Below are 136,506 nucleotides of genomic sequence, written 5' to 3'. Positions count from 1 at the left end.
AGAGCTGGAAGCAAGATGCTGTGGGGCCCAACTCGCCCTTTGGAAAGAAGCCTGCACGTTGTGCCTTTCAGCTCTAGGGCAAAGTAGCACACCCAGAGCAGAAGTCCTACTTCAGCCAGATCAGGCCTGCAAAGAAACTGCGTTTCACAGGCCTTTGGAAGAGATGTTCCCGGTAGGCTGTAAGAGCACTGTGCAGAGCGAGTTGTTTCTTAGCTTCCCAAAGAGCTGGAAGCAAGATGCTGTGGGGCCCAACTCGCCCTTTGGAAAGAAGCCTGCACGTTGTGCCTTTCAGCTCTAGGGCAAAGTAGCACATCCAGAGCAGAAGTCCTACTTCAGCCAGACCAGGCCTGCAAAGAAACTGCGTTACACAGACCTTTGGAAGAGATGTTCCCAGTAGGCTGTAAGAGCACTGTGCAGAGCGAGTTGTTTGTTAGGTTCCCAAAGAGCTGGAAGCAAGATGCTGTGGGGCCCAACTCGCCCTTTGGAAAGTAGCCTGCATGTTGTGCCTTTCAGCTCTAGGGCAAAGTAGCACACCCAGAGCAGAAGTCCTACTTCAGCCAGATCAGGCCTGCAAAGAAACTGCGTTTCACAGGCCTTTGGAAGAGATGTTCCCGGTAGGCTGTAAGAGCACTGTGCAGAGCGAGTTGTTTCTTAGCTTCCCAAAGAGCTGGAAGCAAGATGCTGTGGGGCCCAACTCGCCCTTTGGAAAGAAGCCCGCACGTTGTGCCTTTCAGCTCTAGGGCAAAGTAGCACACCAACCGCAGAAGTCCTACTTCAGCCAGATCAGGCCTGCAAAGAAACTGCGTTTCACAGGCCTTTGGAAGAGATGTTCCCGGTAGGCTGTAAGAGCACTGTGCAGAGCGAGTGGTTTCATAGCTTCCCAAAGAGCTGTAAGCAAGATGCTGTGGGGCCCAACTCGCCCCTTGGAAAGAAGCCTGCACGTTGTGCCTTTCAGCTCTAGGGCAATGTAGCACACCCAGAGCAGAAGTCCTACTTCAGCCAGATCAGGCCTGCAAAGAAACTGCGTTTCACAGGCCTTTGGAACATGTGTTCCCGGTAGGCTGTAAGAGCACTGTGCAGAGCGAGTTGTTTCTTAGCTTCCCAAAGAGCTGGAAGCAAGATGCTGTGGGGCCCAACTCACCATTTGCAAAGAAGCCTGCACGTTGTGCCTTTCACCTCTAGGGCAAAGTAGCAGACCCAGAGCAGAAGTCCAACTTCAGCCAGATCAGGCCTGCAAACAAACTGCGTTTCACAACCCTTGGGAAGAGATGTTCCCACTAGGCTGTAAGAGCACTGTGCAGAGAGAGTTGTTTCTTAGCTACCCAAAGAGCTGGAAGCAAGATGCTGTGGGGCCCAACTCGCCCTTTGGAAAGAAGCCTGCACGTTGTGCCTTTCAGCTCTAGGGCAAAGTAGCACACCCAGAGCAGAAGTCCTACTTCAGCCAGACCAGGCCTGCAAAGAAACTGCGTTTCACAGGCCTTTGGAAAGGATGTTCCCGGTAGGCTGTAAGAGCACTGTGCAGAGCGAGTTGTTTCTTAGCTTCCCAAAGAGCTTGAAGCAAGATGCTGTGGGGCCCAACTCGCCCTTTGGAAAGAAGCCTGCACATTGTGCCTTTCAGCTCTAGGGCAAAGTAGCACACCCAGAGCAGAAGTCCTACTTCAGCCAGACCAGGCCTGCAAAGAAACTGCGTTTCACATGCCTTTGGAAGAGATGTTCCCACTAGGCTGTAAGAGCACTGTGCAGAGCGAGTTGTTTCTTAGCTTCCCAAAGAGCTGGAAGCAAGATGCTGTGTGGCCCAACTCGCCCTTTGAAAAGAAGCCTGCACGTTGTGCCTTTCAGCTCTAGGGCAAAGTAGCACACCCAGAGCAGAAGTCCTACTTCAGCCAGATCACGCCTGCAAAGAAACTGCGTTTCACAGGCCTTTGGAAGAGATGTTCCCGGTAGGCTGTAAGAGCACTGTGCAGAGCGAGTTGTTTCTCAGCTTCCCAAAAGGCTGGAAGCAAGATGCTGTGGGGCCCAACTCGCCCTTTGGAAAGAAGCCTGCACGTTGTGCCTTTCAGCTCTAGGGCAAAGTAGCACACCCAGAGCAGAAGTCCTACTTCAGCCAGACCAGGCCTGCAAAGAAACTGCGTTTCACAGACCTTTGGAAGAGATGTTCCCAGTAGGCTGTAAGAGCACTGTGCAGAGCGAGTTGTTACTTAGCTTCCCAAAGAGCTGGAAGCAAGATGCTGTGGGGCCCAACTCGCCCTTTGGAAAGTAGCCTGCATGTTGTGCCTTTCAGCTCTAGGGCAAAGTAGCACACCAACCGCAGAAGTCCTACTTCAGCCAGATCAGGCCTGCAAAGACACTGCGTTTCACAGGCCTTTGGAAGAGATGTTCCCGGTAGGCTGTAAGAGCACTGTGCAGAGCGAGTTGTTTCTTAGCTTCCCAAAGAACTGGAAGCAAGATGCTGTGGGGCCCAACTCGCCCTTTGGAAAGAAGCCTGCACGTTGTGCCTTTCAGCTCTAGGGCAATGTAGCACACCCAGAGCAGAAGTCCTACTTCAGCCAGATCAGGCCTGCAAAGAAACTGCGTTTCACAGGCCTCTGGAACAGATGTTCCCGGTAGGCTGTAAGAGCACTGTGTAGAGCGAGTTGTTTCTTAGCTCCCAAAAGGCTGGAAGCAAGATGCTGTGGGGCCCAACTCGCCCTTTGGAAAGAAGCCTGCACGTTGTGCCTTTCAGCTCTAGGGCAAAGTAGCACACCCAGAGCAGAAGTCCTACTTCAGCCAGATCAGGCCTGCAAAGAAACTGCGTTTCACAGGCCTTTGGAAGAGACGTTCCCACTAGGCTGTAAGAGCACTGTGCAGAGCGAGTTGTTTCTCAGCTTCCCAAAGAGCTGGAAGCAAGATGCTGTGGGGCCCAACTCGCCCTTTGGAAAGAAGCCTGCACGTTGTGCCTTTCAGCTCTAGGGCAAAGTAGCACACCCAGAGCAGAAGCCCTACTTCAGCCAGATCAGGCCTGCAAAGAAACTGCGTTTCACAGGCCTTTGGAAGAGATGTTCCCGGTAGGCTGTAAGAGCACTGTGCAGAGCGAGTGGTTTCATAGCTTCCCAAAGAGCTGTAAGCAAGATGCTGTGGGGCCCAACTCGCCCCTTGGAAAGAAGCCTGCAGGTTGTGCCTTTCAGCTCTAGGGCAATGTAGCACACCCAGAGCAGAAGTCCTACTTCAGCCAGATCAGGCCTGCAAAGAAACTGCGTTTCACAGGCCTTTGGAACATGTGTTCCCACTAGGCTGTAAGAGCACTGTGCAGAGCGAGTTGTTTCTTAGCTTCCCAAAGAGCTGGAAGCAAGATGCTGTGGGGCCCAACTCACCATTTGCAAAGAAGCCTGCACGTTGTGCCTTTCAGCTCTAGGGCAAAGTAGCAGACCCAGAGCAGAAGTCCAACTTCAGCCAGATCAGGCCTGCAAACAAACTGCGTTTCACAACCCTTGGGAATAGATGTTCCCACTAGGCTGTAAGAGCACTGTGCAGAGAGAGTTGTTTCTTAGCTACCCAAAGAGCTGGAAGCAAGATGCTGTGGGGCCCAACTCGCCCTTTGGAAAGAAGCCTGCACGTTGTGCCTTTCAGCTCTAGGGCAAAGTAGCACACCCAGAGCAGAAGTCCTACTTCAGCCAGACCAGGCCTGCAAAGAAACTGCGTTTCACAGGCCTTTGGAAAGGATGTTCCCGGTAGGCTGTAAGAGCACTGTGCAGAGCGAGTTGTTTCTTAGCTTCCCAAAGAGCTGGAAGCAAGATGCTGTGGGGCCCAACTCGCCCTTTGAAAAGAAGCCTGCACGTTGTGCCTTTCAGCTCTAGGGCAAAGTAGCACACCCAGAGCAGAAGTCCTACTTCAGCCAGATCACGCCTGCAAAGAAACTGCATTTCACAGGCCTTTGGAAGAGATGTTCCCGGTAGGCTGTAAGAGCACTGTGCAGAGCGAGTTGTTTCTCAGCTTCCCAAAGAGCTGGAAGCAAGATGCTATGGGGCCCAACTCGCCCTTTGGAAAGAAGCCTGCACGTTGTGACTTTCAGCTCTAGGGCAAAGTAGCACACCCAGAGCAGAAGTCCTACTTCAGCCAGACCAGGCCTGCAAAGAAACTGCGTTTCACAGACCTTTGGAAGAGATGTTCCCAGTAGGCTGTAAGAGCACTGTGCAGAGCGAGTTGTTTCTTAGGTTCCCAAAGAGCTGGAAGCAAGATGCTGTGGGGCCCAACTCGCCCTTTGGAAAGAAGCCTGCAAGTTGTGCCTTTCAGCTATAGGGCAAAGTAGCACACCCAGAGCAGAAGTCCTACTTCAGCCAGATCAGGCCTGCAAAGAAACTGCGTTTCACAGGCCTTTGGAAGAGATGTTCCCGGTAGGCTGTAAGAGCACTGTGCAGAGCGAGTTGTTTCTTAGCTTCCCAAAGAGCTGGAAGCAAGATGCTGTGGGGCCCAACTCGCCCTTTGGAAAGAAGCCTGCATGTTGTGCCTTTCAGCTCTACGGCAATGTAGCACACCCAGAGCAGAAGTCCTACTTCAGCCAGATCAGGCCTGCAAAGAAACTGCGTTTCACAGGCCTCTGGAACAGATGTTCCCGGTAGGCTGTAAGAGCACTGTGTAGAGCGAGTTGTTTCTTAGCTTCCCAAAAGGCTGGAAGCAAGATGCTGTGGGGCCCAACTCGCCCTTTGGAAAGAAGCCTGCACGTTGTGCCTTTCAGCTCTAGGGCAAAGTAGCACACCCAGAGCAGAAGTCCTACTTCAGCCAGATCAGGCCTGCAAAGAAACTGCGTTTCACAGGCCTTTGGAAGAGATGTTCCCACTAGGCTGTAAGAGCACTGTGCAGAGCGAGTTGTTTCTCAGCTTCCCAAAGAGCTGGAAGCAAGATGCTGTGGGGCCCAACTCGCCCTTTGGAAAGAAGCCTGCACGTTGTGCCTTTCAGCTCTAGGGCAAAGTAGCACACCCAGAGCAGAAGCCCTACTTCAGCCAGATCAGGCCTGCAAAGAAACTGCGTTTCACAGGCCTTTGGAAGAGATGTTCCCGGTAGGCTGTAAGAGCACTGTGCAGAGCGAGTTGTTTCTTAGCTTCCCAAAGAGCTGGAAGCAAGATGCTGTGGGGCCCAACTCGCCCTTTGGAAAGAAGCCTGCATGTTGTGCCTTTCAGCTCTAGGGCAAAGTAGCACACCCAGAGCAGAAGTCCTACTTCAGCCAGACCAGGCCTGCAAAGAAACTGCGTTTCACAGGCCTTTGGAAAGGATGTTCCCGGTAGGCTGTAAGAGCACTGTGCAGAGCGAGTTGTTTCTTAGCTTCCCAAAGAGCTGGAAGCAAGATGCTGTGGGGCCCAACTCGCCCTTTGGAAAGAAGCCTGCACGTTGTGCCTTTCAGCTCTAGGGCAAAGTAGCACACCCAGAGCAGAAGTCCTACTTCAGCCAGATCACGCCTGCAAAGAAACTGCGTTTCACAGGCCTTTGGAAGAGATGTTCCCGGTAGGCTGTAAGAGCACTGTGCAGAGCGAGTTGTTTCTCAGCTTCCCAAAGAGCTGGAAGCAAGATGCTGTGGGGCCCAACTCGCCCTTTGGAAAGAAGCCTGCACGTTGTGCCTTTCAGCTCTAGGGCAAAGTAGCACACCCAGAGCAGAAGTCCTACTTCAGCCAGACCAGGCCTGCAAAGAAACTGCGTTTCACAGACCTTTGGAAGAGATGTTCCCAGTAGGCTGTAAGAGCACTGTGCAGAGCGAGTTGTTTCTTAGGTTCCCAAAGAGCTGGAAGCAAGATGCTGTGGGGCCCAACTCGCCCTTTGGAAAGAAGCCTGCATGTTGTGCCTTTCAGCTCTAGGGCAAAGTAGCACACCCAGAGCAGAAGTCCTACTTCAGCCAGATCAGGCCTGCAAAGAAACTGCGTTTTACAGGCCTTTGGAAGAGATGTTCCCGGTAGGCTGTAAGAGCACTGTGCAGAGCGAGTTGTTTCTTAGCTTCCCAAAGAGCTGGAAGCAAGATGCTGTGGGGCCCAACTCGCCCTTTGGAAAGAAGCCTGCACGTTGTGCCTTTCAGCTCTAGGGCAATGTAGCACACCCAGAGCAGAAGTCCTACTTCAGCCAGATCAGGACTGCAAAGAAACTGCGTTTCACAGGCCTCTGGAAGAGATGTTCCCGGTAGGCTGTAAGAGCACTGTGCAGAGCGAGCTGTTTCTCAGCTTCCCAAAGAGCTGGAAGCAAGATGCTGTGGGGCCCAACTCGCCCTTTGGAAAGAAGCCTGCACGTTGTGCCTTTCAGCTCTAGGGCAAAGTAGCACACCCAGAGCAGAAGCCCTACTTCAGCCAGATCAGGCCTGCAAAGAAAGTGCGTTTCACAGGCCTCTGGAAGAGATGTTCCCACTAGGCTGTAAGAGCACTGTGCAGAGCGAGTTGTTTCTTAGCTTCCCAAAGAGCTGGAAGCAAGATGCTGTGGGGCCCAACTCGCCCTTTGGAAAGAAGCCTGCACGTTGTGCCTTTCAGCTCTAGGGCAAAGTAGCACACCCAGAGCAGAAGTCCTACTTCAGCCAGATCACGCCTGCAAAGAAACTGCGTTTCACAGGCCTTTGGAAGAGATGTTCCCGGTAGGCTGTAAGAGCACTGTGCAGAGCGAGTTGTTTCTCAGCTTCCCAAAGAGCTGGAAGCAAGATGCTGTGGGGCCCAACTCGCCCTTTGGAAAGAAGCCTGCACGTTGTGCCTTTCAGCTCTAGGGCAAAGTAGCACACCCAGAGCAGAAGTCCTACTTCAGCCAGACCAGGCCTGCAAAGAAACTGCGTTTCACAGACCTTTGGAAGAGATGTTCCCAGTAGGCTGTAAGAGCACTGTGCAGAGCGAGTTGTTTCTTAGGTTCCCAAAGAGCTGGAAGCAAGATGCTGTGGGGCCCAACTCGCCCTTTGGAAAGAAGCCTGCATGTTGTGCCTTTCAGCTCTAGGGCAAAGTAGCACACCCAGAGCAGAAGTCCTACTTCAGCCAGATCAGGCCTGCAAAGAAACTGCGTTTTACAGGCCTTTGGAAGAGATGTTCCCGGTAGGCTGTAAGAGCACTGTGCAGAGCGAGTTGTTTCTTAGCTTCCCAAAGAGCTGGAAGCAAGATGCTGTGGGGCCCAACTCGCCCTTTGGAAAGAAGCCTGCACGTTGTGCCTTTCAGCTCTAGGGCAATGTAGCACACCCAGAGCAGAAGTCCTACTTCAGCCAGATCAGGACTGCAAAGAAACTGCGTTTCACAGGCCTCTGGAAGAGATGTTCCCGGTAGGCTGTAAGAGCACTGTGCAGAGCGAGCTGTTTCTCAGCTTCCCAAAGAGCTGGAAGCAAGATGCTGTGGGGCCCAACTCGCCCTTTGGAAAGAAGCCTGCACGTTGTGCCTTTCAGCTCTAGGGCAATGTAGCACACCCAGAGCAGAAGCCCTACTTCAGCCAGATCAGGCCTGCAAAGAAAGTGCGTTTCACAGGCCTCTGGAAGAGATGTTCCCACTAGGCTGTAAGAGCACTGTGCAGAGCGAGTTGTTTCTTAGCTTCCCAAAGAGCTGGAAGCAAGATGCTGTGGGGCCCAACTCGCCCTTTGGAAAGAAGCCTGCACGTTGTGCCTTTCAGCTCTAGGGCAAAGTAGCACACCCAGAGCAGAAGTCCTACTTCAGCCAGATCACGCCTGCAAAGAAACTGCGTTTCACAGGCCTTTGGAAGAGATGTTCCCGGTAGGCTGTAAGAGCACTGTGCAGAGCGAGTTGTTTCTCAGAATCCCAAAGAGCTGGAAGCAAGATGCTGTGGGGCCCAACTCGCCCTTTGGAAAGAAGCCTGCACGTTGTGCCTTTCAGCTCTAGGGCAAAGTAGCACACCCAGAGCAGAAGTCCTACTTCAGCCAGACCAGGCCTGCAAAGAAACTGCGTTTCACATGCCTTTGGAAGAGATGTTCCCACTAGGCTGTAAGAGCACTGTGCAGAGCGAGTTGTTTCTTAGCTTCCCAAAGAGCTGGAAGCAAGATGCTGTGGGGCCCAACTCGCCCTTTGAAAAGAAGCCTGCACGTTGTGCCTTTCAGCTCTAGGGCAAAGTAGCACACCAACCGCAGAAGTCCTACTTCAGCCAGATCAGGCCTGCAAAGAAACTGCGTTTCACAGGCCTTTGGAAGAGATGTTCCCGGTAGGCTGTAAGAGCACTGTGCAGAGCGAGTGGTTTCATAGCTTCCCAAAGAGCTGTAAGCAAGATGCTGTGGGGCCCAACTCGCCCCTTGGAAAGAAGCCTGCACGTTGTGCCTTTCAGCTCTAGGGCAATGTAGCACACCCAGAGCAGAAGTCCTACTTCAGCCAGATCAGGCCTGCAAAGAAACTGCGTTTCACAGGCCTTTGGAACATGTGTTCCCACTAGGCTGTAAGAGCACTGTGCAGAGCGAGTTGTTTCTTAGCTTCCCAAAGAGCTGGAAGCAAGATGCTGTGGGGCCCAACTCACCATTTGCAAAGAAGCCTGCACATTGTGCCTTTCAGCTCTAGGGCAAAGTAGCAGACCCAGAGCAGAAGTCCAACTTCAGACAGATCAGGCCTGCAAACAAACTGCGTTTCACAACCCTTGGGAAGAGATGTTCCCACTAGGCTGTAAGAGCACTGTGCAGAGAGAGTTGTTTCTTAGCTACCCAAAGAGCTGGAAGCAAGATGCTGTGGGGCCCAACTCGCCCTTTGGAAAGAAGCCTGCACGTTGTGCCTTTCAGCTCTAGGGCAAAGTAGCACAGCCAGAGCAGAAGTCCTACTTCAGCCACACCAGGCCTGCAAAGAAACTGCGTTTCACAGGCCTTTGGAAAGGATGTTCCCGGTAGGCTGTAAGAGCACTGTGCAGAGCGAGTTGTTTCTTAGCTTCCCAAAGAGCTTGAAGCAAGATGCTGTGGGGCCCAACTCGCCCTTTGGAAAGAAGCCTGCACGTTGTGACTTTCAGCTCTAGGGCAAAGTAGCACACCCAGAGCAGAAGTCCTACTTCAGCCAGACCAGGCCTGCAAAGAAACTGCGTTTCACATGCCTTTGGAAGAGATGTTCCCACTAGGCTGTAAGAGCACTGTGCAGAGCGAGTTGTTTCTTAGCTTCCCAAAGAGCTGGAAGCAAGATGCTGTGGGGCCCAACTCGCCCTTTGAAAAGAAGCCTGCACGTTGTGCCTTTCAGCTCTAGGGCAAAGTAGCACACCCAGAGCAGAAGTCCTACTTCAGCCAGATCAGGCCTGCAAAGAAACTGCGTTTCACAGGCCTTTGGAAGAGATGTTCCCGGTAGGCTGTAAGAGCACTGTGCAGAGCGAGTTGTTTCTCAGCTTCCCAAAGAGCTGGAAGCAAGATGCTGTGGGGCCCAACTCGCCCTTTGGAAAGAAGCCTGCACGTTGTGCCTTTCAGCTCTAGGGCAAAGTAGCACACCCAGAGCAGAAGTCCTACTTCAGCCAGACCAGGCCTGCAAAGAAACTGCGTTTCACAGACCTTTGGAAGAGATGTTCCCAGTAGGCTGTAAGAGCACTGTGCAGAGCGAGTTGTTTCTTAGCTTCCCAAAGAGCTGGAAGCAAGATGCTGTGGGGCCCAACTCGCCCTTTGGAAAGAAGCCTGCACGTTGTGCCTTTCAGCTCTAGGGCAAAGTAGCACACCCAGAGCAGAAGTCCTACTTCAGCCAGATCAGGCCTGCAAAGAAACTGCATTTCACAGGCCTTTGGAAGAGATGTTCCCGGTAGGCTGTAAGAGCACTGTGCAGAGCGAGTTGTTTCTTAGCTTCCCAAAGAGCTGGAAGCAAGATGCTGTGGGGCCCAACTCGCCCTTTGGAAAGAAGCCTGCACGTTGTGCCTTTCAGCTCTAGGGCAAAGTAGCACACCCAGAGCAGAAGTCCTACTTCAGCCAGATCACGCCTGCAAAGAAACTGCGTTTCACAGGCCTTTGGAAGAGATGTTCCCGGTAGGCTGTAAGAGCACTGTGCAGAGCGAGTTGTTTCTCAGCATCCCAAAGAGCTGGAAGCAAGATGCTGTGGGGCCCAACTCGCCCTTTGGAAAGAAGCCTGCACGTTGTGCCTTTCAGCTCTAGGGCAAAGTAGCACACCCAGAGCAGAAGTCCTACTTCAGCCAGACCAGGCCTGCAAAGAATCTGCGTTTCACAGACCTTTGGAAGAGATGTTCCCAGTAGGCTGTAAGAGCAGTGTGCAGAGCGACTTGTTTCTTAGGTTCCCAAAGAGCTGGAAGCAAGATGCTGTGGGGCCCAACTCGCCCTTTGGAAAGAAGCCTGCATGTTGTGCCTTTCAGCTCTAGGGCAAAGTAGCACACCCAGAGCAGAAGTCCTACTTCAGCCAGATCAGGCCTGCAAAGAAACTGCGTTTCACAGGCCTTTGGAAGAGATGTTCCCGGTAGGCTGTAAGAGCACTGTGCAGAGCGAGTTGTTTCTTAGCTTCGCAAAGAGCTGGAAGCAAGATGCTGTGGGGCCCAACTCGCCCTTTGGAAAGAAGCCTGCACGTTGTGCCTTTCAGCTCTAGGGCAAAGTAGCACACCCAGAGCAGAAGTCCTACTTCAGCCAGATCAGGCCTGCAAAGAAACTGCGTTTCACAGGCCTTTGGAAGAGATGTTCCCGGTAGGCTGTAAGAGCACTGTGCAGAGCGAGTTGTCTCTTAGCTTCCCAAAGAGCTGGAAGCAAGATGCTGTGGGGCCCAACTCGCCCTTTGGAAAGAAGCCTGCACTTTGTGCCTTTCAGCTCTAGGGCAAAGTAGCACACCCAGAGCAGAAGTCCTACTTCAGCCAGACCAGGCCTGCAAAGAAACTGCGTTTCACAGACCTTTGGAAGAGATGTTCCCGGTAGGCTGTAAGAGCACTGTGCAGAGCGAGTTGTTTCTTAGCTTCCCAAAGAGCTGGAAGCAAGATGCTGTGGGGCCCAACTCGCCCTTTGGAAAGAAGCCTGCACGTTGTGCCTTTCAGCTCTAGGGCAAAGTAGCACACCCAGAGCAGAAGTCCTACTTCAGCCAGATCAGGCCTGCAAAGAAACTGCGTTTCACAGGCCTTTGGAAGAGATGTTCCCGGTAGGCTGTAAGAGCACTGTGCAGAGCGAGTTGTTTCTTAGCTTCCCAAAGAGCTGGAAGCAAGATGCTGTGGGGCCCAACTCGCCCTTTGGAAAGAAGCCTGTACGTTGTGCCTTTCAGCTCTAGGGCAATGGAGCACACCCAGAGCAGAAGTCCTACTTCAGCCAGATCAGGCCTGCAAAGAAACTGCGTTTCACAGGCCTTTGGAAGAGATGTTCCCACTAGGCTGTAAGAGCACTGTGCAGAGCGAGTTGTTACTTAGCTTCCCAAAGAACTGAAAGCAAGATGCTGTGGGGTCCAACTCGCCCTTTGGAAAGAAGCCTGCACGTTGTGCCTTTCAGCTCTAGGGCAAAGTAGCACACCCAGAGCAGAAGTCCTACTTCAGCCAGACCAGGCCTGCAAAGAAACTGCGTTTCACAGGCCTTTGGAAAGGATGTTCCCGGTAGGCTGTAAGAGCACTGTGCAGAGCGAGTTGTTTCTTAGCTTCCCAAAGAGCTGGAAGCAAGATGCTGTGGCGTCCAACTCGCCCTTTGGAAAGAAGCCAGCACGTTGTGCCTTTCAGCTCTAGGGCAAAGTAGCACACCCAGAGCAGAAGTCCTACTTCAGCCAGATCACGCCTGCAAAGAAACTGCGTTTCACAGGCCTTTGGAAGAGATGTTCCCGGTAGGCTGTAAGAGCACTGTGCAGAGCGATTTGTTTCTCAGCTTCCCAAACAGCTGGAAGCAAGATGCTGTGGGGCCCAACTCGCCCTTTGGAAAGAAGCCTGCACGTTGTGCCTTTCAGCTCTAGGGCAAAGTAGCACACCCAGAGCAGAAGTCCTACTTCAGCCAGACCAGGCCTGCAAAGAAACTGCGTTTCACAGACCTTTGGAAGAGATGTTCCCAGTAGGCTGTAAGAGCACTGTGCAGAGCGACTTGTTTCTTAGCTTCCCAAAGAGCTGGAAGCAAGATGCTGTGGGGCCCAACTCGCCCTTTGGAAAGAAGCCTGCATGTTGTGCCTTTCAGCTCTAGGGCAAAGTAGAACACCCAGAGCAGAAGTCCTACTTCAGCCAGATCAGGCCTGCAAAGAAACTGCGTTTCACAGGCCTTTGGAAGAGATTTTCCCGGTAGGCTGTAAGAGCACTGTGCAGAGCGAGTTGATTCTTAGCTTCGCAAAGAGCTGGAAGCAAGATGCTGTGGGGCCCAACTCGCCCTTTGGAAAGAAGCCTGCACGTTGTGCCTTTCAGCTCTAGGGCAAAGTAGCACACCCAGAGCAGAAGTCCTACTTCAGCCAGATCAGGCCTGCAAAGAAACTGCGTTTCACAGGCCTTTGGAAGAGATGTTCCCGGTAGGCTGTAAGAGCACTGTGCAGAGCGAGTTGTTTCTTAGCTTCCCAAAGAGCTGGAAGCAAGATGCTGTGGGGCCCAACTCGCCCTTTGGAAAGAAGCCTGCACGTTGTGCCTGTTAGCTCTAGGGCAATGTAGCATACCCAGAGCAGAAGCCCTACTTCAGCCAGATCAGGCCTGCAAAGAAAGTGCGTTTCACAGGCCTTTGGAAGAGATGTTCCCACTAGGCTGTAAGAGCACTGTGCAGAGCGAGTTGTTTCTTAGCTTCCCAAAGAGCTGGAAGCAAGATGCTGTGGGGCCCAACTCGCCCTTTGGAAAGAAGCCTGCACGTTGTGCCTTTCAGCTCTAGGGCAAAGTAGCACACCCAGAGCAGAAGTCCTACTTCAGCCAGACCAGGCCTGCAAAGAAACTGCGTTTCACAGGCCTTTGGAAGAGATGTTCCCGGTAGGCTGTAAGAGCACTGTGCAGAGCGAGTTGTTTCTTAGCTTCCCAAAGAGCTGGAAGCAAGATGCTGTGGGGCCCAAGTCGCCCTTTGGAAAGAAGCCTGCACGTTGTGCCTTTCAGCTCTAGGGCAAAGTAGCACACCCAGAGCAGAAGTCCTACTTCAGCCAGATCAGGCCTGCAAAGAAACTGCATTTCACAGGCCTTTGGAAGAGATGTTCCCGGTAGGCTGTAAGAGCACTGTGCAGAGCGAGTTGTCTCTTAGCTTCCCAAAGAGCTGGAAGCAAGATGCTGTGGGGCCCAACTCGCCCTTTGGAAAGAAGCCTGCACGTTGTGCCTTTCAGCTCTAGGGCAAAGTAGCACATGCAGAGCAGAAGTCCTACTTCAGCCAGACCAGGCCTGCAAAGAAACTGCGTTTCACAGACCTTTGGAAGAGATGTTCCCGGTAGGCTGTAAGAGCACTGTGCAGAGCGAGTTGTTTCTTAGCTTCCCAAAGAGCTGGAAGCAAGATGCTGTGGGGCCCAACTCGCCCTTTGGAAAGAAGCCTGCACGTTGTGCCTTTCAGCTCTAGGGCAGAGTAGCACACCCAGAGCAGAAGTCCTACTTCAGCCAGATCAGGCCTGCAAAGAAACTGTGTTTCACAGGCCTTTGGAAGAGATGTTCCCATTAGGCTGTAAGAGCACTGTGCAGAGCGAGTTGTTACTTAGCTTCCCAAAGAGCTGGAAGCAAGATGCTGTGGGGCCCAACTCGCCCTTTGGAAAGAAGCCTGCACGTTGTGCCTTTCAGCTCTAGGGCAAAGTAGCACACCCAGAGCAGAAGTCCTACTTCAGCCAGACCAGGCCTGCAAAGAAACTGCGTTTCACAGGGCTTTGGAAAGGATGTTCCCGGTAGGCTGTAAGAGCACTGTGCAGAGCGAGTTGTTTCTTAGCTTCCCAAAGAGCTGGAAGCAAGATGCTGTGGGGTCCCACTCGCCCTTTGGAAAGAAGCCAGCACGTTGTGCCTTTCAGCTCTAGGGCAAAGTAGCACACCCAGAGCAGAAGTCCTACTTCAGCCAGATCACGCCTGCAAAGAAACTGCGTTTCACAGGCCTTTGGAAGAGATGTTCCCGGTAGGCTGTAAGAGCACTGTGCAGAGCGAGTTGTTTCTCAGCTTCCCAAAGAGCTGGAAGCAAGATGCTGTGGGGCCCAACTCGCCCTTTGGAAAGAAGCCTGCACGTTGTGCCTTTCAGCTCTAGGGCAAAGTAGCACACCCAGAGCAGAAGTCCTACTTCAGCCAGACCAGGCCTGCAAAGAAACTGCGTTTCACAGACCTTTGGAAGAGATGTTCCCAGTAGGCTGTAAGAGCACTGTGCAGAGCGAGTTGTTTCTTAGCTTCCCAAAGAGCTGGAAGCAAGATGCTGTGGGGCCCAACTCGCCCTTTGGAAAGAAGCCTGCATGTTGTGCCTTTCAGCTCTAGGGCAATGTAGCACACCCAGAGCAGAAGTCCTACTTCAGCCAGATCAGGCCTGCAAAGAAACTGCGTTTCACAGGCCTTTGGAAGAGATGTTCCCGGTAGGCTGTAAGAGCACTGTGCAGAGCGAGTTGTTTCTTAGCTTCCCAAAGAGCTGGAAGCAAGATGCTGTGGGGCCCAACTCGCCCTTTGGAAAGAAGCCTGCACGTTGTGCCTTTCAGCTCTAGGGCAAAGTAGCACACCCAGAGCAGAAGTCCTACTTCAGCCAGATCAGGCCTGCAAAGAAACTGCGTTTCACAGGCCTCTGGAAGAGATGTTCCCCGTAGGCTGTAAGAGCACTGTGTAGAGCGAGTTGTTTCTTAGCTTCCCAAAAGGCTGGAAGCAAGATGCTGTGGGGCCCAACTCGCCCTTTGGAAAGAAGCATGCACGTTGAGCCTTTCAGCTCTAGGGCAAAGTAGCACACCCAGAGCAGAAGTCCTACTTCAGCCAGATCAGGCCTGCAAACAAACTGCGTTTCACAGGCCTTTGGAAGAGATGTTCCCACTAGGCTGTAAGAGCACTGTGCAGAGCGAGTTGTTTCTTAGCTTCCCAAAGAGCTGGAAGCAAGATGCTGTGGCGTCCAACTCGCCCTTTGGAAAGAAGCCAGCACGTTGTGCCTTTCAGCTCTAGGGCAAAGTAGCACACCCAGAGCAGAAGTCCTACTTCAGCCAGATCACGCCTGCAAAGAAACTGCGTTTCACAGGCCTTTGGAAGAGATGTTCCCGGTAGGCTGTAAGAGCACTGTGCAGAGCGATTTGTTTCTCAGCTTCCCAAAGAGCTGGAAGCAAGATGCTGTGGGGCCCAACTCGCCCTTTGGAAAGAAGCCTGCACGTTGTGCCTTTCAGCTCTAGGGCAAAGTAGCACACCCAGAGCAGAAGTCCTACTTCAGCCAGACCAGGCCTGCAAAGAAACTGCGTTTCACAGGCCTTTGGAAGAGATGTTCCCGGTAGGCTGTAAGAGCACTGTGCAGAGCGAGTTGTTTCTTAGCTTCCCAAAGAGCTGGAAGCAAGATGCTGTGGGGCCCAACTCGCCCTTTGGAAAGAAGCCTGCACGTTGTGCCTTTCAGCTCTAGTGCAAAGTAGCACACCCAGAGCAGAAGTCCTACTTCAGCCAGATCAGGCCTGCAAAGAAACTGCATTTCACAGACCTTTGGAAGAGATGTTCCCGGTAGGCTGTAAGAGCACTGTGCAGAGCGAGTTGTCTCTTAGCTTCCCAAAGAGCTGGAAGCAAGATGCTGTGGGGCCCAACTCGCCCTTTGGACAGAAGCCTGCACGTTGTGCCTTTCAGCTCTAGGGCAAAGTAGCACACCCAGAGCAGAAGTCCTACTTCAGCCAGATCAGGCCTGCAAAGAAACTGCGTTTCACAGGCCTTTTTAAGAGATGTTCCCGGTAGGCTGTAAGAGCACTGTGCAGAGCGAGTTGTTTCTTAGCTTCCCAAACAGCTGGAAGCAAGATGCTGTGGGGCCCAACTCGCCCTTTGGAAAGAAGCCTGTACGTTGTGCCTTTCAGCTCTAGGGCAATGTAGCACACCCAGAGCAGAAGTCCTACTTCAGCCAGATCAGGCCTGCAAAGAAACTGTGTTTCACAGGCCTTTGGAAGAGATGTTCCCACTAGGCTGTAAGAGCACTGTGCAGAGCGAGTTGTTACTTAGCTTCCCAAAGAGCTGGAAGCAAGATGCTGTGGGGCCCAACTCGCCCTTTGGAAAGAAGCCTGCACGTTGTGCCTTTCAGCTCTAGGGCAAAGTAGCACACCCAGAGCAGAAGTCCTACTTCAGCCAGACCAGGCCTGCAAAGAAACTGCGTTTCACAGGGCTTTGGAAAGGATGTTCCCGGTAGGCTGTAAGAGCACTGTGCAGAGCGAGTTGTTTCTTAGCTTCCCAAACAGCTGGAAGCAAGATGCTGTGGGGTCCCACTCGCCCTTTGGAAAGAAGCCAGCACGTTGTGCCTTTCAGCTCTAGGGCAAAGTAGCACACCCAGAGCAGAAGTCCTACTTCAGCCAGATCACGCCTGCAAAGAAACTGCGTTTCACAGGCCTTTGGAAGAGATGTTCCCGGTAGGCTGTAAGAGCACTGTGCAGAGCGAGTTGTTTCTCAGCTTCCCAAAGAGCTGGAAGCAAGATGCTGTGGGGCCCAACTCGCCCTTTGGAAAGAAGCCTGCACGTTGTGCCTTTCAGCTCTAGGGCAAAGTAGCACACCCAGAGCAGAAGTCCTACTTCAGCCAGACCAGGCCTGCAAAGAAACTGCGTTTCACAGACCTTTGGAAGAGATGTTCCCAGTAGGCTGTAAGAGCACTGTGCAGAGCGAGTTGTTTCTTAGCTTCCCAAAGAGCTGGAAGCAAGATGCTGTGGGGCCCAACTCGCCCTTTGGAAAGAAGCCTGCATGTTGTGCCTTTCAGCTCTAGGGCAATGTAGCACACCCAGAGCAGAAGTCCTACTTCAGCCAGATCAGGCCTGCAAAGAAACTGCGTTTCACAGGCCTTTGGAAGAGATGTTCCCGGTAGGCTGTAAGAGCACTGTGCAGAGCGAGTTGTCTCTTAGCTTCCCAAAGAGCTGGAAGCAAGATGCTGTGGGGCCCAACTCGCCCTTTGGAAAGAAGCCTGCACGTTGTGCCTTTCAGCTCTAGGGCAAAGTAGCACACCCAGAGCAGAAGTCCTACTTCAGCCAGATCAGGCCTGCAAAGAAACTGTGTTTCACAGGCCTCTGGAAGAGATGTTCCCCGTAGGCTGTAAGAGCACTGTGTAGAGCGAGTTGTTTCTTAGCTTCACAAAAGGCTGGAAGCAAGATGCTGTGGGGCCCAACTCGCCCTTTGGAAAGAAGCATGCACGTTGAGCCTTTCAGCTCTAGGGCAAAGTAGCACACCCAGAGCAGAAGTCCTACTTCAGCCAGATCAGGCCTGCAAACAAACTGCGTTTCACAGGCCTTTGGAAGAGATGTTCCCACTAGGCTGTAAGAGCACTGTGCAGAGCGAGTTGTTTCTTAGCTTCCCAAAGAGCTGGAAGCAAGATGCTGTGGGGCCCAACTCGCCCTTTGGAAAGAAGCCTGCACGTTGTGCCTTTCAGCTCTAGGGCAAAGTAGCACACCCAGAGCAGAAGCCCTACTTCAGCCAGATCAGGCCTGCAAAGAAACTGCGTTTCACAGGCTTTTGGAAGAGATGTTCCCGGTAGGCTGTAAGAGCACTGTGCAGAGCGAGTTGTTTCTTAGTTTCCCAAAGAGCTGGAAGCAAGATGCTGTGGGGCCCAACTCGCCCTTTGGAAAGAAGCCTGCACGTTGTGCCTTTCAGCTCTAGGGCAATGTTGCACACCCAGAGCAGAAGTCCTACTTCAGCCAGATCAGGCCTGCAAAGAAAGTGCGTTTCACAGGCCTTTGGAAGAGATGTTCCCGGTAGGCTGTAAGAGCACTGTGCAGAGCGAGTTGTTTCTCAGCTTCCCAAAGACCTGGAAGCAAGATGCTGTGGGGCCCAACTCGCCCTTTGGAAAGAAGCCTGCACGTTGTGCCTTTCAGCTCTAGGGCAAAGTAGCACTCCAGAGCAGAAGTCCTACTTCAGCCAGACCAGGCCTGCAAAGAAACTGCGTTTCACAGACCTTTGGAAGAGATGTTCCCAGTAGGCTGTAAGAGCACTGTGCAGAGCGAGTTGTTTCTTAGCTTCCCAAAGAGCTGGAAGCAAGATGCTGTGGGGCCCAACTCGCCCTTTGGAAAGAAGCCTGCATGTTGTGCCTTTCAGCTCTAGGGCAATGTAGCACACCCAGAGCAGAAGTCCTACTTCAGCCAGATCAGGCCTGCAAAGAAACTGCGTTTCACAGGCCTTTGGAAGAGATGTTCCCGGTAGGCTGTAAGAGCACTGTGCAGAGCGAGTTGTTTCTTAGCTTCCCAAAGAGCTGGAAGCAAGATGCTGTGGGGCCCAACTCGCCCTTTGGAAAGAAGCCTGCACGTTGTGCCTTTCAGCTCTAGGGCAATGTAGCACACCCAGAGCAGAAGTCCTACTTCAGCCAGATCAGGCCTGCAAAGAAACTGCGTTTCACAGGCCTCTGGAAGAGATGTTCCCCGTAGGCTGTAAGAGCACTGTGTAGAGCGAGTTGTTTCTTAGCTTCCCAAAAGGCTGGAAGCAAGATGCTGTGGGGCCCAACTCGCCCTTTGGAAAGAAGCATGCACGTTGTGCCTTTCAGCTCTAGGGCAAAGTAGCACACCCAGAGCAGAAGCCCTACTTCAGCCAGATCAGGCCTGCAAAGAAACTGCGTTTCACAGGCCTTTGGAAGAGATGTTCCCGGTAGGCTGTAAGAGCACTGTGCAGAGCGAGTTGTTTCTTAGCTTCCCAAAGAGCTGGAAGCAAGATGCTGTGGGGCCCAACTCGCCCTTTGGAAAGAAGCCTGCACGTTGTGCCTTTCAGCTCTAGGGCAAAGTAGCACACCCAGAGCAGAAGCCCTACTTCAGCCAGATCAGGCCTGCAAAGAAACTGCGTTTCACAGGCTTTTGGAAGAGATGTTCCCGGTAGGCTGTAAGAGCACTGTGCAGAGCGAGTTGTTTCTTAGCTTCCCAAAGAGCTGGAAGCAAGATGCTGTGGGGCCCAACTCGCCCTTTGGAAAGAAGCCTGCACGTTGTGCCTTTCAGCTCTAGGGCAAAGTAGCACACCAAGAGCAGAAGTCCTACTTCAGCCAGATCAGGCCTGCAAAGAAACTGCATTTCACAGGCCTTTGGAAGAGATGTTCCCGGTAGGCTGTAAGAGCACTGTGCAGAGCGAGTGGTTTCATAGCTTCCCAAAGAGCTGGAAGCAAGATGCTGTGGGGCCCAACTCCCCCCTTGGAAAGAAGCCTGCACGTTGTGCCTTTCAGCTCTAGGGCAAAGTAGCACACCCAGAGCAGAAGTCCTACTTCAGCCAGATCAGGCCTGAAAAGAAACTGCATTTCACAGGCCTTTGGAACAGATGTTCCCGGTAGGCTGTAAGAGCACTGTGCAGAGCGAGTTGTCTCTTAGCTTCCCAAAGAGCTGGAAGCAAGATGCTGTGGGGCCCAACTCGCCCTTTGGAAAGAAGCCTGCACGTTGTGCCTTTCAGCTCTAGGGCAAAGTAGCACACCCAGAGCAGAAGTCCTACTTCAGCCAGACCAGGCCTGCAAAGAAACTGCGTTTCACAGACCTTTGGAAGACATGTTCCCGGTAGGCTGTAAGAGCACTGTGCAGAGCGAGTTGTTTCTTAGCTTCCCAAAGAGCTGGAAGCAAGATGCTGTGGGGCCCAACTCGCCCTTTGGAAAGAAGCCTGCACGTTGTGCCTTTCAGCTCTAGGGCAAAGTAGCACACCCAGAGCAGAAGTCCTACTTCAGCCAGATCAGGCCTGCAAAGAAACTGCGTTTCACAGGCCTTTGGAAGAGATGTTCCCGGTAGGCTGTAAGAGCACTGTGCAGAGCGAGTTGTTTCTTAGCTTCCCAAAGAGCTGGAAGCAAGATGCTGTGGGGCCCAACTCGCCCTTTGGAAAGAAGCCTGCACGTTGTGCCTTTCAGCTCTAGGGCAAAGTAGCACACCCAGACCAGAAGCCCTACTTCAGCCAGATCAGGCCTGCAAAGAAACTGCGTTTCACAGGCTTTTGGAAGAGATGTTCCCGGTAGGCTGTAAGAGCACTGTGCAGAGCGAGTTGTTTCTTAGCTTCCCAAAGAGCTGGAAGCAAGATGCTGTGGGGCCCAACTCGCCCTTTGGAAAGAAGCCTGCACGTTGTGCCTTTCAGCTCTAGGGCAAAGTAGCACACCAAGAGCAGAAGTCCTACTTCAGCCAGATCAGGCCTGCAAAGAAACTGCGTTTCACAGGCCTTTGGAAGAGATGTTCCCGGTAGGCTGTAAGAGCACTGTGCAGAGCGAGTGGTTTCATAGCTTTCCAAAGAGCTGGAAGCAAGATGCTGTGGGGCCCAACTCGCCCCTTGGAAAGAAGCCTGCACGTTGTGCCTTTCAGCTCTAGGGCAATGTTGCACACCCAGAGCAGAAGTCCTACTTCAGCCAGATCAGGCCTGCAAAGAAACTGCGTTTCACAGGCCTTTGGAAGAGATGTTCCCGGTAGGCTGTAAGAGCACTGTGCAGAGCGAGTTGTTTCTCAGCTTCCCAAAGAGCTGGAAGCAAGATGCTGTGGGGCCCAACTCGCCCTTTGGAAAGAAGCCTGCACGTTGTGCCTTTCAGCTCTAGGGCAAAGTAGCACACCCAGAGCAGAAGTCCTACTTCAGCCAGACCAGGCCTGCAAAGAAACTGCGTTTCACAGACCTTTGGAAGAGATGTTCCCAGTAGGCTGTAAGAGCACTGTGCAGAGCGAGTTGTTTCTTAGCTTCCCAAAGAGCTGGAAGCAAGATGCTGTGGGGCCCAACTCGCCCTTTGGAAAGAAGCCTGCATGTTGTGCCTTTCAGCTCTAGGGCAATGTAGCACACCCAGAGCAGAAGTCCTACTTCAGCCAGATCAGGCCTGCAAAGAAACTGCGTTTCACAGGCCTTTGGAAGAGATGTTCCCGGTAGGCTGTAAGAGCACTGTGCAGAGCGAGTTGTCTCTTAGCTTCCCAAAGAGCTGGAAGCAAGATGCTGTGGGGCCCAACTCGCCCTTTGGACAGAAGCCTGCACGTTGTGCCTTTCAGCTCTAGGGCAAAGTAGCACACCCAGAGCAGAAGTCCTACTTCAGCCAGATCAGGCCTGCAAAGAAACTGCGTTTCACAGGCCTTTGGAAGAGATGTTCCCGGTAGGCTGTAAGAGCACTGTGCAGAGCGAGTTGTTTCTTAGCTTCCCAAACAGCTGGAAGCAAGATGCTGTGGGGCCCAACTCGCCCTTTGGAAAGAAGCCTGTACGTTGTGCCTTTCAGCTCTAGGGCAATGTAGCACACCCAGAGCAGAAGTCCTACTTCAGCCAGATCAGGCCTGCAAAGAAACTGTGTTTCACAGGCCTTTGGAAGAGATGTTCCCACTAGGCTGTAAGAGCACTGTGCAGAGCGAGTTGTTACTTAGCTTCCCAAAGAGCTGGAAGCAAGATGCTGTGGGGCCCAACTCGCCCTTTGGAAAGAAGCCTGCACGTTGTGCCTTTCAGCTCTAGGGCAAAGTAGCACACCCAGAGCAGAAGTCCTACTTCAGCCAGACCAGGCCTGCAAAGAAACTGCGTTTCACAGGGCTTTGGAAAGGATGTTCCCGGTAGGCTGTAAGAGCACTGTGCAGAGCGAGTTGTTTCTTAGCTTCCCAAACAGCTGGAAGCAAGATGCTGTGGGGTCCCACTCGCCCTTTGGAAAGAAGCCAGCACGTTGTGCCTTTCAGCTCTAGGGCAAAGTAGCACACCCAGAGCAGAAGTCCTACTTCAGCCAGATCACGCCTGCAAAGAAACTGCGTTTCACAGGCCTTTGGAAGAGATGTTCCCGGTAGGCTGTAAGAGCACTGTGCAGAGCGAGTTGTTTCTCAGCTTCCCAAAGAGCTGGAAGCAAGATGCTGTGGGGCCCAACTCGCCCTTTGGAAAGAAGCCTGCACGTTGTGCCTTTCAGCTCTAGGGCAAAGTAGCACACCCAGAGCAGAAGTCCTACTTCAGCCAGACCAGGCCTGCAAAGAAACTGCGTTTCACAGACCTTTGGAAGAGATGTTCCCAGTAGGCTGTAAGAGCACTGTGCAGAGCGAGTTGTTTCTTAGCTTCCCAAAGAGCTGGAAGCAAGATGCTGTGGGGCCCAACTCGCCCTTTGGAAAGAAGCCTGCATGTTGTGCCTTTCAGCTCTAGGGCAATGTAGCACACCCAGAGCAGAAGTCCTACTTCAGCCAGATCAGGCCTGCAAAGAAACTGCGTTTCACAGGCCTTTGGAAGAGATGTTCCCGGTAGGCTGTAAGAGCACTGTGCAGAGCGAGTTGTCTCTTAGCTTCCCAAAGAGCTGGAAGCAAGATGCTGTGGGGCCCAACTCGCCCTTTGGAAAGAAGCCTGCACGTTGTGCCTTTCAGCTCTAGGGCAAAGTAGCACACCCAGAGCAGAAGTCCTACTTCAGCCAGATCAGGCCTGCAAAGAAACTGTGTTTCACAGGCCTCTGGAAGAGATGTTCCCCGTAGGCTGTAAGAGCACTGTGTAGAGCGAGTTGTTTCTTAGCTTCACAAAAGGCTGGAAGCAAGATGCTGTGGGGCCCAACTCGCCCTTTGGAAAGAAGCATGCACGTTGAGCCTTTCAGCTCTAGGGCAAAGTAGCACACCCAGAGCAGAAGTCCTACTTCAGCCAGATCAGGCCTGCAAACAAACTGCGTTTCACAGGCCTTTGGAAGAGATGTTCCCACTAGGCTGTAAGAGCACTGTGCAGAGCGAGTTGTTTCTTAGCTTCCCAAAGAGCTGGAAGCAAGATGCTGTGGGTCCCAACTCGCCCTTTGGAAAGAAGCCTGCACGTTGTGCCTTTCAGCTCTAGGGCAAAGTAGCACACCCAGAGCAGAAGCCCTACTTCAGCCAGATCAGGCCTGCAAAGAAACTGCGTTTCACAGGCTTTTGGAAGAGATGTTCCCGGTAGGCTGTAAGAGCACTGTGCAGAGCGAGTTGTTTCTTAGTTTCCCAAAGAGCTGGAAGCAAGATGCTGTGGGGCCCAACTCGCCCTTTGGAAAGAAGCCTGCACGTTGTGCCTTTCAGCTCTAGGGCAATGTTGCACACCCAGAGCAGAAGTCCTACTTCAGCCAGATCAGGCCTGCAAAGAAAGTGCGTTTCACAGGCCTTTGGAAGAGATGTTCCCGGTAGGCTGTAAGAGCACTGTGCAGAGCGAGTTGTTTCTCAGCTTCCCAAAGACCTGGAAGCAAGATGCTGTGGGGCCCAACTCGCCCTTTGGAAAGAAGCCTGCACGTTGTGCCTTTCAGCTCTAGGGCAAAGTAGCACTCCAGAGCAGAAGTCCTACTTCAGCCAGACCAGGCCTGCAAAGAAACTGCGTTTCACAGACCTTTGGAAGAGATGTTCCCAGTAGGCTGTAAGAGCACTGTGCAGAGCGAGTTGTTTCTTAGCTTCCCAAAGAGCTGGAAGCAAGATGCTGTGGGGCCCAACTCGCCCTTTGGAAAGAAGCCTGCATGTTGTGCCTTTCAGCTCTAGGGCAATGTAGCACACCCAGAGCAGAAGTCCTACTTCAGCCAGATCAGGCCTGCAAAGAAACTGCGTTTCACAGGCCTTTGGAAGAGATGTTCCCGGTAGGCTGTAAGAGCACTGTGCAGAGCGAGTTGTTTCTTAGCTTCCCAAAGAGCTGGAAGCAAGATGCTGTGGGGCCCAACTCGCCCTTTGGAAAGAAGCCTGCACGTTGTGCCTTTCAGCTCTAGGGCAATGTAGCACACCCAGAGCAGAAGTCCTACTTCAGCCAGATCAGGCCTGCAAAGAAACTGCGTTTCACAGGCCTCTGGAAGAGATGTTCCCCGTAGGCTGTAAGAGCACTGTGTAGAGCGAGTTGTTTCTTAGCTTCCCAAAAGGCTGGAAGCAAGATGCTGTGGGGCCCAACTCGCCCTTTGGAAAGAAGCATGCACGTTGTGCCTTTCAGCTCTAGGGCAAAGTAGCACACCCAGAGCAGAAGCCCTACTTCAGCCAGATCAGGCCTGCAAAGAAACTGCGTTTCACAGGCCTTTGGAAGAGATGTTCCCGGTAGGCTGTAAGAGCACTGTGCAGAGCGAGTTGTTTCTTAGCTTCCCAAAGAGCTGGAAGCAAGATGCTGTGGGGCCCAACTCGCCCTTTGGAAAGAAGCCTGCACGTTGTGCCTTTCAGCTCTAGGGCAAAGTAGCACACCCAGAGCAGAAGCCCTACTTCAGCCAGATCAGGCCTGCAAAGAAACTGCGTTTCACAGGCTTTTGGAAGAGATGTTCCCGGTAGGCTGTAAGAGCACTGTGCAGAGCGAGTTGTTTCTTAGCTTCCCAAAGAGCTGGAAGCAAGATGCTGTGGGGCCCAACTCGCCCTTTGGAAAGAAGCCTGCACGTTGTGCCTTTCAGCTCTAGGGCAAAGTAGCACACCAAGAGCAGAAGTCCTACTTCAGCCAGATCAGGCCTGCAAAGAAACTGCATTTCACATGCCTTTGGAAGAGATGTTCCCAGTAGGCTGTAAGAGCACTGTGCAGAGCGAGTGGTTTCATAGCTTCCCAAAGAGCTGGAAGCAAGATGCTGTGGGGCCCAACTCCCCCCTTGGAAAGAAGCCTGCACGTTGTGCCTTTCAGCTCTAGGGCAAAGTAGCACACCCAGAGCAGAAGTCCTACTTCAGCCAGATCAGGCCTGCAAAGAAACTGCATTTCACAGGCCTTTGGAACAGATGTTCCCGGTAGGCTGTAAGAGCACTGTGCAGAGCGAGTTGTCTCTTAGCTTCCCAAAGAGCTGGAAGCAAGATGCTGTGGGGCCCAACTCGCCCTTTGGAAAGAAGCCTGCACGTTGTGCCTTTCAGCTCTAGGGCAAAGTAGCACACCCAGAGCAGAAGTCCTACTTCAGCCAGACCAGGCCTGCAAAGAAACTGCGTTTCACAGACCTTTGGAAGACATGTTCCCGGTAGGCTGTAAGAGCACTGTGCAGAGCGAGTTGTTTCTTAGCTTCCCAAAGAGCTGGAAGCAAGATGCTGTGGGGCCCAACTCGCCCTTTGGAAAGAAGCCTGCACGTTGTGCCTTTCAGCTCTAGGGCAAAGTAGCACACCCAGAGCAGAAGTCCTACTTCAGCCAGATCAGGCCTGCAAAGAAACTGCGTTTCACAGGCCTTTGGAAGAGATGTTCCCGGTAGGCTGTAAGAGCACTGTGCAGAGCGAGTTGTTTCTTAGCTTCCCAAAGAGCTGGAAGCAAGATGCTGTGGGGCCCAACTCGCCCTTTGGAAAGAAGCCTGCACGTTGTGCCTTTCAGCTCTAGGGCAAAGTAGCACACCCAGACCAGAAGCCCTACTTCAGCCAGATCAGGCCTGCAAAGAAACTGCGTTTCACAGGCTTTTGGAAGAGATGTTCCCGGTAGGCTGTAAGAGCACTGTGCAGAGCGAGTTGTTTCTTAGCTTCCCAAAGAGCTGGAAGCAAGATGCTGTGGGGCCCAACTCGCCCTTTGGAAAGAAGCCTGCACGTTGTGCCTTTCAGCTCTAGGGCAAAGTAGCACACCAAGAGCAGAAGTCCTACTTCAGCCAGATCAGGCCTGCAAAGAAACTGCGTTTCACAGGCCTTTGGAAGAGATGTTCCCGGTAGGCTGTAAGAGCACTGTGCAGAGCGAGTGGTTTCATAGCTTCCCAAAGAGCTGGAAGCAAGATGCTGTGGGGCCCAACTCGCCCCTTGGAAAGAAGCCTGCACGTTGTGCCTTTCAGCTCTAGGGCAATGTTGCACACCCAGAGCAGAAGTCCTACTTCAGCCAGATCAGGCCTGCAAAGAAACTGCGTTTCACAGGCCTTTGGAAAGGATGTTCCCGGTAGGCTGTAAGAGCACTGTGCAGAGCGAGTTGCTTCTTAGCTTCCCAAAGAGCTGGAAGCAAGATGCTGTGGGGTCCCACTCGCCCTTTGGAAAGAAGCCAGCACGTTGTGCCTTTCAGCTCTAGGGCAAAGTAGCACACCCAGAGCAGAAGTCCTACTTCAGCCAGATCACGCCTGCAAAGAAACTGCGTTTCACAGGCCTTTGGAAGAGATGTTCCCGGTAGGCTGTAAGAGCACTGTGCAGAGCGAGTTGTTTCTCAGCTTCCCAAAGAGCTGGAAGCAAGATGCTGTGGGGCCCAACTCGCCCTTTGGAAAGAAGCCTGCACGTTGTGCCTTTCAGCTCTAGGGCAAAGTAGCACACCCAGAGCAGAAGTCCTACTTCAGCCAGACCAGGCCTGCAAAGAAACTGCGTTTCACAGACCTTTGGAAGAGATGTTCCCGGTAGGCTGTAAGAGCACTGTGCAGAGCGAGTTGTTTCTTAGCTTCCCAAAGAGCTGGAAGCAAGATGCTGTGGGGCCCAACTCGCCCTTTGGAAAGAAGCCTGCATGTTGTGCCTTTCAGCTCTAGGGCAATGTAGCACACCCAGAGCAGAAGTCCTACTTCAGCCAGATCAGGCCTGCAAAGAAACTGCGTTTCACAGGCCTTTGGAAGAGATGTTCCCGGTAGGCTGTAAGAGCACTGTGCAGAGCGAGTTGTTTCTTAGCTTCCCAAAGAGCTGGAAGCAAGATGCTGTGGGGCCCAACTCGCCCTTTGGAAAGAAGCCTGCACGTTGTGCCTTTCAGCTCTAGGGCAATGTAGCACACCCAGAGCAGAAGTCCTACTTCAGCCAGATCAGGCCTGCAAAGAAACTGCGTTTCACAGGCCTCTGGAAGAGATGTTCCCCGTAGGCTGTAAGAGCACTGTGTAGAGCGATTTGTTTCTTAGCTTCCCAAAAGGCTGGAAGCAAGATGCTGTGGGGCCCAACTCGCCCTTTGGAAAGAAGCATGCACGTTGTGCCTTTCAGCTCTAGGGCAAAGTAGCACACCCAGAGCAGAAGTCCTACTTCAGCCAGATCAGGCCTGCAAACAAACTGCGTTTCACAGGCCTTTGGAAGAGATGTTCCCACTAGGCTGTAAGAGCACTGTGCAGAGCGAGTTGTTTCTTAGCCTCCCAAAGAGCTGGAAGCAAGATGCTGTGGGGCCCAACTCGCCCTTTGGAAAAAAGCCTGCACGTTGTGCCTTTCAGCTCTAGGGCAAAGTAGCACACCCAGAGCAGAAGCCCTACTTCAGCCAGATCAGGCCTGCAAAGAAACTGCGTTTCACAGGCTTTTGGAAGAGATGTTCCCGGTAGGCTGTAAGAGCACTGTGCAGAGCGAGTTGTTTCTTAGCTTCCCAAAGAGCTGGAAGCAAGATGCTGTGGGGCCCAACTCGCCCTTTGGAAAGAAGCCTGCACGTTGTGCCTTTCAGCTCTAGGGCAAAGTAGCACACCAAGAGCAGAAGTCCTACTTCAGCCAGATCAGGCCTGCAAAGAAACTGCGTTTCACAGGCCTTTGGAAGAGATGTTCCCGGTAGGCTGTAAGAGCACTGTGCAGAGCGAGTGGTTTCATAGCTTCCCAAAGAGCTGGAAGCAAGATGTTTTGGGGCCCAACTCGCCCCTTGGAAAGAAGCCTGCACGTTGTGCCTTTCAGCTCTAGGGCAATGTTGCACACCCAGAGCAGAAGTCCTACTTCAGCCAGATCAGGCCTGCAAAGAAACTGCGTTTCACAGGCCTTTGGAACATGTGTTCCCACTAGGCTGTAAGAGCACTGTGCAGAGCGAGTTGTTTCTTAGCTTCGCAAAGAGCTGGAAGCAAGATGCTGTGGGGCCCAACTCGCCCTTTGCAAAGAAGCCTGCACGTTGTGCCTTTCAGCTCTAGGGCAAAGTAGCACACCCAGAGCAGAAGTCCTACTTCAGCCAGATCAGGCCTGCAAAGAAACTGCGTTTCACAACCCTTGGGAAGAGATGTTCCCGGAAGGCTGTAAGAGCACTGTGCAGAGCGAGTTGTTTCTTAGCTTCCCAAAGAGCTGGAAGCAAGATGCTGTGGGGCCCAACTCGCCCTTTGGAAAGAAGCCTGCACGTTGTGCCTTTCAGCTCTAGGGCAATGTAGCACACCCAGAGCAGAAGCCCTACTTCAGCCAGTTCAGGCCTGCAAAGAAAGTGCGTTCACAGGCCTTTGGAAGAGATGTTCCCACTAGGCTGTAAGAGCACTGTGCAGAGCGAGTTGTTTCTTAGCTTCGCAAAGAGCTGGAAGCAAGATGCTGTGGGGCCCAACTCGCCCTTTGGAAAGAAGCCTGCACGTTGTGCCTTTCAGCTCTAGGGCAATGGAGCACACCCAGAGCAGAAGTCCTACTTCAGCCAGATCAGGCCTGCAAAGAAACTGTGTTTCACAGGCCTTTGGAAGAGATGTTCCCACTAGGCTGTAAGAGCACTGTGCAGAGCGAGTTGTTACTTAGCTTCCCAAAGAGCTGGAAGCAAGATGCTGTGGGGCCCAACTCGCCCTTTGGAAAGAAGCCTGCACGTTGTGCCTTTCAGCTCTAGGGCAAATTAGCACACCCAGAGCAGAAGTCCTACTTCAGCCAGACCAGGCCTGCAAAGAAACTGCGTTTCACAGGCCTTTGGAAAGGATGTTCCCGGTAGGCTGTAAGAGCACTGTGCAGAGCGTGTTGTTTCTTAGCTTTCCAAAGAGCTGGAAGCAAGATGCTGTGGGGTCCCACTCGCCCTTTGGAAAGAAGCCCGCACGTTGTGCCTTTCAGCTCTAGGGCAAAGTAGCACACCCAGAGCAGAAGTCCTACTTCAGCCAGATCACGCCTGCAAAGAAACTGCGTTTCACAGGCCTTTGGAAGAGATGTTCCCGGTAGGCTGTAAGAGCACTGTGCAGAGCGAGTTGTTTCTCAGCTTCCCAAAGAGCTGGAAGCAAGATGCTGTGGGGCCCAACTCGCCCTTTGGAAAGAAGCCTGCACGTTGTGCCTTTCAGCTCTAGGGCAAAGTAGCACACCCAGAGCAGAAGTCCTACTTCAGCCAGACCAGGCCTGCAAAGAAACTGCGTTTCACAGACCTTTGGAAGAGATGTTCCCAGTAGGCTGTAAGACCACTGTGCAGAGCGAGTTGTTTCTTAGCTTCCCAAAGAGCTGGAAGCAAGATGCTGTGGGGCCCAACTCGCCCTTTGGAAAGAAGCCTGCATGTTGTGCCTTTCAGCTCTAGGGCAATGTAGCACACCCAGAGCAGAAGTCCTACTTCAGCCAGATCAGGCCTGCAAAGAAACTGCGTTTCACAGGCCTTTGGAAGAGATGTTCCCGGTAGGCTGTAAGAGCACTGTGCAGAGCGAGTTGTTTCTTAGCTTCCCAAAGAGCTGGAAGCAAGATGCTGTGGGGCCCAACTCGCCCTTTGGAAAGAAGCCTGCACGTTGTGCCTTTCAGCTCTAGGGCAATGTAGCACACCCAGAGCAGAAGTCCTACTTCAGCCAGATCAGGCCTGCAAAGAAACTGCGTTTCACAGGCCTGTGGAATAGATGTTCCCGGTAGGCTGTAAGAGCACTGTGCAGAGCGAGTTGTTTCTCAGCTTCCCAAAGAGCTGGAAGCAAGATGCTGTGGGGCCCAACTCGCCCTTTGGAAAGAAGCCTGCACGTTGTGCCTTTCAGCTCTAGGGCAAAGTAGCACACCCAGAGCAGAAGCCCTACTTCAGCCAGATCAGGCCTGCAAAGAAACTGCGTTTCACAGGCCTTTGGAAGAGATGTTCCCGGTAGGCTGTAAGAGCACTGTGCAGAGCGAGTTTTTTCTTAGCTTCCCAAAGAGCTGGAAGCAAGATGCTGTGGGGCCCAACTCGCCCTTTGGAAAGAAGCCTGCACGTTGTGCCTTTCACCTCTAGGGCAAAGTAGCACACCCAGAGCAGAAGTCCTACTTCAGCCAGACCAGGCCTGCAAAGAAACTGCGTTTCACAGGCCTTTGGAAAGGATGTTCCCGGTAGGCTGTAAGAGCACTGTGCAGAGCGAGTTGTTTCTTAGCTTCCCAAAGAGCTGGAAGCAAGATGCTGTGGGGCCCAACTCGGCCTTTGGAAAGAAGCCTACACGTTGTGCCTTTCAGCTCTAGGGCAAAGTAGCACACCCAGAGCAGAAGTCCTACTTCAGCCAGATCAGGCCTGCAAAGAAACTGCGTTTCACAGGCCTTTGGAAGAGATGTTCCCGAGAGGCTGTAAGAGCACTGTGCAGAGCGAGTTGTTTCTTAGCTTCCCAAAGAGCTGGAAGCAAGATGCTGTGGGGCCCAACTCGCCCTTTGGAAAGAAGCCTGCACGTTGTGCCTTTCACCTCTAGGGCAAAGTAGCACACCCAGAGCAGAAGTCCTACTTCAGCCAGACCAGGCCTGCAAAGAAACTGCGTTTCACAGGCCTTTGGAAGAGATGTTCCCGGTAGGCTGTAAGAGCACTGTGCAGAGCGAGTTGTTTCTTAGCTTCCCAAAGAGCTGGAAGCAAGATGCTGTGGGGCCCAACTCGCCCTTTGGAAAGAAGCCTGCACGTTGTGCCTTTCAGCTCTAGGGCAAAGTAGCACACCCAGAGCAGAAGTCCTACTTCAGCCAGATCAGGCCTGCAAAGAAACTGCGTTTCACAGGCCTTTGGAAGAGATGTTCCCGGTAGGCTGTAAGAGCACTGTGCAGAGCGAGTTGTCTCTTAGCTTCCCAAAGAGCTGGAAGCAAGATGCTGTGGGGCCCAACTCGCCCTTTGGAAAGAAGCCTGCACGTTGTGCCTTTCAGCTCTAGGGCAAAGTAGCACACCCAGAGCAGAAGTCCTACTTCAGCCAGACCAGGCCTGCAAAGAAACTGCGTTTCACAGGCCTTTGGAAGAGATGTTCCCGGTAGGCTGTAAGAGCACTGTGCAGAGCGAGTTGTTTCTTAGCTTCCCAAAGGGCTGGAAGCAAGATGCTGTGGGGCCCAACTCGCCCTTTGGAAAGAAGCCTGTACGTTGTGCCTTTCAGCTCTAGGGCAATGGAGCACACCCAGAGCAGAAGTCCTACTTCAGCCAGATCAGGCCTGCAAAGAAACTGCTTTTCACAGGCCTTTGGAAGAGATGTTCCCACTAGGCTGTAAGAGCACTGTGCAGAGCGAGTTGTTACTTAGCTTCCCAAAGAGCTGGAAGCAAGATGCTGTGGGGCCCAACTCGCCCTTTGGAAAGAAGCCTGCACGTTGTGCCTTTCAGCTCTAGGGCAAAGTAGCACACCCAGAGCAGAAGTCCTACTTCAGCCAGACCAGGCCTGCAAAGAAACTGCGTTTCACAGGCCTTTGGAAAGGATGTTCCCGGTAGGCTGTAAGAGCACTGTGCAGAGCGAGTTGTTTCCTAGCTTCCCAAAGAGCTGGAAGCAAGATGCTGTGGGGCCCAACTCGCCCTTTGGAAAGAAGCCTGCACGTTGTGCCTTTCAGCTCTAGGGCAAAGTAGCACACCCAGAGCAGAAGTCCTACTTCAGCCAGATCAGGCCTGCAAAGAAACTGCGTTTCACAGACCTTTGGAAGAGATGTTCCCAGTAGGCTGTAAGAGCACTGTGCAGAGCGACTTGTTTCTTAGGTTCCCAAAGAGCTGGAAGCAAGATGCTGTGGGGCCCAACTCGCCCTTTGGAAAGAAGCCTGCATGTTGTGCCTTTCAGCTCTAGGGCAAAGTAGCACACCCAGAGCAGAAGTCCTACTTCAGCCAGATCAGGCCTGCAAAGAAACTGCGTTTCACAGGCCTTTGGAAGAGATGTTCCCGGTAGGCTGTAAGAGCACTGTGCAGAGCGAGTTGTTTCTTAGCTTCCCAAAGAGCTGGAAGCAAGATGCTGTGGGGCCCAACTCGCCCTTTTCAAAGAAGCCTGCACGTTGTGCCTTTCAGCTCTAGGGCAATGTAGCACACCCAGAGCAGAAGTCCTACTTCAGCCAGATCAGGCCTGCAAAGAAACTGCGTTTCACAGGCCTCTGGAAGAGATGTTCCCGGTAGGCTGTAAGAGCACTGTGTAGAGCGAGTTGTTTCTTAGCTTCCCAAAAGGCTGGAAGCAAGATGATGTGGGGCCCAACTCGCCCTTTGGAAAGAAGCCTGCACGTTGTGCCTTTCAGCTCTAGGGCAAAGTAGCACACCCAGAGCAGAAGTCCTACTTCAGCCAGATCAGGCCTGCAAAGAAACTGCGTTTCACAGGCCTTTGGAAGAGATGTTCCCGGTAGGCTGTAAGAGCACTGTGCAGAGCGAGTTGTTTCTCAGCTTCCCAAAGAGCTGGAAGCAAGATGCTGTGGGGCCCAACTCGCCCTTTGGAAAGAAGCCTGCACGTTGTGCCTTTCAGCTCTAGGGCAAAGTAGCACACCCAGAGCAGAAGTCCTACTTCAGCCAGATCAGGCCTGCAAAGAAACTGCGTTTCACAGGCCTTTGGAAGAGATGTTCCCGGTAGGCTATAAGAGCACTGTGCAGAGCGACTTGTTTCTTAGCTTCGCAAAGAGCTGGAAGCAAGATGCTGTGGGGCCCAACTCGCCCTTTGGAAAGAAGCCTGCACGTTGTGCCTTTCAGCTCTAGGGCAAAGTAGCACACCCAGAGCCGAAGTCCTACTTCAGCCAGATCAGGCCTGCAAAGAAACTGCGTTTCACAGGCCTTTGGAAGAGATGTTCCCGCTAGGCTGTAAGAGCACTGTGCAGAGCGAGTTGTTTCTCAGCTTCCCAAAGAGCTGGAAGCAAGATGCTGTGGGGCCCAACTCGCCCCTTGGAAAGAAGCCGGCACGTTGTGCCTTTCAGCTCTAGGGCAAAGTAGCACACCCAGAGCAGAAGTCCTACTTCAGCCAGATCAGGCCTGCAGAGAAACTGCGTTTCACAGGCCTTTGGAAGAGCTGTTCACGGTAGGCTGTAAGAGCACTGTGCAGAGCGAGTTGTTTCTTAGCTTCCCAAAGAGCTGGAAGCAAGATGCTGTGGGGCCCAACTCGCCCTTTGGAAAGAAGCCTGCACGTTGTGCCTTTCAGCTATAGGGCAAAGTAGCACATCCAGAGCAGCAGTCCTACTTCAGCCAGATCAGGCCTGCAAAGAAACTGCGTTTCACAGGCCTTTGGAAGAGATGTTCCCGGTAGGCAGTAAGAGCACTGTGCAGAGCGAGTTGTTTCTTAGCTTCGCAAAGAGCTGGAAGCAAGATGCTGTGGGGCCCAACTCGCCCTTTGGAAAGAAGCCTGCACTTTGTGCCTTTCAGCTCTAGGGCAAAGTAGCACACCCACAGCAGAAGTCCTACTTCAGCCAGATCAGGCCTGTAAAGAAACTGCGTTTCACAGGCCTTTGGAAGAGATGTTCCCGGTAGGCTGTAAGAGCACTGTGCAGAGCGAGTTGTTTCTTAGCTTCCCAAAGAACTGGAAGCAAGATGCTGTGGGGCCCAACTCGCCCTTTGGAAAGAAGCCTGCACGCTGTGCCTTTCAGCTCTAGGGCAATGTAGCACACCCAGAGCAGAAGTCCTACTTCAGCCAGATCAGGCCTGCAAAGAAAGTGCGTTTCACAGGCCTTTGGAAGAGATGTTCCCACTAGGCTGTAAGAGCACTGTGCAGAGCGAGTTGTTTCTTAGCTTCCCAAAGAGCTGGAAGCAAGATGCTGTGGGGCCCAACTCGCCCTTTGGAAAGAAGCCTGCAGGTTGTGCCTTTCAGCTCTAGGGCAAAGTAGCACACCCAGAGCAGAAGTCCTACTTCAGCCAGACCAGGCCTGCAAAGAAACTGAGTTTCACAGGCCTTGGAAGAGATGTTCCCGGTAGGCTGTAAGAGCACTGTGCAGAGCGAGCTGTTTCTTAGCTTCCCAAAGAGCTGGAAGCAAGATGCTGTGGGGCCCAACTCGCCCTTTGGAAAGAAGCCTGCACGTTGTGCCTTTCAGCTCTAGGGCAATGTAGCACACCCAGAGCAGAAGCCCTACTTCAGCCAGATCAGGCCTGCAAAGAAACTGCGTTTCACAGGCCTTTGGAAGAGATGTTCCCACTAGGCTGTAAGAGCACTGTGTAGAGCGAGTTGTTTCTTAGCTTCCCAAAGAGCTGGAAGCAAGATGCTGTGGGGCCCAACTCGCCCTTTGGAAAGAAGCCTGCACGTTGTGCCTTTCAGCTCTAGGGCAAAGTAGCACACCCAGAGCAGAAGTCCTACTTCAGCCAGACCAGGCCTGCAAAGAAACTGCGTTTCACAGGCCTTTGGAAGAGATGTTCCCGGTAGGCTGTAAGAGCACTGTGCAGAGCGAGTTGTTTCTTAGCTTCCCAAAGAGCTGGAAGCAAGATGCTGTGGGGCCCAACTCGCCCTTTGGAAAGAAGCCTGCACGTTGTGCCTTTCAGCTCTAGGGCAAAGTAGCACACCCAGAGCAGAAGTCCTACTTCAGCCAGATCAGGCCTGCAAAGAAACTGCATTTCACAGGCCTTTGGAAGAGATGTTCCCGGTAGGCTGTAAGAGCACTGTGCAGAGCGAGTTGTCTCTTAGCTTCCCAAAGAGCTGGAAGCAAGATGCTGTGGGGCCCAACTCGCCCTTTGGAAAGAAGCCTGCACGTTGTGCCTTTCAGCTCTAGGGCAAAGTAGCACACCCAGAGCAGAAGTCCTACTTCAGCCAGATCAGGCCTGCAAAGAAACTGCGTTTCACAGGCCTTTGGAAGAGATGTTCCCGGTAGGCTGTAAGAGCACTGTGCAGAGCGAGTTGTTTCTTAGCTTCCCAAAGAGCTGGAAGCAAGATGCTGTGGGGCCCAACTCGCCCTTTGGAAAGAAGCCTGCACGTTGTGCCTTTCACCTCTAGGGCAAAGTAGCACACCCAGAGCAGAAGTCCTACTTCAGCCAGACCAGGCCTGCAAAGAAACTGCGTTTCACAGGCCTTTGGAAAGGATGTTCCCGGTAGGCTGTAAGAGCACTGTGCAGAGCGAGTTGTTTCTTAGCTTCCCAAAGAGCTGGAAGCAAGATGCTGTGGGGCCCAACTCGCCCTTTGGAAAGAAGCCTGCACGTTGTGCCTTTCAGCTCTAGGGCAAAGCAGCACACCCAGAGCAGAATTCCTACTTCAGCCTGATCAGGCCTGCAAAGAAACTGCGTTTCACAGGCCTTTGGAAGATATGTTCCCCGTAGGCTGTAAGAGACTGTGCAGAGCGAGTTGTTTCTTAGCTGCCCAAAGAGCTGGAAGCAAGATGCTGTGGGGCCCAACTCGCCCTTTGGAAAGAAGCCTGCACGTTGTGCCTTTCAGCTCTAGGGCAAAGTAGCACACCCAGAGCAGAAGTCCTACTACAGCCAGACCAGGCCTGAAAAGAAACTCCGTTTCACAGGCCTTTGGAAAGGATGTTCCCGGTAGGCTGTAAGAGCACTGTGCAGAGCGAGTTGTTTCTCAGCTTCCCAAAGAGCTGGAAGCAAGATGCTGTGGGGCCCAACTCGCCCTTTGGAAAGAAGCCTGCACGTTGTGCCTTTCAGCTCTAGGGCAAAGTAGCACACCCAGAGCAGAAGTCCTACTTCAGCCAGATCAGGCCTGCAAAGAAACTGCGTTTCACAGGCCTTTGGAAGAGATGCTCCCGGTAGGCTGTAAGAGCACTGTGCAGAGCGAGTTGTTTCTTAGCTTCCCAAAGAGCTGGAAGCAAGATGCTGTGGGGCCCAACTCGCCCTTTGGAAAGAAGCCTGCACGTTGTGCCTTTCAGCTCTAGGGCAAAGTAGCACACCCAGAGCAGAAGTCCTACTTCAGCCAGATCACGCCTGCAAAGAAACTGCGTTTCACAGGCCTTTGGAAGAGATGTTCCCGGTAGGCTGTAAGAGCACTGTGCAGAGCGAGTTGTTTCTCAGCTTCCCAAAGAGCTGGAAGCAAGATGCTGTGGGGCCCAACTCGCCCTTTGGAAAGAAGCCTGCACGTTGTGCCTTTCAGCTCTAGGGCAAAGTAGCACACCCAGAGCAGAAGTCCTACTTCAGCCAGACCAGGCCTGCAAAAGAAACTGCGTTTCACAGACCTTTGGAAGAGATGTTCCCAGTAGGCTGTAAGAGCACTGTGCAGAGCGAGTTGTTTCTTAGGTTCCCAAAGAGCTGGAAGCAAGATGCTGTGGGGCCCAACTCGCCCTTTGGAAAGAAGCCTGCATGTTGTGCCTTTCAGCTCTAGGGCAAAGTAGCACACCCAGAGCAGAAGTCCTACTTCAGCCAGATCAGGCCTGCAAAGAAACTGCGTTTCACAGGCCTTTGGAAGAGATGTTCCCGGTAGGCTGTAAGAGCACTGTGCAGAGCGAGTTGTTTCTTAGCTTCCCAAAGAGCTGGAAGCAAGATGCTGTGGGGCCCAACTCGCCCTTTGGAAAGAAGCCTGCACGTTGTGCCTTTCAGCTCTAGGGCAAAGTAGCACACCCAGAGCAGAAGTCCTACTTCAGCCAGACCAGGCCTGCAAAGAAACTGCGTTTCACAGGCCTTTGGAAGAGATGTTCCCGGTAGGCTGTAAGAGCACTGTGCAGAGCGAGTTGTTTCTTAGCTTCCCAAAGAGCCGGAAGCAAGATGCTGTGGGGCCCAACTCGCCCTTTGGAAAGAAGCCTGCACGTTGTGCCTTTCAGCTCTAGCGCAAAGTAGCACACCCAGAGCAGAAGTCCTACTTCAGCCAGATCAGGCCTGCAAAGAAACTGCATTTCACAGGCCTTTGGAAGAGATGTTCCCGGTAGGCTGTAAGAGCACTGTGCAGAGCGAGTTGTCTCTTAGCTTCCCAAAGAGCTGGAAGCAAGATGCTGTGGGGCCCAACTCGCCCTTTGGAAAGAAGCCTGCACGTTGTGCCTTTCAGCTCTAGGGCAAAGTAGCACACCCAGAGCAGAAGTCCTACTTCAGCCAGACCAGGCCTGCAAAGAAACTGCGTTTCACAGGCCTTTGGAAGAGATGTTCCCGGTAGGCTGTAAGAGCACTGTGCAGAGCGAGTTGTTTCTTAGCTTCCCAAAGGGCTGGAAGCAAGATGCTGTGGGGCCCAACTCGCCCTTTGGAAAGAAGCCTGTACGTTGTGCCTTTCAGCTCTAGGGCAATGGAGCACACCCAGAGCAGAAGTCCTACTTCAGCCAGATCAGGCCTGCAAAGAAACTGCTTTTCACAGGCCTTTGGAAGAGATGTTCCCACTAGGCTGTAAGAGCACTGTGCAGAGCGAGTTTTTACTTAGCTTCCCAAAGAGCTGGAAGCAAGATGCTGTGGGGCCCAACTCGCCCTTTGGAAAGAAGCCTGCACGTTGTGCCTTTCAGCTCTAGGGCAAAGTAGCACACCCAGAGCAGAAGTCCTACTTCAGCCAGACCAGGCCTGCAAAGAAACTGCGTTTCACAGGCCTTTGGAAAGGATGTTCCCGGTAGGCTGTAAGAGCACTGTGCAGAGCGAGTTGTTTCTTAGCTTCCCAAAGAGCTGGGAGCAAGATGCTGTGGGGCCCAACTCGCCCTTTGGAAAGAAGCCTGCACGTTGTGCCTTTCAGCTCTAGGGCAAAGTAGCACACCCAGAGCAGAAGTCCTACTTCAGCCAGACCAGGCCTGCAAAGAAACTGCGTTTCACATGCCTTTGGAAGAGATGTTCCCACTAGGCTGTAAGAGCACTGTGCAGAGCGAGTTCTTTCTTAGCTTCCCAAAGAGCTGGAAGCAAGATGCTGTGGGGCCCAACTCGCCCTTTGGAAAGAAGCCTGCACGTTGTGCCTTTCAGCTCTAGGGCAAAGTAGCACACCCAGAGCAGAAGTCCTACATCAGCCAGATCACGCCTGCAAAGAAACTGCGTTTCACAGGCCTTTGGAAGAGATGTTCCCGGTAGGCTGTAAGAGCACTGTGCAGAGCGAGTTGTTTCTCAGCATCCCAAAGAGCTGGAAGCAAGATGCTGTGGGGCCCAACTCGCCCTTTGGAAAGAAGCCTGCACGTTGTGCCTTTCAGCTCTAGGGCAAAGTAGCACACCCAGAGCAGAAGTCCTACTTCAGCCAGACCAGGCCTGCAAAGAATCTGCGTTTCACAGACCTTTGGAAGAGATGTTCCCAGTAGGCTGTAAGAGCACTGTGCAGAGCGACTTGTTTCTTAGGTTCCCAAAGAGCTGGAAGCAAGATGCTGTGGGGCCCAACTCGCCCTTTGGAAAGAAGCCTGCATGTTGTGCCTTTCAGCTCTAGGGCAAAGTAGCACACCCAGAGCAGAAGTCCTACTTCAGCCAGATCAGGCCTGCAAAGAAACTGCGTTTCACAGGCCTTTGGAAGAGATGTTCCCGGTAGGCTGTAAGAGCACTGTGCAGAGCGAGTTGTTTCTTAGCTTCCCAAAGAGCTGGAAGCAAGATGCTGTGGGGCCCAACTCGCCCTTTGGAAAGAAGCCTGCACGTTGTGCCTTTCAGCTCTAGGGCAATGTAGCACACCCAGAGCAGAAGTCCTACTTCAGCCAGATCAGGCCTGCAAAGAAACTGCGTTTCACAGGCCTCTGGAAGAGATGTTCCCGGTAGGCTGTAAGAGCACTGTGTAGAGCGAGTTGTTTCTTAGCTTCCCAAAAGGCTGGAAGCAAGATGATGTGGGGCCCAACTCGCCCTTTGGAAAGAAGCCTGCACGTTGTGCCTTTCAGCTCTAGGGCAAAGTAGCACACCCAGAGCAGAAGTCCTACTTCAGCCAGATCAGGCCTGCAAAGAAACTGCGTTTCACAGGCATTTGGAAGAGATGTTCCCGGTAGGCTGTAAGAGCACTGTGCAGAGCGAGTTGTTTCTCAGCTTCCCAAAGAGCTGGAAGCAAGATGCTGTGGGGCCCAACTCGCCCTTTGGAAAGAAGCCTGCACGTTGTGCCTTTCAGCTCTAGGGCAAAGTAGCACACCCAGAGCAGAAGTCCTACTTCAGCCAGATCAGGCCTGCAAAGAAACTGCGTTTCACAGGCCTTTGGAAGAGATGTTCCCGGTAGGCTGTAAGAGCACTGTGCAGAGCGAGTTGTTTCTTAGCTTCCCAAAGAGCTGGAAGCAAGATGCTGTGGGGCCCAACTCGCCCTTTGGAAAGAAGCCTGCACGTTGTGCCTTTCAGCTCTAGGGCAAAGTAGCACACCCAGAGCAGAAGTCCTACTTCAGCCAGATCAGGCCTGCAAAGAAACTGCGTTTCACAGGCCTTTGGAAGAGATGTTCCCGGTAGGCTGTAAGAGCACTGTGCAGAGCGAGTTGTTTCTCAGCATCCCAAAGAGCTGGAAGCAAGATGCTGTGGGGCCCAACTCGCCCTTTGGAAAGAAGCCTGCACGTTGTGCCTTTCAGCTCTAGGGCAAAGTAGCACACCCAGAGCAGAAGTCCTACTTCAGCCAGACCAGGCCTGCAAAGAATCTGCGTTTCACAGACCTTTGGAAGAGATGTTCCCAGTAGGCTGTAAGAGCACTGTGCAGAGCGACTTGTTTCTTAGGTTCCCAAAGAGCTGGAAGCAAGATGCTGTGGGGCCCAACTCGCCCTTTGGAAAGAAGCCTGCACGTTGTGCCTTTCAGCTCTAGGGCAAAGTAGCACACCCAGAGCAGAAGTCCTACTTCAGCCAGATCAGGCCTGCAAAGAAACTGCGTTTCACAGGCCTTTGGAAGAGATGTTCCCGGTAGGCTGTAAGAGCACTGTGCAGAGCGAGTTGTTTCTTAGCTTCGCAAAGAGCTGGAAGCAAGATGCTGTGGGGCCCAACTCGCCCTTTGGAAAGAAGCCTGCACGTTGTGCCTTTCAGCTCTAGGGCAAAGTAGCACACCCACAGCGGAAGTCCTACTTCAGCCAGATCAGGCCTGCAAAGAAACTGCGTTTCACAGGCCTTTGGAAGAGATGTTCCCGGTAGGCTGTAAGAGCACTGTGCAGAGCGAGTTGTCTCTTAGCTTCCCAAAGAGCTGGAAGCAAGATGCTGTGGGGCCCAACTCGCCCTTTGGAAAGAAGCCTGCACTTTGTGCCTTTCAGCTCTAGGGCAAAGTAGCACACCCAGAGCAGAAGTCCTACTTCAGCCAGACCAGGTCTGCAAAGAAACTGCGTTTCACAGACCTTTGGAAGAGATGTTCCCGGTAGGCTGTAAGAGCACTGTGCAGAGCGAGTTGTTTCTTAGCTTCCCAAAGAGCTGGAAGCAAGATGCTGTGGGGCCCAACTCGCCCTTTGGAAAGAAGCCTGCACGTTGTGCCTTTCAGCTCTAGGGCAATGTAGCACACCCAGAGCAGAAGTCCTACTTCAGCCAGATCAGGCCTGCAAAGAAACTGCGTTTCACAGGCCTTTGGAAGAGATGTTCCCCGTAGGCTGTAAGAGCACTGTGCAGAGCGAGTTGTTTCTTAGCTTCCCAAAGAGCTGGAAGCAAGATGCTGTGGGGCCCAACTCGCCCTTTGGAAAGAAGCCTGTACGTTGTGCCTTTCAGCTCTAGGGCAATGGAGCACACCCAGAGCAGAAGTCCTACTTCAGCCAGATCAGGCCTGCAAAGAAACTGTGTTTCACAGGCCTTTGGAAGAGATGTTCCCACTAGGTTGTAAGAGCACTGTGCAGAGCGAGTTGTTACTTAGCTTCCCAAAGAACTGGAAGCAAGATGCTGTGGGGTCCAACTCGCCCTTTGGAAAGAAGCCTGTACGTTGTGCCTTTCAGCTCTAGGGCAAAGTAGCACACCCAGAGCAGAAGTCCTACTTCAGCCAGATCAGGCCTGCAAAGAAACTGCGTTTCACAGGCCTTTGGAAAGGATGTTCCCGGTAGGCTGTAAAAGCACTGTGCAGAGCGAGTTGTTTCTTAGCTTCCCAAAGAGCTGGAAGCAAGATGCTGTGGCGTCCAACTCGCCCTTTGGAAAGAAGCCAGCACGTTGTGCCTTTCAGCTCTAGGGCAAAGTAGCACACCCAGAGCAGAAGTCCTACTTCAGCCAGATCACGCCTTCAAAGAAACTGCGTTTCACAGGCCTTTGGAAGAGATGTTCCCGGTAGGCTGTAAGAGCACTGTGCAGAGCGATTTGTTTCTCAGCTTCCCAAAGAGCTGGAAGCAAGATGCTGTGGGGCCCAACTCGCCCTTTGGAAAGAAGCCTGCATGTTGTGCCTTTCAGCTCTAGGGCAAAGTAGCACACCCAGAGCAGAAGTCCTACTTCAGCCAGATCAGGCCTGCAAAGAAACTGCGTTTCACAGGCCTTTGGAAGAGATGTTCCCGGTAGGCTGTAAGAGCACTGTGCAGAGCGAGTTGTTTCTTAGCTTCGCAAAGAGCTGGAAGCAAGATGCTGTGGGGCCCAACTCGCCCTTTGGAAAGAAGCCTGCACGTTGTGCCTTTCAGCTCTAGGGCAAAGTAGCACACCCACAGCAGAAGTCCTACTTCAGCCAGATCAGGCCTGCAAAGAAACTGCGTTTCACAGGCCTTTGGAAGAGATGTTCCCGGTAGGCTGTAAGAGCACTGTGCAGAGCGAGTTGTTTCTTAGCTTCCCAAAGAGCTGGAAGCAAGATGCTGTGGGGCCCAACTCGCCCTTTGGAAAGAAGCCTCCACGTTGTGCCTTTCAGCTCTAGGGCAATGTAGCATACCCAGAGCAGAAGCCCTACTTCAGCCAGATCAGGCCTGCAAAGAAAGTGCGTTTCACAGGCCTTTGGAAGAGATGTTCCCACTAGGCTGTAAGAGCACTGTGCAGAGCGAGTTGTTTCTTAGCTTCCCAAAGAGCTGGAAGCAAGATGCTGTGGGGCCCAACTCGCCCTTTGGAAAGAAGCCTGCACGTTGTGCCTTTCAGCTCTAGGGCAATGTAGCACACCCAGAGCAGAAGCCCTACTTCAGCCAGATCAGGCCTGCAAAGAAAGTGCGTTTCACAGGCCTTTGGAAGAGATGTTCCCACTAGGCTGTAAGAGCACTGTGCAGAGCGAGTTGTTTCTTAGCTTCCCAAAGAGCTGGAAGCAAGATGCTGTGGGGCCCAACTCGCCCTTTGGAAAGAAGCCTGCACGTTGTGCCTTTCAGCTCTAGGGCAAAGTAGCACACCCAGAGCAGAAGTCCTACTTCAGCCAGACCAGGCCTGCAAAGAAACTGCGTTTCACAGGCCTTTGGAAGAGATGTTCCCGGTAGGCTGTAAGAGCACTGTGCAGAGCGAGTTGTTTCTTAGCTTCCCAAAGAGCTGGAAGCAAGATGCTGTGGGGCCCAACTCGCCCTTTGGAAAGAAGCCTGCACGTTGTGCCTTTCAGCTCTAGGGCAAAGTAGCACACCCAGAGCAGAAGTCCTACTTCAGCCAGATCAGGCCTGCAAAGAAACTGCATTTCACAGGCCTTTGGAAGAGATGTTCCCGGTAGGCTGTAAGAGCACTGTGCAGAGCGAGTTGTCTCTTACCTTCCCAAAGAGCTGGAAGCAAGATGCTGTGGGGCCCAACTCGCCCTTTGGAAAGAAGCCTGCACGTTGTGCCTTTCAGCTCTAGGGCAAAGTAGCACACCCAGAGCAGAAGTCCTACTTCAGCCAGACCAGGCCTGCAAAGAAACTGCGTTTCACAGGCCTTTGGAAGAGATGTTCCCGGTAGGCTGTAAGAGCACTGTGCAGAGCGAGTTGTTTCTTAGCTTCCCAAAGGGCTGGAAGCAAGATGCTGTGGGGCCCAACTCGCCCTTTGGAAAGAAGCCTGTACGTTGTGCCTTTCAGCTCTAGGGCAATGGAGCACACCCAGAGCAGAAGTCCTACTTCAGCCAGATCAGGCCTGCAAAGAAACTGCTTTTCACATGCCTTTGGAAGAGATGTTCCCACTAGGCTGTAAGAGCACTGTGCAGAGCGAGTTGTTACTTAGCTTCCCAAAGAGCTGGAAGCAAGATGCTGTGGGGCCCAACTCGCCCTTTGGAAAGAAGCCTGCACGTTGTGCCTTTCAGCTCTAGGGCAAAGTAGCACACCCAGAGCAGAAGTCCTACTTCAGCCAGACCAGGCCTGCAAAGAAACTGCGTTTCACAGGCCTTTGGAAAGGATGTTCCCGGTAGGCTGTAAGAGCACTGTGCAGAGCGAGTTGTTTCTTAGCTTCCCAAAGAGCTGGGAGCAAGATGCTGTGGGGCCCAACTCGCCCTTTGGAAAGAAGCCTGCACGTTGTGCCTTTCAGCTCTAGGGCAATGTAGCACACCCAGAGCAGAAGTCCTACTTCAGCCAGATCAGGCCTGCAAAGAAACTGCGTTTCACAGGCCTCTGGAAGAGATGTTCCCGGTAGGCTGTAAGAGCACTGTGTAGAGCGAGTTGTTTCTTAGCTTCCCAAAAGGCTGGAAGCAAGATGATGTGGGGCCCAACTCGCCCTTTGGAAAGAAGCCTGCACGTTGTGCCTTTCAGCTCTAGGGCAAAGTAGCACACCCAGAGCAGAAGTCCTACTTCAGCCAGATCAGGCCTGCAAAGAAACTGCGTTTCACAGGCCTTTGGAAGAGATGTTCCCGGTAGGCTGTAAGAGCACTGTGCAGAGCGAGTTGTTTCTTAGCTTGCCAAAGAGCTGGAAGCAAGATGCTGTGGGGCCCAACTCGCCCTTTGGAAAGAAGCCTGCACGTTGTGCCTTTCAGCTCTAGGGCAAAGTAGCACACCCAGAGCAGAAGTCCTACTTCAGCCAGATCAGGCCTGCAAAGAAACTGCGTTTCACAGGCCTTTGGAAGAGATGTTCCCGGTAGGCTGTAACAGCACTGTGCAGAGCGACTTGTTTCTTAGCTTCGCAAAGAGCTGGAAGCAAGATGCTGTGGGGCCCAACTCGCCCTTTGGAAAGAAGCCTGCACGTTGTGCCTTTCAGCTCTAGGGCAAAGTAGCACACCCAGAGCCGAAGTCCTACTTCAGCCAGATCAGGCCTGCAAAGAAACTGCGTTTCACAGGCCTTTGGAAGAGATGTTCCCGGTAGGCTGTAAGAGCACTGTGCAGAGCGAGTTGTTTCTCAGCTTCCCAAAGAGCTGGAAGCAAGATGCTGTGGGGCCCAACTCGCCCCTTGGAAAGAAGCCGGCACGTTGTGCCTTTCAGCTCTAGGGCAAAGTAGCACACCCAGAGCAGAAGTCCTACTTCAGCCAGATCAGGCCTGCAGAGAAACTGCATTTCACAGGCCTTTGGAAGAGCTGTTCCCGGTAGGCTGTAAGAGCACTGTGCAGAGCGAGTTGTTTCTTAGCTTCCCAAAGAGCTGGAAGCAAGATGCTGTGGGGCCCAACTCGCCCTTTGGAAAGAAGCCTGCACGTTGTGCCTTTCAGCTATAGGGCAAAGTAGCACATCCAGAGCAGCAGTCCTACTTCAGCCAGATCAGGCCTGCAAAGAAACTGCGTTTCACAGGCCTTTGGAAGAGATGTTCCCGGTAGGCAGTAAGAGCACTGTGCAGAGCGAGTTGTTTCTTAGCTTCGCAAAGAGCTGGAAGCAAGATGCTGTGGGGCCCAACTCGCCCTTTGGAAAGAAGCCTGCACTTTGTGCCTTTCAGCTCTAGGGCAAAGTAGCACACCCACAGCAGAAGTCCTACTTCAGCCAGATCAGGCCTGTAAAGAAACTGCGTTTCACAGGCCTTTGGAAGAGATGTTCCCGGTAGGCTGTAAGAGCACTGTGCAGAGCGAGTTGTTTCTTAGCTTCCCAAAGAACTGGAAGCAAGATGCTGTGGGGCCCAACTCGCCCTTTGGAAAGAAGCCTGCACGTTGTGCCTTTCAGCTCTAGGGCAATGTAGCACACCCAGAGCAGAAGTCCTACTTCAGCCAGATCAGGCCTGCAAAGAAAGTGCGTTTCACAGGCCTTTGGAAGAGATGTTCCCACTAGGCTGTAAGAGCACTGTGCAGAGCGAGTTGTTTCTTAGCTTCCCAAAGAGCTGGAAGCAAGATGCTGTGGGGCCCAACTCGCCCTTTGGAAAGAAGCCTGCAGTTTGTGCCTTTCAGCTCTAGGGCAAAGTAGCACACCCAGAGCAGAAGTCCTACTTCAGCCAGACCAGGCCTGCAAAGAAACTGAGTTTCACAGGCCTTGGAAGAGATGTTCCCGGTAGGCTGTAAGAGCACTGTGCAGAGCGAGCTGTTTCTTAGCTTCCCACAGAGCTGGAAGCAAGATGCTGTGGGGCCCAACTCGCCCTTTGGAAAGAAGCCTGCACGTTGTGCCTTTCAGCTCTAGGGCAATGTAGCACACCCAGAGCAGAAGCCCTACTTCAGCCAGATCAGGCCTGCAAAGAAAGTGCGTTTCACAGGCCATTGGAAGAGATGTTCCCACTAGGCTGTAAGAGCACTGTGCAGAGCGAGTTGTTTCTTAGCTTCCCAAAGTGCTGGAAGCAAGATGCTGTGGGGCCCAACTCGCCCTTTGGAAAGAAGCCTGCACGTTGTGCATTTCAGCTCTAGGGCAAAGTAGCACACCCAGAGCAGAAGTCCTACTTCAGCCAGACCAGGCCTGCAAAGAAACTGCGTTTCACAGGCCTTTGGAAGAGATGTTCCCGGTAGGCTGTAAGAGCACTGTGCAGAGCGAGTTGTTTCTTAGCTTCCCAAAGAGCTGGAAGCAAGATGCTGTGGGGCCCAACTCGCCCTTTGGAAAGAAGCCTGCACGTTGTGCCTTTCAGCTCTAGGGCAAAGTAGCACACCCAGAGCAGAAGTCCTACTTCAGCCAGATCAGGCCTGCAAAGAAACTGCATTTCACAGGCCTTTGGAAGAGATGTTCCCGGTAGGCTGTAAGAGCACTGTGCAGAGCGAGTTGTCTCTTAGCTTCCCAAAGAGCTGGAAGCAAGATGCTGTGGGGCCCAACTCGCCCTTTGGAAAGAAGCCTGCACGTTGTGCCTTTCAGCTCTAGGGCAAAGTAGCACACCCAGAGCAGAAGTCCTACTTCAGCCAGACCAGGCCTGCAAAGAAACTGCGTTTCACAGGCCTTTGGAAGAGATGTTCCCGGTAGGCTGTAAGAGCACTGTGCAGAGCGAGTTGTTTCTTAGCTTCCCAAAGGGCTGGAAGCAAGATGCTGTGGGGCCCAACTCGCCCTTTGGAAAGAAGCCTGTACATTGTGCCTTTCAGCTCTAGGGCAATGGAGCACACCCAGAGCAGAAGTCCTACTTCAGCCAGATCAGGCCTGCAAAGAAACTGCTTTTCACAGGCCTTTGGAAGAGATGTTCCCACTAGGCTGTAAGAGCACTGTGCAGAGCGAGTTGTTACTTAGCTTCCCAAAGAACTGGAAGCAAGATGCTGTGGGGCCCAACTCGCCCTTTGGAAAGAAGCCTGCACGTTGTGCCTTTCAGCTCTAGGGCAAAGTAGCACACCCAGAGCAGAAGTCCTACTTCAGCCAGACCAGGCCTGCAAAGAAACTGCGTTTCACAGGCCTTTGGAAAGGATGTTCCCGGTAGGCTGTAAGAGCACTGTGCAGAGCGAGTTGTTTCTTAGCTTCCCAAAGAGCTGGGAGCAAGATGCTGTGGGGCCCAACTCGCCCTTTGGAAAGAAGCCTGCACGTTGTGCCTTTCAGCTCTAGGGCAAAGTAGCACACCCAGAGCAGAAGTCCTACTTCAGAAAGATCAGGCCTGCAAAGAAACTGCGTTTCACAGGCCTTTGGAAGAGATGTTCCCGGTAGGCTGTAAGAGCACTGTGCAGAGCGAGTTGTTTCTTAGCTTCCCAAAGAGCTGGAAGCAAGATGCTGTGGGGCCCAACTCGCCCTTTGGAAAGAAGCCTGCACGTTGTGCCTTTCAGCTCTAGGGCAAAGTAGCACACCCAGAGCAGAAGTCCTACTTCAGCCAGATCACGCCTGCAAAGAAACTGCGTTTCACAGGCCTTTGGAAGAGATGTTCCCGGTAGGCTGTAAGAGCACTGTGCAGAGCGAGTTGTTTCTCAGCATCCCAAAGAGCTGGAAGCAAGATGCTGTGGGGCCCAACTCGCCCTTTGGAAAGAAGCCTGCACGTTGTGCCCTTCAGCTCTAGGGCAAAGTAGCACACCCAGAGCAGAAGTCCTACTTCAGCCAGACCAGGCCTGCAAAGAATCTGCGTTTCACAGACCTTTGGAAGAGATGTTCCCAGTAGGCTGTAAGAGCACTGTGCAGAGCGACTTGTTTCTTAGGTTCCCAAAGAGCTGGAAGCAAGATGCTGTGGGGCCCAACTCGCCCTTTGGAAAGAAGCCTGCAGGTTGTGCCTTTCAGCTCTAGGGCAAAGTAGCACACCCAGAGCAGAAGTCCTACTTCAGCCAGATCAGGCCTGCAAAGAAACTGCGTTTCACAGGCCTTTGGAAGAGATGTTCCCGGTAGGCTGTAAGAGCACTGTGCAGAGCGAGTTGTTTCTTAGCTTCGCAAAGAGCTGGAAGCAAGATGCTGTGGGGCCCAACTCGCCCTTTGGAAAGAAGCCTGCACGTTGTGCCTTTCAGCTCTAGGGCAAAGTAGCACACCCACAGCAGAAGTCCTACTTCAGCCAGATCAGGCCTGCAAAGAAACTGCGTTTCACAGGCCTTTGGAAGAGATGTTCCCGGTAGGCTGTAAGAGCACTGTGCAGAGCGAGTTGTCTCTTAGCTTCCCAAAGAGCTGGAAGCAAGATGCTGTGGGGCCCAACTCGCCCTTTGGAAAGAAGCCTGCACTTTGTGCCTTTCAGCTCTAGGGCAAAGTAGCACACCCAGAGCAGAAGTCCTACTTCAGCCAGACCAGGCCTGCAAAGAAACTGCGTTTCACAGACCTTTGGAAGAGATGTTCCCGGTAGGCTGTAAGAGCACTGTGCAGAGCGAGTTGTTTCTTAGCTTCCCAAAGGGCTGGAAGCAAGATGCTGTGGGGCCCAACTCGCCCTTTGGAAAGAAGCCTGTACGTTGTGCCTTTCAGCTCTAGGGCAATGGAGCACACCCAGAGCAGAAGTCCTACTTCAGCCAGATCAGGCCTGCAAAGAAACTGCTTTTCACAGGCCTTTGGAAGAGATGTTCCCACTAGGCTGTAAGAGCACTGTGCAGAGCGAGTTGTTACTTAGATTCCCAAAGAGCTGGAAGCAAGATGCTGTGGGGCCCAACTCGCCCTTTGGAAAGAAGCCTGCACGTTGTGCCTTTCAGCTCTAGGGCAAAGTAGCACACCCAGAGCAGAAGTCCTACTTCAGCCAGACCAGGCCTGCAAAGAAACTGCGTTTCACAGGCCTTTGGAAAGGATGTTCCCGGTAGGCTGTAAGAGCACTGTGCAGAGCGAGTTGTTTCTTAGCTTCCCAAAGAGCTGGGAGCAAGATGCTGTGGGGCCCAACTCGCCCTTTGGAAAGAAGCCTGCACGTTGTGCCTTTCAGCTCTAGGGCAAAGTAGCACACCCAGAGCAGAAGTCCTACTTCAACCAGATCAGGCCTGTAAAGAAACTGCGTTTCACAGGCCTTTGGAAGAGATGTTCCCGGTAGGCTGTAAGAGCACTGTGCAGAGCGAGTTGTTTCTTAGCTTCCCAAAGAACTGGAAGCAAGATGCTGTGGGGCCCAACTCGCCCTTTGGAAAGAAGCCTGCACGTTGTGCCTTTCAGCTCTAGGGCAATGTAGCACACCCAGAGCAGAAGTCCTACTTCAGCCAGATCAGGCCTGCAAAGAAAGTGCGTTTCACAGGCCTTTGGAAGAGATGTTCCCACTAGGCTGTAAGAGCACTGTGCAGAGCGAGTTGTTTCTTAGCTTCCCAAAGAGCTGGAAGCAAGATGCTGTGGGGCCCAACTCGCCCTTTGGAAAGAAGCCTGCAGGTTGTGCCTTTCAGCTCTAGGGCAAAGTAGCACACCCAGAGCAGAAGTCCTACTTCAGCCAGACCAGGCCTGCAAAGAAACTGAGTTTCACAGGCCTTGGAAGAGATGTTCCCGGTAGGCTGTAAGAGCACTGTGCAGAGCGAGCTGTTTCTTAGCTTCCCACAGAGCTGGAAGCAAGATGCTGTGGGGCCCAACTCGCCCTTTGGAAAGAAGCCTGCACGTTGTGCCTTTCAGCTCTAGGGCAATGTAGCACACCCAGAGCAGAAGCCCTACTTCAGCCAGATCAGGCCTGCAAAGAAAGTGCGTTTCACAGGCCATTGGAAGAGATGTTCCCACTAGGCTGTAAGAGCACTGTGCAGAGCGAGTTGTTTCTTAGCTTCCCAAAGTGCTGGAAGCAAGATGCTGTGGGGCCCAACTCGCCCTTTGGAAAGAAGCCTGCACGTTGTGCATTTCAGCTCTAGGGCAAAGTAGCACACCCAGAGCAGAAGTCCTACTTCAGCCAGACCAGGCCTGCAAAGAAACTGCGTTTCACAGGCCTTTGGAAGAGATGTTCCCGGTAGGCTGTAAGAGCACTGTGCAGAGCGAGTTGTTTCTTAGCTTCCCAAAGAGCTGGAAGCAAGATGCTGTGGGGCCCAACTCGCCCTTTGGAAAGAAGCCTGCACGTTGTGCCTTTCAGCTCTAGGGCAAAGTAGCACACCCAGAGCAGAAGTCCTACTTCAGCCAGATCAGGCCTGCAAAGAAACTGCATTTCACAGGCCTTTGGAAGAGATGTTCCCGGTAGGCTGTAAGAGCACTGTGCAGAGCGAGTTGTCTCTTAGCTTCCCAAAGAGCTGGAAGCAAGATGCTGTGGGGCCCAACTCGCCCTTTGGAAAGAAGCCTGCACGTTGTGCCTTTCAGCTCTAGGGCAAAGTAGCACACCCAGAGCAGAAGTCCTACTTCAGCCAGACCAGGCCTGCAAAGAAACTGCGTTTCACAGGCCTTTGGAAGAGATGTTCCCGGTAGGCTGTAAGAGCACTGTGCAGAGCGAGTTGTTTCTTAGCTTCCCAAAGGGCTGGAAGCAAGATGCTGTGGGGCCCAACTCGCCCTTTGGAAAGAAGCCTGTACATTGTGCCTTTCAGCTCTAGGGCAATGGAGCACACCCAGAGCAGAAGTCCTACTTCAGCCAGATCAGGCCTGCAAAGAAACTGCTTTTCACAGGCCTTTGGAAGAGATGTTCCCACTAGGCTGTAAGAGCACTGTGCAGAGCGAGTTGTTACTTAGCTTCCCAAAGAACTGGAAGCAAGATGCTGTGGGGCCCAACTCGCCCTTTGGAAAGAAGCCTGCACGTTGTGCCTTTCAGCTCTAGGGCAAAGTAGCACACCCAGAGCAGAAGTCCTACTTCAGCCAGACCAGGCCTGCAAAGAAACTGCGTTTCACAGGCCTTTGGAAAGGATGTTCCCGGTAGGCTGTAAGAGCACTGTGCAGAGCGAGTTGTTTCTTAGCTTCCCAAAGAGCTGGGAGCAAGATGCTGTGGGGCCCAACTCGCCCTTTGGAAAGAAGCCTGCACGTTGTGCCTTTCAGCTCTAGGGCAAAGTAGCACACCCAGAGCAGAAGTCCTACTTCAGCCAGATCAGGCCTGCAAAGAAACTGCGTTTCACAGGCCTTTGGAAGAGATGTTCCCGGTAGGCTGTAAGAGCACTGTGCAGAGCGAGTTGTTTCTTAGCTTCCCAAAGAGCTGGAAGCAAGATGCTGTGGGGCCCAACTCGCCCTTTGGAAAGAAGCCTGCACGTTGTGCCTTTCAGCTCTAGGGCAAAGTAGCACACCCAGAGCAGAAGTCCTACTTCAGCCAGATCACGCCTGCAAAGAAACTGCGTTTCACAGGCCTTTGGAAGAGATGTTCCCGGTAGGCTGTAAGAGCACTGTGCAGAGCGAGTTGTTTCTCAGCATCCCAAAGAGCTGGAAGCAAGATGCTGTGGGGCCCAACTCGCCCTTTGGAAAGAAGCCTGCACGTTGTGCCCTTCAGCTCTAGGGCAAAGTAGCACACCCAGAGCAGAAGTCCTACTTCAGCCAGACCAGGCCTGCAAAGAATCTGCGTTTCACAGACCTTTGGAAGAGATGTTCCCAGTAGGCTGTAAGAGCACTGTGCAGAGCGACTTGTTTCTTAGGTTCCCAAAGAGCTGGAAGCAAGATGCTGTGGGGCCCAACTCGCCCTTTGGAAAGAAGCCTGCAGGTTGTGCCTTTCAGCTCTAGGGCAAAGTAGCACACCCAGAGCAGAAGTCCTACTTCAGCCAGATCAGGCCTGCAAAGAAACTGCGTTTCACAGGCCTTTGGAAGAGATGTTCCCGGTAGGCTGTAAGAGCACTGTGCAGAGCGAGTTGTTTCTTAGCTTCGCAAAGAGCTGGAAGCAAGATGCTGTGGGGCCCAACTCGCCCTTTGGAAAGAAGCCTGCACGTTGTGCCTTTCAGCTCTAGGGCAAAGTAGCACACCCACAGCAGAAGTCCTACTTCAGCCAGATCAGGCCTGCAAAGAAACTGCGTTTCACAGGCCTTTGGAAGAGATGTTCCCGGTAGGCTGTAAGAGCACTGTGCAGAGCGAGTTGTCTCTTAGCTTCCCAAAGAGCTGGAAGCAAGATGCTGTGGGGCCCAACTCGCCCTTTGGAAAGAAGCCTGCACGTTGTGCCTTTCAGCTCTAGGGCAAAGTAGCACACCCAGAGCAGAAGTCCTACTTCAGCCAGACCAGGCCTGCAAAGAAACTGCGTTTCACAGACCTTTGGAAGAGATGTTCCCGGTAGGCTGTAAGAGCACTGTGCAGAGCGAGTTGTTTCTTAGCTTCCCAAAGGGCTGGAAGCAAGATGCTGTGGGGCCCAACTTGCCCTTTGGAAAGAAGCCTGTACGTTGTGCCTTTCAGCTCTAGGGCAATGGAGCACACCCAGAGCAGAAGTCCTACTTCAGCCAGATCAGGCCTGCAAAGAAACTGCTTTTCACAGGCCTTTGGAAGAGATGTTCCCACTAGGCTGTAAGAGCACTGTGCAGAGCGAGTTGTTACTTAGATTCCCAAAGAGCTGGAAGCAAGATGCTGTGGGGCCCAACTCGCCCTTTGGAAAGAAGCCTGCACGTTGTGCCTTTCAGCTCTAGGGCAAAGTAGCACACCCAGAGCAGAAGTCCTACTTCAGCCAGACCAGGCCTGCAAAGAAACTGCGTTTCACAGGCCTTTGGAAAGGATGTTCCCGGTAGGCTGTAAGAGCACTGTGCAGAGCGAGTTGTTTCTTAGCTTCCCAAAGAGCTGGGAGCAAGATGCTGTGGGGCCCAACTCGCCCTTTGGAAAGAAGCCTGCACGTTGTGCCTTTCAGCTCTAGGGCAAAGTAGCACACCCAGAGCAGAAGTCCTACTTCAACCAGATCAGGCCTGTAAAGAAACTGCGTTTCACAGGCCTTTGGAAGAGATGTTCCCGGTAGGCTGTAAGAGCACTGTGCAGAGCGAGTTGTTTCTTAGCTTCCCAAAGAACTGGAAGCAAGATGCTGTGGGGCCCAACTCGCCCTTTGGAAAGAAGCCTGCACGTTGTGCCTTTCAGCTCTAGGGCAATGTAGCACACCCAGAGCAGAAGTCCTACTTCAGCCAGATCAGGCCTGCAAAGAAAGTGCGTTTCACAGGCCTTTGGAAGAGATGTTCCCACTAGGCTGTAAGAGCACTGTGCAGAGCGAGTTGTTTCTTAGCTTCCCAAAGAGCTGGAAGCAAGATGCTGTGGGGCCCAACTCGCCCTTTGGAAAGAAGCCTGCAGGTTGTGCCTTTCAGCTCTAGGGCAAAGTAGCACACCCAGAGCAGAAGTCCTACTTCAGCCAGACCAGGCCTGCAAAGAAACTGAGTTTCACAGGCCTTGGAAGAGATGTTCCCGGTAGGCTGTAAGAGCACTGTGCAGAGCGAGCTGTTTCTTAGCTTCCCACAGAGCTGGAAGCAAGATGCTGTGGGGCCCAACTCGCCCTTTGGAAAGAAGCCTGCACGTTGTGCCTTTCAGCTCTAGGGCAATGTAGCACACCCAGAGCAGAAGCCCTACTTCAGCCAGATCAGGCCTGCAAAGAAAGTGCGTTTCACAGGCCTTTGGAAGAGATGTTCCCACTAGGCTGTAAGAGCACTGTGCAGAGCGAGTTGTTTCTTAGCTTCCCAAAGAGCTGGAAGCAAGATGCTGTGGGGCCCAACTCGCCCTTTGGAAAGAAGCCTGCACGTTGTGCCTTTCAGCTCTAGGGCAAAGTAGCACACCCAGAGCAGAAGTCCTACTTCAGCCAGACCAGGCCTGCAAAGAAACTGCGTTTCACAGGCCTTTGGAAGAGATGTTCCCGGTAGGCTGTAAGAGCACTGTGCAGAGCGAGTTGTTTCTTAGCTTCCCAAAGAGCTGGAAGCAAGATGCTGTGGGGCCCAACTCGCCCTTTGGAAAGAAGCCTGCACGTTGTGCCTTTCAGCTCTAGGGCAAAGTAGCACACCCAGAGCAGAAGTCCTACTTCAGCCAGATCAGGCCTGCAAAGAAACTGCATTTCACAGGCCTTTGGAAGAGATGTTCCCGGTAGGCTGTAAGAGCACTGTGCAGAGCGAGTTGTCTCTTAGCTTCCCAAAGAGCTGGAAGCAAGATGCTGTGGGGCCCAACTCGCCCTTTGGAAAGAAGCCTGCACGTTGTGCCTTTCAGCTCTAGGGCAAAGTAGCACACCCAGAGCAGAAGTCCTACTTCAGCCAGACCAGGCCTGCAAAGAAACTGCGTTTCACAGGCCTTTGGAAGAGATGTTCCCGGTAGGCTGTAAGAGCACTGTGCAGAGCGAGTTGTTTCTTAGCTTCCCAAAGGGCTGGAAGCAAGATGCTGTGGGGCCCAACTCGCCCTTTGGAAAGAAGCCTGTACATTGTGCCTTTCAGCTCTAGGGCAATGGAGCACACCCAGAGCAGAAGTCCTACTTCAGCCAGATCAGGCCTGCAAAGAAACTGCTTTTCACAGGCCTTTGGAAGAGATGTTCCCACTAGGCTGTAAGAGCACTGTGCAGAGCGAGTTGTTACTTAGCTTCCCAAAGAGCTGGAAGCAAGATGCTGTGGGGCCCAACTCGCCCTTTGGAAAGAAGCCTGCACGTTGTGCCTTTCAGCTCTAGGGCAAAGTAGCACACCCAGAGCAGAAGTCCTACTTCAGCCAGACCAGGCCTGCAAAGAAACTGCGTTTCACAGGCCTTTGGAAAGGATGTTCCCGGTAGGCTGTAAGAGCACTGTGCAGAGCGAGTTGTTTCTTAGCTTCCCAAAGAGCTGGGAGCAAGATGCTGTGGGGCCCAACTCGCCCTTTGGAAAGAAGCCTGCACGTTGTGCCTTTCAGCTCTAGGGCAAAGTAGCACACCCAGAGCAGAAGTCCTACTTCAGCCAGATCAGGCCTGCAAAGAAACTGCGTTTCACAGGCCTTTGGAAGAGATGTTCCCGGTAGGCTGTAAGAGCACTGTGCAGAGCGAGTTGTTTCTTAGCTTCCCAAAGAGCTGGAAGCAAGATGCTGTGGGGCCCAACTCGCCCTTTGGAAAGAAGCTTGCACGTTGTGCCTTTCAGCTCTAGGGCAAAGTAGCACACCCAGAGCAGAAGTCCTACTTCAGCCAGATCACGCCTGCAAAGAAACTGCGTTTCACAGGCCTTTGGAAGAGATGTTCCCGGTAGGCTGTAAGAGCACTGTGCAGAGCGAGTTGTTTCTCAGCATCCCAAAGAGCTGGAAGCAAGATGCTGTGGGGCCCAACTCGCCCTTTGGAAAGAAGCCTGCACGTTGTGCCTTTCAGCTCTAGGGCAAAGTAGCACACCCAGAGCAGAAGTCCTACTTCAGCCAGACCAGGCCTGCAAAGAATCTGCGTTTCACAGACCTTTGGAAGAGATGTTCCCAGTAGGCTGTAAGAGCACTGTGCAGAGCGACTTGTTTCTTAGGTTCCCAAAGAGCTGGAAGCAAGATGCTGTGGGGCCCAACTCGCCCTTTGGAAAGAAGCCTGCACGTTGTGCCTTTCAGCTCTAGGGCAAAGTAGCACACCCAGAGCAGAAGTCCTACTTCAGCCAGATCAGGCCTGCAAAGAAACTGCGTTTCACAGGCCTTTGGAAGAGATGTTCCCGGTAGGCTGTAAGAGCACTGTGCAGAGCGAGTTGTTTCTTAGCTTCCCAAAGAGCTGGAAGCAAGATGCTGTGGGGCCCAACTCGCCCTTTGGAAAGAAGCCTGCACGTTGTGCCTTTCAGCTCTAGGGCAATGTAGCATACCCAGAGCAGAAGCCCTACTTCAGCCAGATCAGGCCTGCAAAGAAAGTGCGTTTCACAGGCCTTTGGAAGAGATGTTCCCACTAGGCTGTAAGAGCACTGTGCAGAGCGAGTTGTTTCTTAGCTTCCCAAAGAGCTGGAAGCAAGATGCTGTGGGGCCCAACTCGCCCTTTGGAAAGAAGCCTGCACGTTGTGCCTTTCAGCTCTAGGGCAAAGTAGCACACCCAGAGCAGAAGTCCTACTTCAGCCAGACCAGGCCTGCAAAGAAACTGCGTTTCACAGGCCTTTGGAAGAGATGTTCCCGGTAGGCTGTAAGAGCACTGTGCAGAGCGAGTTGTTTCTTAGCTTCCCAAAGAGCTGGAAGCAAGATGCTGTGGGGCCCAACTCGCCCTTTGGAAAGAAGCCTGCACGTTGTGCCTTTCAGCTCTAGGGCAAAGTAGCACACCCAGAGCAGAAGTCCTACTTCAGCCAGATCAGGCCTGCAAAGAAACTGCATTTCACAGGCCCTTGGAAGAGATGTTCCCGGTAGGCTGTAAGAGCACTGTGCAGAGCGAGTTGTCTCTTAGCTTCCCAAAGAGCTGGAAGCAAGATGCTGTGGGGCCCAACTCGCCCTTTGGAAAGAAGCCTGCACGTTGTGCCTTTCAGCTCTAGGGCAAAGTAGCACACCCAGAGCAGAAGTCCTACTTCAGCCAGACCAGGCCTGCAAAGAAACTGCGTTTCACAGACCTTTGGAAGAGATGTTCCCCGTAGGCTGTAAGAGCACTGTGCAGAGCGAGTTGTTTCTTAGCTTCCCAAAGAGCTGGAAGCAAGATGCTGTGGGGCCCAACTCGCCCTTTGGAAAGAAGCCTGCACGTTGTGCCTTTCAGCTCTAGGGCAAAGTAGCACACCCAGAGCAGAAGTCCTACTTCAGCCAGATCAGGCCTGCAAAGAAACTGCGTTTCACAGGCCTTTGGAAGAGATGTTCCCGGTAGGCTGTAAGAGCACTGTGCAGAGCGAGTTGTTTCTTAGCTTCCCAAAGAGCTGAAAGCAAGATGCTGTGGGGCCCAACTCGCCCTTTGGAAAGAAGCCTGTACGTTGTGCCTTTCAGCTCTAGGGCAATGGAGCACACCCAGAGCAGAAGTCCTACTTCAGCCAGATCAGGCCTGCAAAGAAACTGTGTTTCACAGGCCTTTGGAAGAGATGTTCCCACTAGGTTGTAAGAGCACTGTGCAGAGCGAGTTGTTACTTAGCTTCCCAAAGAACTGGAAGCAAGATGCTGTGGGGTCCAACTCGCCCTTTGGAAAGAAGCCTGTACGTTGTGCCTTTCAGCTCTAGGGCAAAGTAGCACACCCAGAGCAGAAGTCCTACTTCAGCAAGACCAGGCCTGCAAAGAAACTGCGTTTCACAGGCCTTTGGAAAGGATGTTCCCGGTAGGCTGTAAGAGCACTGTGCAGAGCGAGTTGTTTCTTAGCTTCCCAAAGAGCTGGAAGCAAGATGCTGTGGCGTCCAACTCGCCCTTTGGAAAGAAGCCAGCACGTTGTGCCTTTCAGCTCTAGGGCAAAGTAGCACACCCAGAGCAGAAGTCCTACTTCAGCCAGATCACGCCTGCAAAGAAACTGCGTTTCACAGGCCTTTGGAAGAGATGTTCCCGGTAGGCTGTAAGAGCACTGTGCAGAGCGATTTGTTTCTCAGCTTCCCAAAGAGCTGGAAGCAAGATGCTGTGGGGCCCAACTCGCCCTTTGGAAAGAAGCCTGCACGTTGTGCCTTTCAGCTCTAGGGCAAAGTAGCACACCCAGAGCAGAAGTCCTACTTCAGCCAGACCAGGCCTGCAAAGAAACTGCGTTTCACAGACCTTTGGAAGAGATGTTCCCGGTAGGCTGTAAGAGCACTGTGCAGAGCGACTTGTTTCTTAGCTTCCCAAAGAGCTGGAAGCAAGATGCTGTGGGGCCCAACTCGCCCTTTGGAAAGAAGCCTGCATGTTGTGCCTTTCAGCTCTAGGGCAAAGTAGCACACCCAGAGCAGAAGTCCTACTTCAGCCAGATCAGGCCTGCAAAGAAACTGCGTTTCACAGGCCTTTGGAAGAGATGTTCCCGGTAGGCTGTAAGAGCACTGTGCAGAGCGAGTTGTTTCTTAGCTTCGCAAAGAGCTGGAAGCAAGATGCTGTGGGGCCCAACTCGCCCTTTGGAAAGAAGCCTGCACGTTGTGCCTTTCAGCTCTAGGTCAAAGTAGCACACCCACAGCAGAAGTCCTACTTCAGCCAGATCAGGCCTGCAAAGAAACTGCGTTTCACAGGCCTTTGGAAGAGATGTTCCCGGTAGGCTGTAAGAGCACTGTGCAGAGCGAGTTGTTTCTTAGCTTCCCAAAGAGCTGGAAGCAAGATGCTGTGGGGCCCAACTCGCCCTTTGGAAAGAAGCCTGCACGTTGTGCCTTTCAGCTCTAGGGCAATGTAGCATACCCAGAGCAGAAGCCCTACTTCAGCCAGATCAGGCCTGCAAAGAAAGTGCGTTTCACAGGCCTTTGGAAGAGATGTTCCCACTAGGCTGTAAGAGCACTGTGCAGAGCGAGTTGTTTCTTAGCTTCCCAAAGAGCTGGAAGCAAGATGCTGTGGGGCCCAACTCGCCCTTTGGAAAGAAGCCTGCACGTTGTGCCTTTCAGCTCTAGGGCAAAGTAGCACTCCCAGAGCAGAAGTCCTACTTCAGCCAGACCAGGCCTGCAAAGAAACTGCGTTTCACAGGCCTTTGGAAGAGATGTTCCCGGTAGGCTGTAAGAGCACTGTGCAGAGCGAGTTGTTTCTTAGCTTCCCAAAGAGCTGGAAGCAAGATGCTGTGGGGCCCAACTCGCCCTTTGGAAAGAAGCCTGCACGTTGTGCCTTTCAGCTCTAGGGCAAAGTAGCACACCCAGAGCAGAAGTCCTACTTCAGCCAGATCAGGCCTGCAAAGAAACTGCGTTTCACAGGCCTTTGGAAGAGATGTTCCCGGTAGGCTGTAAGAGCACTGTGCAGAGCGAGTTGTCTCTTAGCTTCCCAAAGAGCTGGAAGCAAGATGCTGTGGGGCCCAACTCGCCCTTTGGAAAGAAGCCTGCACGTTGTGCCTTTCAGCTCTACGGCAAAGTAGCACACCCAGAGCAGAAGTCCTACTTCAGCCAGACCAGGCCTGCAAAGAAACTGCGTTTCACAGGCCTTTGGAAAGGATGTTCCCGGTAGGCTGTAAGAGCACTGTGCAGAGCGAGTTGTTTCTTAGCTTCCCAAAGAGCTGGAAGCAAGATTCTGTGGGGCCCAACTCGCCCTTTGGAAAGAAGCCTGCACGTTGTGCCTTTCAGCTCTAGGGCAATGTAGCACACCCAGAGCAGAAGCCCTACTTCAGCCAGATCAGGCCTGCAAAGAAACTGCGTTTCACAGGCCTCTGGAAGAGATGTTCCCGGTAGGCTGTAAGAGCACTGTGTAGAGCGAGTTGTTTCTTAGCTTCCCAAAAGGCTGGAAGCAAGATGCTGTGGGGCCCAACTCGCCCTTTGGAAAGAAGCCTGCAGGTTGTGCCTTTCAGCTCTAGGGCAAAGTAGCACACCCAGAGCAGAAGTCCTACTTCAGCCAGATCAGGCCTGCAAAGAAACTGCGTTTCACAGGCCTTTGGAAGAGATGTTCCCGGTAGGCTGTAAGAGCACTGTGCAGAGCGAGTTGTTTCTTAGCTTCCCAAAGAGCTGGAAGCAAGATGCTGTGGGGCCCAACTCGCCCTTTGGAAAGAAGCCTGCACGTTGTGCCTTTCAGCTCTAGGGCAATGTAGCATACCCAGAGCAGAAGCCCTACTTCAGCCAGATCAGGCCTGCAAAGAAAGTGCGTTTCACAGGCCTTTGGAAGAGATGTTCCCACTAGGCTGTAAGAGCACTGTGCAGAGCGAGTTGTTTCTTAGCTTCCCAAAGAGCTGGAAGCAAGATGCTGTGGGGCCCAACTCGCCCTTTGGAAAGAAGCCTGCACGTTGTGCCTTTCAGCTCTAGGGCAAAGTAGCACACCCAGAGCAGAAGTCCTACTTCAGCCAGACCAGGCCTGCAAAGAAACTGCGTTTCACAGGCCTTTGGAAGAGATGTTCCCGGTAGGCTGTAAGAGCACTGTGCAGAGCGAGTTGTTTCTTAGCTTCCCAAAGAGCTGGAAGCAAGATGCTGTGGGGCCCAACTCGCCCTTTGGAAAGAAGCCTGCACGTTGTGCCTTTCAGCTCTAGGGCAAAGTAGCAAACCCAGAGCAGAAGTCCTACTTCAGCCAGATCAGGCCTGCAAAGAAACTGCATTTCACAGGCCTTTGGAAGAGATGTTCCCGGTAGGCTGTAAGAGCACTGTGCAGAGCGAGTTGTCTCTTAGCTTCCCAAAGAGCTGGAAGCAAGATGCTGTGGGGCCCAACTCGCCCTTTGGAAAGAAGCCTGCACGTTGTGCCTTTCAGCTCTACGGCAAAGTAGCACACCCAGAGCAGAAGTCCTACTTCAGCCAGACCAGGCCTGCAAAGAAACTGCGTTTCACAGGCCTTTGGAAAGGATGTTCCCGGTAGGCTGTAAGAGCACTGTGCAGAGCGAGTTGTTTCTTAGCTTCCCAAAGAGCTGGAAGCAAGATTCTGTGGGGCCCAACTCGCCCTTTGGAAAGAAGCCTGCACGTTGTGCCTTTCAGCTCTAGGGCAATGTAGCACACCCAGAGCAGAAGCCCTACTTCAGCCAGATCAGGCCTGCAAAGAAACTGCGTTTCACAGGCCTCTGGAAGAGATGTTCCCGGTAGGCTGTAAGAGCACTGTGTAGAGCGAGTTGTTTCTTAGCTTCCCAAAAGGCTGGAAGCAAGATGCTGTGGGGCCCAACTTGCCCTTTGGAAAGAAGCCTGCAGGTTGTGCCTTTCAGCTCTAGGGCAAAGTAGCACACCCAGAGCAGAAGTCCTACTTCAGCCAGATCAGGCCTGCAAAGAAACTGCGTTTCACAGGCCTTTGGAAGAGATGTTCCCACTAGGCTGTAAGAGCACTGTGCAGAGCGAGTTGTTTCTCAGCTTCCCAAAGAGCTGGAAGCAAGATGCTGTGGGGCCCAACTCGCCCTTTGGAAAGAAGCCTGCACGTTGTGCCTTTCAGCTCTAGGGCAAAGTAGCACACCCAGAGCAGAAGCCCTACTTCAGCCAGATCAGGCCTGCAAAGAAACTGCGTTTCACAGGCCTTTGGAAGAGATGTTCCCGGTAGGCTGTAAGAGCACTGTGCAGAGCGAGTTGTTTCTTAGCTTCCCAAAGAGCTGGAAGCAAGATGCTGTGGGGCCCAACTCGCCCTTTGGAAAGAAGCCTGCACGTTGTGCCTTTCAGCTCTAGGGCAATGTAGCACACCCAGAGCAGAAGTCCTACTTCAGCCAGATCAGGCCTGCAAAGAAACTGCGTTTCACAGGCCTCTGGAAGAGATGTTCCCGGTAGGCTGTAAGAGCACTGTGTAGAGCGAGTTGTTTCTTAGCTTCCCAAAAGGCTGGAAGCAAGATGATGTGGGGCCCAACTCGCCCTTTGGAAAGAAGCCTGCACGTTGTGCCTTTCAGCTCTAGGGCAAAGTAGCACACCCAGAGCAGAAGTCCTACTTCAGCCAGATCAGGCCTGCAAAGAAACTGCGTTTCACAGGCCTTTGGAAGAGATGTTCCCGGTAGGCTGTAAGAGCACTGTGCAGAGCGAGTTGTTTCTCAGCTTCCCAAAGAGCTGGAAGCAAGATGCTGTGGGGCCCAACTCGCCCTTTGGAAAGAAGCCTGCACGTTGTGCCTTTCAGCTCTAGGGCAAAGTAGCACACCCAGAGCAGAAGTCCTACTTCAGCCAGATCAGGCCTGCAAAGAAACTGCGTTTCACAGGCCTTTGGAAGAGATGTTCCCGGTAGGCTGTAACAGCACTGTGCAGAGCGACTTGTTTCTTAGCTTCGCAAAGAGCTGGAAGCAAGATGCTGTGGGGCCCAACTCGCCCTTTGGAAAGAAGCCTGCACGTTGTGCCTTTCAGCTCTAGGGCAAAGTAGCACACCCAGAGCCGAAGTCCTACTTCAGCCAGATCAGGCCTGCAAAGAAACTGCGTTTCACAGGCCTTTGGAAGAGATGTTCCCGGTAGGCTGTAAGAGCACTGTGCAGAGCGAGTTGTTTCTCAGCTTCCCAAAGAGCTGGAAGCAAGATGCTGTGGGGCCCAACTCGCCCCTTGGAAAGAAGCCGGCACGTTGTGCCTTTCAGCTCTAGGGCAAAGTAGCACACCCAGAGCAGAAGTCCTACTTCAGCCAGATCAGGCCTGCAGAGAAACTGCGTTTCACAGGCCTTTGGAAGAGCTGTTCCCGGTAGGCTGTAAGAGCACTGTGCAGAGCGAGTTGTTTCTTAGCTTCCCAAAGAGCTGGAAGCAAGATGCTGTGGGGCCCAACTCGCCCTTTGGAAAGAAGCCTGCACGTTGTGCCTTTCAGCTATAGGGCAAAGTAGCACATCCAGAGCAGCAGTCCTACTTCAGCCAGATCAGGCCTGCAAAGAAACTGCGTTTCACAGGCCTTTGGAAGAGATGTTCCCGGTAGGCAGTAAGAGCACTGTGCAGAGCGAGTTGTTTCTTAGCTTCGCAAAGAGCTGGAAGCAAGATGCTGTGGGGCCCAACTCGCCCTTTGGAAAGAAGCCTGCACTTTGTGCCTTTCAGCTCTAGGGCAAAGTAGCACACCCACAGCAGAAGTCCTACTTCAGCCAGATCAGGCCTGTAAAGAAACTGCGTTTCACAGGCCTTTGGAAGAGATGTTCCCGGTAGGCTGTAAGAGCACTGTGCAGAGCGAGTTGTTTCTTAGCTTCCCAAAGAACTGGAAGCAAGATGCTGTGGGGCCCAACTCGCCCTTTGGAAAGAAGCCTGCACGTTGTGACTTTCAGCTCTAGGGCAATGTAGCACACCCAGAGCAGAAGTCCTACTTCAGCCAGATCAGGCCTGCAAAGAAAGTGCGTTTCACAGGCCTTTGGAAGAGATGTTCCCACTAGGCTGTAAGAGCACTGTGCAGAGCGAGTTGTTTCTTAGCTTCCCAAAGAGCTGGAAGCAAGATGCTGTGGGGCCCAACTCGCCCTTTGGAAAGAATCCTGCACGTTGTGCCTTTCAGCTCTAGGGCAAAGTAGCACACCCAGAGCAGAAGTCCTACTTCAGCCAGACCAGGCCTGCAAAGAAACTGAGTTTCACAGGCCTTGGAAGAGATGTTCCCGGTAGGCTGTAAGAGCACTGTGCAGAGCGAGCTGTTTCTTAGCTTCCCACAGAGCTGGAAGCAAGATGCTGTGGGGCCCAACTCGCCCTTTGGAAAGAAGCCTGCACGTTGTTCCTTTCAGCTCTAGGGCAATGTAGCACACCCAGAGCAGAAGCCCTACTTCAGCCAGATCAGGCCTGCAAAGAAAGTGCGTTTCACAGGCCTTTGGAAGAGATGTTCCCACTAGGCTGTAAGAGCACTGTGCAGAGCGAGTTGTTTCTTAGCTTCCCAAAGAGCTGGAAGCAAGATGCTGTGGGGCCCAACTCGCACTTTGGAAAGAAGCCTGCACGTTGTGCCTTTCAGCTCTAGCTCAAAGTAGCACACCCAGAGCAGAAGTCCTACTTCAGCCAGACCAGGCCTGCAAAGAAACTGCGTTTCACAGGCCTTTGGAAGAGATGTTCCCGGTAGGCTGTAAGAGCACTGTGCAGAGCGAGTTGTTTCTTAGCTTCCCAAAGAGCTGGAAGCAAGATGCTGTGGGGCCCAACTCGCCCTTTGGAAAGAAGCCTGCAGGTTGTGCCTTTCAGCTCTAGGGCAAAGTAGCACACCCAGAGCAGAAGTCCTACTTCAGCCAGATCAGGCCTGCAAAGAAACTGCGTTTCACAGGCCTTTGGAAGAGATGTTCCCGGTAGGCTGTAAGAGCACTGTGCAGAGCGAGTTGTTTCTTAGCTTCCCAAAGAGCTGGAAGCAAGATGCTGTGGGGCCCAACTCGCCCTTTGGAAAGAAGCCTGCACGTTGTGCCTTTCAGCTGTAGGGCAAAGTAGCACACCCACAGCAGAAGTCCTACTTCAGCCAGATCAGGCCTGCAAAGAAACTGCGTTTCACAGGCCTTTGGAAGAGATGTTCCCGGTAGGCTGTAAGAGCACTGTGCAGAGCGAGTTGTCTCTTAGCTTCCCAAAGAGCTGGAAGCAAGATGCTGTGGGGCCCAACTCGCCCTTTGGAAAGAAGCCTGCACTTTGTGCCTTTCAGCTCTAGGGCAAAGTAGCACACCCAGAGCAGAAGTCCTACTTCAGCCAGACCAGGCCTGCAAAGAAACTGCGTTTCACAGACCTTTGGAAGAGATGTTCCCGGTAGGCTGTAAGAGCACTGTGCAGAGCGAGTTGTTTCTTAGTTTCCCAAAGAGCTGGAAGCAAGATGCTGTGGGGCCCAACTCGCCCTTTGGAAAGAAGCCTGCACGTTGTGCCTTTCAGCTCTAGGGCAATGTAGCACACCCAGAGCAGAAGTCCTACTTCAGCCAGATAAGGCCTGCAAAGAAACAGCGTTTCACAGGCCTTTGGAAGAGATGTTCCCGGTAGGCTGTAAGAGCACTGTGCAGAGCGAGTTGTTTCTTAGCTTCCCAAAGAGCTGGAAGCAAGATGCTGTGGGGCCCAACTCGCCCTTTGGAAAGAAGCCTGTACGTTGTGCCTTTCAGCTCTAGGGCAATGGAGCACACCCAGAGCAGAAGTCCTACTTCAGCCAGATCAGGCCTGCAAAGAAACTGTGTTTCACAGGCCTTTGGAAGAGATGTTCCCACTAGGTTGTAAGAGCACTGTGCAGAGCGAGTTGTTACTTAGCTTCCCAAAGAACTGGAAGCAAGATGCTGTGGGGTCCAACTCGCCCTTTGGAAAGAAGCCTGCACGTTGTGCCTTTCAGCTCTAGGGCAAAGTAGCACACCCAGAGCAGAAGTCCTACTTCAGCCAGACCAGGCCTGCAAAGAAACTGCGTTTCACAGGCCTTTGGAAAGGATGTTCCCGGTAGGCTGTAAGAGCACTGTGCAGAGCGAGTTGTTTCTTAGCTTCCCAAAGAGCTGGAAGCAAGATGCTGTGGCGTCCAACTCGCCCTTTGGAAAGAAGCCAGCACGTTGTGCCTTTCAGCTCTAGGGCAAAGTAGCACACCCAGAGCAGAAGTCCTACTTCAGCCAGATCACGCCTGCAAAGAAACTGCGTTTCACAGGCCTTTGGAAGAGATGTTCCCGGTAGGCTGTAAGAGCACTGTGCAGAGCGATTTGTTTCTCAGCTTCCCAAAGAGCTGGAAGCAAGATTCTGTGGGGCCCAACTCGCCCTTTGGAAAGAAGCCTGCACGTTGTGCCTTTCAGCTCTAGGGCAATGTAGCACACCCAGAGCAGAAGCCCTACTTCAGCCAGATCAGGCCTGCAAAGAAAGTGCGTTTCACAGGCCTTTGGAAGAGATGTTCCCACTAGGCTGTAAGAGCACTGTGCAGAGCGAGTTGTTTCTTAGCTTCCCAAAGAGCTGGAAGCAAGATGCTGTGGGGCCCAACTCGCCCTTTGGAAAGAAGCATGCACGTTGTGCCTTTCAGCTCTAGGGCAAAGTAGCACACCCAGAGCAGAAGTCCTACTTCAGCCAGACCAGGCCTGCAAAGAAACTGCATTTCACAGGCCTTTGGAAGAGATGTTCCCGGTAGGCTGTAAGAGCACTGTGCAGAGCGAGTTGTCTCTTAGCTTCCCAAAGAGCTGGAAGCAAGATGCTGTGGGGCCCAACTCGCCCTTTGGAAAGAAGCCTGCACGTTGTGCCTTTCAGCTCTACGGCAAAGTAGCACACCCAGAGCAGAAGTCCTACTTCAGCCAGATCAGGCCTGCAAAGAAACTGCATTTCACAGGCCTTTGGAAGAGATGTTCCCGGTAGGCTGTAAGAGCACTGTGCAGAGCGAGTTGTCTCTTAGCTTCCCAAAGAGCTGGAAGCAAGATGCTGTGGGGCCCAACTCGCCCTTTGGAAAGAAGCCTGCACGTTGTGCCTTTCAGCTCTAGGGCAAAGTAGCACACCCAGAGCAGAAGTCCTACTTCAGCCAGACCAGGCCTGCAAAGAAACTGCGTTTCACAGGCCTTTGGAAGAGATGTTCCCGAGAGGCTGTAAGAGCACTGTGCAGAGCGAGTTGTTTCTTAGCTTCCCAAAGGGCTGGAAGCAAGATGCTGTGGGGCCCAACTCGCCCTTTGGAAAGAAGCCTGTACATTGTGCCTTTCAGCTCTAGGGCAATGGAGCACACCCAGAGCAGAAGTCCTACTTCAGCCAGATCAGGCCTGCAAAGAAACTGCTTTTCACAGGCCTTTGGAAGAGATGTTCCCACTAGGCTGTAAGAGCACTGTGCAGAGCGAGTTGTTACTTAGCTTCCCAAAGAGCTGGAAGCAAGATGCTGTGGGGCCCAACTCGCCCTTTGGAAAGAAGCCTGCACGTTGTGCCTTTCAGCTCTAGGGCAAAGTAGCACACCCAGAGCAGAAGTCCTACTTCAGCCAGACCAGGCCTGCAAAGAAACTGCGTTTCACAGGCCTTTGGAAAGGATGTTCCCGGTAGGCTGTAAGAGCACTGTGCAGAGCGAGTTGTTTCTTAGCTTCCCAAAGAGCTGGGAGCAAGATGCTGTGGGGCCCAACTCGCCCTTTGGAAAGAAGCCTGCACGTTGTGCCTTTCAGCTCTAGGGCAAAGTAGCACACCCAGAGCAGAAGTCCTACTTCAGCCAGATCAGGCCTGCAAAGAAACTGCGTTTCACAGGCCTTTGGAAGAGATGTTCCCGGTAGGCTGTAAGAGCACTGTGCAGAGCGAGTTGTTTCTTAGCTTCCCAAAGAGCTGGAAGCAAGATGCTGTGGGGCCCAACTCGCCCTTTGGAAAGAAGCTTGCACGTTGTGCCTTTCAGCTCTAGGGCAAAGTAGCACACCCAGAGCAGAAGTCCTACTTCAGCCAGATCACGCCTGCAAAGAAACTGCGTTTCACAGGCCTTTGGAAGAGATGTTCCCGGTAGGCTGTAAGAGCACTGTGCAGAGCGAGTTGTTTCTCAGCATCCCAAAGAGCTGGAAGCAAGATGCTGTGGGGCCCAACTCGCCCTTTGGAAAGAAGCCTGCACGTTGTGCCTTTCAGCTCTAGGGCAAAGTAGCACACCCAGAGCAGAAGTCCTACTTCAGCCAGACCAGGCCTGCAAAGAATCTGCGTTTCACAGACCTTTGGAAGAGATGTTCCCAGTAGGCTGTAAGAGCACTGTGCAGAGCGACTTGTTTCTTAGGTTCCCAAAGAGCTGGAAGCAAGATGCTGTGGGGCCCAACTCGCCCTTTGGAAAGAAGCCTGCAGGTTGTGCCTTTCAGCTCTAGGGCAAAGTAGCACACCCAGAGCAGAAGTCCTACTTCAGCCAGATCAGGCCTGCAAAGAAACTGCGTTTCACAGGCCTTTGGAAGAGATGTTCCCGGTAGGCTGTAAGAGCACTGTGCAGAGCGAGTTGTTTCTTAGCTTCGCAAAGAGCTGGAGGCAAGATGCTGTGGGGCCCAACTCGCCCTTTGGAAAGAAGCCTGCACGTTGTGCCTTTCAGCTCTAGGGCAAAGTAGCACACCCACAGCAGAAGTCCTACTTCAGCCAGATCAGGCCTGCAAAGAAACTGCGTTTCACAGGCCTTTGGAAGAGATGTTCCCGGTAGGCTGTAAGAGCACTGTGCAGAGCGAGTTGTCTCTTAGCTTCCCAAAGAGCTGGAAGCAAGATGCTGTGGGGCCCAACTCGCCCTTTGGAAAGAAGCCTGCACTTTGTGCCTTTCAGCTCTAGGGCAAAGTAGCACACCCAGAGCAGAAGTCCTACTTCAGCCAGACCAGGCCTGCAAAGAAACTGCGTTTCACAGACCTTTGGAAGAGATGTTCCCGGTAGGCTGTAAGAGCACTGTGCAGACCGAGTTGTTTCTTAGCTTCCCAAAGAGCTGGAAGCAAGATGCTGTGGGGCCCAACTCGCCCTTTGGAAAGAAGCCTGCACGTTGTGCCTTTCAGCTCTAGGGCAATGTAGCACACCCAGAGCAGAAGTCCTACTTCAGCCAGATCAGGCCTGCAAAGAAACTGCGTTTCACAGGCCTTTGGAAGAGATGTTCCCGGTAGGCTGTAAGAGCACTGTGCAGAGCGAGTTGTTTCTTAGCTTCCCAAAGAGCTGGAAGCAAGATGCTGTGGGGCCCAACTCGCCCTTTGGAAAGAAGCCTGTACGTTGTGCCTTTCAGCTCTAGGGCAATGGAGCACACCCAGAGCAGAAGTCCTACTTCAGCCAGATCAGGCCTGCAAAGAAACTGTGTTTCACAGGCCTTTGGAAGAGATGTTCCCACTAGGTTGTAAGAGCACTGTGCAGAGCGAGTTGTTACTTAGCTTCCCAAAGAACTGGAAGCAAGATGCTGTGGGGCCCAACTCGCCCTTTGGAAAGAAGCCTGCACGTTGTGCCTTTCAGCTCTAGGGCAAAGTAGCACACCCAGAGCAGAAGTCCTACTTCAGCCAGACCAGGCCTGCAAAGAAACTGCGTTTCACAGGCCTTTGGAAAGGATGTTCCCGGTAGGCTGTAAGAGCACTGTGCAGAGCGAGTTGTTTCTTAGCTTCCCAAAGAGCTGGAAGCAAGATGCTGTGGCGTCCAACTCGCCCTTTGGAAAGAAGCCAGCACGTTGTGCCTTTCAGCTCTAGGGCAAAGTAGCACACCCAGAGCAGAAGTCCTACTTCAGCCAGATCACGCCTGCAAAGAAACTGCGTTTCACAGGCCTTTGGAAGAGATGTTCCCGGTAGGCTGTAAGAGCACTGTGCAGAGCGATTTGTTTCTCAGCTTCCCAAAGAGCTGGAAGCAAGATGCTGTGGGGCCCAACTCGCCCTTTGGAAAGAAGCCTGCACGTTGTGCCTTTCAGCTCTAGGGCAAAGTAGCACACCCAGAGCAGAAGTCCTAATTCAGCCAGACCAGGCCTGCAAAGAAACTGCGTTTCACAGACCTTTGGAAGAGATGTTCCCAGTAGGCTGTAAGAGCACTGTGCAGAGCGAGTTGTTTCTTAGCTTCCCAAAGAGCTGGAAGCAAGATGCTGTGGGGCCCAACTCGCCCTTTGGAAAGAAGCCTGCATGTTGTGCCTTTCAGCTCTAGGGCAAAGTAGCACACCCAGAGCAGAAGTCCTACTTCAGCCAGATCAGGCCTGCAAAGAAACTGCGTTTCACAGGCCTTTGGAAGAGATGTTCCCGGTAGGCTGTAAGAGCACTGTGCAGAGCGAGTTGTTTCTTAGCTTCGCAAAGAGCTGGAAGCAAGATGCTGTGGGGCCCAACTCGCCCTTTGGAAAGAAGCCTGCACGTTGTGCCTTTCAGCTCTAGGGCAAAGTAGCACACCCACAGCAGAAGTCCTACTTCAGCCAGATCAGGCCTGCAAAGAAACTGCGTTTCACAGGCCTTTGGAAGAGATGTTCCCGGTAGGCTGTAAGAGCACTGTGCAGAGCGAGTTGTTTCTTAGCTTCCCAAAGAGCTGGAAGCAAGATGCTGTGTGGCCCAACTCGCCCTTTGGAAAGAAGCCTGCACGTTGTGCCTTTCAGCTCTAGGGCAATGTAGCATACCCAGAGCAGAAGCCCTACTTCAGCCAGATCAGGCCTGCAAAGAAAGTGCGTTTCACAGGCCTTTGGAAGAGATGTTCCCACTAGGCTGTAAGATCACTGTGCAGAGCGAGTTGTTTCTTAGCTTCCCAAAGAGCTGGAAGCAAGATGCTGTGGGGCCCAACTCGCCCTTTGGAAAGAAGCCTGCACGTTGTGCCTTTCAGCTCTAGGGCAAAGCAGCACACCCAGAGCAGAAGTCCTACTTCAGCCAGACCAGGCCTGCAAAGAAACTGCGTTTCACAGGCCTTTGGAAGAGATGTTCCCGGTAGGCTGTAAGAGCACTGTGCAGAGCGAGTTGTTTCTTAGCTTCCCAAAGAGCTGGAAGCAAGATGCTGTGGGGCCCAACTCGCCCTTTGGAAAGAAGCCTGCACGTTGTGCCTTTCAGCTCTAGGGCAAAGTAGCACACCCAGAGCAGACGTCCTACTTCAGCCAGATCAGGCCTGCAAAGAAACTGCATTTCACAGGCCTTTGGAAGAGATGTTCCCGGTAGGCTGTAAGAGCACTGTGCAGAGCGAGTTGTCTCTTAGCTTCCCAAAGAGCTGGAAGCAAGATGCTGTGGGGCCCAACTCGCCCTTTGGAAAGAAGCCTGCACGTTGTGCCTTTCAGCTCTAGGGCAAAGTAGCACACCCAGAGCAGAAGTCCTACTTCAGCCAGACCAGGCCTGCAAAGAAACTGCGTTTCACAGGCCTTTGGAAGAGATGTTCCCGGTAGGCTGTAAGAGCACTGTGCAGAGCGAGTTGTTTCTTAGCTTCCCAAAGAGCTGGAAGCAAGATGCTGTGGGGCCCAACTCGCCCTTTGGAAAGAAGCCTGCACGTTGTGCCTTTCAGCTCTAGGGCAAAGTAGCACACCCAGAGCAGAAGTCCTACTTCAGCCAGATCAGGCCTGCAAAGAAACTGCGTTTCACAGGCCTTTGGAAGAGATGTTCCCGGTAGGCTGTAAGAGCACTGTGCAGAGCGAGTTGTTTCTTAGCTTCCCAAAGAGCTGGAAGCAAGATGCTGTGGGGCCCAACTCGCCCTTTGGAAAGAAGCCTGTACCTTGTGCCTTTCAGCTCTAGGGCAATGGAGCACACGCAGAGCAGAAGTCCTACTTCAGCCAGATCAGGCCTGCAAAGAAACTGTGTTTCACAGGCCTTTGGAAGAGATGTTCCCACTAGGCTGTAAGAGCACTGTGCAGAGCGAGTTGTTACTTAGCTTCCCAAAGAGCTGGAAGCAAGATGCTGTGGGGCCCAACTCGCCCTTTGGAAAGAAGCCTGCACGTTGTGCCTTTCAGCTCTAGGGCAAAGTAGCACACCCAGAGCAGAAGTCCTACTTCAGCCAGACCAGGCCTGCAAAGAAACTGCGTTTCACAGGCCTTTGGAAAGGATGTTCCCGGTAGGCTGTAAGAGCACTGTGCAGAGCGAGTTGTTTCTTAGCTTCCCAAAGAGCTGGGAGCAAGATGCTGTGGGGCCCAACTCGCCCTTTGGAAAGAAGCCTGCACGTTGTGCCTTTCAGCTCTAGGGCAAAGTAGCACACCCACAGCAGAAGTCCTACTTCAGCCAGATCAGTCCTGCAAAGAAACTGCGTTTCACAGGCCTTTGGAAGAGATGTTCCCGGTAGGCTGTAAGAGCACTGTGCAGAGCGAGTTGTTTCTTAGCTTCCCAAAGAGCTGGAAGCAAGATGCTGTGGGGCCCAACTCGCCCTTTGGAAAGAAGCCTGCACGTTGTGCCTTTCAGCTCTAGGGCAAAGTAGCACACCCAGAGCAGAAGTCCTACTTCAGCCAGATCACGCCTGCAAAGAAACTGCGTTTCACAGGCCTTTGGAAGAGATGTTCCCGGTAGGCTGTAAGAGCACTGTGCAGAGCGAGTTGTTTCTCAGCATCCCAAAGAGCTGGAAGCAAGATGATGTGGGGCCCAACTCGCCCTTTGGAAAGAAGCCTGCACGTTGTGCCTTTCAGCTCTAGGGCAAAGTAGCACACCCAGAGCAGAAGTCCTACTTCAGCCAGACCAGGCCTGCAAAGAATCTGCGTTTCACAGACCTTTAGAAGAGATGTTCCCAGTAGGCTGTAAGAGCACTGTGCAGAGCGACTTGTTTCTTAGGTTCCCAAAGAGCTGGAAGCAAGATGCTGTGGGGCCCAACTCGCCCTTTGGAAAGAAGCCAGCACGTTGTGCCTTTCAGATCTAGGGCAAAGTAGCACACCCAGAGCAGAAGTCCTACTTCAGCCAGATCACGCCTGCAAAGAAACTGCGTTTCACAGGCCTTTGGAAGAGATGTTCCCGGTAGGCTGTAAGAGCACTGTGCAGAGCGAGTTGTTTCTTAGCTTCCCAAAGAGCTGGAAGCAAGATGCTGTGGGGCCCAACTCGCCCTTTGGAAAGAAGCCTGCACGTTGTGCCTTTCAGCTCTAGGGCAATGTAGCATACCCAGAGCAGAAGCCCTACTTCAGCCAGATCAGGCCTGCAAAGAAAGTGCGTTTCACAGGCCTTTGGAAGAGATGTTCCCACTAGGCTGTAAGAGCACTGTGCAGAGCGAGTTGTTTCTTAGCTTCCCAAAGAGCTGGAAGCAAGATGCTGTGGGGCCCAACTCGCCCTTTGGAAAGAAGCCTGCACGTTGTGCCTTTCAGCTCTAGGGCAAAGTAGCACACCCAGAGCAGAAGTCCTACTTCAGCCAGACCAGGCCTGCAAAGAAACTGCGTTTCACAGGCCTTTGGAAGAGATGTTCCCGGTAGGCTGTAAGAGCACTGTGCAGAGCGAGTTGTTTCTTAGCTTCCCAAAGAGCTGGAAGCAAGATGCTGTGGGGCCCAACTCGCCCTTTGGAAAGAAGCCTGCACGTTGTGCCTTTCAGCTCTAGGGCAAAGTAGCACACCCAGAGCAGAAGTCCTACTTCAGCCAGATCAGGCCTGCAAAGAAACTGCATTTCACAGGCCCTTGGAAGAGATGTTCCCGGTAGGCTGTAAGAGCACTGTGCAGAGCGAGTTGTCTCTTAGCTTCCCAAAGAGCTGGAAGCAAGATGCTGTGGGGCCCAACTCGCCCTTTGGAAAGAAGCCTGCACGTTGTGCCTTTCAGCTCTAGGGCAAAGTAGCACACCCAGAGCAGAAGTCCTACTTCAGCCAGACCAGGCCTGCAAAGAAACTGCGTTTCACAGACCTTTGGAAGAGATGTTCCCGGTAGGCTGTAAGAGCACTGTGCAGAGCGAGTTGTTTCTTAGCTTCCCAAATAGCTGGAAGCAAGATGCTGTGGGGCCCAACTCGCCCTTTGGAAAGAAGCCTGCACGTTGTGCCTTTCAGCTCTAGGGCAAAGTAGCACACCCAGAGCAGAAGTCCTACTTCAGCCAGATCAGGCCTGCAAAGAAACTGCGTTTCACAGGCCTTTGGAAGAGATGTTCCCGGTAGGCTGTAAGAGCACTGTGCAGAGCGAGTTGTTTCTTAGCTTCCCAAAGAGTTGCAAGCAAGATGCTGTGGGGCCCAACTCGCCCTTTGGAAAGAAGCCTGTACGTTGTGCCTTTCAGCTCTAGGGCAATGGAGCACACCCAGAGCAGAAGTCCTACTTCAGCCAGATCAGGCCTGCAAAGAAACTGTGTTTCACAGGCCTTTGGAAGAGATGTTCCCACTAGGTTGTAAGAGCACTGTGTAGAGCGAGTTGTTACTTAGCTTCCCAAAGAACTGGAAGCAAGATGCTGTGGGGTCCAACTCGCCCTTTGGAAAGAAGCCTGTACGTTGTGCCTTTCAGCTCTAGGGCAAAGTAGCACACCCAGAGCAGAAGTCCTACTTCAGCCAGACCAGGCCTGCAAAGAAACTGCGTTTCACAGGCCTTTGGAAAGGATGTTCCCGGTAGGCTGTAAGAGCACTGTGCAGAGCGAGTTGTTTCTTAGCTTCCCAAAGAGCTGGAAGCAAGATGCTGTGGCGTCCAACTCGCCCTTTGGAAAGAAGCCAGCACGTTGTGCCTTTCAGCTCTAGGGCAAAGTAGCACACCCAGAGCAGAAGTCCTACTTCAGCCAGATCACGCCTGCAAAGAAACTGCGTTTCACAGGCCTTTGGAAGAGATGTTCCCGGTAGGCTGTAAGAGCACTGTGCAGAGCGATTTGTTTCTCAGCTTCCCAAAGAGCTGGAAGCAAGATGCTGTGGGGCCCAACTCGCCCTTTGGAAAGAAGCCTGCACGTTGTGCCTTTCAGCTCTAGGGCAAAGTAGCACACCCAGAGCAGAAGTCCTACTTCAGCCAGACCAGGCCTGCAAAGAAACTGCGTTTCACAGACCTTTGGAAGAGATGTTCCCGGTAGGCTGTAAGAGCACTGTGCAGAGCGACTTGTTTCTTAGCTTCCCAAAGAGCTGGAAGCAAGATGCTGTGGGGCCCAACTCGCCCTTTGGAAAGAAGCCTGCATGTTGTGCCTTTCAGCTCTAGGGCAAAGTAGCACACCCAGAGCAGAAGTCCTACTTCAGCCAGATCAGGCCTGCAAAGAAACTGCGTTTCACAGGCCTTTGGAAGAGATGTTCCCGGTAGGCTGTAAGAGCACTGTGCAGAGCGAGTTGTTTCTTAGCTTCGCAAAGAGCTGGAAGCAAGATGCTGTGGGGCCCAACTCGCCCTTTGGAAAGAAGCCTGCACGTTGTGCCTTTCAGCTCTAGGGCAAAGTAGCACACCCACAGCAGAAGTCCTACTTCAGCCAGATCAGGCCTGCAAAGAAACTGCGTTTCACAGGCCTTTGGAAGAGATGTTCCCGGTAGGCTGTAAGAGCACTGTGCAGAGCGAGTTGTTTCTTAGCTTCGCAAAGAGCTGGAAGCAAGATGCTGTGGGGCCCAACTCGCCCTTTGGAAAGAAGCCTGCACGTTGTGCCTTTCAGCTCTAGGGCAATGTAGCATACCCAGAGCAGAAGCCCTACTTCAGCCAGATCAGGCCTGCAAAGAAAGTGCGTTTCACAGGCCTTTGGAAGAGATGTTCCCACTAGGCTGTAAGAGCACTGTGCAGAGCGAGTTGTTTCTTAGCTTCCCAAAGAGCTGGAAGCAAGATGCTGTGGGGCCCAACTCGCCCTTTGGAAAGAAGCCTGCACGTTGTGCCTTTCAGCTCTAGGGCAAAGTAGCACACCCAGAGCAGAAGTCCTACTTCAGCCAGACCAGGCCTGCAAAGAAACTGCGTTTCACAGGCCTTTGGAAGAGATGTTCCCGGTAGGCTGTAAGAGCACTGTGCAGAGCGAGTTGTTTCTTAGCTTCCCAAAGAGCTGGAAGCAAGATGCTGTGGGGCCCAACTCGCCCTTTGGAAAGAAGCCTGCACGTTGTGCCTTTCAGCTCTAGGGCAAAGTAGCACACCCAGAGCAGAAGTCCTACTTCAGCCAGATCAGGCCTGCAAAGAAACTGCGTTTCACAGGCCTTTGGAAGAGATGTTCCCGGTAGGCTGTAAGAGCACTGTGCAGAGCGAGTTGTTTCTTAGCTTCCCAAAGAGCTGGAAGCAAGATGCTGTGGGGCCCAACTCGCCCTTTGGAAAGAAGCCTGCACGTTGTGCCTTTCAGCTCTAGGGCAATGTAGCACACCCAGAGCAGAAGCCCTACTTCAGCCAGATCAGGCCTGCAAAGAAAGTGCATTTCACAGGCCTTTGGAAGAGATGTTCCCACTAGGCTGTAAGAGCACTGTGCAGAGCGAGTTGTTTCTTAGCTTCCCAAAGAGCTGGAAGCAAGATGCTGTGGGGCCCAACTCGCCCTTTGGAAAGAAGCCTGCACGTTGTGCCTTTCAGCTCTAGGGCAAAGTAGCACACCCAGAGCAGAAGTCCTACTTCAGCCAGACCAGGCCTGCAAAGAAACTGCGTTTCACAGGCCTTTGGAAGAGATGTTCCCGGTAGGCTGTAAGAGCACTGTGCAGAGCGAGTTGTTTCTTAGCTTCCCAAAGAGCTGGAAGCAAGATGCTGTGGGTCCCAACTCGCCCTTTGGAAAGAAGCCTGCACGTTGTGCCTTTCAGCTCTAGGGCAATGTAGCACACCCAGAGCAGAAGTCCTACTTCAGCCAGATCAGGCCTGCAACGAAACTGCGTTTCACTGGCCTCTGGAAGAGTTGTTCCCGGTAGGCTGTAAGAGCACTGTGTCTAGCGAGTTGTTACTTAGCTTCCCAAAAGGCTGGAAGCAAGATGCTGTTGGGCCCAACTCGCCCTTTGGAAAGAAGCCTGCACGTTGTGCCTTTCAGCTCTAGGGCAAAGTAGCACACCCAGAGCAGAAGTCCTACTTCAGCCAGATCAGGCCTGCAAAGAAACTGCGTTTCACAGGCCTTTGGAAGAGAAGTTCCCACTAGGCTGTAAGAGCACTGTGCAGAGCGAGTTGTTTCTTAGCTTCCCAAAGAGCTGGAAGCAAGATGCTGTGGGGCCCAACTCGCCCTTTGGAAAGAAGCCTGCACGTTGTGCCTTTCAGCTCTAGGGCAAAGTAGCACACCCAGAGCAGAAGCCCTACTTCAGCCAGATCAGGCCTGCAAAGAAACTGCGTTTCACAGGCCTTTGGAAGAGATGTTCCCGGTAGGCTGTAAGAGCACTGTGCAGAGCGAGTTGTTTCTTAGCTTCCCAAAGAGCTGGAAGCAAGATGCTGTGGGGCCCAACTCGCCCTTTGGAAAGAAGCCTGCACGTTGTGCCTTTCAGCTCTAGGGCAAAGTAGAACACCAAGAGCAGAAGTCCTACTTCAGCCAGATCAGGCCTGCAAAGAAACTGCGTTTCACAGGCCTTTGGAAGAGATGTTCCCGGTAGGCTGTAAGAGCACTGTGCAGAGCGAGTGGTTTCATAGCTTCCCAAAGAGCTGGAAGCAAGATGCTGTGGGGCCCAACTCGCCCCTTGGAAAGAAGCCTGCACGTTGTGCCTTTCAGCTCTAGGGCAATGTAGCACACCCAGAGCAGAAGTCCTACTTCAGCCAGATCAGGCCTGCAAAGAAACTGCGTTTCACAGGCCTTTGGAACATGTGTTCCCACTAGCCTGTAAGAGCACTGTGCAGAGCGAGTTGTTTCTTAGCTTCCCAAAGAGCTGGAAGCAAGATGCTGTGGGGCCCAACTCGCCATTTGCAAAGAAGCCTGCACGTTGTGCCTTTCAGCTCTAGGGCAAAGTAGCAGACCCAGAGCAGAAGTCCAACTTCAGCCAGATCAGGCCTGCAAACAAACTGCGTTTCACAACCCTTGAGAAGAGATGTTCCCACTAGGCTGTAAGAGCACTGTGCAGAGCGAGTTATTTCTTAGCTACCCAAAGAGCTGGAAGCAAGATGCTGTGGGGCCCAACTTGCCCTTTGGAAAGAAGCCTGCACGTTGTGCCTTTCAGCTCTAGGGCAAAGTAGCACACCCAGAGCAGAAGTCCTACTTCAGCCAGATCAGGCCTGCAAAGAAACTGCGTTTCACAGACCTTTGGAAGAGATGTTCCCGGTAGGCTGTAAGAGCACTGTGCAGAGCGAGTTGTTTCTTAGCTTCCCAAAGAGCTGGAAGCAAGATGCTGTGGGGCCCAACTCGCCCTTTGGAAAGAAGCCTGCACGTTGTGCCTTTCAGCTATAGGGCATAGTAGCACACCCAGAGCAGAAGTCCTACTTCAGCCAGATCAGGCCTGCAAAGAAACTGCGTTTCACAGGCCTTTGGAAGAGATGTTCCCACTAGGCTGTAAGAGCACTGTGCAGAGCGAGTTGTTTCTTAGCTTCCCAAAGAGCTGGAAGCAAGATGCTGTGGGGCCCAACTCGCCCTTTGGAAAGAAGCCTGCACGTTGTGCCTTTCAGCTCTAGGGCAAAGTAGCACACCCAGAGCAGAAGCCCTACTTCAGCCAGATCAGGCCTGCAAAGAAACTGCGTTTCACAGGCCTTTGGAAGAGATGTTCCCACTAGGCTGTAAGAGCACTGTGCAGAGCGAGTTGTTTCTTAGCTTCCCAAAGAGCTGGAAGCAAGATGCTGTGGGGCCCAACTCGCCCTTTGGAAAGAAGCCTGCACGTTGTGCCTTTCAGCTCTAGGGCAATGTAGCACACCCAGAGCAGAAGTCCTACTTCAGCCAGATCAGGCCTGCAAAGAAACTGCGTTTCACAGGCCTTTGGAACATGTGTTCCCACTAGCCTGTAAGAGCACTGTGCAGAGCGAGTTGTTTCTTAGCTTCCCAAAGAGCTGGAAGCAAGATGCTGTGGGGCCCAACTCGCCCTTTGGAAAGAAGCCTGCACGTTGTGCCTTTCAGCTCTAGGGCAAAGTAGCACACCCAGAGCAGAAGTCCTACTTCAGCCAGACCAGGCCTGCAAAGAAACTGCGTTTCACAGACCTTTGGAAGAGATGTTCCCGGTAGGCTGTAAGAGCACTGTGCAGAGCGAGTTGTTTCTTAGCTTCCCAAAGAGCTGGAAGCAAGATGCTGTGGGGCCCAACTCGCCCTTTGGAAAGAAGCCTGCACGTTGTGCCTTTCAGCTCTAGGGCAATGTAGCACACCCAGAGCAGAAGTCCTACTTCAGCCAGACCAGGCCTTCAAAGAAACTGCGTTTCACAGGCTTTTGGAAGAGATGTTCCCGGTAGGCTTTAAGAGCACTGTGCAGAGCGAGTTGTTTCTTAGCTTCCCAAAGAGCTGGAAGCAAGATGCTGTGGGGCCCAACTCGCCCTTTGGAAAGAAGCCTGTACGTTGTGCCTTTCAGCTCTAGGGCAATGGAGCACACCCAGAGCAGAAGTCCTACTCCAGCCAGATCAGGCCTGCAAAGAAACTGCGTTTCACAGGCCTTTGGAAGAGATGTTCCCACTAGGCTGTAAGAGCACTGTGCAGAGCGAGTTGTTACTTAGCTTCCCAAAGAGCTGGAAGCAAGATGCTGTGGGGCCCAACTCGCCCTTTGGAAAGAAGCCTGCACGTTGTGCCTTTCAGCTCTAGGGCAAAGTAGCACACCCAGAGCAGAAGTCCTACTTCAGCCAGACCAGGCCTGCAAAGAAACTGCGTTTCACAGGCCTTTGGAAGAGATGTTCCCGGTAGGCTGTAAGAGCACTGTGCAGAGCGAGTTGTTTCTTAGCTTCCCAAAGAGCTGGAAGCAAGATGCTGTGGGGCCCAACTCGCCCTTTGGAAAGAAGCCTGCACGTTGTGCCTTTCAGCTCTAGGGCAAAGTAGCACACCCAGAGCAGAAGTCCCACTTCAGCCAGATCAGGCCTGCAAAGAAACTGCGTTTCACAGGCCTTTGGAAGAGATGTTCCCGGTAGGCTGTAAGAGCACTGTGCAGAGCGAGTTGTTTCTTAGCTTCCCAAAGAGCTGGAAGCAAGATGCTGTGGGGCCCAACTCGCCCTTTGGAAAGAAGCCTGCACGTTGTGCCTTTCAGCTCTAGGGCAATGTAGCACACCCAGAGCAGAAGCCCTACTTCAGCCAGATCAGGCCTGCAAAGAAAGTGCGTTTCACAGGCCTTTGGAAGAGATGTTCCCACTAGGCTGTAAGAGCACTGTGCAGAGCGAGTTGTTTCTTAGCTTCCCAAAGAGCTGGAAGCAAGATGCTGTGGGGCCCAACTCGCCCTTTGGAACGAACCCTGCACGTTGTGCCTTTCAGCTCTAGGGCAAAGTAGCACACCCAGAGCAGAAGTCCTACTTCAGCCAGATCAGGCCTGCAAAGAAACTGCGTTTCACAGGCCTTTGGAAGAGATGTTCCCGGTAGGCTGTAAGAGCACTGTGCAGAGCGAGTTGTTTCTTAGCTTCCCAAAGAGCTGGAAGCAAGATGCTGTGGGGCCCAAATCGCCCTTTGGAAAGAAGCCAGCACGTTGTGCCTTTCAGCTCTAGGGCAATGTAGCACACCTAGAGCAGAAGTCCTACTTCAGCCAGATCAGGCCTGCAAAGAAACTGCGTTTCACAGGCCTTTGCAAGAGATGTTCCCGGTAGGCTGTAAGAGCACTGTGCAGAGCGAGTTGTTTCTCAGCTTCCCAAAGAGCTGGAAGCAACATGCTGTGGGGCCCAACTCGCCCTTTGGAAAGAAGCCTGTACGTTGTGCCTTTCAGCTCTAGGGCAATGGAGCACACCCAGAGAAGAAGTCCTACTTCAGCCAGATCAGGCCTGCAAAGATACTGTGTTTCACAGGCCTTTGAAAGAGATGTTCCCACTAGGCTGTAAGAGCACTGTGCAGAGCGAGTTGTTACTTAGCTTCCCAAAGAGCTGGAAGCAAGATGCTGTGGGGCCCAACTCGCCCTTTGGAAAGAAGCCTGCACGTTGTGCCTTTCAGCTATAGGGCAAAGTAGCACACCCAGAGCAGAAGTCCTACTTCAGCCAGATCAGGCCTGCAAAGAAACTGCGTTTCACAGGCCTTTGGAAGAGATGTTCCCGGTAGGCTGTAAGAGCACTGTGCAGAGCGAGTTGTTTCCTAGCTTCGCAAAGAGCTGGAAGCAAGATGCTGTGGGGCCCAACTCGCCCTTTGGAAAGAAGCCTGCACGTTGTGCCTTTCAGCTCTAGGGCAAAGTAGCACACCCAGAGCAGAAGTCCTACTTCAGCCAGATCAGGCCTGCAAAGAAACTGCGTTTCACAGGCCTTTGGAAGAGATGTTCCCGGTAGGCTTTAAGAGCACTGTGCAGAGCGAGTTGTTTCTTAGCTTCCCAAAGAGCTGGAAGCAAGATGCTGTGGGGCCCAACTCGCCCTTTGGAAAGAAGCCTGCACGTTGTGCCTTTCAGCTCTAGGGCAATGTAGCACACCCAGAGCAGAAGCCCTACTTCAGCCAGATCAGGCCTGCAAAGAAAGTGCATTTCACAGGCCTTTGGAAGAGATGTTCCCACTAGGCTGTAAGAGCACTGTGCAGAGCGAGTTGTTTCTTAGCTTCCCAAAGAGCTGGAAGCAAGATGCTGTGGGGCCCAAATCGCCCTTTGGAAAGAAGCCTGCACGTTGTGCCTTTCAGCTCTAGGGCAAAGTAGCACACCCAGGGCAGAAGTCCTACTTCAGCCAGACCAGGCCTGCAAAGAAACTGCGTTTCACAGGCCTTTGGAAGAGATGTTCCCGGTAGGCTGTAAGAGCACTGTGCAGAGCGAGTTGTTTCTTAGCTTCCCAAAGAGCTGGAAGCAAGATGCTGTGAGGCCCAACTCGCCCTTTGGAAAGAAGCCTGCACGTTGTGCCTTTCAGCTCTAGGGCAAAGTAGCACACCCAGAGCAGAAGTCCTACTTCAGCCAGATCAGGCCTGCAAAGAAACTGCGTTTCACAGGCCTTTGGAAGAGATGTTCCCACTAGGCTGTAAGAGCACTGTGCAGAGCGAGTTGTTACTTAGCTTCCCAAAGAGCTGGAAGCAAGATGCTGTGGGGCCCAACTCGGCCTTTGGAAAGAAGCCTGCACGTTGTGCCTTTCAGCTCTAGGGCAAAGTAGCACACCCAGAGCAGAAGTCCTACTTCAGCCAGACCAGGCCTGCAAAGAAACTGCGTTTCACAGACCTTTGGAAGAGATGTTCCCAGTAGGCTGTAAGAGCACTGTGCAGAGCGAGTTGTTTCTTAGGTTCGCAAAGAGCTGGAAGCAAGATGCTGTGGGTCCCAACTCGCCCTTTGGAAAGAAGCCTGCATGTTGTGCCTTTCAGCTCTAGGGCAAAGTAGCACACCCAGAGCAGAAGTCCTACTTCAGCCAGATCAGGCCTGCAAAGAAACTGCGTTTCACAGGCCTTTGGAAGAGATGTTCCCGGTAGGCTGTAAGAGCACTGTGCAGAGCGAGTTGTTTCTTAGCTTCCCAAAGAGCTGGAAGCAAGATGCTGTGGGGCCCAACTCGCCCTTTGGAAAGAAGCCTGCACGTTGTGCCTTTCAGCTCTAGGGCAATGTAGCACACCCAGAGCAGAAGTCCTACTTCAGCCAGACCAGGCCTGCAAAGAAACTGCGTTTCACAGGCCTTTGGAAGAGATGTTCCCGGTAGGCTGTAAGAGCACTGTGCAGAGCGAGTTGTTTCTTAGCTTCCCAAAGAGCTGGAAGCAAGATGCTGTGGGGCCCAACTCGCCCTTTGGAAAGAAGCCTGCACGTTGTGCCTTTCAGCTCTAGGGCAATGTAGCACACCCAGAGCAGAAGCCCTACTTCAGCCAGATCAGGCCTGCAAAGAAAGTGCGTTTCACAGGCCTTTGGAAGAGATGTTCCCACTAGGCTGTAAGAGCACTGTGCAGAGCGAGTTGTTTCTTAGCTTCCCAAAGAGCTGGAAGCAAGATGCTGTGGGGCCCAAATCGCCCTTTGGAAAGAAGCCTGCACGTTGTGCCTTTCAGCTCTAGGGCAAAGTAGCACACCCAGAGCAGAAGTCCTACTTCAGCCAGACCAGGCCTGCAAAGAAACTGCGTTTCACAGGCCTTTGGAAGAGATGTTCCCGGTAGGCTGTAAGAGCACTGTGCAGAGCGAGTTGTTTCTTAGCTTCCCAAAGAGCTGGAAGCAAGATGCTGTGGGGCCCAACTCGCCCTTTGGAAAGAAGCCTGCACGTTGTGCCTTTCAGCTCTAGGGCAAAGTAGCACACCCAGAGCAGAAGTCCTACTTCAGCCAGATCAGGCCTGCAAAGAAACTGCGTTTCACAGGCCTTTGGAAGAGATGTTCCCACTAGGCTGTAAGAGCACTGTGCAGAGCGAGTTGTTACTTAGCTTCCCAAAGAGCTGGAAGCAAGATGCTGTGGGGCCCAACTCGGCCTTTGGAAAGAAGCCTGCACGTTGTGCCTTTCAGCTCTAGGGCAAAGTAGCACACCCAGAGCAGAAGTCCTACTTCAGCCAGACCAGGCCTGCAAAGAAACTGCGTTTCACAGACCTTTGGAAGAGATGTTCCCAGTAGGCTGTAAGAGCACTGTGCAGAGCGAGTTGTTTCTTAGGTTCCCAAAGAGCTGGAAGCAAGATGCTGTGGGGCCCAACTCGCCCTTTGGAAAGAAGCCTGCATGTTGTGCCTTTCAGCTCTAGGGCAAAGTAGCACACCCAGAGCAGAAGTCCTACTTCAGCCAGATCAGGCCTGCAAACAAACTGCGTTTCACAGGCCTTTGGAAGAGATGTTCCCGGTAGGCTGTAAGAGCACTGTGCAGAGCGAGTTGTTTCTTAGCTTCCCAAAGAGCTGGAAGCAAGATGCTGTGGGGCCCAACTCGCCCTTTGGAAAGAAGCCTGCACGTTGTGCCTTTCAGCTCTAGGGCAATGTAGCACACCCAGAGCAGAAGTCCTACTTCAGAGAGATCAGGCCTGCAAAGAAACTGCGTTTCACTGGCCTCTGGAAGAGTTGTTCCCGGTAGGCTGTAAGAGCACTGTGTCGAGCGTGTTGTTACTTAGCTTCCCAAAAGGCTGGAAGCAAGATGCTGTGGGGCCCAACTCGCCCTTTGGAAAGAAGCCTGCACGTTGTGCCTTTCAGCTCTAGGGCAAAGTAGCACACCCAGAGCAGAAGTCCTACTTCAGCCAGATCAGGCCTGCAAAGAAACTGCGTTTCACAGGCCTTTGGAAGAGAAGTTCCCACTAGGCTGTAAGAGCACTGTGCAGAGCGAGTTGTTTCTCAGCTTCCCAAAGAGCTGGAAGCAAGATGCTGTGGGGCCCAACTCGCCCTTTGGAAAGAAGCCTGCACGTTGTGCCTTTCAGCTCTAGGGCAAAGTAGCACACCAAGAGCAGAAGTCCTACTTCAGCCAGATCAGGCCTGCAAAGAAACTGCGTTTCACAGGCCTTTGGAAGAGATGTTCCCGGTAGGCTGTAAGAGCACTGTGCAGAGCGAGTTGTTTCTTAGCTTCCCAAAGAGCTGGAAGCAAGATGCTGTGGGGCCCAACTCGCCCTTTGGAAAGAAGCCTGCACGTTGTGCCTTTCAGCTCTAGGGCAAAGTAGAACACCAAGAGCAGAAGTCCTACTTCAGCCAGATCAGGCCTGCAAAGAAACTGCGTTTCACAGGCCTTTGGAAGAGATGTTCCCGGTAGGCTGTAAGAGCACTGTGCAGAGCGAGTGGTTTCATAGCTTCCCAAAGAGCTGGAAGCAAGATGCTGTGGGGCCCAACTCGCCCCTTGGAAAGAAGCCTGCACGTTGTGCCTTTCAGCTCTAGGGCAATGTAGCACACCCAGAGCAGAAGTCCTACTTCAGCCAGATCAGGCCTGCAAAGAAACTGCGTTGCACAGGCCTTTGGAACATGTGTTCCCACTAGCCTGTAAGAGCACTGTGCAGAGCGAGTTGTTTCTTAGCTTCCCAAAGAGCTGGAAGCAAGATGCTGTGGGGCCCAACTCGCCATTTGCAAAGAAGCCTGCACGTTGTGCCTTTCAGCTCTAGGGCAAAGTAGCAGACCCAGAGCAGAAGTCCAACTTCAGCCAGATCAGGCCTGCAAACAAACTGCGTTTCACAACCCTTGAGAAGAGATGTTCCCACTAGGCTGTAAGAGCACTGTGCAGAGCGAGTTGTTTCTTAGCTACCCAAAGAGCTGGAAGCAAGATGCTGTGGGGCCCAACTCGCCCTTTGGAAAGAAGCCTGCACGTTGTGCCTTTCAGCTCTAGGGCAAAGTAGCACACCCAGAGCAGAAGTCCTACTTCAGCCAGATCAGGCCTGCAAAGAAACTGCGTTTCACAGACCTTTGGAAGAGATGTTCCCGGTAGGCTGTAAGAGCACTGTGCAGAGCGACTTGTTTCTTAGCTTCCCAAAGAGCTGGAAGCAAGATGCTGTGGGGCCCAACTCGCCCTTTGGAAAGAAGCCTGCACGTTGTGCCTTTCAGCTATAGGGCAAAGTAGCACACCCAGAGCAGAAGTCCTACTTCAGCCGGATCAGGCCTGCAAAGAAACTGCGTTTCACAGGCCTTTGGAAGAGATGTTCCCACTAGGCTGTAAGAGCACTGTGCAGAGCGAGTTGTTTCTTAGCTTCCCAAAGAGCTGGAAGCAAGATGCTGTGGGGCCCAACTCGCCCTTTGGAAAGAAGCCTGCACGTTGTGCCTTTCAGCTCTAGGGCAAAGTAGCACACCCAGAGCAGAAGCCCTACTTCAGCCAGATCAGGCCTGCAAAGAAACTGCGTTTCACAGGCCTTTGGAAGAGATGTTTCCGGTAGGCTGTAAGAGCACTGTGCAGAGCGAGTTGTTTCTTAGCTTCCCAAAGAGCTGGAAGCAAGATGCTGTGGGGCCCAACTCGCCCTTTGGAAAGAAGCCTGCACGTTGTGCCTTTCAGCTCTAGGGCAATGTAGCACACCCAGAGCAGAAGTCCTACTTCAGCCAGATCAGGCCTGCAAAGAAACTGCGTTTCACAGGCCTTTGGAACATGTGTTCCCACTAGCCTGTAAGAGCACTGTGCAGAGCGAGTTGTTTCTTAGCTTCCCAAAGAGCTGGAAGCAAGATGCTGTGGGGCCCAACTCGCCATTTGCAAAGAAGCCTGCACGTTGTGCCTTTCAGCTCTAGGGCAAAGTAGCAGACCCAGAGCAGAAGTCCAACTTCAGCCAGATCAGGCCTGCAAACAAACTGCGTTTCACAACCCTTGGGAAGAGATGTTCCCACTAGGCTGTAAGAGCACTGTGCAGAGCGAGTTGTTTCTTAGCTACCCAAAGAGCTGGAAGCAAGATGCTGTGGGGCCCAACTCGCCCTTTGGAAAGAAGCCTGCACGTTGTGCCTTTCAGCTCTAGGGCAAAGTAGCACTCCAAGAGCAGAAGTCCTACTTCAGCCAGATCAGGCCTGCAAAGAAACTGCGTTTCACAGGCCTTTGGAAGAGATGTTCCCGGTAGGCTGTAGGAGCACTGTGCAGAGCGACTTGTTTCTTAGCTTCCCAAAGAGCTGGAAGCAAGATGCTGTGGGGCCCAACTCGCCCTTTGGAAAGAAGCCTGCACGTTGTGCCTTTCAGCTCTAGGGCAATGTAGCACACCCAGAGCAGAAGCCCTACTTCAGCCAGATCAGGCCTGCAAAGTAAGTGCGTTTCACAGGCCTTTGGAAGAGATGTTCCCACTAGGCTGTAAGAGCACTGTGCAGAGCGAGTTGTTTCTTAGCTTCCCAAAGAGCTGGAAGCAAGATGCTGTGGGGCCCAACTTGCCCCTTGGAAAGAAGCCTGCACGTTGTGCCTTTCAGCTCTAGGGCAAAGTAGCACACCCAGAGCAGAAGTCCTACTTCAGCCAGACCAGGCCTGCAAAGAAACTGCGTTTCACAGGCCTTTGGAAGAGATGTTCCCGGTAGGCTGTAAGAGCACTGTGCAGAGCGAGTTGTTTCTTAGCTTCCCAAAGAGCTGGAAGCAAGATGCTGTGGGGCCCAACTCGCCCTTTGGAAAGAAGCCTGCATGTTGTGCCTTTCAGCTCTAGGGCAAAGTAGCACACCCAGAGCAGAAGTCCTACTTCAGCCAGATCAGTCCTGCAAAGAAACTGCGTTTCACAGGCCTTTGGAAGAGCTGTTCCCGGTAGGCTGTAAGAGCACTGTGCAGAGCGAGTTGTTTCTTAGCTTCCCAAAGAGCTGGAAGCAAGATGCTGTGGGGCCCAACTCGCCCTTTGGAAAGAAGCCTGCACGTTGTGCCTTTCAGCTCTAGGGCAAAGTAGCACACCCAGAGCAGAAGTCCTACTTCAGGCAGATCAGGCCTGCAAAGAAACTGCGTTTCACAGGCCTTTGGAAGAGATGTTCCCGGTAGGCTGTAAGAGCACTGTGCAGAGCGAGTTGTTTCTCAGCTTCCCAAAGAGCTGGAAGCAAGATGCTGTGGGGCCCAACTCGCCCTTTGGAAAGAAGCCTGCACGTTGTGCCTTTCAGCTCTAGGGCAAAGTAGCACACCCAGAGCAGAAGCCCTACTTCAGCCAGATCAGGCCTGCAAAGAAACTGCGTTTCACAGGCCTTTGGAAGAGATGTGCCCGGTAGGCTGTAAGAGCACTGTGCAGAGCGAGTTGTTTCTTAGCTTCCCAAAGAGCTGGAAGCAAGATGCTGTGGGGCCCAACTCGCCCTTTGGAAAGAAGCCTGCACGTTCTGCCTTTCAGCTCTAGGGCAAAGTAGCACACCCAGAGCAGAAGTCCTACTTCAGCCAGATCAGGCCTGCAAAGAAACTGCGTTTCACAGGCCTTTGGAAGAGCTGTTCCCGGTAGGCTGTAAGAGCACTGTGCAGAGCCAGTTGTTTCTTAGCTTCCCAAAGAGCTGGAAGCAAGATGCTGTGGGGCCCAACTCGCCCTTTGGAAAGAAGCCTGTACGTTGTGCCTTTCAGCTCTAGGGCAATGGAGCACACCCAGAGCAGAAGTCCTACTTCACCAGATCAGGCCTGCAAAGAAACTGCGTTTCACAGGCCTTTGGAAGAGATGTTCCCACTAGGCTGTAAGAGCACTGTGCAGAGCGAGTTGTTACTTAGCTTCCCAAAGAGCTGGAAGCAAGATGCTGTGGGGCCCAACTCGCCCTTTGGAAAGAAGCCTGCACGTTGTGCCTTTCAGCTCTAGGGCAAAGTAGCACACCCAGAGCAGAAGTCCTACTTCAGCCAGACCAGGCCTGCAAAGAAACTGCGTTTCACAGGCCTTTGGAAAGGATGTTCCCGGTAGGCTGTAAGAGCACTGTGCAGAGCGAGTTGTTTCTTAGCTTCCCAAAGAGCTGGAAGCAAGATGCTGTGGGGCCCAACTCGCCCTTTGGAAAGAAGCCTGCACGTTGTGCCTTTCAGCTCTAGGGCAAAGTAGCACACCCAGAGCAGAAGTCCTACTTCAGCCAGATCAGGCCTGCAAAGAAACTGCGTTTCACAGGCCTTTGGAAGAGATGTTCCCACTAGGCTGTAAGAGCACTGTGCAGAGCGAGTTGTTTCTCAGCTTCCCAAAGAGCTGGAAGCAAGATGCTGTGGGGCCCAACTCGCCCTTTGGAAAGAAGCCTGCACGTTGTGCCTTTCAGCTCTAGGGCAAAGTAGCACACCCAGAGCAGAAGCCCTACTTCAGCCAGATCAGGCCTGCAAAGAAACTGCGTTTCACAGGCCTGTGGAAGAGATGTTCCCGGTAGGCTGTAAGAGCACTGTGCAGAGCGAGTGGTTTCATAGCTTCCCAAAGAGCTGTAAGCAAGATGCTGTGGGGCCCAACTCGCCCCTTGGAAAGAAGCCTGCACGTTGTGCCTTTCAGCTCTAGGGCAATGTAGCACACCCAGAGCAGAAGTCCTACTTCAGCCAGGTCAGGCCTGCAAAGAAACTGCGTTTCACAGGCCTTTGGAACATGTGTTCCCACTAGGCTGTAAGAGCACTGTGCAGAGCGAGTTGTTTCTTAGCTTCCCAAAGAGCTGGAAGCAAGATGCTGTGGGGCCCAACTCACCATTTGCAAAGAAGCCTGCACGTTGTGCCTTTCAGCTCTAGGGCAAAGTAGCAGACCCAGAGCAGAAGTCCAACTTCAGCCAGATCAGGCCTGCAAACAAACTGCGTTTCACAACCCTTGGGAAGAGATGTTCCCACTAGGCTGTAAGAGCACTGTGCAGAGAGAGTTGTTTCTTAGCTACCCAAAGAGCTGGAAGCAAGATGCTGTGGGGCCCAACTCGCCCTTTGGAAAGAAGCCTGCACGTTGTGCCTTTCAGCTCTAGGGCAAAGTAGCACACCCAGAGCAGAAGTCCTACTTCAGCCAGACCAGGCCTGCAAAGAAACTGCATTTCACAGGCCTTTGGAAGAGATGTTCCCGGTAGGCTGTAAGAGCACTGTGCAGAGCGAGTTGTTTCTCAGCTTCCCAAAGAGCTGGAAGCAAGATGCTGTGGGGCCCAACTCGCCCTTTGGAAAGAAGCCTGCACGTTGTGCCTTTCAGCTCTAGGGCAAAGTAGCACACCCAGAGCAGAAGTCCTACTTCAGCCAGACCAGGCCTGCTAAGAAACTGAGTTTCACAGACCTTTGGAAGAGATGTTCCCAGTAGGCTGTAAGAGCACTGTGCAGAGCGAGTTGTTTCTTAGGTTCCCAAAGAGCTGGAAGCAACATGCTGTGGGGCCCAACTCGCCCTTTGGAAAGAAGCCTGCATGTTGTGCCTTTCAGCTCTAGGGCAAAGTAGCACACCCAGAGCAGAAGTCCTACTTCAGCCAGATCAGGCCTGCAAAGAAACTGCGTTTCACAGGCCTTTGGAAGAGATGTTCCCGGTAGGCTGTATGAGCACTGTGCAGAGCGAGTTGTTTCTTAGCTTCCCAAAGAGCTGGAAGCAAGATGCTGTGGGGCCCAACTCGCCCTTTGGAAAGAAGCCTGCACGTTGTGCCTTTCAGCTCTAGGGCAATGTAGCACACCCAGAGCAGAAGTCCTACTTCAGCCAGATCAGGCCTGCAAAGAAACTGCGTTTCACAGGCCTCTGGAACAGATGTTCCCGGTAGGCTGTAAGAGCACTGTGTAGTGCGAGTTGTTTCTTAGCTTCCCAAAGAGCTGGAAGCAAGATGCTGTGGGGCCCAACTCGCCATTTGCAAAGAAGCCTGCACGTTGTGCCTTTCAGCTCTAGGGCAAAGTAGCAGACCCAGAGCAGAAGTCCAACTTCAGCCAGATCAGGCCTGCAAACAAACTGCGTTTCACAACCCTTGAGAAGAGATGTTCCCACTAGGCTGTAAGAGCACTGTGCAGAGCGAGTTGTTTCTTAGCTACCCAAAGAGCTGGAAGCAAGATGCTGTGGGGCCCAACTCGCCCTTTGGAAAGAAGCCTGCACGTTGTGCCTTTCAGCTCTAGGGCAAAGTAGCACACCCAGAGCAGAAGTCCTACTTCAGCCAGATCAGGCCTGCAAAGAAACTGCGTTTCACAGACCTTTGGAAGAGATGTTCCCGGTAGGCTGTAAGAGCACTGTGCAGAGCGAGTTGTTTCTTAGCTTCCCAAAGAGCTGGAAGCAAGATGCTGTGGGGCCCAACTCGCCCTTTGGAAAGAAGCCTGCACGTTGTGCCTTTCAGCTATAGGGCAAAGTAGCACACCCAGAGCAGAAGTCCTACTTCAGCCAGATCAGGCCTGCAAAGAAACTGCGTTTCACAGGCCTTTGGAAGAGATGTTCCCACTAGGCTGTAAGAGCACTGTGCAGAGCGAGTTGTTTCTTAGCTTCCCAAAGAGCTGGAAGCAAGATGCTGTGGGGCCCAACTCGCCCTTTGGAAAGAAGCCTGCACGTTGAGCCTTTCAGATCTAGGGCAAAGTAGCACACCCAGAGCAGAAGCCCTACTTCAGCCAGATCAGGCCTGCAAAGAAACTGCGTTTCACAGGCCTTTGGAAGAGATGTTTCCGGTAGGCTGTAAGAGCACTGTGCAGAGCGAGTTGTTTCTTAGCTTCCCAAAGAGCTGGAAGCAAGATACTGTGGGGCCCAACTCGCCCTTTGGAAAGAAGCCTGCACGTTGTGCCTTTCAGCTCTAGGGCAATGTAGCACACCCAGAGCAGAAGTCCTACTTCAGCCAGATCAGGCCTGCAAAGAAACTGCGTTTCACAGGCCTTTGGAACATGTGTTCCCACTAGCCTGTAAGAGCACTGTGCAGAGCGAGTTGTTTCTTAGCTTCCCAAAGAGCTGGAAGCAAGATGCTGTGGGGCCCAACTCGCCATTTGCAAAGAAGCCTGCACGTTGTGCCTTTCAGCTCTAGGGCAAAGTAGCAGACCCAGAGCAGAAGTCCAACTTCAGCCAGATCAGGCCTGCAAACAAACTGCGTTTCACAACCCTTGGGAAGAGATGTTCCCACTAGGCTGTAAGAGCACTGTGCAGAGCGAGTTGTTTCTTAGCTACCCAAAGAGCTGGAAGCAAGATGCTGTGGGGCCCAACTTGCCCTTTGGAAAGAAGCCTGCACGTTGTGCCTTTCAGCTCTAGGGCAAAGTAGCACACCAAGAGCAGAAGTCCTACTTCAGCCAGATCAGGCCTGCAAAGAAACTGCGTTTCACAGACCTTTGGAAGAGATGTTCCCGGTAGGCTGTAAGAGCACTGTGCAGAGCGAGTTGTTTCTTAGCTTCCCAAAGAGCTGGAAGCAAGATGCTGTGGGGCCCAACTCGCCCTTTGGAAAGAAGCCTGCACGTTGTGCCTTTCAGCTCTAGGGCAAAGTAGCACACCCAGAGCAGAAGTCCTACTTCAGCCAGACCAGGCCTGCAAAGAAACTGCGTTTCACAGACCTTTGGAAGAGATGTTCCCGGTAGGCTGTAAGAGCACTGTGCAGAGCGAGTTGTTTCTTAGCTTCCCAAAGAGCTGGAAGCAAGATGCTGTGGGGCCCAACTCGCCCTTTGGAAAGAAGCCTGCACGTTGTGCCTTTCAGCTCTAGGGCAAAGTAGCACACCCAGAGCAGAAGTCCTACTTCAGCCAGATCAGGCCTTCAAAGAAACTGCGTTTCACAGGCTTTTGGAAGAGATGTTCCCGGTAGGCTTTAAGAGCACTGTGCAGAGCGAGTTGTTTCTTAGCTTCCCAAAGAGCTGGAAGCAAGATGCTGTGGGGCCCAACTCGCCCTTTGGAAAGAAGCCTGTACGTTGTGCCTTTCAGCTCTAGGGCAATGGAGCACACCCAGAGCAGAAGTCCTACTCCAGCCAGATCAGGCCTGCAAAGAAACTGCGTTTCACAGGCCTTTGGAAGAGATGTTAACACTAGGCTGTAAGAGCACTGTGCAGAGCGAGTTGTTACTTAGCTTCCCAAAGAGCTGGAAGCAAGATGCTGTGGGGCCCAACTCGCCCTTTGGAAAGAAGCCTGCACGTTGTGCCTTTCAGCTCTAGGGAAAAGTAGCACACCCAGAGCAGAAGTCCTACTTCAGCCAGACCAGGCCTGCAAAGAAACTGCGTTTCACAGGCCTTTGGAAAGGATGTTCCCGGTAGGCTGTAAGAGCACTGTGCAGAGCGAGTTGTTTCTTAGCTTCCCAAAGAGCTGGAAGCAAGATGCTGTGGGGCCCAACTCGCCCTTTGGAAAGAAGCCTGCACGTTGTGCCTTTCAGCTCTAGGGCAAAGTAGCACACCCAGAGCAGAAGTCCCACTTCAGCCAGATCAGGCCTGCAAAGAAACTGCGTTTCACAGGCCTTTGGAAGAGATGTTCCCGGTAGGCTGTAAGAGCACTGTGCAGAGCGAGTTGTTTCTTAGCTTCCCAAAGAGCTGGAAGCAAGATGCTGTGGGGCCCAACTCGCCCTTTGGAAAGAAGCCTGCACGTTGTGCCTTTCAGCTCTAGGGCAATGTAGCACACCCAGAGCAGAAGTCCTACTTCAGCCAGATCAGGCCTGCAAAGAAACTGCGTTTCACAGGCCTCTGGAAGAGATGTTCCCGGTAGGCTGTAAGAGCACTGTGTAGAGCGAGTTGTTTCTTAGCTTCCCAAAAGGCTGGAAGCAAGATGCTGTGGGGCCCAACTCGCCCTTTGGAAAGAAGCCTGCACGTTGTGCCTTTCAGCTCTAGGGCAAAGTAGCACACCCAGAGCAGAAGTCCTACTTCAGCCAGATCAGGCCTGCAAAGAAACTGCGTTTCACAGGCCTTTGGAAGAGATGTTCCCACTAGGCCGTAAGAGCACTGTGCAGAGCGAGTTGTTTCTCAGCTTCCCAAAGAGCTGAAAGCAAGATGCTGTGGGGCCCAACTCGCCCTTTGGAAAGAAGCCTGCACGTTGTGCCTTTCAGCTCTAGGGCAAAGTAGCACACCCAGAGCAGAAGCCCTACTTCAGCCAGATCAGGCCTGCAAAGAAACTGCGTTTCACAGGCCTTTGGAAGAGATGTTCCCGGTAGGCTGTAAGAGCACTGTGCAGAGCGAGTTGTTTCTTAGCTTCCCAAAGAGCTGGAAGCAAGATGCTGTGGGGCCCAACTCGCCCTTTGGAAAGAAGCCAGCACGTTGTGCCTTTCAGCTCTAGGGCAATGTAGCACACCTAGAGCAGAAGTCCTACATCAGCCAGATCAGGCCTGCAAAGAAACTGCGTTTCACAGGCCTTTGCAAGAGATGTTCCCGGAAGGCTGTAAGAGCACTGTGCAGAGCGAGTTGTTTCTCAGCTTCCCAAAGAGCTGGAAGCAAGATGCTGTGGGGCCCAACTCGCCCTTTGGAAAGAAGCCTGTACGTTGTGCCTTTCAGCTCTAGGGCAATGGAGCACACCCAGAGCAGAAGTCCTACTTCAGCCAGATCAGGCCTGCAAAGAAACTGCGTTTCACAGGCCTTTGGAAGAGATGTTCCCGGTAGGCTGAAAGAGCACTGTGCAGAGCGAGTTGTTACTTAGCTTCCCAAAGAGCTGGAAGCAAGATGCTGTGGGGCCCAACTCGCCCTTTGGAAAGAAGACTGCACGTTGTGCCTTTCAGCTCTAGGGCAAAGTAGCACACCCAGAGCAGAAGTCCTACTTCAGCCAGACCAGGCCTGCAAAGAAACTGCGTTTCACAGGCCTTTGGAAAGGATGATCCCGGTAGGCTGTAAGAGCACTGTGTAGAGCGAGTTGTTTCTTAGCTTCCCAAAGAGCTGGAAGCAAGGTGCTGTGGGGCCCAACTCGCCCTTTGGAAAGAAGCCTGCACGTTGTGCCTTTCAGCTCTAGGGCAAAGTAGCACACCCAGAGCAGAAGTCCTACTTCAGCCAGATCAGGCCTGCAAAGAAACTGCGTTTCACAGGCCTTTGGAAGAGATGTTCCCGGTAGGCTGTAAGAGCACTGTGCAGAGCGAGTTGTTTCTTAGCTTCCCAAAGAGCTGGAAGCAAGATGCTGTGGGGACCAACTCGCCCTTTGGAAAGAAGCCTGCACGTTGTGCCTTTCAGCTCTAGGGCAAAGTAGCACACCCAGAGCAGAAGTCCTACTTCAGCCAGATCAGGCCTGCAAAGAAACTGCGTTTCACAGGCCTTTGGAAGAGATGTTCCCGGTAGGCTGTAAGAGCACTGTGCAGAGCGAGTTGTTTCTTAGCTTCCCAAAGAGCTGGAAGCAAGATGCTGTGGGGCCCAACTCGCCCTTTGGAAAGAAGCCTGCACGTTGTGCCTTTCAGCTCTAGGGCAAAGTAGCACATCCAGAGCAGAAGTCCTACTTCAGCCAGACCCGGCCTGCAAAGAAACAGCGTTTCACAGACCTTTGGAAGAGATGTTCCCAGTAGGCTGTAAGAGCACTGTGCAGAGCGAGTTGTTTCTTAGGTTCCCAAAGAGCTGGAAGCAAGATGCTGTGGGGCCCAACTCGCCCTTTGGAAAGAAGCCTGCACGTTGTGCCTTTCAGCTCTAGGGCAATGTAGCACACCCAGAGCAGAAGTCCTACTTCAGCCAGATCAGGCCTGCAAAGAAACTGCGTTTCACAGGCCTTTGGAACATGTGTTCCCACTAGCCTGTAAGAGCACTGTGCAGAGCGAGTTGTTTCTTAGCTTCCCAAAGAGCTGGAAGCAAGATGCTGTGGGGCCCAACTCGCCATTTGCAAAGAAGCCTGCACGTTGTGCCTTTCAGCTCTAGGGCAAAGTAGCAGACCCAGAGCAGAAGTCCAACTTCAGCCAGATCAGGCCTGCAAACAAACTGCGTTTCACAACCCTTGAGAAGAGATGTTCCCACTAGGCTGTAAGAGCACTGTGCAGAGCGAGTTGTTTCTTAGCTACCCAAAGAGCTGGAAGCAAGATGCTGTGGGGCCCAACTCGCCCTTTGGAAAGAAGCCTGCACGTTGTGCCTTTCAGCTCTAGGGCAAAGTAGCACACCCAGAGCAGAAGTCCTACTTCAGCCAGATCAGGCCTGCAAAGAAACTGCGTTTCACAGACCTTTGGAAGAGATGTTCCCGGTAGGCTGTAAGAGCACTGTGCAGAGCGACTTGTTTCTTAGCTTCCCAAAGAGCTGGAAGCAAGATGCTGTGGGGCCCAACTCGCCCTTTGGAAAGAAGCCTGCACGTTGTGCCTTTCAGCTATAGGGCAAAGTAGCACACCCAGAGCAGAAGTCCTACTTCAGCCAGATCAGGCCTGCAAAGAAACTGCGTTTCACAGGCCTTTGGAAGAGATGTTTCCGGTAGGCTGTAAGAGCACTGTGCAGAGCGAGTTGTTTCTTAGCTTCCCAAAGAGCTGGAAGCAAGATGCTGTGGGGCCCAACTCGCCCTTTGGAAAGAAGCCTGCACGTTGTGCCTTTCAGCTCTAGGGCAAAGTAGCACACCCAGAGCAGAAGCCCTACTTCAGCCAGATCAGGCCTGCAAAGAAACTGCGTTTCACAGGCCTTTGGAAGAGATGTTTCCGGTAGGCTGTAAGAGCACTGTGCAGAGCGAGTTGTTTCTTAGCTTCCCAAAGAGCTGGAAGCAAGATGCTGTGGGGCCCAACTCGCCCTTTGGAAAGAAGCCTGCACGTTGTGCCTTTCAGCTCTAGGGCAATGTAGCACACCCAGAGCAGAAGTCCTACTTCAGCCAGATCAGGCCTGCAAAGAAACTGCGTTTCACAGGCCTTTGGAACATGTGTTCCCACTAGCCTGTAAGAGCACTGTGCAGAGCGAGTTGTTTCTTAGCTTCCCAAAGAGCTGGAAGCAAGATGCTGTGGGGCCCAACTCGCCATTTGCAAAGAAGCCTGCACGTTGTGCCTTTCAGCTCTAGGGCAAAGTAGCAGACCCAGAGCAGAAGTCCAACTTCAGCCAGATCAGGCCTGCAAACAAACTGCGTTTCACAACCCTTGGGAAGAGATGTTCCCACTAGGCTGTAAGAGCACTGTGCAGAGCGAGTTGTTTCTTAGCTACCCAAAGAGCTGGAAGCAAGATGCTGTGGGGCCCAACTCGCCCTTTGGAAAGAAGCCTGCACGTTGTGCCTTTCAGCTCTAGGGCAAAGTAGCACACCAAGAGCAGAAGTCCTACTTCAGCCAGATCAGGCCTGCAAAGAAACTGCGTTTCACAGGCCTTTGGAAGAGATGTTCCCGGTAGGCTGTAAGAGCACTGTGCAGAGCGACTTGTTTCTTAGCTTCCCAAAGAGCTGGAAGCAAGATGCTGTGGGGCCCAACTCGCCCTTTGGAAAGAAGCCTGCACGTTGTGCCTTTCAGCTCTAGGGCAATGTAGCACACCCAGAGCAGAAGTCCTACTTCAGCCAGATCAGGCCTGCAAAGTAAGTGCGTTTCACAGGCCTTTGGAAGAGATGTTCCCACTAGGCTGTAAGAGCACTGTGCAGAGCGAGTTGTTTCTTAGCTTCCCAAAGAGCTGGAAGCAAGATGCTGTGGGGCCCAACTTGCCCTTTGGAAAGAAGCCTGCACGTTGTGCCTTTCAGCTCTAGGGCAAAGTAGCACACCCAGAGCAGAAGTCCTACTTCAGCCAGACCAGGCCTGCAAAGAAACTGCGTTTCACAGGCCTTTGGAAGAGATGTTCCCGGTAGGCTGTAAGAGCACTGTGCAGAGCGAGTTGTTTCTTAGCTTCCCAAAGAGCTGGAAGCAAGATGCTGTGGGGCCCAACTCGCCCTTTGGAAAGACGCCTGCACGTTGTGCCTTTCAGCTCTAGGGCAAAGTAGCACACCCAGAGCAGAAGTCCTACTTCAGCCAGACCAGGCCTGCAAAGAAACTGCGTTTCACAGACCTTTGGAAGAGATGTTCCCGGTAGGCTGTAAGAGCACTGTGCAGAGCGAGTTGTTTCTTAGCTTCCCAAAGAGCTGGAAGCAAGATGCTGTGGGGCCCAACTCGCCCTTTGGAAAGAAGCCTGCACGTTGTGCCTTTCAGCTCTAGGGCAAAGTAGCACACCCAGAGCAGAAGTCCTACTTCAGCCAGATCAGGCCTTCAAAGAAACTCCGTTTCACAGGCTTTTGGAAGAGATGTTCCCGGTAGGCTTTAAGAGCACTGTGCAGAGCGAGTTGTTTCTTAGCTTCCCAAAGAGCTGGAAGCAAGATGCTGTGGGGCCCAACTCGCCCTTTGGAAAGAAGCCTGTACGTTGTGCCTTTCAGCTCTAGGGCAATGGAGCACACCCAGAGCAGAAGTCCTACTCCAGCCAGATCAGGCCTGCAAAGAAACTGCGTTTCACAGGCCTTTGGAAGAGATGTTCCCGGTAGGCTGTAAGAGCACTGTGCAGAGCGAGTTGTTTCTTAGCTTCCCAAAGAGCTGGAAGCAAGATGCTGTGGGGCCCAACTCGCCCTTTGGAAAGAAGCCTGCACGTTGTGCCTTTTAGCTCTAGGGCAAAGTAGCACATCCAGAGCAGAAGTCCTACTTCAGCCAGACCCGGCCTGCAAAGAAACAGCGTTTCACAGACCTTTGGAAGAGATGTTCCCAGTAGGCTGTAAGAGCACTGTGCAGAGCGAGTTGTTTCTTAGGTTCCCAAAGAGCTGGAAGCAAGATGCTGTGGGGCCCAACTCGCCCTTTGGAAAGAAGCCTGCATGTTGTGCCTTTCAGCTCTAGGGCAAAGTAGCACACCCAGAGCAGAAGTCCTACTTCAGCCAGATCAGTCCTGCAAAGAAACTGCGTTTCACAGGCCTTTGGAAGAGCTGTTCCCGGTAGGCTGTAAGAGCACTGTGCAGAGCGAGTTGTTTCTTAGCTTCCCAAAGAGCTGGAAGCAAGATGCTGTGGGGCCCAACTCGCCCTTTGGAAAGAAGCCTGCACGTTGTGCCTTTCAGCTCTAGGGCAAAGTAGCACACTCAGAGCAGAAGTCCTACTTCAGGCAGATCAGGCCTGCAAAGAAACTGCGTTTCACAGGCCTTTGGAAGAGATGTTCCCGGTAGGCTGTAAGAGCACTGTGCAGAGCGAGTTGTTTCTCAGCTTCCCAAAGAGCTGGAAGCAAGATGCTGTGGGGCCCAACTCGCCCTTTGGAAAGAAGCCTGCACGTTGTGCCTTTCAGCTCTAGGGCAAAGTAGCACACCCAGAGCAGAAGCCCTACTTCAGCCAGATCAGGCCTGCAAAGAAACTGCGTTTCACAGGCCTTTGGAAGAGATGTGCCCGGTAGGCTGTAAGAGCACTGTGCAGAGCGAGTTGTTTCTTAGCTTCCCAAAGAGCTGGAAGCAAGATGCTGTGGGGCCCAACTCGCCCTTTGGAAAGAAGCCTGCACGTTCTGCCTTTCAGCTCTAGGGCAAAGTAGCACACCCAGAGCAGAAGTCCTACTTCAGCCAGATCAGGCCTGCAAAGAAACTGCGTTTCACAGGCCTTTGGAAGAGCTGTTCCCGGTAGGCTGTAAGAGCACTGTGCAGAGCCAGTTGTTTCTTAGCTTCCCAAAGAGCTGGAAGCAAGATGCTGTGGGGCCCAACTCGCCCTTTGGAAAGAAGCCTGTACGTTGTGCCTTTCAGCTCTAGGGCAATGGAGCACACCCAGAGCAGAAGTCCTACTTCAGCCAGATCAGGCCTGCAAAGAAACTGCGTTTCACAGGCCTTTGGAAGAGATGTTCCCACTAGGCTGTAAGAGCACTGTGCAGAGCGAGTTGTTTCTTAGCTACCCAAAGAGCTGGAAGCAAGATGCTGTGGGGCCCAACTCGCCCTTTGGAAAGAAGCCTGCACGTTGTGCCTTTCAGCTCTAGGGCAAAGTAGCACACCCAGAGCAGAAGTCCTACTTCAGCCAGATCAGGCCTGCAAAGAAACTGCGTTTCACAGACCTTTGGAAGAGATGTTCCCGGTAGGCTGTAAGAGCACTGTGCAGAGCGAGTTGTTTCTTAGCTTCCCAAAGAGCTGGAAGCAAGATGCTGTGGGGCCCAACTCGCCCTTTGGAAAGAAGCCTGCACGTTGTGCCTTTCAGCTATAGGGCAAAGTAGCACACCCAGAGCAGAAGTCCTACTTCAGCCAGATCAGGCCTGCAAAGAAACTGCGTTTCACAGGCCTTTGGAAGAGATGTTCCCACTAGGCTGTAAGAGCACTGTGCAGAGCGAGTTGTTTCTTAGCTTCCCAAAGAGCTGGAAGCAAGATGCTGTGGGGCCCAACTCGCCCTTTGGAAAGAAGCCTGCACGTTGAGCCTTTCAGATCTAGGGCAAAGTAGCACACCCAGAGCAGAAGCCCTACTTCAGCCAGATCAGGCCTGCAAAGAAACTGCGTTTCACAGGCCTTTGGAAGAGATGTTTCCGGTAGGCTGTAAGAGCACTGTGCAGAGCGAGTTGTTTCTTAGCTTCCCAAAGAGCTGGAAGCAAGATGCTGTGGGGCCCAACTCGCCCTTTGGAAAGAAGCCTGCACGTTGTGCCTTTCAGCTCTAGGGCAATGTAGCACACCCAAAGCAGAAGTCCTACTTCAGCCAGATCAGGCCTGCAAAGAAACTGCGTTTCACAGGCCTTTGGAACATGTGTTCCCACTAGCCTGTAAGAGCACTGTGCAGAGCGAGTTGTTTCTTAGCTTCCCAAAGAGCTGGAAGCAAGATGCTGTGGGGCCCAACTCGCCATTTGCAAAGAAGCCTGCACGTTGTGCCTTTCAGCTCTAGGGCAAAGTAGCAGACCCAGAGCAGAAGTCCAACTTCAGCCAGATCAGGCCTGCAAACAAACTGCGTTTCACAACCCTTGGGAAGAGATGTTCCCACTAGGCTGTAAGAGCACTGTGCAGAGCGAGTTGTTTCGTAGCTACCCAAAGAGCTGGAAGCAAGATGCTGTGGGGCCCAACTCGCCCTTTGGAAAGAAGCCTGCACGTTGTGCCTTTCAGCTCTAGGGCAAAGTAGCACACCAAGAGCAGAAGTCCTACTTCAGCCAGATCAGGCCTGCAAAGAAACTGCGTTTCACAGGCCTTTGGAAGAGATGTTCCCGGTAGGCTGTAAGAGCACTGTGCAGAGCGACTTGTTTCTTAGCTTCCCAAAGAGCTGGAAGCAAGATGCTGTGGGGCCCAACTCGCCCTTTGGAAAGAAGCCTGCACGTTGTGCCTTTGAGCTCTAGGGCAATGTAGCACAACCAGAGCAGAAGCCCTACTTCAGCCAGATCAGGCCTGCAAAGTAAGTGCGTTTCACAGGCCTTTGGAAGAGATGTTCCCACTAGGCTGTAAGAGCACTGTGCAGAGCGAGTTGTTTCTTAGCTTCCCAAAGAGCTGGAAGCAAGATGCTGTGGGGCCCAACTTGCCCTTTGGAAAGAAGCCTGCACGTTGTGCCTTTCAGCTCTAGGGCAAAGTAGCACACCCAGAGCAGAAGTCCTACTTCAGCCAGACCAGGCCTGCAAAGAAACTGCGTTTCACAGGCCTTTGGAAGAGATGTTCCCGGTAGGCTGTAAGAGCACTGTGCAGAGCGAGTTGTTTCTTAGCTTCCCAAAGAGCTGGAAGCAAGATGCTGTGGGGCCCAACTCGCCCTTTGGAAAGAAGCCTGCACGTTGTGCCTTTCAGCTCTAGGGCAAAGTAGCACACCCAGAGCAGAAGTCCTACTTCAGCCAGACCAGGCCTGCAAAGAAACTGCGTTTCACAGACCTTTGGAAGAGATGTTCCCGGTAGGCTGTAAGAGCACTGTGCAGAGCGAGTTGTTTCTTAGCTTCCCAAAGAGCTGGAAGCAAGATGCTGTGGGGCCCAACTCGCCCTTTGGAAAGAAGCCTGCACGTTGTGCCTTTCAGCTCTAGGGCAAAGTAGCACACCCAGAGCAGAAGTCCTACTTCAGCCAGATCAGGCCTTCAAAGAAACTGCGTTTCACAGGCTTTTGGAAGAGATGTTCCCGGTAGGCTTTAAGAGCACTGTGCAGAGCGAGTTGTTTCTTAGCTTCCCAAAGAGCTGGAAGCAAGATGCTGTGGGGCCCAACTCGCCCTTTGGAAAGAAGCCTGTACGTTGTGCCTTTCAGCTCTAGGGCAATGGAGCACACCCAGAGCAGAAGTCCTACTTCAGCCAGATCAGGCCTGCAAAGAAACTGCGTTTCACAGGCCTCTGGAAGAGATGTTCCCGGTAGGCTGTAAGAGCACTGTGTAGAGCGAGTTGTTTCTTAGCTTCCCAAAAGGCTGGAAGCAAGATGCTGTGGGGCCCAACTCGCCCTTTGGAAAGAAGCCTGCACGTTGTGCCTTTCAGCTCTAGGGCAAAGTAGCACACCCAGAGCAGAAGTCCTACTTCAGCCAGATCAGGCCTGCAAAGAAACTGCGTTTCACAGGCCTTTGGAAGAGATGTTCCCACTAGGCCGTAAGAGCACTGTGCAGAGCGAGTTGTTTCTCAGCTTCCCAAAGAGCTGGAAGCAAGATGCTGTGGGGCCCAACTCGCCCTTTGGAAAGAAGCCTGCACGTTGTGCCTTTCAGCTCTAGGGCAAAGTAGCACACCCAGAGCAGAAGCCCTACTTCAGCCAGATCAGGCCTGCAAAGAAACTGCGTTTCAAAGGCCTTTGGAAGAGATGTTCCCGGTAGGCTGTAAGAGCACTGTGCAGAGCGAGTTGTTTCTTAGCTTCCCAAAGAGCTGGAAGCAAGATGCTGTGGGGCCCAACTCGCCCTTTGGAAAGAAGCCAGCACGTTGTGCCTTTCAGCTCTAGGGCAATGTAGCACACCTAGAGCAGAAGTCCTACATCAGCCAGATCAGGCCTGCAAAGAAACTGCGTTTCACAGGCCTTTGCAAGAGATGTTCCCGGAAGGCTGTAAGAGCACTGTGCAGAGCGAGTTGTTTCTCAGCTTCCCAAAGAGCTGGAAGCAAGATGCTGTGGGGCCCAACTCGCCCTTTGGAAAGAAGCCTGTACGTTGTGCCTTTCAGCTCTAGGGCAATGGAGCACACCCAGAGCAGAAGTCCTACTTCAGCCAGATCAGGCCTGCAAAGAAACTGCGTTTCACAGGCCTTTGGAAGAGATGTTCCCGGTAGGCTGAAAGAGCACTGTGCAGAGCGAGTTGTTACTTAGCTTCCCAAAGAGCTGGAAGCAAGATGCTGTGGGGCCCAACTCGCCCTTTGGAAAGAAGCCTGCACGTTGTGCCTTTCAGCTCTAGGGCAAAGTAGCACACCCAGAGCAGAAGTCCTACTTCAGCCAGACCAGGCCTGCAAAGAAACTGCGTTTCACAGGCCTTTGGAAAGGATGATCCCGGTAGGCTGTAAGAGCACTGTGTAGAGCGAGTTGTTTCTTAGCTTCCCAAAGAGCTGGAAGCAAGGTGCTGTGGGGCCCAACTCGCCCTTTGGAAAGAAGCCTGCACGTTGTGCCTTTCAGCTCTAGGGCAAAGTAGCACACCCAGAGCAGAAGTCCTACTTCAGCCAGATCAGGCCTGCAAAGAAACTGCGTTTCACAGGCCTTTGGAAGAGATGTTCCCGGTAGGCTGTAAGAGCACTGTGCAGAGCGAGTTGTTTCTTAGCTTCCCAAAGAGCTGGAAGCAAGATGCTGTGGGGACCAACTCGCCCTTTGGAAAGAAGCCTGCACGTTGTGCCTTTCAGCTCTAGGGCAAAGTAGCACACCCAGAGCAGAAGTCCTACTTCAGCCAGATCAGGCCTGCAAAGAAACTGCGTTTCACAGGCCTTTGGAAGAGATGTTCCCGGTAGGCTGTAAGAGCACTGTGCAGAGCGAGTTGTTTCTTAGCTTCCCAAAGAGCTGGAAGCAAGATGCTGTGGGGCCCAACTCGCCCTTTGGAAAGAAGCCTGCACGTTGTGCCTTTCAGCTCTAGGGCAAAGTAGCACATCCAGAGCAGAAGTCCTACTTCAGCCAGACCCGGCCTGCAAAGAAACAGCGTTTCACAGACCTTTGGAAGAGATGTTCCCAGTAGGCTGTAAGAGCACTGTGCAGAGCGAGTTGTTTCTTAGGTTCCCAAAGAGCTGGAAGCAAGATGCTGTGGGGCCCAACTCGCCCTTTGGAAAGAAGCCTGCATGTTGTGCCTTTCAGCTCTAGGGCAAAGTAGCACACCCAGAGCAGAAGTCCTACTTCAGCCAGATCAGTCCTGCAAAGAAACTGCGTTTCACAGGCCTTTGGAAGAGCTGTTCCCGGTAGGCTGTAAGAGCACTGTGCAGAGCGAGTTGTTTCTTAGCTTCCCAAAGAGCTGGAAGCAAGATGCTGTGGGGCCCAACTCGCCCTTTGGAAAGAAGCCTGCACGTTGTGCCTTTCAGCTCTAGGGCAAAGTAGCACACCCAGAGCAGAAGTCCTACTTCAGCCAGATCAGGCCTGCAAAGAAACTGCGTTTCACAGGCCTTTGGAAGAGATGTTCCCGGTAGGCTGTAAGAGCACTGTGCAGAGCGAGTTGTTTCTCAGCTTCCCAAAGAGCTGGAAGCAAGATGCTGTGGGGCCCAACTCGCCCTTTGGAAAGAAGCCTGCACGTTGTGCCTTTCAGCTCTAGGGCAAAGTAGCACACCCAGAGCAGAAGCCCTACTTCAGCCAGATCAGGCCTGCAAAGAAACTGCGTTTCACAGGCCTTTGGAAGAGATGTTCCCGGTAGGCTGTAAGAGCACTGTGCAGAGCGAGTTGTTTCTTAGCTTCCCAAAGAGCTGGAAGCAAGATGCTGTGGGGCCCAACTCGCCCTTTGGAAAGAAGCCTGCACGTTCTGCCTTTCAGCTCTAGGGCAAAGTAGCACACCCAGAGCAGAAGTCCTACTTCAGCCAGATCAGGCCTGCAAAGAAACTGCGTTTCACAGGCCTTTGGAAGAGATGTTCCTGGTAGGCTGTAAGAGAACTGTGCAGAGCGAGTTGTTTCTCAGCTTCCCAAAGAGCTGGAAGCAAGATGCTGTGGGGCCCAACTCGCCCTTTGGAAAGAAGCCTGCACGTTGTGCCTTTCAGCTCTAGGGCAAAGTAGCACACCCAGAGCAGAAGCCCTACTTCAGCCAGATCAGGCCTGCAAAGAAACTGCGTTTCACAGGCCTTTGGAAGAGATGTTCCCGGTAGGCTGTAAGAGCACTGTGCAGAGCGAGTGGTTTCATAGCTTCCCAAAGAGCTGTAAGCAAGATGCTGTGGGGCCCAACTCGCCCCTTGGAAAGAAGCCTGCACGTTGTGCCTTTCAGCTCTAGGGCAATGTAGCACACCCAGAGCAGAATTCCTACTTCAGCCAGGTCAGGCCTGCAAAGAAACTGCGTTTCACAGACCTTTGGAACATGTGTTCCCACTAGGCTGTAAGAGCACTGTGCAGAGCGAGTTGTTTCTTAGCTTCCCAAAGAGCTGGAAGCAAGATGCTGTGGGGCCCAACTCACCATTTGCAAAGAAGCCTGCACGTTGTGCCTTTCAGCTCTAGGGCAAAGTAGCAGACCCAGAGCAGAAGTCCAACTTCAGCCAGATCAGGACTGCAAACAAACTGCGTTTCACAACCCTTGGGAAGAGATGTTCCCACTAGGCTGTAAGAGCACTGTGCAGAGAGAGTTGTTTCTTAGCTACCCAAAGAGCTGGAAGCAAGATGCTGTGGGGCCCAACTCGCCCTTTGGAAAGAAGCCTGCACGTTGTGCCTTTCAGCTCTAGGGCAAAGTAGCACACCCAGAGCAGAAGTCCTACTTCAGCCAGACCAGGCCTGCAAAGAAACTGCGTTTCACAGGCCTTTGGAAAGGATGTTCCCGGTAGGCTGTAAGAGCACTGTGCAGAGCGAGTTGTTTCTTAGCTTCCCAAAGAGCTTGAAGCAAGATGCTGTGGGGCCCAACTCGCCCTTTGGAAAGAAGCCTGCACGTTGTGCCTTTCAGCTCTAGGGCAAAGTAGCACACCCAGAGCAGAAGTCCTACTTCAGCCAGACCAGGCCTGCAAAGAAACTGCGTTTCACAGGCCTTTGGAAGAGATGTTCCCACTAGGCTGTAAGAGCACTGTGCAGAGCGAGTTGTTTCTTAGCTTCCCAAAGAGCTGGAAGCAAGATGCTGTGGGTCCCAACTCGCCCTTTGAAAAGAAGCCTGCACGTTGTGCCTTTCAGCTCTAGGGCAAAGTAGCACACCCAGAGCAGAAGTCCTACTTCAGCCAGACCAGGCCTGCAAAGAAACTGCGTTTCACAGGCCTTTGGAAAAGCTGTTCCCGGTAGGCTGTAAGAGCACTGTGCAGAGCGAGTTGTTTCTTAGCTTCCGAAAGAGCTGGAAGCAAGATGCTGTGGGGCCCAACTCGCCCTTTGGAAAGAAGCCTGCACGTTGTGCCTTTCAGCTCTAGGGCAAAGTAGCACACCCAGAGCAGAAGTCCTACTTCAGCCAGACCAGGCCTGCAAAGAAACTGCGTTTCACAGGCCTTTGGAAAGGATGTTCCCGGTAGGCTGTAAGAGCACTGTGCAGAGCGAGTTGTTTCTTAGGTTCCCAAAGAGCTGGAAGCAAGATGCTGTGGGGCCCAACTCGCCCTTTGGAAAGAAGCCTGCATGTTGTGCCTTTCAGCTCTAGGGCAAAGTAGCACACCCAGAGCAGAAGTCCTACTTCAGCCAGATCAGGCCTGCAAAGAAACTGCGTTTCACAGGCCTTTGGAAGAGATGTTCCCGGTAGGCTGTAAGAGCACTGTGCAGAGCGAGTTGTTTCTTAGCTTCCCAAAGAGCTGGAAGCAAGATGCTGTGGGGCCCAACTCACCCTTTGCAAAGAAGCCTGCACGTTGTACCTTTCAGCTCTAGGGCAAAGTAGCAGACCCAGAGCAGAAGCCCAACTTCAGCCAGATCAGGCCTGCAAACAAACTGCGTTTCACAACCCTTGGGAAGAGATGTTCCCACTAGGCTGTAAGAGTACTGTGCAGAGAGAGTTGTTTCTTAGCTACCCAAAGAGCTGGAAGCAAGATGCTGTGGGGCCCAACTCGCCCTTTGGAAAGAAGCCTGCACGTTGTGCCTTTCAGCTCTAGGGCAAACTAGCACACCCAGAGCAGAAGTCCTACTTCAGCCAGACCAGGCCTGCAAAGAAACTGCGTTTCACAGGCCTTTGGAAAGGATGTTCCCGGTAGGCTGTAAGAGCACTGTGCAGAGCGAGTTGTTTCTTAGCTTCCCAAAGAGCTGGAAGCAAGATGCTGTGGGGCCCAACTCGCCCTTTGGAAAGAAGCCTGCACGTTGTGCCTTTCAGCTCTAGGGCAATGTAGCACACCCAGAGCAGAAGCCCTACTTCAGCCAGATCAGGCCTGCAAAGAAACTGCGTTTCACAGGCCTTTGGAAGAGATGTTCCCACTAGGCTGTAAGAGCACTGTGCAGAGCGAGTTGTTTCTCAGCTTCCCAAAGAGCTGGAAGCAAGATGCTGTGGGGCCCAACTCGCCCTTTGGAAAGAAGCCTGCACGTTGTGCCTTTCAGCTCTAGGGCAAAGTAGCACACCCAGAGCAGAAGCCCTACTTCAGCCAGATCAGGCCTGCAAAGAAACTGCGTTTCACAGGCCTTTGGAAGAGATGTTCCCGGTAGGCTGTAAGAGCACTGTGCAGAGCGAGTTGTTTCTTAGCTTCCCAAAGAGCTGGAAGCAAGATGCTGTGGGGCCCAACTCGCCCTTTGGAAAGAAGCCTGCATGTTGTGCCTTTCAGCTCTAGGGCAAAGTAGCACACCCAGAGCAGAAGTCCTACTTCAGCCAGATCAGGCCTGCAAAGAAACTGCGTTTCACAGACCTTTGGAACATGTGTTCCCACTAGGCTGTAAGAGCACTGTGCAGAGCGAGTTGTTTCTTAGCTTCCCAAAGAGCTGGAAGCAAGATGCTGTGGGGCCCAACTCACCATTTGCAAAGAAGCCTGCACGTTGTGCCTTTCAGCTCTAGGGCAAAGTAGCAGACCCAGAGCAGAAGTCCAACTTCAGCCAGATCAGGACTGCAAACAAACTGCGTTTCACAACCCTTGGGAAGAGATGTTCCCACTAGGCTGTAAGAGCACTGTGCAGAGCGAGTTGTTTCTTAGCTTCCCAAAGAGCTGGAAGCAAGATGCTGTGGGTCCCAACTCGCCCTTTGAAAAGAAGCCTGCACGTTGTGCCTTTCAGCTCTAGGGCAAAGTAGCACACCCAGAGCAGAAGTCCTACTTCAGCCAGACCAGGCCTGCAAAGAAACTGCGTTTCACAGGCCTTTGGAAGAGCTGTTCCCGGTAGGCTGTAAGAGCACTGTGCAGAGCGAGTTGTTTCTTAGCTTCCGAAAGAGCTGGAAGCAAGATGCTGTGGGGCCCAACTCGCCCTTTGGAAAGAAGCCTGCACGTTGTGCCTTTCAGCTCTAGGGCAAAGTAGCACACCCAGAGCAGAAGTCCTACTTCAGCCAGACCAGGCCTGCAAAGAAACTGCGTTTCACAGGCCTTTGGAAAGGATGTTCCCGGTAGGCTGTAAGAGCACTGTGCAGAGCGAGTTGTTTCTTAGGTTCCCAAAGAGCTGGAAGCAAGATGCTGTGGGGCCCAACTCGCCCTTTGGAAAGAAGCCTGCATGTTGTGCCTTTCAGCTCTAGGGCAAAGTAGCACACCCAGAGCAGAAGTCCTACTTCAGCCAGATCAGGCCTGCAAAGAAACTGCGTTTCACAGGCCTTTGGAAGAGATGTTCCCGGTAGGCTGTAAGAGCACTGTGCAGAGCGAGTTGTTTCTTAGCTTCCCAAAGAGCTGGAAGCAAGATGCTGTGGGGCCCAACTCACCCTTTGCAAAGAAGCCTGCACGTTGTACCTTTCAGCTCTAGGGCAAAGTAGCAGACCCAGAGCAGAAGCCCAACTTCAGCCAGATCAGGCCTGCAAACAAACTGCGTTTCACAACCCTTGGGAAGAGATGTTCCCACTAGGCTGTAAGAGTACTGTGCAGAGAGAGTTGTTTCTTAGCTACCCAAAGAGCTGGAAGCAAGATGCTGTGGGGCCCAACTCGCCCTTTGGAAAGAAGCCTGCACGTTGTGCCTTTCAGCTCTAGGGCAAACTAGCACACCCAGAGCAGAAGTCCTACTTCAGCCAGACCAGGCCTGCAAAGAAACTGCGTTTCACAGGCCTTTGGAAAGGATGTTCCCGGTAGGCTGTAAGAGCACTGTGCAGAGCGAGTTGTTTCTTAGCTTCCCAAAGAGCTGGAAGCAAGATGCTGTGGGGCCCAACTCGCCCTTTGGAAAGAAGCCTGCACGTTGTGCCTTTCAGCTCTAGGGCAATGTAGCACACCCAGAGCAGAAGCCCTACTTCAGCCAGATCAGGCCTGCAAAGAAACTGCGTTTCACAGGCCTTTGGAAGAGATGTTCCCACTAGGCTGTAAGAGCACTGTGCAGAGCGAGTTGTTTCTCAGCTTCCCAAAGAGCTGGAAGCAAGATGCTGTGGGGCCCAACTCGCCCTTTGGAAAGAAGCCTGCACGTTGTGCCTTTCAGCTCTAGGGCAAAGTAGCACACCCAGAGCAGAAGCCCTACTTCAGCCAGATCAGGCCTGCAAAGAAACTGCGTTTCACAGGCCTTTGGAAGAGATGTTCCCGGTAGGCTGTAAGAGCACTGTGCAGAGCGAGTTGTTTCTTAGCTTCCCAAAGAGCTGGAAGCAAGATGCTGTGGGGCCCAACTCGCCCTTTGGAAAGAAGCCTGCATGTTGTGCCTTTCAGCTCTAGGGCAAAGTAGCACACCCAGAGCAGAAGTCCTACTTCAGCCAGATCAGGCCTGCAAAGAAACTGCGTTTCACAGGCCTTTGGAAGAGATGTTCCCGGTAGGCTGTAAGAGCACTGTGCAGAGCGAGTTGTTTCTTAGCTTCCCAAAGAGCTGGAAGCAAGATGCTGTGGGGCCCAACTCACCCTTTGCAAAGAAACCTGCACGTTGTACCTTTCAGCTCTAGGGCAAAGTAGCAGACCCAGAGCAGAAGCCCAACTTCAGCCAGATCAGGCCTGCAAACAAACTGCGTTTCACAACCCTTGGGAAGAGATGTTCCCACTAGGCTGTAAGAGCACTGTGCAGAGAGAGTTGTTTCTTAGCTACCCAAAGAGCTGGAAGCAAGATGCTGTGGGGCCCAACTCGCCCTTTGGAAAGAAGCCTGCACGTTGTGCCTTTCAGCTCTAGGGCAAACTAGCACACCCAGAGCAGAAGTCCTACTTCAGCCAGACCAGGCCTGCAAAGAAACTGCGTTTCACAGGCCTTTGGAAAGGATGTTCCCGGTAGGCTGTAAGAGCACTGTGCAGAGCGAGTTGTTTCTTAGCTTCCCAAAGAGCTGGAAGCAAGATGCTGTGGGGCCCAACTCGCCCTTTGCAAAGAAGCCTGCACGTTGTGCCTTTCAGCTCTAGGGCAATGTAGCACACCCAGAGCAGAAGCCCTACTTCAGCCAGATCAGGCCTGCAAAGAAACTGCGTTTCACAGGCCTTTGGAAGAGATGTTCCCACTAGGCTGTAAGAGCACTGTGCAGAGCGAGTTGTTTCTCAGCTTCCCAAAGAGCTGGAAGCAAGATGCTGTGGGGCCCAACTCGCCCTTTGGAAAGAAGCCTGCACGTTGTGCCTTTCAGCTCTAGGGCAAAGTAGCACACCCAGAGCAGAAGCCCTACTTCAGCCAGATCAGGCCTGCAAAGAAACTGCGTTTCACAGGCCTTTGGAAGAGATGTTCCCGGTAGGCTGTAAGAGCACTGTGCAGAGCGAGTTGTTTCTTAGCTTCCCAAAGAGCTGGAAGCAAGATGCTGTGGGGCCCAACTCGCCCTTTGGAAAGAAGCCTGCACGTTGTGCCTTTCAACTCTAGGGCAAAGTAGCACACCCAGAGCAGAAGTCCTACTTCAGCCAGACCAGGCCTGCAAAGAAACTGCGTTTCACAGGCCTTTGGAAAGGATGTTCCCGGTAGGCTGTAAGAGCACTGTGCAGAGCGAGTTGTTTCTTAGCTTCCCAAAGAGCTGGAAGCAAGATGCTGTGGGGCCCAACTCGCCCTTTGGAAAGAAGCCTGCACGTTGTGCCTTTCAGCTCTAGGGCAAAGTAGCACACCCAGAGCAGAAGCCCTACTTCAGCCAGATCAGGCCTGCAAAGAAACTGCGTTTCACAGGCCTTTGGAAGAGATGTTCCCGGTAGGCTGTAAGAGCACTGTGCAGAGCGAGTTGTTTCTTAGCTTCCCAAAGAGCTGGAAGCAAGATGCTGTGGGGCCCAACTCGCCCTTTGGAAAGAAGCCTGCACGTTGTGCCTTTCACCTCTAGGGCAAAGTAGCACACCCAGAGCAGAAGTCCTACTTCAGCCAGACCAGGCCTGCAAAGAAACTGCGTTTCACAGGCCTTTGGAAAGGATGTTCCCGGTAGGCTGTAAGAGCATTGTGCAGAGCGAGTTGTTTCTTAGCTTCCCAAAGAGCTGGAAGCAAGATGCTGTGGGGCCCAACTCGCCCTTTGGAAAGAAGCCTGCATGTTGTGCCTTTCAGCTCTAGGGCAAAGCAGCACACCCAGAGCAGAATTCCTACTTCAGCCATATCAGGCCTGCAAAGAAACTGCGTTTCACAGGCCTTTGGAAGATATGTTCCCCGTAGGCTGTAAGAGACTGTGCAGAGCGAGTTGTTTCTTAGCTTCCCAAAGAGCTGGAAGCAAGATGCTGTGGGGCCCAACTCGCCCTTTGGAAAGAAGCCTGCACGTTGTGCCTTTCAGCTCTAGGGCAAAGTAGCACACCCAGAGCAGAAGTCCTACTTCAGCCAGATCAGGCCTGCAAAGAAACTGCGTTTCACAGGCCTTTGGAAGAGATGTTCCCGGTAGGCTGTAAGAGCACTGTGCAGAGCGAGTTGTTTCTCAGCTTCCCAAATAGCTGGAAACAAGATGCTGTGGGGCCCAACTCGCCCTTTGGAAAGAAGCCTGCACGTTGTGCCTTTCAGCTCTAGGGCAAAGTAGCACACCCACAGCAGAAGTCCTACTTCAGCCAGATCAGGCCTGCAAAGAAACTGCGTTTCACAGGCCTTTGGAAGAGCTGTTCCCGGTAGGCTGTAAGAGCACTGTGCAGAGCGAGTTGTTTCTTAGCTTCCGAAAGAGCTGGAAGCAAGATGCTGTGGGGCCCAACTCGCCCTTTGGAAAGAACCCTGCACGTTGTGCCTTTCAGCTCTAGGCAAAGTAGCACACCCAGAGCAGAAGTCATACTTCAGCCAGACCAGGCCTGCAAAGAAACTGCGTTTCACAGGCCTTTGGAAAGGATGTTCCCGGTAGGCTGTAAGAGCACTGTGCAGAGCGAGTTGTTTCTTAGCTTCCCAAAGAGCTGGAAGCAAGATGCTTTGGGGCCCAACTCGCCCTTTGGAAAGAAGCCTGCACGTTGTGCCTTTCAGCTCTAGGGCAAAGTAGCACACCCAGAGCAGAAGTCCTACTTCAGCCAGATCAGGCCTGCAAAGAAACTGCGTTTCACAGGCCTTTGGAAGAGATGTTCCCGGTAGGCTGTAAGAGCACTGTGCAGAGCGAGTTGTTTCTTAGCTTCCCAAAGAGCTGGAAGCAAGATGCTGTGGGGCCCAACTCGCCCTTTGGAAAGAAGCCAGCACGTTGTGCCTTTCAGCTCTAGGGCAATGTAGCACACCTAGAGCAGAAGTCCTACTTCAGCCAGATCAGGCCTGCAAAGAAACTGCGTTTCACAGGCCTTTGCAAGAGATGTTCCCGGTAGGCTGTAAGAGCACTGTGCAGAGCGAGTTGTTTCTCAGCTTCCCAAAGAGCTGGAAGCAAGATGCTGTGGGGCCCAACTCGCCCTTTGGAAAGAAGCCTGCACGTTGTGCCTTTCAGCTCTAGGGCAAAGTAGCACACCCAGAGCAGAAGTCCTACTTCAGCCAGATCAGGCCTGCAAAGAAACTTCGTTTCACAGGCCTTTGGAAGAGATGTTCCCACTAGGCTGTAAGAGCACTGTGCAGAGCGAGTTGTTACTTAGCTTCCCAAAGAGCTGGAAGCAAGATGCTGTGGGGCCCAACTCGCCCTTTGAAAAGAAGCCTGCACGTTGTGCCTTTCAGCTCTAGGGCAAAGTAGCACACCCAGAGCAGAAGTCCTACTTCAGCCAGACCAGGCCTGCAAAGAAACTGCGTTTCACAGGCCTTTGGAAAGGATGGTCCCGGTAGGCTGTAAGAGCACTGTGCAGAGCGAGTTGTTTCTTAGCTTCCCAAAGAGCTGGAAGCAAAGTGCTGTGGGGCCCAACTCGCCCTTTGGAAAGAAGCCTGCACGTTGTGCCTTTCAGCTCTAGGGCAAAGTAGCACACCCAGAGCAGAAGTCCTACTTCAGCCAGATCAGGCCTGCAAAGAAACTGCGTTTCACAGGCCTTTGGAAGAGATGTTCCCGGTAGGCTGTAAGAGCCCTGTGCAGAGAGAGTTGTTTCTTAGCTTCCCAAAGAGCTGGAAGCAAGATGCTGTGGGGACCAACTCGCCCTTTGGAAAGAAGCCTGCACGTTGTGCCTTTCAGCTCTAGGGCAAAGTAGCACACCCAGAGCAGAAGTCCTACTTCAGCCAGATCAGGCCTGCAAAGAAACTGCGTTTCACAGGCCTTTGGAAGAGATGTTCCCGGTAGGCTGTAAGAGCACTGTGCAGAGCGAGTTGTTTCTTAGCTTCCCAAAGAGCTGGAAGCAAGATGCTGTGGGGCCCAACTCGCCCTTTGGAAAGAAGCCTGCACGTTGTGCCTTTCAGCTCTAGGGCAAAGTAGCACATCCAGAGCAGAAGTCCTACTTCAGCCAGACCCGGCCTGCAAAGAAACAGCATTTCACAGACCTTTGGAAGAGATGTTCCCAGTAGGCTGTAAGAGCACTGTGCAGAGCGAGTTGTTTCTTAGGTTACCAAAGAGCTGGAAGCAAGATGCTGTGGGGCCCAACTCGCCCTTTGGAAAGAAGCCTGCATGTTGTGCCTTTCAGCTCTAGGGCAAAGTAGCACACCCAGAGCAGAAGTCCTACTTCAGCCAGATCAGGCCTGCAAAGAAACTGCGTTTCACAGGCCTTTGGAAGAGCTGTTCCCGGTAGGCTGTAAAAGCACTGTGCAGAGCGAGTTGTTTCTTAGCTTCCCAAAGAGCTGGAAGCAAGATGCTGTGGGGCCCAACTCGCCCTTTGGAAAGAAGCCTGCACGTTGTGCCTTTCAGCTCTAGGGCAAAGTAGCACACCCAGAGCAGAAGTCCTACTTCAGCCAGATCAGGCCTGCAAACAAACTGCGTTTCACAGGCCTTTGGAAGAGATGTTCCCGGTAGGCTGTAAGAGCACTGTGCAGAGCGAGTTGTTTCTCAGCTTCCCAAAGAGCTGGAAGCAAGATGCTATGGGGCCCAACTCGCCATTTGGAAAGAAGCCTGCACGTTGTGCCTTTCAGCTCTAGGGCAAAGTAGCACACCCAGAGCAGAAGCCCTACTTCAGCCAGATCAGGCCTGCAAAGAAACTGCGTTTCACAGGCCTTTGGAAGAGATGTTCCCGGTAGGCTGTAAGAGCACTGTGCAGAGCGAGTTGTTTCTTAGCTTCCCAAAGAGCTGGAAGCAAGATGCTGTGGGGCCCAACTCGCCCTTTGGAAAGAAGCCTGCACGTTGTGCCTTTCAGCTCTAGGGCAAAGTAGCACACCCAGAGCAGAAGTCCTACTTCAGCCAGACCAGGCCTGCAAAGAAACTGCGTTTCACAGGCCTTTGGAAAGGATGTTCCCGGTAGGCTGTAAGAGCACTGTGCAGAGCGAGTTGTTTCTTAGCTTCCCAAAGAGCTGGAAGCAAGATGCTGTGGGGCCCAACTCGCCCTTTGGAAAGAAGCCTGCACGTTGTGCCTTTCAGCTCTAGGGCAAAGTAGCACACCCAGAGCAGAAGTCCTACTTCAGCCAGATCAGGCCTGCAAAGAAACTGCGTTTCACAGGCCTTTGGAAGAGATGTTCCCGGTAGGCTGTAAGAGCACTGTGCAGAGGGAGTTGTTTCTTAGCTTCCCAAAGAGCTGGAAGCAAGATGCTGTGGGGCCCAACTCGCCCTTTGGAAAGAAGCCTGCACGTTGTGCCTTTCAGCTCTAGGGCAAACTAGCACATCCAGAGCAGAAGTCCTACTTCAGCCAGACCAGGCCTGCAAAGAAACTGCGTTACACAGACCTTTGGAAGAGATGTTCCCAGTAGGCTGTAAGAGCACTGTGCAGAGCGAGTTGTTTCTTAGCTTCCCAAAGAGCTGGAAGCAAGATGCTGTGGGGCCCAACTCGCCCTTTGGAAAGAAGCCTGCATGTTGTGCCTTTCAGCTCTAGGGCAAAGTAGCACAACCAGAGCAGAAGTCCTACTTCAGCCAGATCAGGCCTGCAAAGAAACTGCGTTTCACAGGCCTTTGGAAGAGATGTTCCCGGTAGGCTGTAAGAGCACTGTGCAGAGCGAGTTGTTTCTTAGCTTCCCAAAGAGCTGGAAGCAAGATGCTGTGGGGCCCAACTCGCCCTTTGGAAAGAAGCCTGCACGTTGTGCCTTTCAGCTCTAGGGCAAAGTAGCACACCCAGAGCAGAAGTCCTACTTCAGCCAGATCAGGCCTGCAAGGAAACTGCGTTTCACAGGCCTTTGGAAGAGATGTTCCCGGTAGGCTGTAAGAGCACTGTGCAGAGCGAGTGGTTTCATAGCTTCCCAAAGAGCTGTAAGCAAGATGCTGTGGGGCCCAACTCGCCCCTTGGAAGGAAGCCTGCACGTTGTGCCTTTCAGCTCTAGGGCAATGTAGCACACCCAGAGCAGAAGTCCTACTTCAGCCAGATCAGGCCTGCAAAGAAACTGCGTTTCACAGGCCTCTGGAACAGATGTTCCCGGTAGGCTGTAAGAGCACTGTGTAGAGCGAGTTGTTTCTTAGCTTCCCAAAAGGCTGGAAGCAAGATGCTGTGGGGCCCAACTCGCCCTTTGGAAAGAAGCCTGCACGTTGTGCCTTTCAGCTCTAGGGCAAAGTAGCACACCCAGAGCAGAAGTCCTACTTCAGCCAGATCAGGCCTGCAAAGAACCTGCGTTTCACAGGCCTTTGGAAGAGATGTTCCCACTAGGCTGTAAGAGCACTGTGCAGAGCGAGTTGTTTCTCAGCTTCCCAAAGAGCTGGAAGCAAGATGCTGTGGGGCCCAACTCGCCCTTTGGAAAGAAGCCTGCACGTTGTGCCTTTCAGCTCTAGGGCAAAGTAGCACACCGAGAGCAGAAGCCCTACTTCAGCCAGATCAGGCCTGCAAAGAAACTGCGTTTCACAGGCCTTTGGAAGAGATGTTCCCAGTAGGCTGTAAGAGCACTGTTCAGAGCGAGTTGTTTCTTAGGTTCCCAAAGAGCTGGAAGCAAGATGCTGAGGGGCCCATCTCGCCCTTTGGAAAGAAGCCTGCACGTTGTGCCTTTCAGCTCTAGGGCAATGTAGCACACCCAGAGCAGAAGTCCTACTTCAGCCAGATCAGGCCTGCAAAGAAACTGCGTTTCACAGGCCTTTGGAACATGTGTTCCCGGTAGGCTGTAAGAGCACTGTGCAGAGCGAGTTGTTTCTTAGCTTCCCAAAGAGCTGGAAGAAAGATGCTGTGGGGCCCAACTCACCATTTGCAAAAAAGCCTGCACGTTGTGCCTTTCAGCTCTAGGGCAAAGTAGCAGACCCAGAGCAGAAGTCCAACTTCAGCCAGATCAGGCCTGCAAACAAACTGCGTTTCACAACCCTTGGGAAGAGATGTTCCCACTAGGCTGTAAGAGCACTGTGCAGAGAGAGCTGTTTCTTAGCTACCCAAAGAGCTGGAAGCAAGATGCTGTGGGGCCCAACTCGCCCTTTGGAAAGAAGCCTGCACGTTGTGCCTTTCAGCTCTAGGGCAAAGTAGCACACCCAGAGCGGAAGTCCTACTTCAGCCAGACCAGGCCTGCAAAGAAACTGCGTTTCACAGGCCTTTGGAAAGGATGTTCCCGGTAGGCTGTAAGAGCACTGTGTAGAGCGAGTTGTTTCTTAGCTTCCCAAAAGGCTGGAAGCAAGATGCTGTGGGGCCCAACTCGCCCTTTGGAAAGAAGCCTGCACGTTGTGCCTTTCAGCTCTAGGGCAAAGTAGCACACCCAGAGCAGAAGTCCTACTTCAGCCAGATCAGGCCTGCAAAGAAACTGCGTTTCACAGGCCTTTGGAAGAGATGTTCCCACTAGGCTGTAAGAGCACTGTGCAGAGCGAGTTGTTTCTCAGCTTCCCAAAGAGCTGGAAGCAAGATGCTGTGGGGCCCAACTCGCCCTTTGGAAAGAAGCCTGCACGTTGTGCCTTTCAGCTCTAGGGCAAAGTAGCACACCCAGAGCAGAAGCCCTACTTCAGCCAGATCAGGCCTGCAAAGAAACTGCGTTTCACAGGCCTTTGGAAGAGATGTTCCCGGTAGGCTGTAAGAGCACTGTGCAGAGCGAGTTGTTTCTCAGCTTCCCAAAGAGCTGGAAGCAAGATGCTGTGGGGCCCAACTCGCCCTTTGGAAAGAAGCCTGCACGTTGTGCCTTTCACCTCTAGGGCAAAGTAGCACACCCAGAGCAGAAGTCCTACTTCAGCCAGACCAGGCCTGCAAAGAAACTGCGTTTCACAGGCCTTTGGAAAGGATGTTCCCGGTAGGCTGTAAGAGCACTGTGCAGAGCGAGTTGTTTCTTAGCTTCCCAAAGAGCTGGAAGCAAGATGCTGTGGGGCCCAACTCGCCCTTTGGAAAGAAGCCTGCACGTTGTGCCTTTCAGCTCTAGGGCAAAGTAGCACACCCAGAGCAGAAGCCCTACTTCAGCCAGATCAGGCCTGCAAAGAAACTGCGTTTCACAGGCCTTTGGAAGAGATGTTCCCGGTAGGCTGTAAGAGCACTGTGCAGAGCGAGTTGTTTCTTAGCTTCCCAAAGAGCTGGAAGCAAGATGCTGTGGGGCCCAACTCGCCCTTTGGAAAGAAGCCTGCACGTTGTGCCTTTCACCTCTAGGGCAATGTAGCACACCCAGAGCAGAAGTCCTACTTCAGCCAGATCAGGCCTGCAAAGAAACTGCGTTTCACAGGCCTTTGCAAGAGATGTTCCCGGTCGGCTGTAAGAGCACTGTGCAGAGCGAGTTGTTTCTCAGCTTCCCAAAGAGCTGGAAGCAAGATGCTGTGGGGCCCAACTCGCCCTTTGGAAAGAAGCCTGTACGTTGTGCCTTTCAGCTCTAGGGCAATGGAGCACACCCAGAGCAGAAGTCCTACTTCAGCCAGATCAGGCCTGCAAAGAAACTGCGTTTCACAGGCCTTTGGAAGAGATGTTCCCACTAGGCTGTAAGAGCACTGTGCAGAGTGAGTTGTTACTTAGCTTCCCAAATAGCTGGAAGCAAGATGCTGCGGGGCCCAACTCGCCCTTTGGAAAGAAGCCTGCACGTTGTGCCTTTCAGCTCTAGGGCAAAGTAGCACACCCAGAGCAGAAGTCCTACTTCAGCCAGACCAGGCCTGCAAAGAAACTGCGTTTCACAGGCCTTTGGAAAGGATGGTCCCGGTAGGCTGTAAGAGCACTGTGCAGAGCGAGTTGTTTCTTAGCTTCCCAAAGAGCTGGAAGCAAGATGCTGTGGGGCCCAACTCGCCCTTTGGAAAGAAGCCTGCACGTTGTGCCTTTCAGCTCTAGGGCAAAGTAGCACACCCAGAGCAGAAGTCCTACTTCAGCCAGACCAGGCCTGCAAAGAAACTGCGTTTCACAGGCCTTTGGAAAGGATGTTCCCGGTAGGCTGTAAGAGCATTGTGCAGAGCGAGTTGTTTCTTAGCTTCCCAAAGAGCTGGAAGCAAGATGCTGTGGGGCCCAACTCGCCCTTTGGAAAGAAGCCAGCACGTTGTGCCTTTCAGCTCTAGGGCAATGTAGCACACCCACAGCAGAAGTCCTACTTCAGCCAGATCAGGCCTGCAAAGAAACTGCGTTTCACAGGCCTTTGGAAGAGCTGTTCCCGGTAGGCTGTAAGAGCACTGTGCAGAGCGAGTTGTTACTTAGCTTCCCAAAGAGCTGGAAGCAAGATGCTGTGGGGCCCAACTCGCCCTTTGGAAAGAAGCCTGCACGTTGTGCCTTTCAGCTCTAGGGCAAAGTAGCACACCCAGAGCAGAAGTCCTACTTCAGCCAGACCAGGCCTGCAAAGAAACTGCGTTTCACAGGCCTTTGGAAAGGATGTTCCCGGTAGGCTGTAAGAGCACTGTGCAGAGCGAGTTGTTTCTTAGCTTCCCAAAGAGCTGGAAGCAAGATGCTGTGGGGCCCAACTCGCCCTTTGGAAAGAAGCCTGCACGTTGTGCCTTTCAGCTCTAGGGCAAAGTAGCACACCCAGAGCAGAAGTCCTACTTCAGCCAGACCAGGCCTGCAAAGAAACTGCGTTTCACAGGCCTTTGGAAGAGATGTTCCCGGTAGGCTGTAAGAGCACTGTGCAGAGCGAGTTGTTTCTTAGCTTCCCAAAGAGCTGGAAGCAAGATGCTGTGGGGCCCAACTCGCCCTTTGGAAAGAAGCCTGCACGTTGTGCCTTTCAGCTCTAGGGCAAAGTAGCACACCCAGAAGAGAAGTCCTACTTCAGCCAGATCACGCCTGCAAAGAAACTGCGTTTCACAGGCCTTTGGAAGAGATGTTCCCGGTAGGCTGTAAGAGCACTGTGCAGAGCGAGTTGTTTCTCAGCTTCCCAAAGAGCTGGAAGCAAGATGCTGTGGGGCCCAACTCGACCTTTGGAAAGAAGCCTGCACGTTGTGCCTTTCAGCTCTAAGGCAAAGTAGCACACCCAGAGCAGAAGTCCTACTTCAGCCAGACCAGGCCTGCAAAGAAACTGCGTTTCACAGACCTTTGGAAGAGATGTTCCCAGTAGGCTGTAAGAGCACTGTGCAGAGCGAGTTGTTTCTTAGGGTCCCAAAGAGCTGGAAGCAAGATGCTGTGGGGCCCAACTCGCCCTTTGGAAAGAAGCCTGCACGTTGTGCCTTTCAGCTCTAGGGCAAAGTAGCACACCCAGAGCAGAAGTCCCACTTCAGCCAGATCAGGCCTGCAAAGAAACTGCGTTTCACAGGCCTTTGGAAGAGATGTTCCCGGTAGGCTGTAAGAGCACTGTGCAGAGCGAGTTGTTTCTTAGGTTCCCAAAGAGCTGGAAGCAAGATGCTGTGGGGCCCAACTCGCCCTTTGGAAAGAAGCCTGCACGTTGTGCCTTTCAGCTCTAGGGCAATGTAGCACACCCAGAGCAGAAGCCCTACTTCAGCCAGATCAGGCCTGCAAAGAAAGTGCGTTTCACAGGCCTTTGGAAGAGATGTTCCCGGTAGGCTGTAAGAGCACTGTGCAGAGCGAGTTGTTTCTTAGCTTCCCAAAGAGCTGGAAGCAAGATGCTGTGGGGCCCAACTCGCCCTTTGGAAAGAACCCTGCACGTTGTGCCTTTCAGCTCTAGGGCAAAGTAGCACACCCAGAGCAGAAGTCCTACTTCAGCCAGATCAGGCCTGCAAAGAAACTGCGTTTCACAGGCCTTTGGAAGAGATGTTCCCGGTAGGCTGTAAGAGCACTGTGCAGAGCGAGTTGTTTCTTAGCTTCCCAAAGAGCTGGAAGCAAGATGCTGTGGGGCCCAAATCGCCCTTTGGAAAGAAGCCAGCACGTTGTGCCTTTCAGCTCTAGGGCAATGTAGCACACCTAGAGCAGAAGTCCTACTTCAGCCAGATCAGGCCTGCAAAGAAACTGCGTTTCACAGGCCTTTGCAAGAGATGTTCCCGGTAGGCTGTAAGAGCACTGTGCAGAGCGAGTTGTTTCTCAGCTTCCCAAAGAGCTGGAAGCAACATGCTGTGGGGCCCAACTCGCCCTTTGGAAAGAAGCCTGTACGTTGTGCCTTTCAGCTCTAGGGCAATGGAGCACACCCAGAGAAGAAGTCCTACTTCAGCCAGATCAGGCCTGCAAAGATACTGCGTTTCACAGGCCTTTGAAAGAGATGTTCCCACTAGGCTGTAAGAGCACTGTGCAGAGCGAGTTGTTACTTAGCTTCCCAAAGAGCTGGAAGCAAGATGCTGTGGGGCCCAACTCGCCCTTTGGAAAGAAGCCTGCACGTTGTGCCTTTCAGCTCTAGGGCAAAGTAGCACACCCAGAGCAGAAGTCCTACTTCAGCCAGATCAGGCCTGCAAAGAAACTGCGTTTCACAGGCCTTTGGAAGAGATGTTCCCGGTAGGCTGTAAGAGCACTGTGCAGAGCGAGTTGTTTCCTAGCTTCGCAAAGAGCTGGAAGCAAGATGCTGTGGGGCCCAACTCGCCCTTTGGAAAGAAGCCTGCACGTTGTGCCTTTCAGCTCTAGGGCAAAGTAGCACACCCAGAGCAGAAGTCCTACTTCAGCCAGATCAGGCCTGCAAAGAAACTGCGTTTCACAGGCCTTTGGAAGAGATGTTCCCGGTAGGCTGTAAGAGCACTGTGCAGAGCGAGTTGTTTCTTAGCTTCCCAAAGAGCTGGAAGCAAGATGCTGTGGGGCCCAACTCGCCCTTTGGAAAGAAGCCTGCACGTTGTGCCTTTCAGCTCTAGGGCAATGTAGCACACCCAGAGCAGAAGCCCTACTTCAGCCAGATCAGGCCTGCAAAGAAAGTGCATTTCACAGGCCTTTGGAAGAGATGTTCCCACTAGGCTGTAAGAGCACTGTGCAGAGCGAGTTGTTTCTTAGCTTCCCAAAGAGCTGGAAGCAAGATGCTGTGGGGCCCAACTCGCCCTTTGGAAAGAAGCCTGCACGTTGTGCCTTTCAGCTCTAGGGCAAAGTAGCACACCCAGAGCAGAAGTCCTACTTCAGCCAGACCAGGCCTGCAAAGAAACTGCGTTTCACAGGCCTTTGGAAGAGATGTTCCCGGTAGGCTGTAAGAGCACTGTGCAGAGCGAGTTGTTTCTTAGCTTCCCAAAGAGCTGGAAGCAAGATGCTGTGGGGCCCAACTCGCCCTTTGGAAAGAAGCCTGCACGTTGTGCCTTTCAGCTCTAGGGCAAAGTAGCACACCCAGAGCAGAAGTCCTACTTCAGCCAGATCAGGCCTGCAAAGAAACTGCGTTTCACAGGCCTTTGGAAGAGATGTTCCCACTAGGCTGTAAGAGCACTGTGCAGAGCGAGTTGTTACTTAGCTTCCCAAAGAGCTGGAAGCAAGATGCTGTGGGGCCCAACTCGGCCTTTGGAAAGAAGCCTGCACGTTGTGCCTTTCAGCTCTAGGGCAAAGTAGAACACCCAGAGCAGAAGTCCTACTTCAGCCAGACCAGGCCTGCAAAGAAACTGCGTTTCACAGACCTTTGGAAGAGATGTTCCCAGTAGGCTGTAAGAGCACTGTGCAGAGCGAGTTGTTTCTTAGGTTCCCAAAGAGCTGGAAGCAAGATGCTGTGGGGCCCAACTCGCCCTTTGGAAAGAAGCCTGCATGTTGTGCCTTTCAGCTCTAGGGCAAAGTAGCACACCCAGAGCAGAAGTCCTACTTCAGCCAGATCAGGCCTGCAAACAAACTGCGTTTCACAGGCCTTTGGAAGAGATGTTCCCAGTAGGCTGTAAGAGCACTGTGCAGAGCGAGTTGTTTCTTAGGTTCCCAAAGAGCTGGAAGCAAGATGCTGTGGGGCCCAACTCGCCCTTTGGAAAGAAGCCTGCACGTTGTGCCTTTCAGCTCTAGGGCAATGTAGCACACCCAGAGCAGAAGTCCTACTTCAGCCAGATCAGGCCTGCAACGAAACTGCCTTTCACTGGCCTCTGGAAGAGTTGTTCCCGGTAGGCTGTAAGAGCACTGTGTCGAGCGAGTTGTTACTTAGCTTCCCAAAAGGCTGGAAGCAAGATGCTGTGGGGCCCAACTCGCCCTTTGGAAAGAAGCCTGCACGTTGTGCCTTTCAGCTCTAGGGCAAAGTAGCACACCCAGAGCAGAAGTCCAACTTCAGCCAGATCACGCCTGCAAAGAAACTGCGTTTCACAGGCCTTTGGAAGAGAAGTTCCCACTAGGCTGTAAGAGCACTGTGCAGAGCGAGTTGTTTCTGAGCTTCCCAAAGAGCTGGAAGCATGATGCTGTGGGGCCCAACTCGCCCTTTGGAAAGAAGCCTGCACGTTGTGCCTTTCAGCTCTAGGGCAAAGTAGCACACCCAGAGCAGAAGCCCTACTTCAGCCAGATCAGGCCTGCAAAGAAACTGCGTTTCACAGGCCTTTGGAAGAGATGTTCCCGGTAGGCTGTAAGAGCACTGTGCAGAGCGAGTTGTTTCTTAGCTTCCCAAAGAGCTGGAAGCAAGATGCTGTGGGGCCCAACTCGCCCTTTGGAAAGAAGCCTGCGCGTTGTGCCTTTCAGCTCTAGGGCAATGTAGCACACCCAGAGCAGAAGTCCTACTTCAGCCAGACCAGGCCTGCAAAGAAACTGCGTTTCACAGGCCTTTGGAAAGGATGTTCCCGGTAGGCTGTAAGAGCACTGTGCAGAGCGAGTTGTTTCTTAGCTTCCCAAAGAGCTGGAAGCAAGATGCTGTGGGGCCCAACTCGCCCTTGGAAAGAAGCCTGCACGTTGTGCCTTTCAGCTATAGGGCAAAGTAGCACACCCAGAGCAGAAGTCCTACTTCAGCCAGATCAGGCCTGCAAAGAAACTGCGTTTCACAGGCCTTTGGAAGAGATGTTCCCGGTAGGCTGTAAGAGCACTGTGCAGAGCGAGTTGTTTCCTAGCTTCGCAAAGAGCTGGAAGCAAGATGCTGTGGGGCCCAACTCGCCCTTTGGAAAGAAGCCTGCACGTTGTGCCTTTCAGCTCTAGGGCAAAGTAGCACACCCAGAGCAGAAGTCCTACTTCAGCCAGATCAGGCCTGCAAAGAAACTGCGTTTCACAGGCCTTTGGAAGAGATGTTCCCACTAGGCTGTAAGAGCACTGTGCAGAGCGAGTTGTTTCTTAGCTTCCCAAAGAGCTGGAAGCAAGATGCTGTGGGGCTCAACTCGCCCTTTGGAAAGAAGCCTGCACGTTGTGCCTTTCAGCTCTAGGGCAAAGTAGCACACCCAGAGCAGAAGCCCTACTTCAGCCAGATCAGGCCTGCAAAGAAACTGCGTTTCACAGGCCTTTGGAAGAGATGTTTCCGGTAGGCTGTAAGAGCACTGTGCAGAGCGAGTTGTTTCTTAGCTTCCCAAAGAGCTGGAAGCAAGATGCTGTGGGGCCCAACTCGCCCTTTGGAAAGAAGCCTGCACGTTGTGCCTTTCAGCTCTAGGGCAATGTAGCACACCCAGAGCAGAAGTCCTACTTCAGCCAGATCAGGCCTGCAAAGAAACTGCGTTTCACAGGCCTTTGGAACATGTGTTCCCACTAGCCTGTAAGAGCACTGTGCAGAGCGAGTTGTTTCTTAGCTTCCCAAAGAGCTGGAAGCAAGATGCTGTGGGGCCCAACTCGCCATTTGCAAAGAAGCCTGCACGTTGTGCCTTTCAGCTCTAGGGCAAAGTAGCAGACCCAGAGCAGAAGTCCAACTTCAGCCAGATCAGGCCTGCAAACAAACTGCGTTTCACAACCCTTGGGAAGAGATGTTCCCACTAGGCTGTAAGAGCACTGTGCAGAGCGAGTTGTTTCTTAGCTACCCAAAGAGCTGGAAGCAAGATGCTGTGGGGCCCAACTCGCCCTTTGGAAAGAAGCCTGCACGTTGTGCCTTTCAGCTCTAGGGCAAAGTAGCACACCAAGAGCAGAAGTCCTACTTCAGCCAGATCAGGCCTGCAAAGAAACTGCGTTTCACAGGCCTTTGGAAGAGATGTTCCCGGTAGGCTGTAAGAGCACTGTGCAGAGCGACTTGTTTCTTAGCTTCCCAAAGAGCTGGAAGCAAGATGCTGTGGGGCCCAACTCGCCCTTTGGAAAGAAGCCTGCACGTTGTGCCTTTCAGCTCTAGGGCAATGTAGCACACCCAGAGCAGAAGCCCTACTTCAGCCAGATCAGGCCTGCAAAGTAAGTGCGTTTCACAGGCCTTTGGAAGAGATGTTCCCACTAGGCTGTAAGAGCACTGTGCAGAGCGAGTTGTTTCTTAGCTTCCCAAAGAGCTGGAAGCAAGATGCTGTGGGGCCCAACTTGCCCTTTGGAAAGAAGCCTGCACGTTGTGCCTTTCAGCTCTAGGGCAAAGTAGCACACCCAGAGCAGAAGTCCTACTTCAGCCAGACCAGGCCTGCAAAGAAACTGCGTTTCACAGGCCTTTGGAAGAGATGTTCCCGGTAGGCTGTAAGAGCACTGTGCAGAGCGAGTTGTTTCTTAGCTTCCCAAAGAGCTGGAAGCAAGATGCTGTGGGGCCCAACTCGCCCTTTGGAAAGAAGCCTGCACGTTGTGCCTTTCAGCTCTAGGGCAAAGTAGCACACCCAGAGCAGAAGTCCTACTTCAGCCAGACCAGGCCTGCAAAGAAACTGCGTTTCACAGACCTTTGGAAGAGATGTTCCCGGTAGGCTGTAAGAGCACTGTGCAGAGCGAGTTGTTTCTTAGCTTCCCAAAGAGCTGGAAGCAAGATGCTGTGGGGCCCAACTCGCCCTTTGGAAAGAAGCCTGCACGTTGTGCCTTTCAGCTATAGGGCAAAGTAGCACACCCAGAGCAGAAGTCCTACTTCAGCCAGATCAGGCCTGCAAAGAAACTGCGTTTCACAGGCCTTTGGAAGAGATGTTCCCGGTAGGCTGTAAGAGCACTGTGCAGAGCGAGTTGTTTCCTAGCTTCCCAAAGAGCTGGAAGCAAGATGCTGTGGGGCCCAACTCGCCCTTTGGAAAGAAGCCTGCACGTTGTGCCTTTCAGCTCTAGGGCAAAGTAGCACACCCAGAGCAGAAGTCCTACTTCAGCCAGATCAGGCCTGCAAAGAAACTGCGTTTCACAGGCCTTTGGAAGAGATGTTCCCGGTAGGCTGTAAGAGCACTGTGCAGAGCGAGTTCTTTCTTAGCTTCCCAAAGAGCTGGAAGCAAGATGCTGTGGGGCCCAACTCGCCCTTTGGAAAGAAGCCTGCACGTTGTGCCTTTCAGCTCTAGGGCAATGTAGCACACCCAGAGCAGAAGCCCTACTTCAGCCAGATCAGGCCTGCAAAGAAAGTGCATTTCACAGGCCTTTGGAAGAGATTTCCCACTAGGCTGTAAGAGCACTGTGCAGAGCGAGTTGTTTCTTAGCTTCCCAAAGAGCTGGAAGCAAGATGCTGTGGGGCCCAACTCGCCCTATGGAAAGAAGCCTGCACGTTGTGCCTTTCAGCTATAGGGCAAAGTAGCACACCCAGAGCAGAAGTCCTACTTCAGCCAGACCAGGCCTGCAAAGAAACTGCGTTTCACAGGCCTTTGGAAGAGATGTTCCTGGTAGGCTGTAAGAGCACTGTGCAGAGCGAGTTGTTTCTTAGCTTCCCAAAGAGCTGGAAGCAAGATGCTGTGGGGCCCAACTCGCCCTTTGGAAAGAAGCCTGCACGTTGTGCCTTTCAGCTCTAGGGCAAAGTAGCACACCCAGAGCAGAAGTCCTACTTCAGCCAGATCAGGCCTGCAAAGAAACTGCGTTTCACAGGCCTTTGGAAGAGATGTTCCCACTAGGCTGTAAGAGCACTGTGCAGAGCGAGTTGTTACTTAGCTTCCCAAAGAGCTGGAAGCAAGATGCTGTGGGGCCCAACTCGGCCTTTGGAAAGAAGCCTGCACGTTGTGCCTTTCAGCTCTAGGGCAAAGTAGCACACCCAGAGCAGAAGTCCTACTTCAGCCAGACCAGGCCTGCAAAGAAACTGCGTTTCACAGACCTTTGGAAGAGATGTTCCCAGTAGGCTGTAAGAGCACTGTGCAGAGCGAGTTGTTTCTTAGGTTCCCAAAGAGCTGGAAGCAAGATGCTGTGGGGCCCAACTCGCCCTTTGGAAAGAAGCCTGCATGTTGTGCCTTTCAGCTCTAGGGCAAAGTAGCACACCCAGAGCAGAAGTCCTACTTCAGCCAGATCAGGCCTGCAAACAAACTGCGTTTCACAGGCCTTTGGAAGAGATGTTCCCGGTAGGCTGTAAGAGCACTGTGCAGAGCGAGTTGTTTCTTAGCTTCCCAAAGAGCTGGAAGCAAGATGCTGTGGGGCCCAACTCGCCCTTTGGAAAGAAGCCTGCACGTTGTGCCTTTCAGCTCTAGGGCAATGTAGCACACCCAGAGCAGAAGTCCTACTTCAGCCAGATCAGGCCTGCAAAGAAACTGCGTTTCACTGGCCTCTGGAAGAGTTGTTCCCGGTAGGCTGTAAGAGCACTGTGTCGAGCGAGTTGTTACTTAGCTTCCCAAAAGGCTGGAAGCAAGATGCTGTGGGGCCCAACTCGCCCTTTGGAAAGAAGCCTGCACGTTGTGCCTTTCAGCTCTAGGGCAAAGTAGCACACCCAGAGCAGAAGTCCTACTTCAGCCAGATCAGGCCTGCAAAGAAACTGCGTTTCACAGGCCTTTGGAAGAGAAGTTCCCACTAGGCTGTAAGAGCACTGTGCAGAGCGAGTTGTTTCTTAGCTTCCCAAAGAGCTGGAAGCAAGATGCTGTGGGGCCCAACTCGCCCTTTGGAAAGAAGCCTGCACGTTGTGCCTTTCAGCTCTAGGGCAAAGTGGCACACCCTGAGCAGAAGCCCTACTTCAGCCAGATCAGGCCTGCAAAGAAACTGCGTTTCACAGGCCTTTGGAAGAGATGTTCCCGGTAGGCTGTAAGAGCACTGTGCAGAGCGAGTTGTTTCTTAGCTTCCCAAAGAGCTGGAAGCAAGATGCTGTGGGGCCCAACTCGCCCTTTGGAAAGAAGCCTGCACGTTGTGCCTTTCAGCTCTAGGGCAAAGTAGAACACCAAGAGCAGAAGTCCTACTTCAGCCAGATCAGGCCTGCAAAGAAACTGCGTTTCACAGGCCTTTGGAAGAGATGTTCCCGGTAGGCTGTAAGAGCACTGTGCAGAGCGAGTTGTTTCTTAGCTTCCCAAAGAGCTGGAAGCAAGATGCTGTGGGGCCCAACTCGCCATTTGCAAAGAAGCCTGCACGTTGTGCCTTTCAGCTCTAGGGCAAAGTAGCAGACCCAGAGCAGAAGTCCAACTTCAGCCAGATCAGGCCTGCAAACAAACTGCGTTTCACAACCCTTGAGAAGAGATGTTCCCACTAGGCTGTAAGAGCACTGTGCAGAGCGAGTTGTTTCTTAGCTACCCAAAGAGCTGGAAGCAAGATGCTGTGGGGCCCAACTCGCCCTTTGGAAAGAAGCCTGCACGTTGTGCCTTTCAGCTCTAGGGCAAAGTAGCACACCCAGAGCAGAAGTCCTACTTCAGCCAGATCAGGCCTGCAAAGAAACTGCGTTTCACAGACCTTTGGAAGAGATGTTCCCGGTAGGCTGTAAGAGCACTGTGCAGAGCGACTTGTTTCTTAGCTTCCCAAAGAGCTGGAAGCAAGATGCTGTGGGGCCCAACTCGCCCTTTGGAAAGAAGCCTGCACGTTGTGCCTTTCAGCTATAGGGCAAAGTAGCACACCCAGAGCAGAAGTCCTACTTCAGCCAGATCAGGCCTGCAAAGAAACTGGGTTTCACAGGCCTTTGGAAGAGATGTTCCCGGTAGGCTGTAAGAGCACTGTGCAGAGCGAGTTGTTTCTTAGCTTCCCAAAGAGCTGGAAGCAAGATGCTGTGGGGCCCAACTCGCCCTTTGGAAAGAAGCCTGCACGTTGTGCCTTTCAGCTCTAGGGCAAAGTAGCACACCCAGAGCAGAAGCCCTACTTCAGCCAGATCAGGCCTGCAAAGAAACTGCGTTTCACAGGCCTTTGGAAGAGATGTTTCCGGTAGGCTGTAAGAGCACTGTGCAGAGCGAGTTGTTTCTTAGCTTCCCAAAGAGCTGGAAGCAAGATGCTGTGGGGCCCAACTCGCCCTTTGGAAAGAAGCCTGCACGTTGTGCCTTTCAGCTCTAGGGCAATGTAGCACACCCAGAGCAGAAGTCCTACTTCAGCCAGATCAGGCCTGCAAAGAAACTGCGTTTCACAGGCCTTTGGAACATGTGTTCCCACTAGCCTGTAAGAGCACTGTGCAGAGCGAGTTGTTTCTTAGCTTCCCAAAGAGCTGGAAGCAAGATGCTGTGGGGCCCAACTCGCCCTTTGGAAAGAAGCCTGCACGTTGTGCCTTTCAGCTCTAGGGCAAAGTAGCAGACCCAGAGCAGAAGTCCAACTTCAGCCAGATCAGGCCTGCAAAGAAACTGCGTTTCACAGGCCTTTGGAAGAGATGTTCCCGGTAGGCTGTAAGAGCACTGTGCAGAGCGAGTTGTTTCTTAGCTTCCCAAAGAGCTGGAAGCAAGATGCTGTGGGGCCCAACTCGCCCTTTGGAAAGAAGCCTGCACGTTGTGCCTTTCAGCTCTAGGGCAAAGTAGCACACCCAGAAGAGAAGTCCTACTTCAGCCAGATCACGCCTGCAAAGAAACTGCGTTTCACAGGCCTTTGGAAGAGATGTTCCCGGTAGGCTGTAAGAGCACTGTGCAGAGCGAGTTGTTTCTCAGCTTCCCAAAGAGCTGGAAGCAAGATGCTGTGGGGCCCAACTCGACCTTTGGAAAGAAGCCTGCACGTTGTGCCTTTCAGCTCTAGGGCAAAGTAGCACACCCAGAGCAGAAGTCCTACTTCAGCCAGACCAGGCCTGCAAAGAAACTGCGTTTCACAGACCTTTGGAAGAGATGTTCCCAGTAGGCTGTAAGAGCACTGTGCAGAGCGAGTTGTTTCTTAGGGTCCCAAAGAGCTGGAAGCAAGATGCTGTGGGGCCCAACTCGCCCTTTGGAAAGAAGCCTGCACGTTGTGCCTTTCAGCTCTAGGGCAAAGTAGCACACCCAGAGCAGAAGTCCCACTTCAGCCAGATCAGGCCTGCAAAGAAACTGCGTTTCACAGGCCTTTGGAAGAGATGTTCCCGGTAGGCTGTAAGAGCACTGTGCAGAGCGAGTTGTTTCTTAGGTTCCCAAAGAGCTGGAAGCAAGATGCTGTGGGGCCCAACTCGCCCTTTGGAAAGAAGCCTGCACGTTGTGCCTTTCAGCTCTAGGGCAATGTAGCACACCCAGAGCAGAAGCCCTACTTCAGCCAGATCAGGCCTGCAAAGAAAGTGCGTTTCACAGGCCTTTGGAAGAGATGTTCCCGGTAGGCTGTAAGAGCACTGTGCAGAGCGAGTTGTTTCTTAGCTTCCCAAAGAGCTGGAAGCAAGATGCTGTGGGGCCCAACTCGCCCTTTGGAAAGAACCCTGCACGTTGTGCCTTTCAGCTCTAGGGCAAAGTAGCACACCCAGAGCAGAAGTCCTACTTCAGCCAGATCAGGCCTGCAAAGAAACTGCGTTTCACAGGCCTTTGGAAGAGATGTTCCCACTAGGCTGTAAGAGCACTGTGCAGAGCGAGTTGTTTCTTAGCTTCCCAAAGAGCTGGAAGCAAGATGCTGTGGGGCCCAACTCGCCCTTTGGAAAGAAGCCTGCACGTTGTGCCTTTCAGCTCTAGGGCAAAGTAGCACACCCAGAGCAGAAGTCCTACTTCAGCCAGACCAGGCCTGCAAAGAAACTGCGTTTCACAGGCCTTTGGAAGAGATGTTCCCGGTAGGCTGTAAGAGCACTGTGCAGAGCGAGTTGTTTCTTAGCTTCCCAAAGAGCTGGAAGCAAGATGCTGTGGGGCCCAACTCGCCCTTTGGAAAGAAGCCTGCACGTTGTGCCTTTCAGCTCTAGGGCAAAGTAGCACACCCAGAGCAGAAGTCCTACTTCAGCCAGATCAGGCCTGCAAAGAAACTGCGTTTCACAGGCCTTTGGAAGAGATGTTCCCACTAGGCTGTAAGAGCACTGTGCAGAGCGAGTTGTTACTTAGCTTCCCAAAGAGCTGGAAGCAAGATGCTGTGGGGCCCAACTCGGCCTTTGGAAAGAAGCCTGCACGTTGTGCCTTTCAGCTCTAGGGCAAAGTAGAACACCCAGAGCAGAAGTCCTACTTCAGCCAGACCAGGCCTGCAAAGAAACTGCGTTTCACAGACCTTTGGAAGAGATGTTCCCAGTAGGCTGTAAGAGCACTGTGCAGAGCGAGTTGTTTCTTAGGTTCCCAAAGAGCTGGAAGCAAGATGCTGTGGGGCCCAACTCGCCCTTTGGAAAGAAGCCTGCATGTTGTGCCTTTCAGCTCTAGGGCAAAGTAGCACACCCAGAGCAGAAGTCCTACTTCAGCCAGATCAGGCCTGCAAACAAACTGCGTTTCACAGGCCTTTGGAAGAGATGTTCCCGGTAGGCTGTAAGAGCACTGTGCAGAGCGAGTTGTTTCTTAGCTTCCCAAAGAGCTGGAAGCAAGATGCTGTGGGGCCCAACTCGCCCTTTGGAAAGAAGCCTGCACGTTGTGCCTTTCAGCTCTAGGGCAATGTAGCACACCCAGAGCAGAAGTCCTACTTCAGCCAGATCAGGCCTGCAACGAAACTGCGTTTCACTGGCCTCTGGAAGAGTTGTTCCCGGTAGGCTGTAAGAGCACTGTGTCGAGCGAGTTGTTACTTAGCTTCCCAAAAGGCTGGAAGCAAGATGCTGTGGGGCCCAACTCGCCCTTTGGAAAGAAGCCTGCACGTTGTGCCTTTCAGCTCTAGGGCAAAGTAGCACACCCAGAGCAGAAGTCCAACTTCAGCCAGATCACGCCTGCAAAGAAACTGCGTTTCACAGGCCTTTGGAAGAGAAGTTCCCACTAGGCTGTAAGAGCACTGTGCAGAGCGAGTTGTTTCTGAGCTTCCCAAAGAGCTGGAAGCATGATGCTGTGGGGCCCAACTCGCCCTTTGGAAAGAAGCTTGCACGTTGTGCCTTTCAGCTCTAGGGCAAAGTAGCACACCCAGAGCAGAAGCCCTACTTCAGCCAGATCAGGCCTGCAAAGAAACTGCGTTTCACAGGCCTTTGGAAGAGATGTTCCCGGTAGGCTGTAAGAGCACTGTGCAGAGCGAGTTGTTTCTTAGCTTCCCAAAGAGCTGGAAGCAAGATGCTGTGGGGCCCAACTCGCCCTTTGGAAAGAAGCCTGCGCGTTGTGCCTTTCAGCTCTAGGGCAATGTAGCACACCCAGAGCAGAAGTCCTACTTCAGCCAGACCAGGCCTGCAAAGAAACTGCGTTTCACAGGCCTTTGGAAAGGATGTTCCCGGTAGGCTGTAAGAGCACTGTGCAGAGCGAGTTGTTTCTTAGCTTCCCAAAGAGCTGGAAGCAAGATGCTGTGGGGCCCAACTCGCCCTTTGGAAAGAAGCCTGCACGTTGTGCCTTTCAGCTCTAGGGCAAAGTAGCACACCCAGAGCAGAAGTCCCACTTCAGCCAGATCAGGCCTGCAAAGAAACTGCGTTTCACAGGCCTTTGGAAGAGATGTTCCCGGTAGGCTGTAAGAGCACTGTGCAGAGCGAGTTGTTTCTTAGCTTCCCAAAGAGCTGGAAGCAAGATGCTGTGGGGCCCAACTCGCCCTTTGGAAAGAAGCCTTCACGTTGTGCCTTTCAGCTCTAGGGCAATGTAGCACACCCAGAGCAGAAGCCCTACTTCAGCCAGATCAGGCCTGCAAAGAAAGTGCGTTTCACAGGCCTTTGGAAGAGATGTTCCCACTAGGCTGTAAGAGCACTGTGCAGAGCGAGTTGTTTCTTAGCTTCCCAAAGAGCTGGAAGCAAGATGCTGTGGGGCCCAACTCGCCCTTTGGAAAGAACCCTGCACGTTGTGCCTTTCAGCTCTAGGGCAAAGTAGCACACCCAGAGCAGAAGTCCTACTTCAGCCAGATCAGGCCTGCAAAGAAACTGCGTTTCACAGGCCTTTGGAAGAGATGTTCCCGGTAGGCTGTAAGAGCACTGTGCAGAGCGAGTTGTTTCTTAGCTTCCCAAAGAGCTGGAAGCAAGATGCTGTGGGGCCCAAATCGCCCTTTGGAAAGAAGCCTGCACGTTGTGCCTTTCAGCTCTAGGGCAATGTAGCACACCTAGAGCAGAAGTCCTACTTCAGCCAGATCAGGCCTGCAAAGAAACTGCGTTTCACAGGCCTTTGCAAGAGATGTTCCCGGTAGGCTGTAAGAGCACTGTGCAGAGCGAGTTGTTTCTCAGCTTCCCAAAGAGCTGGAAGCAACATGCTGTGGGGCCCAACTCGCCCTTTGGAAAGAAGCCTGTACGTTGTGCCTTTCAGCTCTAGGGCAATGGAGCACACCCAGAGAAGAAGTCCTACTTCAGCCAGATCAGGCCTGCAAAGATACTGCGTTTCACAGGCCTTTGAAAGAGATGTTCCCACTAGGCTGTAAGAGCACTGTGCAGAGCGAGTTGTTACTTAGCTTCCCAAAGAGCTGGAAGCAAGATGCTGTGGGGCCCAACTCGCCCTTTGGAAAGAAGCCTGCACGTTGTGCCTTTCAGCTATAGGGCAAAGTAGCACACCCAGAGCAGAAGTCCTACTTCAGCCAGATCAGGCCTGCAAAGAAACTGCGTTTCACAGGCCTTTGGAAGAGATGTTCCCGGTAGGCTGTAAGAGCACTGTGCAGAGTGAGTTGTTTCCTAGCTTCGCAAAGAGCTGGAAGCAAGATGCTGTGGGGCCCAACTCGCCCTTTGGAAAGAAGCCTGCACGTTGTGCCTTTCAGCTCTAGGGCAAAGTAGCACACCCAGAGCAGAAGTCCTACTTCAGCCAGATCAGGCCTGCAAAGAAACTGCGTTTCACAGGCCTTTGGAAGAGATGTTCCCACTAGGCTGTAAGAGCACTGTGCAGAGCGAGTTGTTTCTTAGCTTCCCAAAGAGCTGGAAGCAAGATGCTGTGGGGCTCAACTCGCCCTTTGGAAAGAAGCCTGCACGTTGTGCCTTTCAGCTCTAGGGCAAAGTAGCACACCCAGAGCAGAAGCCCTACTTCAGCCAGATCAGGCCTGCAAAGAAACTGCGTTTCACAGGCCTTTGGAAGAGATGTTTCCGGTAGGCTGTAAGAGCACTGTGCAGAGCGAGTTGTTTCTTAGCTTCCCAAAGAGCTGGAAGCAAGATGCTGTGGGGCCCAACTCGCCCTTTGGAAAGAAGCCTGCACGTTGTGCCTTTCAGCTCTAGGGCAATGTAGCACACCCAGAGCAGAAGTCCTACTTCAGCCAGATCAGGCCTGCAAAGAAACTGCGTTTCACAGGCCTTTGGAACATGTGTTCCCACTAGCCTGTAAGAGCACTGTGCAGAGCGAGTTGTTTCTTAGCTTCCCAAAGAGCTGGAAGCAAGATGCTGTGGGGCCCAACTCGCCATTTGCAAAGAAGCCTGCACGTTGTGCCTTTCAGCTCTAGGGCAAAGTAGCAGACCCAGAGCAGAAGTCCAACTTCAGCCAGATCAGGCCTGCAAACAAACTGCGTTTCACAACCCTTGGGAAGAGATGTTCCCACTAGGCTGTAAGAGCACTGTGCAGAGCGAGTTGTTTCTTAGCTACCCAAAGAGCTGGAAGCAAGATGCTGTGGGGCCCAACTCGCCCTTTGGAAAGAAGCCTGCACGTTGTGCCTTTCAGCTCTAGGGCAAAGTAGCACACCAAGAGCAGAAGTCCTACTTCAGCCAGATCAGGCCTGCAAAGAAACTGCGTTTCACAGGCCTTTGGAAGAGATGTTCCCGGTAGGCTGTAAGAGCACTGTGCAGAGCGACTTGTTTCTTAGCTTCCCAAAGAGCTGGAAGCAAGATGCTGTGGGGCCCAACTCGCCCTTTGGAAAGAAGCCTGCACGTTGTGCCTTTCAGCTCTAGGGCAATGTAGCACACCCAGAGCAGAAGCCCTACTTCAGCCAGATCAGGCCTGCAAAGTAAGTGCGTTTCACAGGCCTTTGGAAGAGATGTTCCCACTAGGCTGTAAGAGCACTGTGCAGAGCGAGTTGTTTCTTAGCTTCCCAAAGAGCTGGAAGCAAGATGCTGTGGGGCCCAACTTGCCCTTTGGAAAGAAGCCTGCACGTTGTGCCTTTCAGCTCTAGGGCAAAGTAGCACACCCAGAGCAGAAGTCCTACTTCAGCCAGACCAGGCCTGCAAAGAAACTGCGTTTCACAGGCCTTTGGAAGAGATGTTCCCGGTAGGCTGTAAGAGCACTGTGCAGAGCGAGTTGTTTCTTAGCTTCCCAAAGAGCTGGAAGCAAGATGCTGTGGGGCCCAACTCGCCCTTTGGAAAGAAGCCTGCACGTTGTGCCTTTCAGCTCTAGGGCAAAGTAGCACACCCAGAGCAGAAGTCCTACTTCAGCCAGACCAGGCCTGCAAAGAAACTGCGTTTCACAGACCTTTGGAAGAGATGTTCCCGGTAGGCTGTAAGAGCACTGTGCAGAGCGAGTTGTTTCTTAGCTTCCCAAAGAGCTGGAAGCAAGATGCTGTGGGGCCCAACTCGCCCTTTGGAAAGAAGCCTGCACGTTGTGCCTTTCAGCTATAGGGCAAAGTAGCACACCCAGAGCAGAAGTCCTACTTCAGCCAGATCAGGCCTGCAAAGAAACTGCGTTTCACAGGCCTTTGGAAGAGATGTTCCCGGTAGGCTGTAAGAGCACTGTGCAGAGCGAGTTGTTTCCTAGCTTCCCAAAGAGCTGGAAGCAAGATGCTGTGGGGCCCAACTCGCCCTTTGGAAAGAAGCCTGCACGTTGTGCCTTTCAGCTCTAGGGCAAAGTAGCACACCCAGAGCAGAAGTCCTACTTCAGCCAGATCAGGCCTGCAAAGAAACTGCGTTTCACAGGCCTTTGGAAGAGATGTTCCCGGTAGGCTGTAAGAGCACTGTGCAGAGCGAGTTCTTTCTTAGCTTCCCAAAGAGCTGGAAGCAAGATGCTGTGGGGCCCAACTCGCCCTTTGGAAAGAAGCCTGCACGTTGTGCCTTTCAGCTCTAGGGCAATGTAGCACACCCAGAGCAGAAGCCCTACTTCAGCCAGATCAGGCCTGCAAAGAAAGTGCATTTCACAGGCCTTTGGAAGAGATTTCCCACTAGGCTGTAAGAGCACTGTGCAGAGCGAGTTGTTTCTTAGCTTCCCAAAGAGCTGGAAGCAAGATGCTGTGGGGCCCAACTCGCCCTATGGAAAGAAGCCTGCACGTTGTGCCTTTCAGCTCTAGGGCAAAGTAGCACACCCAGAGCAGAAGTCCTACTTCAGCCAGACCAGGCCTGCAAAGAAACTGCGTTTCACAGGCCTTTGGAAGAGATGTTCCTGGTAGGCTGTAAGAGCACTGTGCAGAGCGAGTTGTTTCTTAGCTTCCCAAAGAGCTGGAAGCAAGATGCTGTGGGGCCCAACTCGCCCTTTGGAAAGAAGCCTGCACGTTGTGCCTTTCAGCTCTAGGGCAAAGTAGCACACCCAGAGCAGAAGTCCTACTTCAGCCAGATCAGGCCTGCAAAGAAACTGCGTTTCACAGGCCTTTGGAAGAGATGTTCCCACTAGGCTGTAAGAGCACTGTGCAGAGCGAGTTGTTACTTAGCTTCCCAAAGAGCTGGAAGCAAGATGCTGTGGGGCCCAACTCGGCCTTTGGAAAGAAGCCTGCACGTTGTGCCTTTCAGCTCTAGGGCAAAGTAGCACACCCAGAGCAGAAGTCCTACTTCAGCCAGACCAGGCCTGCAAAGAAACTGCGTTTCACAGACCTTTGGAAGAGATGTTCCCAGTAGGCTGTAAGAGCACTGTGCAGAGCGAGTTGTTTCTTAGGTTCCCAAAGAGCTGGAAGCAAGATGCTGTGGGGCCCAACTCGCCCTTTGGAAAGAAGCCTGCATGTTGTGCCTTTCAGCTCTAGGGCAAAGTAGCACACCCAGAGCAGAAGTCCTACTTCAGCCAGATCAGGCCTGCAAACAAACTGCGTTTCACAGGCCTTTGGAAGAGATGTTCCCGGTAGGCTGTAAGAGCACTGTGCAGAGCGAGTTGTTTCTTAGCTTCCCAAAGAGCTGGAAGCAAGATGCTGTGGGGCCCAACTCGCCCTTTGGAAAGAAGCCTGCACGTTGTGCCTTTCAGCTCTAGGGCAATGTAGCACACCCAGAGCAGAAGTCCTACTTCAGCCAGATCAGGCCTGCAAAGAAACTGCGTTTCACTGGCCTCTGGAAGAGTTGTTCCCGGTAGGCTGTAAGAGCACTGTGCAGAGCGAGTTGTTTCTTAGCTTCCCAAAGAGCTGGAAGCAAGATGCTGTGGGGCCCAACTCGCCCTTTGGAAAGAAGCCTGCACGTTGTGCCTTTCAGCTCTAGGGCAAAGTAGCACACCCAGAGCAGAAGTCCTACTTCAGCCAGATCAGGCCTGCAAAGAAACTGCGTTTCACAGGCCTTTGGAAGAGAAGTTCCCACTAGGCTGTAAGAGCACTGTGCAGAGCGAGTTGTTTCTTAGCTTCCCAAAGAGCTGGAAGCAAGATGCTGTGGGGCCCAACTCGCCCTTTGGAAAGAAGCCTGCACGTTGTGCCTTTCAGCTCTAGGGCAAAGTGGCACACCCTGAGCAGAAGCCCTACTTCAGCCAGATCAGGCCTGCAAAGAAACTGCGTTTCACAGGCCTTTGGAAGAGATGTTCCCGGTAGGCTGTAAGAGCACTGTGCAGAGCGAGTTGTTTCTTAGCTTCCCAAAGAGCTGGAAGCAAGATGCTGTGGGGCCCAACTCGCCCTTTGGAAAGAAGCCTGCACGTTGTGCCTTTCAGCTCTAGGGCAAAGTAGAACACCAAGAGCAGAAGTCCTACTTCAGCCAGATCAGGCCTGCAAAGAAACTGCGTTTCACAGGCCTTTGGAAGAGATGTTCCCGGTAGGCTGTAAGAGCACTGTGCAGAGCGAGTGGTTTCATGGCTTCCCAAAGAGCTGGAAGCAAGATGCTGTGGGGCCCAACTCGCCCCTTGGAAAGAAGCCTGCACGTTGTGCCTTTCAGCTCTAGGGCAATGTAGCACACCCAGAGCAGAAGTCCTACTTCAGCCAGATCAGGCCTGCAAAGAAACTGCGTTTCACAGGCCTTTGGAACATGTGTTCCCCCTAGCCTGTAAGAGCACTGTGCAGAGCGAGTTGTTTCTTAGCTTCCCAAAGAGCTGGAAGCAAGATGCTGTGGGGCCCAACTCGCCATTTGCAAAGAAGCCTGCACGTTGTGCCTTTCAGCTCTAGGGCAAAGTAGCAGACCCAGAGCAGAAGTCCAACTTCAGCCAGATCAGGCCTGCAAACAAACTGCGTTTCACAACCCTTGAGAAGAGATGTTCCCACTAGGCTGTAAGAGCACTGTGCAGAGCGAGTTGTTTCTTAGCTACCCAAAGAGCTGGAAGCAAGATGCTGTGGGGCCCAACTCGCCCTTTGGAAAGAAGCCTGCACGTTGTGCCTTTCAGCTCTAGGGCAAAGTAGCACACCCAGAGCAGAAGTCCTACTTCAGCCAGATCAGGCCTGCAAAGAAACTGCGTTTCACAGACCTTTGGAAGAGATGTTCCCGGTAGGCTGTAAGAGCACTGTGCAGAGCGACTTGTTTCTTAGCTTCCCAAAGAGCTGGAAGCAAGATGCTGTGGGGCCCAACTCGCCCTTTGGAAAGAAGCCTGCACGTTGTGCCTTTCAGCTATAGGGCAAAGTAGCACACCCAGAGCAGAAGTCCTACTTCAGCCAGATCAGGCCTGCAAAGAAACTGCGTTTCACAGGCCTTTGGAAGAGATGTTCCCACTAGGCTGTAAGAGCACTGTGCAGAGCGAGTTGTTTCTTAGCTTCCCAAAGAGCTGGAAGCAAGATGCTGTGGGGCCCAACTCGCCCTTTGGAAAGAAGCCTGCACGTTGTGCCTTTCAGCTCTAGGGCAAAGTAGCACACCCAGAGCAGAAGCCCTACTTCAGCCAGATCAGGCCTGCAAAGAAACTGCGTTTCACAGGCCTTTGGAAGAGATGTTTCCGGTAGGCTGTAAGAGCACTGTGCAGAGCGAGTTGTTTCTTAGCTTCCCAAAGAGCTGGAAGCAAGATGCTGTGGGGCCCAACTCGCCCTTTGGAAAGAAGCCTGCACGTTGTGCCTTTCAGCTCTAGGGCAATGTAGCACACCCAGAGCAGAAGTCCTACTTCAGCCAGATCAGGCCTGCAAAGAAACTGCGTTTCACAGGCCTTTGGAACATGTGTTCCCACTAGCCTGTAAGAGCACTGTGCAGAGCGAGTTGTTTCTTAGCTTCCCAAAGAGCTGGAAGCAAGATGCTGTGGGGCCCAACTCGCCATTTGCAAAGAAGCCTGCACGTTGTGCCTTTCAGCTCTAGGGCAAAGTAGCAGACCCAGAGCAGAAGTCCAACTTCAGCCAGATCAGGCCTGCAAACAAACTGCGTTTCACAACCCTTGGGAAGAGATGTTCCCACTAGGCTGTAAGAGCACTGTGCAGAGCGAGTTGTTTCTTAGCTACCCAAAGAGCTGGAAGCAAGATGCTGTGGGGCCCAACTCGCCCTTTGGAAAGAAGCCTGCACGTTGTGCCTTTCAGCTCTAGGGCAAAGTAGCACACCAAGAGCAGAAGTCCTACTTCAGCCAGAACAGGCCTGCAAAGAAACTGCGTTTCACAGGCCTTTGGAAGAGATGTTCCCGGTAGGCTGTAAGAGCACTGTGCAGAGCGACTTGTTTCTTAGCTTCCCAAAGAGCTGGAAGCAAGATGCTGTGGGGCCCAACTCGCCCTTTGGAAAGAAGCCTGCACGTTGTGCCTTTCAGCTCTAGGGCAATGTAGCACACCGAGAGCAGAAGCCCTACTTCAGCCAGATCAGGCCTGCAAAGTAAGTGCGTTTCACAGGCCTTTGGAAGAGATGTTCCCACTAGGCTGTAAGAGCACTGTGCAGAGCGAGTTGTTTCTTAGCTTCCCAAAGAGCTGGAAGCAAGATGCTGTGGGGCCCAACTTGCCCTTTGGAAAGAAGCCTGCACGTTGTGCCTTTCAGCTCTAGGGCAAAGTAGCACACCCAGAGCAGAAGTCCTACTTCAGCCAGACCAGGCCTGCAAAGAAACTGCGTTTCACAGGCCTTTGGAAGAGATGTTCCCGGTAGGCTGTAAGAGCACTGTGCAGAGCGAGTTGTTTCTTAGCTTCCCAAAGAGCTGGAAGCAAGATGCTGTGGGGCCCAACTCGCCCTTTGGAAAGAAGCCTGCACGTTGTGCCTTTCAGCTCTAGGGCAAAGTAGCACACCCAGAGCAGAAGTCCTACTTCAGCCAGACCAGGCCTGCAAAGAAACTGCGTTTCACAGACCTTTGGAAGAGATGCTCCCGGTAGGCTGTAAGAGCACTGTGCAGAGCGAGTTGTTTCTTAGCTTCCCAAAGAGCTGGAAGCAAGATGCTGTGGGGCCCAACTCGCCCTTTGGAAAGAAGCCTGCACGTTGTGCCTTTCAGCTCTAGGGCAAAGTAGCACACCCAGAGCAGAAGTCCTACTTCAGCCAGACCAGGCCTGCAAAGAAACTGCGTTTCACAGGCCTTTGGAAAGGATGTTCCCGGTAGGCTGTAAGAGCACTGTGCAGAGCGAGTTGTCTCTTACCTTCCCAAAGAGCTGGAAGCAAGATGCTGTGGGGCCCAACTCGCCCTTTGGAAAGAAGCCTGCACGTTGTGCCTTTCAGCTCTAGGGCAAAGTAGCACACCCAGAGCAGAAGTCCCACTTCAGCCAGATCAGGCCTGCAAAGAAACTGCGTTTCACAGGCCTTTGGAAGAGATGTTCCCGGTAGGCTGTAAGAGCACTGTGCAGAGCGAGTTGTTTCTTAGCTTCCCAAAGAGCTGGAAGCAAGATGCTGTGGGGCCCAACTCGTCCTTTGGAAAGAAGCCTGCACGTTGTGCCTTTCAGCTCTAGGGCAATGTAGCACACCCAGAGCAGAAGCCCTACTTCAGCCAGATCAGGCCTGCAAAGAAAGTGCGTTTCACAGGCCTTTGGAAGAGATGTTCCCACTAGGCTGTAAGAGCACTGTGCAGAGCGAGTTGTTTCTTAGCTTCCCAAAGAGCTGGAAGCAAGATGCTGTGGGGCCCAACTCGCCCTTTGGAAAGAACCCTGCACGTTGTGCCTTTCAGCTCTAGGGCAAAGTAGCACACCCAGAGCAGAAGTCCTACTTCAGCCAGATCAGGAATGCAAAGAAACTGCGTTTCACAGGCCTTTGGAAGAGA

This window comes from Equus caballus, chromosome 6, assembly GCF_041296265.1.
Source record: "Equus caballus isolate H_3958 breed thoroughbred chromosome 6, TB-T2T, whole genome shotgun sequence".
Classification (NCBI taxonomy): Eukaryota; Metazoa; Chordata; class Mammalia; order Perissodactyla; family Equidae; genus Equus; species Equus caballus.
The sequence above is the reverse complement of the archived record's forward strand: the minus strand, read 5'-3'. Positions refer to the sequence as shown.